The 122,665-nt window shown below is 43.8% G+C and overlaps 6 protein-coding genes and 1 pseudogene across 15 annotated transcripts in view; 4 read left to right on the top strand and 3 right to left on the bottom strand.

Moving 5' to 3' along the window:
* The first annotated feature begins 10,195 nt into the window (after nucleotides 1-10,195).
* Nucleotides 10,196-23,177, top strand: LOC135510498 (B-cell receptor CD22-like). 2 transcript variants are annotated; one of them, XM_064931487.1, is made up of 18 exons: nucleotides 10,196-10,299; nucleotides 10,436-10,480; nucleotides 13,294-13,554; nucleotides 13,730-13,987; nucleotides 14,080-14,352; nucleotides 14,550-14,819; nucleotides 14,909-15,229; nucleotides 15,324-15,602; nucleotides 15,768-16,013; nucleotides 16,214-16,330; nucleotides 16,450-16,474; nucleotides 16,552-16,649; nucleotides 16,800-16,850; nucleotides 18,227-18,298; nucleotides 18,384-18,446; nucleotides 18,576-18,642; nucleotides 18,742-18,804; nucleotides 20,897-23,177. In XM_064931487.1, exons 1-17 carry the CDS (start codon nucleotides 10,269-10,271, stop codon nucleotides 18,758-18,760), a joined length of 2,496 nt encoding a protein of 831 aa, XP_064787559.1. In that variant the 5' UTR covers nucleotides 10,196-10,268; the 3' UTR covers nucleotides 18,761-18,804; nucleotides 20,897-23,177. The 2 variants fall into 2 exon arrangements, with proteins under 2 accessions (XP_064787559.1, XP_064787558.1); XM_064931486.1 differs by having other exon boundaries at nucleotides 18,573-18,642.
* A 5,555-nt stretch (nucleotides 23,178-28,732) lies between these two features.
* LOC135510496 (SLAM family member 8-like) lies at nucleotides 28,733-51,087 on the top strand. Of its 5 annotated transcripts, XM_064931485.1 has the most exons (7): nucleotides 28,753-28,918; nucleotides 43,113-43,406; nucleotides 43,575-43,844; nucleotides 47,625-47,714; nucleotides 47,955-48,013; nucleotides 48,186-48,230; nucleotides 48,387-51,087. In XM_064931485.1, the coding sequence occupies exons 1-7, from the start codon at nucleotides 28,852-28,854 to the stop codon at nucleotides 48,426-48,428; spliced, it is 867 nt and encodes a 288-aa protein (XP_064787557.1). In that variant the 5' UTR covers nucleotides 28,753-28,851; the 3' UTR covers nucleotides 48,429-51,087. The 5 variants fall into 5 exon arrangements, with proteins under 5 accessions (XP_064787556.1, XP_064787553.1, XP_064787555.1 ...); XM_064931484.1 differs by lacking the exon at nucleotides 43,113-43,406 and having other exon boundaries at nucleotides 28,733-28,918; XM_064931481.1 differs by lacking the exon at nucleotides 48,387-51,087 and having other exon boundaries at nucleotides 28,737-28,918; nucleotides 47,950-48,013; nucleotides 48,186-48,204.
* A 5,688-nt stretch (nucleotides 51,088-56,775) lies between these two features.
* Nucleotides 56,776-65,052, bottom strand: lrp10 (low density lipoprotein receptor-related protein 10). Of its 2 annotated transcripts, none has more exons than XM_064931479.1 (10): nucleotides 64,982-65,052; nucleotides 64,064-64,252; nucleotides 63,847-63,879; nucleotides 63,080-63,224; nucleotides 62,520-62,710; nucleotides 61,640-62,286; nucleotides 60,965-61,404; nucleotides 60,430-60,624; nucleotides 60,111-60,240; nucleotides 56,776-58,940 (listed from the first exon to the last, which is right to left on the bottom strand). In XM_064931479.1, the coding sequence occupies exons 2-10, from the start codon at nucleotides 64,110-64,112 to the stop codon at nucleotides 58,311-58,313; spliced, it is 2,460 nt and encodes an 819-aa protein (XP_064787551.1). In that variant the 5' UTR covers nucleotides 64,113-64,252; nucleotides 64,982-65,052; the 3' UTR covers nucleotides 56,776-58,310. The 2 variants fall into 2 exon arrangements, with proteins under 2 accessions (XP_064787551.1, XP_064787552.1); XM_064931480.1 differs by lacking the exon at nucleotides 64,982-65,052 and adding an exon at nucleotides 64,710-64,953.
* Nucleotides 65,053-67,822: 2,770 nt separating this feature from the next.
* On the top strand, nucleotides 67,823-89,297 carry LOC135510494 (matrix metalloproteinase-14-like; annotated as a pseudogene).
* Nucleotides 89,298-95,511: 6,214 nt separating this feature from the next.
* On the bottom strand, nucleotides 95,512-108,157 carry mrpl52 (mitochondrial ribosomal protein L52). Of its 3 annotated transcripts, none has more exons than XM_064931476.1 (5): nucleotides 108,094-108,157; nucleotides 106,928-106,997; nucleotides 106,723-106,802; nucleotides 95,972-96,036; nucleotides 95,512-95,814 (listed from the first exon to the last, which is right to left on the bottom strand). In XM_064931476.1, exons 1-5 carry the CDS (start codon nucleotides 108,116-108,118, stop codon nucleotides 95,668-95,670), a joined length of 387 nt encoding a protein of 128 aa, XP_064787548.1. In that variant the 5' UTR covers nucleotides 108,119-108,157; the 3' UTR covers nucleotides 95,512-95,667. The 3 variants fall into 3 exon arrangements, with proteins under 3 accessions (XP_064787548.1, XP_064787547.1, XP_064787550.1); XM_064931475.1 differs by lacking the exon at nucleotides 108,094-108,157 and adding an exon at nucleotides 107,235-107,337; XM_064931478.1 differs by lacking the exon at nucleotides 108,094-108,157 and adding an exon at nucleotides 107,235-107,336 and having other exon boundaries at nucleotides 106,735-106,802.
* A 568-nt stretch (nucleotides 108,158-108,725) lies between these two features.
* On the top strand, nucleotides 108,726-119,954 carry LOC135510488 (LIM domain-containing protein ajuba-like). 2 transcript variants are annotated; one of them, XM_064931466.1, is made up of 8 exons: nucleotides 108,726-111,476; nucleotides 116,275-116,376; nucleotides 116,490-116,557; nucleotides 117,004-117,066; nucleotides 117,214-117,344; nucleotides 118,369-118,420; nucleotides 118,560-118,628; nucleotides 118,943-119,954. In XM_064931466.1, exons 1-8 carry the CDS (start codon nucleotides 109,946-109,948, stop codon nucleotides 119,072-119,074), a joined length of 2,148 nt encoding a protein of 715 aa, XP_064787538.1. In that variant the 5' UTR covers nucleotides 108,726-109,945; the 3' UTR covers nucleotides 119,075-119,954. The 2 variants fall into 2 exon arrangements, with proteins under 2 accessions (XP_064787538.1, XP_064787537.1); XM_064931465.1 differs by having other exon boundaries at nucleotides 117,211-117,344.
* Nucleotides 119,955-120,143: 189 nt separating this feature from the next.
* The window catches only part of acin1b (apoptotic chromatin condensation inducer 1b), a 32,968-nt gene continuing 30,446 nt past the window's right edge, over nucleotides 120,144-122,665 (bottom strand). The window contains 4 exon segments of the mRNA XM_064931461.1: nucleotides 120,144-121,528; nucleotides 121,617-121,705; nucleotides 121,906-122,266; nucleotides 122,650-122,665. The exon segment at nucleotides 122,650-122,665 is cut by the window's right edge and continues 92 nt beyond it. Of these exon segments, the coding sequence (XP_064787533.1) occupies nucleotides 121,202-121,528; nucleotides 121,617-121,705; nucleotides 121,906-122,266; nucleotides 122,650-122,665 (793 nt within the window). The 3' untranslated portion in view covers nucleotides 120,144-121,201.

Genomic DNA, 122,665 nt, shown 5'->3' with positions numbered 1-122,665 from the left:
AGTTTAAGAGTTGTCTTTAAAAGACCGATATGTCTTTTAAATGTCACCTGATTTGAGTTTTGGCCTTTTCCAATAGAACAAGAAAGAGTTCCTGTCAAGACTTCCGCCAAAGTTGTTACCCAGAAATGAGTTGATATTGAGATGAAAACGGCTGCAATGGATCTTTAAATTACTGACGTTTTTCTTTGAAGCTTGAACATGAAAGTAACACAACATAGGCTGAACAACAGAGGATGTAGTAAAACATGTTTCTAATGCATGGTTTATCAGGGTACTGATGCTCATATATCCTAGTAATACTGTGAATACTGTAATGACCTTCTTGATCCAAATCAGTCAGGTTTCAAGACTAGTCATTCAACTGAGACTGCTCTTCTCTGTATCACGGAGGCGCTCCGCACTGCTAAAGCTAACTCTCTCTCCTCTGCTCTCATCCTTCTAGACCTATCGGCTGCCTTCGACACTGTGAACCATCAGATCCTCCTCTCCACCCTCTCCGAGTTGGGCATCTCCGGCGCGGCCCACGCTTGGATTGCGTCCTACCTGACAGGTCGCTCCTACCAGGTGGCGTGGCGAGAATCTGTCTCCTCGCCACGCGCTCTCACCACTGGTGTCCCCCAGGGCTCTGTTCTAGGCCCTCTCCTATTCTCGCTATACACCAAGTCACTTGGCTCTGTCATAACCTCACATGGTCTCTCCTATCATTGCTATGCAGACGACACACAATTAATCTTCTCCTTTCCCCCTTCTGATGACCAGGTGGCGAATCGCATCTCTGCATGTCTGGCAGACATATCAGTGTGGATGACGGATCACCACCTCAAGCTGAACCTCGGCAAGACGGAGCTGCTCTTCCTCCCGGGGAAGGACTGCCCGTTCCATGATCTCGCCATCACGGTTGACAACTCCATTGTTTCCTCCTCCCAGAGCGCTAAGAACCTTGGCGTGATCCTGGACAACACCCTGTCGTTCTCAACTAACATCAAGGCGGTGGCCCGTTCCTGTAGGTTCATGCTCTACAACATCCGCAGAGTACGCCCCTGCCTCACACATGAAGCGGCGCAGGTCCTAATCCAGGCACTTGTCATCTCCCGTCTGGATTACTGCAACTCGCTGTTGGCTGGGCTCCCTGCCTGTGCCATCAAACCCCTACAACTCATCCAGAACGCCGCAGCCCGTCTGGTGTTCAACCTTCCCAAGTTCTCTCACGTCACCCCGCTCCTCCGCTCTCTCCACTGGCTTCCAGTTGAAGCTCGCATCCGCTACAAGACCATGGTGCTTGCCTACGGAGCTGTGAGGGGAACGGCACCGCAGTACCTCCAGGCTCTGATCAGGCCCTACACCCAAACAAGGGCACTGCGTTCATCCACCTCTGGCCTGCTCGCCTCCCTACCACTGAGGAAGTACAGTTCCCGCTCAGCCCAGTCAAAACTGTTCGCTGCTCTGGCCCCCAATGGTGGAACAAACTCCCTCACGACGCCAGGACAGCGGAGTCAATCACCACCTTCCGGAGACACCTGAAACCCCACCTCTTCAAGGAATACCTAGGATAGGATAAGTAATCCTTCTCACCCCCCCTTAATGATTTAGATGCACTATTGTAAAGTGGCTGTTCCACTGGATGTCAGAAGGTGAATCCACCAATTTGTAAGTCGCTCTGGATAAGAGCGTCTGCTAAATGATTTAAATGTAATGTAAATGTGAGTAGATACAGTAATCTCTGTTTTAGTCTTAGGACTTTGTTTGACTGCATGCACAAAAAAAATGTTGTGTGGTGATATGTTACAGGTCCTTGAGGGAGATGGAGGGATAAATAACTGTGTGGTGATATGTTACAGGTCCTGGAGGGAGATGGAGGGATAAATAACTGTGTGGTGATATGTTACAGGTCCTGGAGGGAGATGGAGGGTTAAATAACTTTGTGTGGTGATGTTACAGGTCCTTGAGGGAGATGGAGGGATAAATAACTTTGTGTGGTGATATGTTACAGGTCCTTGAGGGAGATGGAGGGATAAATAACTGTGTGGTGATATGTTACAGGTCCTGGAGGGAGATGGAGGGTTAAATAACTTTGTGTGGTGATGTTACAGGTCCTTGAGGGAGATGGAGGGATAAATAACTTTGTGTGGTGATATGTTACAGGTCCTTGAGGGAGATGGAGGGATAAATAACTTTGTGTGGTGATATGTTACAGGTCCTGGAGGGAGATGGAGGGATAAATAACTTTGTGTGGTGATGTTACAGGTCCTTGAGGGAGATGGAGGGATAAATAACTTTGTGTGGTGATATGTTACAGGTCCTTGAGGGAGATGGAGGGATAAATAACTTTGTGTGGTGATATGTTACAGGTCCTTGAGGGAGATGGAGGGATAAATAACTTTGTGTGGTGATATGTTACAGGTCCTGGAGGGAGATGGAGGGATAAATAACTTTGTGTGGTGATATGTTACAGGTCCTTGAGGGAGATGGAGGGATAAATAACTTTGTGTGGTGATATGTTACAGGTCCTGGAGGGAGATGGAGGGATAAATAACTTTGTGTGGTGATATGTTACAGGTCCTTGAGGGAGATGGAGGGATAAATAACTTTGTGTGGTGATATGTTACAGGTCCTGGAGGGAGATGGAGGGATAAATAACTTTGTGTGGTGATATGTTACAGGTCCTTGAGGGAGATGGAGGGATAAATAACTTTGTGTGGTGATATGTTACAGGTCCTTGAGGGAGATGGAGGGATAAATAACTTTGTGTGGTGATATGTTACAGGTCCTTGAGGGAGATGGAGGGATAAATAACTTTGTGTGGTGATATGTTACAGGTCCTTGAGGGAGATGGAGGGATAAATAACTTTGTGTGGTGATATGTTACAGGTCCTTGAGGGAGATGGAGGGATAAATAACTTTGTGTGGTGACATGTTACAGGTTCTTGAGGGAGATGGAGGGATAAATAACTTTGTGTGGTGATATGTTACAGGTCCTTGAGGGAGGGATAAATAACTGTGTGGTGATATGTTACAGGTCCTGGAGGGAGATGGAGGGATAAATAACTTTGTGTGGTGATATGTTACAGGTCCTGGAGGGAGATGGAGGGATAAATAACTTTGTGTGGTGATATGTTACAGGTCCTTGAGGGAGATGGAGAAATAAATAACTTTGTGGTGATATGTTACAGGTCCTTGAGGGAGATGGAGGGATAAATAACTGTGTGGTGATATGTTACAGGTTCTTGAGGGAGATGGAGGGACACACCATCAAAGGAGAAGTAGGAGCCATCTGGGAAAATGGGTTATGCATACTGGATGCACACACACATGCAGGCATGCTCACACACACACACACACAAATGCACACACACATGCAGACGAACACGTAAATACAGAAAAAACGCATTCATTTTTACAAGTGAAGTATTCCAAAAACACATGTTTTCATGTGATCATATTTGAAGTTAATGTGACAACATGTGAAGCAACATGTGATGACATGAAACTGAACTGCACATATGAAAACGTGATTTCACGTTACATTTCTCATGTGTTTTTTCTGTGAGGGACACACACAATATCACCTTGTACATGAAGGATTTGTATGTTATTTTAATTTACCAGATAAATACAACAATTTCATTTAACCATGTGTGTATTACTGTAACAGCTTAAATAAATGATATGGCGTAATGATGATACATCTTATAAACAGCTACAGTAATTCTATCTGCTTTGTATTGTGTATTGTTGGGTTGTAAAATCTACATTAAATGTGTTATCATTGATTCATTATTTCTGTCATTCAGATGATAGAATAACATATTTTCTATATGAATGTCACATACATGTTTGCTTCTAATAACCTGTACTTTTACAATATATTTGCATCATGCTTTTTAAATAAACATTACATTTTTTATCCACCAGATGGAATGAATGCTTTGTTACAGTAAACAGATATTGTCCTCATGGTCAACTGTTCCATAAAACCAACCTACTTTGGTCAGCTCTCCTTTCAGCCTAATAGAGTTCTTGGGCTCCTCAACATTACAGGAAAAGTGTTAGGAAACATTTCAGTATTTAAACAACATTGTTGACAGCCTCACTCTATAATGAAATGTTAGGCATTACATTGGATACTGACTTTAATACACAAAGAATACCCCTGGTAATAGAATACAATACAATATAATGCAATACAATAGAATTCTCCAAACTAGTACTTTAGGTTGATCAGTTATAGTTCAGTTGCAACATCAGGAAATACTAACGGAAATACATATGAAGAACTTGAGACACTGACATCCTTTCTCTGATAAAAATATAGTGATGTGCAACATTTTATAACCCCCCTCATCTAAGATAGTAATGACCTCACTATACTTCAACATTAAACTACTGGAGTTCTACAACCAACACACACAAATGCCTTGACTGTTTTTAATAAACTGAAAAATGTAAATGTGCACATTCACACCTATGATTGTAAAGGGGTCTTCCAAGTAAACACAGGTCAGACTCATAAGTCAGAATGTGATATAACATGGTAACAATGTTGAATGTTTCCATACTGTGTTGAATTCCAAGTGCTAACCTACATATGCATGACTAACAGTTCTTGCATATTGCCTCCTCATCATACAGACCAGGTCAAGGTGATTAATGACATTAGTGGTTGTCTGACTCTGATATTTCACCTCATGGTTGGTAAGACCACTGTTCCAGTTAGGGGGGTTATGTGTCTGTGTTTAGACCTATGTGGTCAGACAGACAGACAGACAGACTGACAGCAGAGGTCAAAGTGTCACTGCCATATAATTAGGAATTAGAATACTAGAATGGACATGAACCTTCTTATGATGGGATTAATGGCAGCCATTTTAGTTAGGGAGTTGCTCAATCATGGTTTGCCAGTTCTGTGATAAGATTTTGTATAAAATAATGAATCTGAAGAATTTATCTGCACTGTATGTTTGCTCGCTAGCTAGTCAGACAGTTTCAGAGGAATGATTCCAAACGTTATTTTAATCAACTGCCAATATGTCAACATTCCATGCAAACAATGCAGTCCACAGCCATACTCTGGATGAAATCAGTTGACAATAAGATTTGGAAAAGTTTGAAATGCAACATGTACTGACATTGCATAATAATAACATGACAGCTTTCCAACAATACACAAATGTAGACATGTATAGTCTGTTCACATATACTGAGTATACTAAACATTAAGAACACCTTCCTGATGTTGAGATGCACCCCCCTTTCCCTCAGAACAACCTCAATTAGTTGACTCCAATGCTTCCCACAGTTGTGTCAAGTTGGCTGGATGTCCTTTGGGTGATGGTCCATTCTTGATACACACAGGAACCTGTTGAATGTGAAAAACATAGCAACATTGCCGTTCTTGACACACCTGGCACCTACAGTACTACCATACCCTATTCAAAGGCACTTAAATCTTTTGTCTTGCCTGTTCACATCAATCCATGTTTCAATTGTGTCAAGGCTTAAACATCCTTATTTAACCTGTCTCATACCCTTCATCTTCACTGATTGAAGTGGATTTAACAACTGACTTCAGTGAGGGATCATTGCTTCACCTTTCACCTGGTCAGTCTATGACATGACACCAATAAGGGATCTTTCACCTGGATTCACCTGGTCAGTCTATGTCATGTCATCAATTATGGATCTTTCACCTGGATTCACCTGGTCAGTCTATGACATGTCATCAATAAGGGATCTTTCACCTGGATTCACCTGGTCAGTCTATGTCATGGAAAAAGCAGTCTGTGGGTAATGGGAGCTCGCGCCTCAGTATTCATAGAGATACGTGGCCTGTGCGCCATGTTTGGGAGCCAGTACTGTTAAAAAAAATGTAACCTTTGTTCACTTCATGTACTGTGATGAAATAGTATGATTCATTCTGATTTAGACAAATTTAGGGATATGAAAATTGCCTCACATTTAAAACCAGTTTACTTGCCAGTTGTACTTGCCAATTGGGTATTGGTCGGGTCCTGGGTGGGGCAGGTGCACAATGTACCTGTTTGAGGTCCTGTGAGACAGATTAGATGTGGTTTCTCTCCGTCTTGCCCTCTACCTATAGATAGGACAGGTTACGCCTGATACAGAGGCTAATCCTTTTGGGCTGTGGCCTGTGTATACACTGTATTTAGTAAATCTAGGCTGATATATTGTAGGTCTATTTATATGGTGCTTTCACTGTTGGATCAACAAGAACTGTTAATACATTTACACTTTGAGCACTTCAACCTGCCTTGCTTCCTGCAACATTGTTGCCCTTACAACTGCTACCAGGTCCCCAATTTATATATGTTTGTAACCTTTTCAACCAATCAAAACAAAAGTTGGACCACTTAAGTCAGTTGTTTGTGTGTATGCCTCTCAAGACATAAAAAGTTGTGCACAAAGCCAGAGAAACGTTACACTGGTTTGTTATAGTTGCCACAAACCAACAACCCTCCTCAAACAGAGACGAGTTGAGTGGTTATGGTTTGATCTCTTCCTCTTTTGCAGTGAGGGTTTGTGAAGGAGGGTGGTGTGTGTGAAGCTGTTTTTTTCCACTGTGGTCAGAGAGAGACAAATGGAGAGGGTTGTAGATGTCAAAATGATGAACAGGCCTATACAGGAAAAGGTGTATGGGGCTTTCTGTGTTTAACAGAGAGACAGATGTCAATGTTATTTTAGCATACAGTATACTGTAGTTCACTTTTCATATTCATTTCTCATTTACATTTAATCTATCACTGACAGTGGCGGTCAGTGCCGTTTAAGATGAGGGAGGACAATTTCTTTCCTTATGAGCATGGCCTTATTTCTATTACAGCATATTGGATGACTGTTTTTCAAATTCCATTCACCCAGTTCAATGTAACAACAATAGGTTTACGCTACTACATGATACAAACAGTTTCCCTACACCCATCATGAGGTTACAAGCCTATGACAAAAAATTTTTTGCTTGAATCTAATTGATCTAGGGTGTAATCATTAATCCTACAGTTGCAAACGAGAGTTTCTATTGGATGAATCAGGTATGTTTATTCCCATTTGCTTCCGTTTCAGAAACGTTTTCAACAGAATCGGCGGAATGAACACACCACTGATCACATGTAAACATGGGTCACTTTCATAGCAGCCACGTTGTATTCCTTCTTGCATATATGCTCTCTCCTCCTCTCAACTTTTCTCTTCGCTTGTGGACTTCAATGGACAACATATCAGCTGTATGTGACCAGGCAAAAAAAAACTTTCCAAGCCAAACCATGTCATAACCACTACACACAGCCTACATCATTGTAACCATATTAGCTAAGGTAACGTCATAGTCAACATGGCTAATAGAACTAAAGCATTAGTAAACCTGCTTCAATCTTGCAGTAACGTTACAGTGTACAGTCAGTAAGTAGTTTAGCGATTACACCAGCTGGCCCTGGTGGCAATGAATTAGTAGAACCAAAAGCTTATCTTGACTTGGAAGAGGTCCAGTCATAGCCAGCTAGCTAACATAGCATCCCCCTGTTTGAGCAGGGTGTTTCAGTAGGCTAAACTACCTAGCTGCATTTGCTAGTTAAGTAAGTAAAACTGAACATAATTTTTTTACATTTCTGCAGTGCTAGCTAGCTGTAGCTTACACTTTCAGTACTAGATTAATTCTCTGATCCTTTGATTGGGTAGACAACATGTCAGTTCATGTTGCAAGGACTCTGATAGGTTCAAGAATGTCCTCCAGAAGTTGTCATAATTATTTTGTAAGTCTATGGAATGGGGTGAGAACCGTGAGCCTCCTAGGTTTTGTATTTAAGTCGATGTACCCAGAAGACGACGGAAACTAGCTGTCCAACAGAGTGCTGTTGAGGCTACTGTAGACCTTCATAGCAAAACAGTGTGTTTTAAACAATTATTTGGTGACATGAATATATTTAATATAGTTTGATCTAAAACGGATCATTTTTTAAATGTTTTAAAATATGTATTTTTAGGAAATTCACTGAGGAGGATTGTCCTCCCCATCCTCCTCTAAGGAGCCTCTACTGCAGTCTGATAACTCATTTCCTGTGTTTTTCCTCTGAACAGTTGACAGACCTGCCTTGTTACCAAGAATCTTCACACACAGCTAACTTCTAAATAGCTCCTAAACCATGAAGTCAACCCTTTGACACCTCTCCACCTATCCTAGTGACTTTAAAGATTCTACTGAAAATGTAAACGTGACCTGGTATGGTCAATGCAATGTTGACTTTTGCACAAATATAATTTTATCATCAATGCTCCTTCCTCAGATCATTTCTTTAGTTGTGTTAGTTCTCTCTTCCATCAACAATAAGAACACAGTGTTGCTGTGTCTGCTCCTTTTACAGAAAGAGGAATTTGAGTCAAGATGAACATGACGTCAGATGCACATTTTTTCTGTTTCTCCTTAAGGATCTGTAGCTTTCTAATTCTGACAAAGACCCATTTGTGTCACAGTTACAGGAACTGTAGGGGCCTGGTCCAGAGGAAACGCTGGTGTCTTCAGTCACCAGCGGCTCAGAATGGAACACACTTCCTTTAATGGACGAGAAATTGTTTCGTTTATAGAATATGAAGTATGTCAACCATACACAATACATATGGCATCAGATGATGACTTTGTTTGGTTACACTGTGTTTACAGAGGAACGGAGTTGTTGGTCGCTGCAGCTTCTAATTCAGTTGTTGCATGAGCCTGAGAAACATTAGAAATCTATAGACATTGTGTAGTTTTTTACCAAATATATTTTAGACTCAATAAAATTGTATAGTTTTGGTCTTCTAGCTCTATTCCTGTTCTCAGTCTGTCAATGTAATTTAGTAAGTTCTCTCTCTATTTATCTTTGTCTTGCTCTGTCTGTTTCTCCTTTTCTCTCTCATTCTCCCTCTCTGTCTCTGTCTAAGTGCTTTGTGCATTTTTCATCTGTGGAACACTCAACGTGAGTAAATAATCAGAACAAATTTTTCTGCATTTCATCACTCTAACCCGATACAACCACACAAATGGTTCACTAACTGAACATGACTAATTCCCGTTAAAACTTTACGTTAAACAGTCATTTGAAAGAGCTACTTGTATCCACCTTAAGAAATGTATAGCATGCGTCTAATCTGCAAATCTATGTTTCAGCCCTGCCCCGCTACACTGACAGTAAATATCAACTTATTTTAGAAGAAATAAGGAATTATTTAAGAGAAGTGCAAGGGTGCCAATATATTTGGCTGCAACTGTTGTACACCTAAAATGTACTTTTATCAAAACTCTACAACAGCTAAACTGTTGGAAATGAATCAACATGATGTGGATCAAATAATGTTCAAATCGTCTGATTAAGTTGCTTCTCCTCTCTCACAGCTCTTTCCAAAGCTACAGTGAGTGACATACAAGGAGGAGGAGACTCTGACTGAAACTACAGATGGTATAAGAATAGTCAGTTATTCAGCCCCTTTAACACAAAGACTAGTACTGACTCAGTCCTGTCTACATGTCTAACAGTGGTTCATATACCTGTGAGGGTGTAAATGGAAACAAGTTATCCAAGACCAGTGAAGCTGTACAACTGCCTGTGTCTGTTAAGTCTATCTAATCATGCAAACAACTCCATGGGCAACTAGAATAATTTCTTAGATTGAAAGTTTTTAACCAGTCCTCTGTCTAATCACAAATCAACCACAACCTGTCCTGAGTATCTCTCCTCAGTGGCTGAACCCTGGAGACTCAGTGTCTCTGAGCTGTGAGGTTGACAAGATGTCAACAGGCTGGAGGTTCTCCTGGTACAGGACTGTTCCCTACAGAGCTGGGTCACCCTCCCTATCAGACAAGTCTTGCTCTCCATGTATTTATGGAGGGGATAGCTGAATCTGAGGCTAGCTGGGATACCAGTAGTCACCATAGCTTAGGTTCAGGGGAGGCATCTATCTGTGCATGGTGGTTGTAAAAATGAACTAACATCTGCACATTCTGATACCAAACTGATCTAATCTCAGACCTCTATTCTCATTCCATCCTCCTTTCCTTCAATAAAGAGGAAGGAACCAGTGTGAGGTCATGTAGCAAACTATAAAATTAACACGCCATCAACCACTACTCTTTTTTCTTACAGCCTTTGTACATTTCTCAATAATTTTCTATTTTTCTGTGTGACGGTGAAGAGGTGTGATCTAAACAGTCTGTCATATAGGAAGTAGAGGGGTTTGTCAGAAGAACTGTAGTTGTAGAGAAGGTCACTTGTCAGTGGGACAGAATGGAGAACACATTGCTCTGTGGGCTGCTCTGTAAGTAAGAACGTATTAGTGTTTGTGTGTTTGTCTATGAGCACAATGCACTAATGTTAATATTACTATTCTATTACTATAGCGGTATACACTACTGTATTACTACTGTATTGTAATGATTTTGTCTTTGTTGAAGTGCTGAGTATCCTCATCTACTGTGGACACTGTGATGAAGATGATGGTAGATATTCATTTATTTGATCAAACCTCCATCTCTTTATGTTTCATCATCTTTGTCTCTGCTTTTCCTTCCTCACGTCCATTAATGTTATGAGAAAAGGGGATTCAGTTGTGTATGTATGATCTGTAAAGAGGTAGGAAACATAGTTTATGTACATGTTTTATTTGACTGATAAGTAATTGTGTTATATTTCCATATTTCTGCCTGCTTGAACTCCAACAACTCAGATACACATGAAAACATGAAATGACTCAGGGAATCGATAGAACATCATTTAGAAATGCACAAAAACAATTTAACATTCAAAATGAGTGAACCTTTCCTTTAAGTTTAAAACATTTGGCAATTTTGTCATGTGAAAATGAATTTAAAAAGTTATGTAATCACATGTGAAAGTCCACATGTGAAACTTAATGTGAAATATCATCACATGTGAAGTGTTCCATAACCACATCTGAAATCATGTGGTTTTTCCATAAGGGCAGTCTAACAGCATCTAACCAGTCTAACAGCATCTAACCAGTCTGACAGCATCTAACCAGTCTGACAGCATCTCAACATTCTGAAAAGCATCTGGCCATTCTGACAGCACCTCACCATTCTGAAAAGCATCTGGCCATTCTGACAGCATCTCACCATTCTGAAAAGCATCTGGTCATTCTGACAGCATCTCACCATTCTGAAAACCATCTCACCATAATCTCATAGAGCATGAATGTACTGATAGGAATGAGAGCTCTCATGATCTGACTTTGCTGTCATAATGACATGAATGAACGAGCTAATCAGAGCTAATCTTCCACACAGGAAGTTGCAGACACGTGTAGAATCTGTGCCAAGGGTCATTGAAGCTGTTCTGATGGCTTGTGATGCCCCAACACCCTATTAAGACACTTTATGTTGGTGTTTCCTTTATTTTGGCAGTTACCTGTAGCAGCAAGCTACATGGAGAATGGAAGAGTTTGATAAGGAAAACGTCTCGAATCGCGCAAAACGGAATATAATATTGCGGATAAAGTTCAGAACGACACAATTTCATGCATACAACATTAAATACCTGCATCATTAAACTGAGAGCTTTACCGTTTCTAAAATTATGTGTTAGGGTGATTTTAGAGACTGTTCATGTTTTTTGGGGGTTCCCCATAAGGAGGATGAGGAAGTGATTTGCTGTTTAGGATAAGTTTTAAATCACAAAAAGGTGTCTGAACTGTTCTATAACATGGTATTTACATTTAAAAATTGACATTTTGTTGTAAAAATGCAAACTTCTCCTTTAATATCAGTGAATAACTCTGCACATGAGTTGATAGTGAGATGCTATTCAGTCATTTCAACCATTTATTGTAACACTAGCATACTTATTACTTTGTGGACTGGAGCCCCACTTAAAATGTTGGCCTTCCCTATTTCAATATTTAAGTAGTGGATGTATTGTTATACTGAAGCTCTTGATTTACATTTTTATCCATGGATGTTTGTGTCTGAGAGAGAATGTAAAGAATGTGGTAAGAGCTGGAAGTATTTAGTTGCACAATATACACTGAGTGAACAAAACATTAAGAACACCTTCCTTGCAACTGTTAATTCAGTTAGTTGTCTGTGTTCTGTCTGTGCAGAGAGACATGTAGCTGTTCTGACCCTCCAACCCAACTGGACCCACATATTCAGAGGAGATACTATCACTATGAGATGTGACATACATGGGGGAGGAGACTCTGACTGGCAGTATGAGTGGCATAACAACAGGAAGTTAGTCTACTCTAATAAAAAGTCAGAGTACAGAATCAGTCCTGGTTATACATTTGAATTTAGAAGTTTACATACACTTAGGTTGGAGTCATTAAAACTTGTTTTTCAACCACTCCACAAATGTCTTGTTAACTATCTATGGCTTTGGGCAGTCGGTTAGGACATCTACTTTGTGAATGACACAAGTCATTTTTCCAACAATTGTTAAAAGACAGATTATTTCACTTATAATTCACTGTATCACAATTCCAGTGGTTTCAGAAGTTTACATACACTAAGTTGACTGTGCCTTTAATTAAACAGCTTGGAAAATTCCAGAAAATGATGCCATGGCTTTGGAAGCTTCTGATTGGCTAATTGACATCATTTGATTCGATTGGGGCTGTACCTGTGAATATATTTCAAGGCCTACCTTCAAACTCATTGCCTCTTTGCTTAACATCCTTGGAAAATCAAAAGAAATCAGCAAATACCATCGACATGGGTATTTAGAATAATTTACACTAAGCGTACAAAACTTTAAGAACACCTTACCAATATTGAGTTGCAACCGTCCACTTTTTGCCCTCGAAAGAGTCTCAATTCATCGGAGCATGGACTCTACAAGGTGTCAAAAGTGTTCCACAGGGATGCTGTCCCATGTTGATTCCAATGCTTCCCACAGATGTGTCAAGTTAGCTGGATGTCCTTAGGATGGTGGACAATTCTTGATACACAAGTGAATCTGTTGAGCGTGAAAAACCCAGGAGCGTTTAAGTTCTTGACGCAAACTGGTGCACCTGGCACCTGCTACCATACCCCTCTCAAAGGCACTTCAATCTTTTGTCTTGCCCATTCACCCTCTGAATTGCACACATACACAATCCATGTCTCAATTGTCTGAAGGATTAAGAATCCATCTTTAACTTGTCCTCTCTCCTTCATCTACACTGATTGAAGTGGATTTAACATGTGACATGGAAGGATATACCTGATTTACCTGGTCAGTCTATGTCATGGAAAGTTCTGAATGTTTTGTACACTCAGTGTGTATTGGATATATTTTGTTTGTGTTTCCACAGTTCAGCCCAGAGCCACATTGAGAATCTCTCCTCAGGGTCTCCTCTACTCTGGAGATACTGTCACTCTGCAGTGTGACATACCAGACTACACAGACTGGACATACTACTGGTACATAAACAACCAACCAGGTTCCAGTACACATGGTAAAACCATCACCATCTCTCTCCCCGACCAGGCTGGTCAGTACCAGTGTCTAGGCACAAGGAGAGATCGGCCCCAGAATTCTCAACGCAGCAAAGCCTTCTCTATCCAGCTCACTGGTGAGTTTAAGACTCAGTCATTAACAAAGAGTAAAAAGAGGCTGTATGTACAAACTCCAGATGCATTTATTCACAATGACAACCTTTTAGAATCAATACCACAATAGTAAGATTCCACAATATGTGTTCTCATCTTATGTATGAATCAACAACTGACTTCATTGTCTTTCAACAGCTCTACCCACGGCCTCAGTGAGTATCTCTCCTCAGGGTCTCCTCTACCCTGGAGAGACAGTCAGCATGCAGTGTGACATATCAGACTACACAGACTGGACGTACAGCTGGTATATAGGAAACAACCTCCATTCCGGTACGCCTGGTAAAACCATCACCACTCTGTCTAATCGAGCTGGTCAGTACAGATGTGCTGGGGTAAGGACAGGTCGGCCTCAGTGGTCTCCAGTCAGTGTTTTCCTCCCCATCAGAGTCACTGGTGAGTTCACTAATGATGCCCCATCACTAACTTGTCGTAGTGTGTATCAGGACACTGGATCTTCCCACTCAAACCTATTGACATACCAACAGATTATCAGCCGTCGACAACACTGACTTCAGACAAAGAGAACCTATTCACAGGAGACAGTGTGACACTGAGCTGTACTGTAGAGTCTTCTGGATGGAAGTTTTACTGGTACAGACACAGACCAGACTCTATACCAGTAACCACAACCTCTGGATACTCCTACACACTCAGCGGGGTCAGTGTCTCTGATGGAGGACAGTACTGGTGCAGAGCTGGGAGAGGAGACCCAGTCTACTACACCCTGTACAGTGACCCAGTCCAGATACACGTTACTGGTGAGTCTAAAACAGTTTTATGATAAATAAGAATAATTACATTGATATACTAGGGTATAATATTTTGTCTGCTGACTATATCCCAACAACTGTAGGTAACTTGAAGCTATATTCATGAGTAGTCCTATTGATAAATGCACACATTTAAAATTGAGCAATTGCTTATTCAGTTAGTTGTCTGTCTTGTGTCTGTGCAGAGAGGCCTGTTGCTGTTCTGACCCTCCAACCCAACTGGACCCAGATATTCAGTGGAGAGACTGTTACTATGAGATGTGACATACAGGGAGGAGGAGACACTGACTGGAACTACAGATATAAGACTAGTCCGTTAGTGATCCTATTTAACACAAAGACTGAGTACAGAATCAGTCCTGTCTACATGTCTAACAGTGGTTCATATACCTGTGAGGGTGTAAAGGGAAACAAGTTCTCCAAGACCAGTGATGATGTACAGCTGAATGTGTCTGGTAAGTCTATTTAAGTTTATACAAGTCATGATGGTTGCTCGAATATGTTTAAGATTAAAAGTTTGAATCCTGCCTTTCCTTCATAACAGGTAAACCCAAGGCTGTCCTGAGTATCTCTCCTCAGTGGCTGAACCCTGGAGACTCAGTGTCTCTGAGTTGTGAAGTTGACAAGACGTCAACAGGCTGGAGGTTCTCCTGGTACAGGACTGTTCCCTACAGAGCTGGGTCACCCTCCCTATCAGACAAGTCTTACTCTCTACAGCCCCTATCTGACAATGTGACTAGTGAAGACTCCTACACTCTGATCCCTGCTGGTCCTACTCCCACAGAAGGATATGTGTGTAGAGCTGGGAGAGGAGACCCAGTCTATTACACACTCTACAGTCAACCTCAGTTTCTCTGGTCAGGAGGTAACTAAACGCATTGAAACATATTTAAGTCTCCAACGTGTGTATGATATATATTATTTAACTAAAGGTTTGACTCTGTCTCTCTTTGTTTCAGATCTGCAGCCTTCAGTGTCTCTCAGAATAAGTCCCAACAGAACTCAACACTTTAGATCAACGTCTCTCTCACTGAGCTGTGAGGAGAAGGGGAACTCTACTGGATGGAGACTGATGAGATACACAGAGAGAGGAGTAGAGTCAGGGTGTGTCTCTAACTGGGGATCAATAACAGGGTCCACATGTACCATCAGGTCCACATACATAGGGGACAGTGGAGTGTACTGGTGTGAGTCTGGATCAGGAGAGTACAGTAATGCTGTCAACATCACAGTGCATGGTACGTCTATTGTACGACATTCACACACAAAAACATTTCATGATAATAGGATGTTCAATTCTGTAACTGAATTGCATCTCTTATAAAATACAAGATCATAATATTTTGAGGCTGATGACTCCAGTATGCAGATTTACAGTATTATTGATATATTATGTTAAACAGCTGGTGATGTGATCCTGGAGAGCCCTGTCCATCCCCTGAATGAAGGAGACTCTGTGACTCTGCGCTGCAAATACAGGACAACCAGCTCAAACATCAAGGCTGATTTCTACAAAGATGGAATACTCATCAAGAATGAGACCTCAGGAGAGATGACCATCCCTGCAGTATCCAAGTCAGATGAAGGATTCTACACATGCAAATACCCTGACAAGGGAGAATCACCAGAGAGCTGGATGACAGTGAGAGGTGAGAACTATTCTGATCACAAGTTACCTTTTCACCATCTGTGTGATAGTGATTTTAGTGTTGAAGTTAAAAATACGTTTGGATTTGCAATCCCATAGAAAATATGACCTCTCAACTAAATTATCAAAATATACAGGCTTGTCTGTACTCCTATATTACCTCTCTCAGAGTCTGATGGTGTTGTGCTGTTCTCTCTCCAGCTGTAGCTCCTGGATCCTCTACACTAGTCCTAGTAGGAGTGGTTGTGGGTCTGGTTGTTGCTGGTGTTCTACTGGTCATTCTCCTCGTCCTGCTGTGGAGTTTTAAAAACGGCAAAGGTAAGATTTGTATTATTCATCATTTAACTCTGTAGTTCATGTTTAGTTAGAAAAATGTGTAATTACAATAGTTCAATACAGATAATACCCGGTATAATAGTTTGCATTTCTCATTACAGGTTCCAGTTTTAACAGAATATTCTTGTGAGTACACCTGTCTCTCAGCTATGATTATTCAGTAACATATCGTCTTAGTTCTTCATGAGTATCTTTCCCACTAGACACCCCCAGCCCCAGTGCACCAACCAGGACCCCCAACAGGACCAAGGATCTACCCAGGGTCAGGCTCCTGATGCTGGGTATACATGTCTGCAGCATGGTCAGTTTCTCAGCCCAGACTATACCACTCTCTGTAACCTCATACACTGACTCATCAACATCCACTTTATAAAACAACATGTTACTGTACTCTCTGCCCCTGAGGGAGAACCAACCAAACTAAATTGTCTCTCTCTTCTTTGACCAACAGGTGGTGTTCACATCTACGATACGATCATTCCCTCGGACAACTATAATAATGGTACTGTAGACTGTGTTATGTTTAGTATGAATACAGTATAGAGTTACTGCTGCTGTTCTTCATGTGTTTAATATGAATACAGTATAGATACTGCTGCTGTTCTTCATGTGTTTAATATGAATACAGTATAGATACTGCTGCTGTTCTTCATGTGTTTAATATGAATACAGTATATTACTGCTGCTGTTCTTCATGTGTTTAATATGAATACAGTATAGATACTGCTGCTGTTCTTCATGTGTTTAATATGAATACAGTTTAGATCCTGCTGCTGTTCTTCATGTGTTTAATATGAATACAGTATAGATACTGCTGCTGTTCTTCATGTGTTTAATATGAATACAGTATAGATACTGCTGCTGTTCTTCATGTGTTTAATATGAATACAGTATAGATACTGCTGCTGTTCTTCATGTGTTTAATATGAATACAGTATAGATACTGCTGCTGTTCTTCATGTGTTTAATATGAATACAGTATATTACTGCTGCTGTTCTTCATGTGTTTAATATGAATACAGTATATTACTGCTGCTGTTCTTCATGTGTTTAATATGAATACAGTATAGATACTGCTGCTGTTCTTCATGTGTTTAATATGAATACAGTATAGATACTGCTGCTGTTCGTCATGTGTTTAATATGAATACAGTATAGATACTGCTGCTGTTCGTCATGTGTTTAATATGAATACAGTATAGATACTGCTGCTGTTCTTCATGTGTTTAATATGAATACAGTATAGATACTGCTGCTGTTCTTCATGTGTTTAATATGAATACAGTATATTACTGCTGCTGTTCTTCATGTGTTTAATATGAATACAGTATAGATACTGCTGCTGTTCTTCATGTGTTTAATATGAATACAGTATATTACTGCTGCTGTTCTTCATGTGTTTAATATGAATACAGTATAGATACTGCTGCTGTTCTTCATGTGTTTAATATGAATACAGTATAGTTACTGCTGCTGTTCTTCATGTGTTTAATATGAATACAGTATAGAGTTACTGCTGCTGTTCTTCATGTGTTTAATATGAATACAGTATAGAGTTACTGCTGCTGTTCGTCATGTATTTAATATGAATACAGTATATAGTTACTGCTGCTGTTCGTCATGTGTTTAAAATGACTAACACACTAAGACTAAGGGCTGTATGCAGTCCGTATCATGGAAGTTCAGAGTTACAGTGTGATTTAAATTTAAAGGCAATGTTCCCCCATTAGTGGAGACTACATTCAAGATAAACACTGTATATTTAGACTCAATCAGAAATGACCTTTACATTTCTGCCTGTCAATCTGTAACCCTTCATCAATACAGACTGAATAGAGTCCTAAGTAGAGATATTAGTGTATCGCCTGTATGTTTCAGATGCTGCTGTTGGACCAAGTCTTGTGACATACGCCCAGATTCAACTCAAAAAGTTGGACAAGAAAAAGAATGGTGACTATCTGTGACATCAATGAATAATGTGCAGTGTGTCAAAGATTAGTTAAAACATTAACAATAAATGTTTTATTTTCCTCAGAAAAGCCAGCTGATCCAAAAGGAAGTCCAGTCTACTCTGAGGTGAAGACAGGGAAAGCCACAAGTAAGACCCATTCTACTAGTTGTCAGTTAGTCAATAAATTCACAATTTGAGAGTTTTGATGAAGAGGCAGAATATTAAATAACATAATTCCTTCACTTGTTGACTGGAAATGTCCATTGTCATCAGCAGCTGGACCTGTTGATGTGACCTATGCTGAGGTTGTCCTCCAAAAGAAGAACAAAGCCAAGAAGAAGAGGTAAGACTGGTCATCCCTCCCTCCATATTCCCCCTATCAGAACCTCACACCTCTGACCACATATTGAATATCTCTGTATTTTGTCCTCACTCCGTACAGAAACAACAACCCCACCTGAGGCAGATTCAGTCTATTCTCAACTGAAGCCAGGCACAACCCCAGGTAAGACTAATATCCATATGCTATTGATACTAATATGATACTTATATGTAACCCTCTCACCACAGACTTGGACAGATCAGCAAGGGAATAATGGTTTAAAGTACATCTCAGTATTTAAATGTTATGATACTGACTCAACCGAAGGGAAAACAAGAGGCTAGGGATATTACTAATAGATAAAAAGGTGTATATTACTGTGAATGACTCAAAGAAAGTACAAAACACATACAGAATGCAATTTTACGTGAATATATTACAAATCAATTACAATATTGGAATAAAAATATAACCCTAGGGTACAGAGAGTGCACTCAAACTGTTCAAGCTTGCAAACTAATGTTGGTGCATTGGAGCTCAATGAATTTCGATAGAAACCAAATGATTCAGCAAATGAATGGGAACCCCCAGTGTTCCTCACGGTACCGTAGCATACCCCCTGAAACGATAAATCCAAGGCCAATGCCTTTCTATAATCCATGGCGGAAAATGCCTTGCATGCAACAGAAGGGATGTCCAGCGTCATTAAAGAAGTCCTCAGGTCTCTCGAAACAAAACAGCTCCCGACCTGACAATCTAAGCTAGCATGGCAAAATTCTCCATATAGCAATAGGCGAATTCGGGCAAATTCGACAGATACTTAACAGGACTATCTGTACACCTGTAACAGGTAAGTAAACTTAAGCAACAGTCTCTTTGCTAAATGGAATCTCTTCAAATGTAAAAGTTTGAAATTCAACAACTATTGACCCCTTCGAGCGCCTCAAACGTCCTCTGCCACAGCAAACCCAGAGTTTACGCGATTGTCCCAAAACTTTAACAAGGCTTCTCATCGGTTAAACCAAATCAGTTTACTTAGTTTACGTGAACATAAAATGTCCAAATAATTGAGTGGACTGTACATCAAAGAATTCAACAAACTGTGACTCTGAGAGGCCCAGTGCAATCAAAAACATGATTTTAATATATATTTCCACACTATGATGTTACAATAATACTGTGAAATTGTTACAATTATAATCATGCCCTTTTAGTTAAGAGCTGTTTTGAAAAGACAGACATTACAGCATGTTTTGGTTGGAAGGAATGTTTGACATGTAGTTTCTTTGATGCTGGCACATGAAAGAAACATAACATAGGCTTAATAGCAGAAGCTGTAGTAAAATGACATGTTTCTAATACATGGTTTATCAGGTTATTACACCTTTATGGAATTAATGCTCATATATCATAGTATACTGTATCTATTGACAGTATATCTCTGTTTTATTCTTAGGACTTTGTTTGCCTGCAGGCACTAAAAATGTTGTGTGGTGATATGTTACAGGTCCTTGAGGGAGATGGAGGGATAAATAACTGTGTGGTGATATGTTACAGGTCCTTGAGGGAGATGGAGGGATAAATAACTTTGTGTGGTGATATGTTACAGGTCCTGGAGGGAGATGGAGGGATAAATAACTGTGTGGTGATATGTTACAGGTCCTTGAGGGAGATGGAGGGATAAATAACTGTGTGGTGATATGTTACAGGTCCTGGAGGGAGATGGAGGGATAAATAACTTTGTGTGGTGATATGTTACAGGTCCTGGAGGGAGATGGAGGGATAAATAACTTTGTGTGGTGATATGTTACAGGTCGTTGAGGGAGATGGAGGGATAAATAACTTTGTGTGGTGATATGTTACAGGTCCTTGAGGGAGATGGAGGGATAAATAACTTTGTGTGGTGATATGTTACAGGTCCTTGAGGGAGATGGAGGGATAAATAACTTTGTGTGGTGATATGTTACAGGTCCTTGAGGGAGATGGAGGGATAAATAACTGTGTGGTGATATGTTACAGGTCCTTGAGGGAGATGGAGGGATAAATAACTGTGTGGTGATATGTTACAGGTCCTTGAGGGAGATGGAGGGATAAATAACTTTGTGTGGTGATATGTTACAGGTCCTTGAGGGAGATGGAGGGATAAATAACTTTGTGTGGTGATATGTTACAGGTCCTGGAGGGAGATGGAGGGATAAATAACTTTGTGTGCTGATATGTTACAGGTCCTGGAGGGAGATGGAGGGATAAATAACTTTGTGGTGATATGTTACAGGTCCTTGAGGGAGATGGAGGGACACACCATCAGAGGAGAAGTAGGAGCCATCTGGGAACATGGGTTATGCATACTGGATGCACACACACATGCAGGCAGGCTCACACACACGCATGCACACGAACACACAAATACAGAAAAAACACATTCACTCTTACAAGTGAACATGTGAAGTATTCCAAAAACACATGTTTTCATGTGATCGCGTGATCTTATTTGAAGTTAATGTGATAACATGTGACAACATATGACATGGAACTGCACATGTGAAAACGTCACATTTCACGTTACATTTCTCATGTGTTTTTCTGTGAGGGACACACACACAATAACACCTTATACATGAAGGATTTGTATGTTATTTTAATTCACCAGATAGATACAACAAATATATTCTATTTAACCATGTGTGTATTACTGTAACAGCTTAAATAAAGGATGTGTTGTAATGATGATAGAATTACTGTAGCTGTTTATAAGATCTATCTGCTTTGTATTGTGTATTGAATTGTTTGGTTGTAAATATACTGAAATGTATTATCATTGATTCATTATTTCTGTCATTCAGATGATAGAATAACATATTTTGTATATGAATGTCAGTCACGTTTGTTGAATGGAGGAGACCAAGGCACAGCGTGATATGAATACATGATTTTAATGAAGACGAAGAGCACTTAACACACTATACAAAAACAACAAACCGAACGTGAAGCTATATAATACTAATGCAACTAGACATAGAAAATAATCCACGAAATACCCAAAGAAGATGGCTGCCTAAATATGGTTCCGGTCTGCGGCCCGTCGTAGGAGGTTCCGGTCTGCGGCCCGTCGTAGGAGGTTCCGGTCTGTAGACTACCGCCGGAAACTCTGGACTGGGTACTGTTGCCGGACGCTCTGGACTGGGTACTGTAGTCGGACGCTCTGGACTGGGTACTGTCGCCGGACGCTCTGGACTGGCGAGGCGCACTGTGGGCCTGGTGCATGGTGCCGGTACTGGTTGTACTGGGCCGAGGACACGCACCTCAGGGCGAGTGCGGGGAGGAGGAACAGGGAGTACAGGGCTGTGGAGGCGTACTGGAGGTCTGGCGTGTAGAGCTGACACAACCCGTCCTGGCTGGATGGTTATACTTGCCCTGCAAATGCAGGGCGCTGGCACAGGACACACAGGGCTGTGCACACTCACAGTACGCAGAGCCGGCACAGGATATCCTGGTCCATGGAGGTATTCTGGAGACCAGGAGCACTGAGCCGGCACCCTCCTTCCTGGCTGGATGCTCATTCTAGCCCAGCCAATGCGAGGAGCTGGAATATAGCGCACCGGGCTAGAAATGCGCACTGGAGACACCGTGCACATCTCTGCATACCACGGTGCCTGACCAGTTACACGCTCCCCACGGTAAGCACGAGGAGGTGGCTCAGGTCTCCTACCTGACTTAGCCTTGTGTGCCCCACCCAAAAATGTATTGGAGCTGCCTCTCGGGCTTCTGTGCTAGCCGTGTACCCATATATCGTTGCCGTTCCTCCTGTGCTCTCTCCACCTGCTTCCATGACAGGGTCTTGTCCCCTGCCATTACCTCCTCCCAGGTCCAGGATGTTTTACCGTCCAGTATTTCGTCCCGAGTCCACAATTCCACAAAGCGCTGTTCCTCCTTATCACGCTGCTTGGTCCTTTTATGGTGGGTAATTCTGTCACGTTCGTTGAATGGAGGAGACTAAGACGCAGCGTGATATGAATACATGATTTTAATGAAATCGAAGAACACTTAACAAACTATACAAAAACAACAAACCGAACGTGACGCTTATATAATACTAGTGCAGGCACCGGCAACTTGACATAGAAAATAACCCACAAAATGCCAAAAAAAAGATGGCTGCCTAAATATGGTTCCCAATCAGTGACAACGATAAACAGCTTGTCAGGATTTGGCCAGGGTTGTTCCGGGTTTTGGTCACTAGATGCCCCCATTGTGCTTTTTGACCTTATGTTTTTTCCCTTGTTCCCCATTATTATTTGCACCTGTGCCTCGTTTCCCCTGATTGTATTTAAACCCTTAGTTTCCCTCAGTTCTGTGCTCTGTGTTTGTATGTTAGCACCCAGCCCTAGTGTTCTGTGTATTCTTGTCGATTCCGGTGGATGCTCTTGTGGAATTCTGTTTTTGTTTTTGAGTATCTCTTGAGGCTTTTTTGTGCTATTCCTACCACCTTTTGGATTTGCCATTTTTGTATTGAAGGACTTCTCCTTTTTACTTTATTAAATACACCGTCTTAAGTACTGCTGTGTCTGCCTCATCTTCTGGGTTCTGCTGACTATTCGTGGCTCAGTTGGTTAAGTGACTGTTTCTCACTCCGGAGACCCAGGTTCGTAACCGGGTCCTGACACAGCTGCCTCTAATTGAGAACCAATCTAGGCAACCATAGACATACATAAACACCTAGATGGTTAACAACCCCATAAACAAACCCTAGACAGTACAAAGACACATACATCACCCATGTCACACCATGACCTAACCAAAATCATGAAGAAAACAAAGAATACTAAGGTCAGGGCGTGACACATATACATGTTTGCTTCTAATAACCTGTACTTTTACAGTATCTTTGCATCATGCTTTTTTAATAAACTTTTTATTTTATCCACCAGATGGAATGAATGCTTTGTTACAGTAAACAGATATTGTCCTCATGGTCAACTGTTCCATACAACCAACCTACTTTGGTCAGCTCTCCTTTCAGCCTAATAGAGTTCTTGGGCTCCTCAACATTACAGGAAAAGTGTTAGGAAGGAAACATTTCAGTGTTTAAACAACGTTGTTGACAGCCTCACTCTATAATGAAATGTTAGGCATTACATTGGATACTGACTTTAATACACAAAGAATACCCCTGGTAATAGAATACAATACAATATAATGCAATACAATAGAATTCTCCAAACTAGTACTTTAGGTTGATCAGTTATAGTTCAGATGCAACATCAGGAAATACTAACGGAAATACATATGAAGAACTTGAGACACTGACATCCTTTCTCTGATAAAAATATAGTGATGTGCAACATTTTATAACCCCCCTCATCTAAGATAGTAATGACCTCACTATACTTCAACATTAAACTACTGTAGTTCTACAACCAACACACACAAATGCCTTGACTGTTTTTAATAAACTGAAAAATGTAAATGTGCACATTCACACCTATGATTGTAAAGGTGTCTTCCAAGTAAACAAAGGTCAGACTCATAAGTCAGAATGTGATATAACATGGTAACAATATTGAATGTTTCCATACTGGGTTGAATTGGTAATCTAAGTACAGTATGCATGACTATGAGTTCTTGCAATTTGCCAGAACAAGGTCAAGGTGATTAATGACATTAGTGGTTGTCTGACTCTGACTGATATTTCACCTCATGGTTGGTAAGACCACTGTTCCAGTTAGGGGGGTTATGTGTCTATGTGTTTAGACCTATGTGGTCAGACAGACAGACAGACAGACAGACAGACAGACAGACATTCTCGGAGGCAGCCCGGAGAAATTTTTTAGGCGGAGCACACGAGGAGATTGCATGAGTCAGGTTGGAGACCTGCGCCAACTCCTCGTGCTTACTGTGGGGAGTGTGTAACTGGTCAGGCGCTGTGTTATGCGGTGGAGCGCACGGTATCTCCAGTGCGCTATTCTAGCCCGGTGCGCTCTATTCCAGCTCCTCGCATTGGCCGGGCTAGAATAGTTATCCTGCCAGGAAGGAAGGTGCCGGCTCAGTGCTCCTGGTCTCCAGTATACCTCCTTGGACCAGGATATCCTGCACCGGCTCTGCGCACTGTGTCTCCGGTGAGTGTGCACAGCCCAGTGCGTCCTGTGCTAGCGACCCTGCATTTGCAGGGCGAAAATAAACATCCAGCCAGGACGGGTTGTGTCAGCTCTACACTCCAGACCTCCAGTGCGCCTCCATAGTCCAGTACGTCCAGTTCCTCCTCCCCGCACTCACCCTGAGGTGCGTGTCACCAGCCCGGTACCACCAGTGCTGGCACCACGCACCAGGCCTACAGTGCGCCTCGGCAGTCCAGAGTGTCCGGGGACAGTACCCAGTCCAGAGCATCCGGCAACAGTACCCGGTCCAGAGCTTCTGGCGAGAGTTCACAGACCGGAACATCCAGCGACGGTCCCCAGTTCGGAGCCTTCAACAACGGGCCACAGTCCGGAACCTCCAATGACGGGCCACAGTCTGGAACCTCCAGCGACGGGCCACAGTCCGGAGCTTCCAGCAACGGGCCACAGTCCCTGAGCCTCCATCGACGGTCCCCAGTCCGGGGCCTCCAGCGACGGTCCCCAGTCCGGAGCCTCCAGCGATGGTCCCCAGTTCGGAGCCTCCAGCGACGGTCCCCTGCCCGGAGCCTACGGTGAGGATCTGCAGTCCAGAGCCTCCGGCGATGATCCACGGGTCAGTGCTACAAGGGCGGAGGGATCAGTGTAAAGAAGGGTGGCGGCGTCTAGAACCAGAACCGCCACCAAAGGTAGATGCCCACCCAGACACTCCATTTAGGTTTAGGTTTGCGGCCGGGAGTCCGCACCTTTGGGGGGGGGGTACTGTCACGCCCTGCGAACTGTGTCTCCGGTGAGTCTGCACAGCCCAGTGCATCCTGTGCCAGGGCAAAAATAAACATCCAGCCAGGACGGGTTGTGTTAGCTCTATACTCCCGACCTCCAGTGCGCCTCCACAGTCCAGTACGTCCTGTGCCTGCTCCCCGCACTCGCACTGAGGTGCGTGTCACCAGCCCAGTACCACCAGTGCCGGCACCACGCACCAGGCCTCCAGTGCGCCTCCAGAGCGCCTCCAGTACGTCCTGTGGCCCGTCGTTGGGCCAAAGTCCGGGGCCTCCAACGACGGGCCACAGTCCAGTGCCTCCATTGACGATCCCCAGTCCGGAGCCTCCAGAGACGGGCCACAGTTCGGAGCCTCCAGCCACGGGCCACAGTTCGGAGCCTCCAACGACGGGCCACAGTCCGGAGCCTACGGCGAGGATCTGCAGTCCAGAGCCTCCGGCGAGGATCCACGGGTCAGTGCTACAAGGGTGGAGGGATCAGTGTAAAGAAGGGTGGCGGCATCCAGAACCAGAGCCGCCACCGAAGTTAGATGCCCACCCAGACCCTCCCATATAGGTTTAGGTTTGCGGCCGGGAGTCTGCACCTTTGGTGGTTGGGGGTACTGTCACGCCCTGACCTTCGTTATCGTTGTTTTCTTTATGATTTCTGTTAGGTCAGGGTGTGACGAGGGTGGTTTGTTTAGTTTTGTATTGTCTAGGGTATTTTGTGGGTTGTTATTCTATGTCTAGTTGCCTGTTCTGCACTAGCCATATTAGCTTCACGGTTCATTTGGTTGTTTATGTTAGTTTTGTTCAGTGTTCATTCTTTATTAAATAACTGTGCACGCTTACCACTCTGCGCCTTGGTCTCCTCATTATAACGACCGTGACAGATATTGTATCATAATAGCATGACAGTTTTCCAATAATACATGAATTGACATTTTTGGTTCACATACACTGAGCATACATTAGGAACACCTTCGTAATATTGAGTAGCACACCCCCTTCCCCCCGTTTTGCCTTCAGAACAGCCTCCATTCGTCTGGGCATATAATCCACAAGGTGTCGAAAGCATTCCTCAGGGATGCTGGCCCATGTTGACTCAAGTTGGCTGGATGTCCTTTGGGTGGTGGAACATTCTTGATACACACGTGAATCTGTTAAGTGTGAAAAACCCAGGAGTGTTGAAGTTCTTGACACACTTGGCATCTACTACCATACCCTATTCAAAGGCACTTCAATATTTTGCGGCCTCCCGGGTGGTGCAGTGGTCTAAGGCACTGCATCACAGTGCTAGTTGTGCCACTAGAGATTCTGGGTTCGAGCCCAAGCTCTATCACAGCCGTCCGCGACCGGGAGGCCCATGGGGCGGCGCACAATTGGTGCAGGGTCATCCAGGTTAGGGAGGGTTTGGCCGGCAGGGATATCCTTGTCTCATTGTGCACTGGCGGGCTAGGCGAAGTGCACGCTGACCAGGTCGCCAGGTGTACTGTGTTTCCTCTGACACATTGGTGTGGTGTATAACCTTCACCTTCATCTACACTGATCGAAGTGACATGATCAAAGTAACAAGTGACATGAGGGATGATAGCTTTCACCTTGATTAACCTGGTCAGTCTATGTCATGGAAAGAGCAGGTGTTCTTAATGTTTTGTATACTCTGTGTATATTTTGGAGGCTACTTATACAGATAATTGGTATATAAAGTATATTTATAATTATTTGACAAATATTTAGGTTGACAATAATTCTATTACACGATTTCTGATATATTACATGCTTTACTCTTATTTTCCTGCATAAGTAAAATCAGGATTCTGCCGATTCTGCAATTCATTCCAATTAGACTGGTTTGGATTTCTCCCTGAATAATATGGCTGACATCTTTACCCCATTTTGGAATTTTAAGTGTCCATGACATAGCCCCTCCAGAAATGTAATAAAATCTCTAAGGTCACTGCTCCTGAGAATCAGAAGCCGGTCGCCATGGAGACAACCAGTCACAGGAAGTTACATCACAACATGTTAATTGAAACGTAGAAGGGGGGCCATTGTAAGTAACCTCTGAACCACTTCCTCCTGAAAACACATGGGCGGGTTTTTCATGCACCATGAGTATGCAGGAATAGCTCATGCAAACCCTTCTGCAGGCATATGAGGCCAATATGAAGAACTGCACACACTGTATTAGCACATCCTCTGTCTCTGTCTCTAAGTCTCTCTCTCTCAATTCAACTCAATTCAAAGTTCTTTATAGGCATGGGAAACATACGTTTACATTGCCAAAGCAAGTGAAATAGATCATAAACAAAAGACTAAAAAACAATTTAGACATTACACACAAAAAGCTCCAAGACAATATACATATTATGACTATATACAGTGTTGTAATGATGTGCAAATAGATAAATATGTGTTTGTGGCAACAAGTCACAAATGTTGCTGCTGTGATGGTACATTGTGGTTTTTCAGCCAATAGATATGGGAGTTTATCAAAATTGGATTTGTTCTTTTGGGGTTTGTGTAATCTGAGGGAAATATCTGTCTCTAATATGGTCTTACATTTGGCAGGAGGATAGGAAGTGCAGCTAGGTGTCCACCTCATTTTGTGGGCAGTGTACACATAGACTATCTTCTCTTGAGAGACACGTCTGCCTATGGCGGCTACTCTCAATAGCAAGGCTATGCTCACTCAATCTCTCTCTCTCTCTCACTCTTTAGCTCTCTCTCTCTCTCTCTCTCTCTCTCTAACTCTCTCACTATATCTCCCTTCTCTTTCTTTCTTTCTCTCTCTCTCTCTCTCTCTCCCTCCCTCATCTCTCTCCTCTCTCTGTCCCTCTCTCTCCTCTCTCTGTCCCTCTCTCTCATCTCTCTCTTCCTTCTCTCTCCCTTCTCTCTCTCTCTCTTCTTTCTCTCTCCCTTCTCTCTCTCCCTCCTCTCACCCTCTCTGTCTCTCTTTCCCTCCGTTCTCTTTCTCTTCTCCGAAGTGGTCTGCTCATAAAGTTCCAAAAATATTGTTACCTGTAAAATAGCATGACCATTAACCACACAACCAGCAACTAGAAAACACTCCAAAAACCACGAGTATCAGACTGATGGACACAGTGACAGACCCAAAACATGCCCACTCCTCATCGTCTATAACTCTGCAGCTGAGTGAAGGTTTTTTTTCAGAGAACGACTATAGAGAGTAACTTCCTTTTCAACTAACATACCGGAAGTCTTTTCTAGAACCGCAGCCCTCATCAAATGATGTCTCTCTCTCTTCTCTGTGTGTTTTGGTGAGTCTAGCTATCTACCAGTCAGAGATAGATGAGGAGGACGTACAGCCAGAGGAAACAGACAAACTCCTAACAGAGATGTCTGGTGGTCCCCTCTCCTGCTTCTCCAAACAGGGAATACTCCTACTCTCTATCCTCCACTATGGTACGTTTTGTATGGATTATCTACTTTCTCCTCCTCATGTTTATTACAGTATGTATAACATGTGTATGATAAAGTTATGAATGCAGTTAGGGAAAGCTAACTTCCTTGTTGGTTTTTGAATAGTGTGTGTTGAATGCGGAAGGCCTTGTCAGTGATTGGTTGTATACCTCAAAACGTTTACTTTATTACTGTGTGATAACACCTCTGCCTATATTCAGATAAACATGTATGGTGTTTTTTAATGAAACACATTCGGTCTGTGCTGGTGTGGTTGGGCCAATAGCTTTTCAAATCAAATCAAATAAAAATGTATTTGTCACACGCGTCGAACACCTTAACGTGAAATGTTTCTTTACAAATGCTTAATCAACAATGCAGAGTTTTAAACAAATAAGTAAGAAAATATTGGCTAAATAAACTAAAGGAAAAATCGTAACAAAATAAAATAACAATAACAAGGCTATATTCAAGGGTACCGAGTCAATGTGCAGGGGAAGTAAGTCAAGGTCATTTAGGTAATATGTACAATTGAAGTTGGAAGTTTACACACACTTATGTTGGAGTCATTAAAACTCGTTTTTCAACGACTCCACAAATTTATTGTTAACAAACTATAGTTTTGGCAAGTCAGTTAGGACATCTACTTTGTGCATGACACAAGTCATTTTTCCAAAAATTGTTTACAGACAGATTCAGTATCACAATTCCAGTGGGTCAGAAGTTTACATACACTAAGTTGACTGTGCCTTTAAACAGCTTGGAAAATTCCAGAAAAGGATGGCATGGCTTTAGAAGCTTCTGATAGGCTGAATGACATCATTTGAGTTAATTGGAGGTGTACCTGTGGATGTATTTCAAGGCCTACCTTCAAACTCAGTGCCTCTTTGGTTGACATCATGGGAAAATCAAAAGAAATCAGCCAAGACCTCAGAAGAAGAATTGTAGACCTCCACAAGTCTGGTTCATCGTTGGGAGCAATTTCCAAACGCCTCAAGGTACCACGTTCATCTGTACAAACAATAGAATGCAAGTATAAACAACATGGGACCACGCAGCCGTCATACCGCTCAGGAAGGAGACGCGTTCTGTCTCCTAGAGATTAACATACTTTGGTGCAAAAAGTCCAAATCAATCCCAGAACAACAGCAAAGGACCTTGTGAAGATGCTGGAGGAAACAGGTACAAAAGTATCTATATCCACAGTAAAACGAGTCCTATATCGACATAACCTGAAAGGCCACTCAGCAAGAAGCCACTGCTCCAAAACTGCCATAAAAAAGACAGACTATGGTTTGCAACTGCACATGGGGACAAAGATCGTACTTTTTGGAGAAATGTCCTCTGTTCTGATGAAACAAAAATATAACTGTTTGGCCATAATGACCATCGTTATGTTTGGAGGAAAAGGTGAGAGGCTTGCAAGCCGAAGAACACCATCCCAACCGTGAAGCACAGGAGTGGCAGCATCATGTTGTGCTTTGCAGGGGGAACTGGTGCACTTCACAAAATAGATGGCATCATGAGGGGGGGAAATTATGTGGATATATTAAAGCAACATCTCAAGACATCAGTCAGGAAGTTAAAGCTTGATCGCAAATGGATATTTCCAAAACACTGCAATACACTTTTGATTACATTTTCCATCAGTACTCATTGGCGATGCATTGAGTTGAACGCTCATTCGGGAATTTCAGGCTGAATATTTTTTTTAAACAGCTGTATTAAATAATTACAAATGAACACCATTTTCTAAGTATAATATATAGCAGAATATCACAAGTCTGGGCGTGAAACAGTGCAAAACAGTGAAATCCAGATATTAAATGCTTTCGGGGAAAAATAGTTTTAAAAACTAGCTATACTGAACCAACATATAAACACAACATGCAATAATTAAAACTATTTTATTGAGTAACAGTTCATTTAAGGTAATCAGTCAATTGAAATACATTTATTAGGCCCTAATCTATGGATTTCACATGGCAACAGATATGCATCTGTTGGTCATAGATCGCTTTTTAAAAAAGTAGGGGCGTCGATCAGGAAACCAGTCAGTATTTGGTGTGACCAACCTTTGCCTCATGCAGCACGACACATCTTCTTCACATAGAGTTAATCAGGCTGTTGATTGTGGCCTGTGGAATGTTGTCCCACTCCTCTTCAATGGCTGTGCAAAGTTACTGGATATTGGAGAGAACTGGAGCCCGCTGTCATACACGTTGATCTGGAGCATCCCAAACATGCTCATTGGGTGACATGTCTGGTGAGTATGCAGGCCATGGAAAAACTGGGACATTTTCAGCTTCCTGACTTGTGTACAGATCCTTGAGACATGGGACCGTTCATTATCATTCTGAAACATGATGTGATGGCGGCAGATAAATGGCATGACAATGGGCCTCAGGATCTCGTCAAGGTATCTCTGTGCTTTTAAATTGCAATCGATAAAATGCAATTTTGGTCATTGTCCGTAGCTTATGCCTGCCTGCCTATACCATAACCATTACCGCCACCATGGAGCACTCTGTTCACAATGTTGATGTCAGCAAACAGCTCGCCCACACCACCACTCGTCTGTGATTTTATTGGCGGTTGGATGAACTGCCAAATTCTTTAAGACGATGTTGGAGGTGGCTTATGGTAGAGAAATGTACATTACTTTCTCTGGCAACAGCTCTGGTGGAGATTCCTGCAGTCAGCATGTCAATTGCACACTCCCTCAAAACATGAGACATCTGTGACATTGTGTGACAAAACGGCACATTTTAGTGTGGCCTTTTATTATCCCCAGTACAAGGTGCACCTGTGTAATGAGCATGCTGTTTAATCAGCTTCTTGATATGCCACACCTGTCAGGTGGATGGATTATCTTGGCTCAGGAGAAATTCTCACTAACAGGGATGTAAACAAATGTGTGCACAATATTTGAGAGAAATAAGCTTTTTGTGCATATGGAAAATGTCTGGGATCTTTTATTTCAACTCATGAAGCATGGGACCAATACTTTACATGTTGCATTTATATTTTTTTCCATTGTAAACATATTTTGAAAACCTGAAACAACTTTCTATTTTCTTGCTCCCTTTCTACAAAACGTACAAATGCGACCGTTTTTACATATGTAGACACTGGTATTGTGCTGGAGATTATGAAAATTAGGATTTAAAAAAGTGGTGGATTTGCCATTTAATATAAAATTTAAAAACGAAATTATACTTTTTTATTTAAAAAATCTACCCCTGAGACACCAAAAAAAAAGCCTTTGGACATGATTCAGTTCCATTTCTATGTTATTATAAATGTGGGCCTGAAGTTGATTCTTTCTTGCCATGGAAATAGTGATTCAGATACAGATCACCTTCACACCTAAAAACTTCGAACACTTGTTCTCAGCACAGAAACTCTGTCAACAGGAAGTGGGTTTCAGTTTCTTGTCACAATCACTCTCACGCACATAGAGATGTATAGAGGACTCATAAGCCAGTTTTAGCATAGGCAGCGCCATTGAGGACTTTTACCATTTTGCAGTAGTCAACTGGATGGGACTTCCTATGGGTTAAGGAAAGATCACATAACTACAACAGATCATCAGGAGGGATCAGCCAATGAATTATACTCAAACCTACCATAACTGCAGGTGGCAGTCAATTTTAAAATGTGTCTTTATACCTGTTCAAACACTCCAGGTGGCACTAAACACGCTTTCAGTTTATTTACCAACTCATAGAAGTAGTAGAAGAAGAAGAAGATTGACGACTTCAAAATTGAGATGGCCTCAATGGCGTTGCCCGTGCACACACAGACGCCATAATGGAACGGATACAACGTTGCGATCTCTATACATCTCTATGCTCACACCTTAAAATGGAGCTACACTCCCTCATCCTAACCATTTCCTGCAAATGTAACGCGTTTTCCAACCGGAAGAAAGCCAGAACTGCTCTGATCAACTTTATCCATTCAAATCTTACCTTTCTATTAGAATTATTTCACAATACTGATGATGGATCAGCTCCTAGACAGATATTACCACCTACAGCAGCTAAAATTGAGGCGGCAAATGTGTATTATAATGCTTACCCAATGAAATTGCACCCCCCCCCCAAAAAAAATAAAAAAATAAATCCTGGGACACATACTCATTGAGAAAAGAAAAAATTACAAGAGGGGAATGCAGCAAAATCTGATGAGTAAAGTATTTTGCAAAACTATTTTGAACTTGCATAAATGCTGCACTTAATAACAATGACTAACACAATTCCAGTCAAAATAGATTGTAAGAAATACGGTAGCCTACCATTATTATTTTGAACCGAACTCCATTTGTTGCCACTATTATGTATCCCAGTGGTTTTTAAACTTTTTTGACCAATGGACCCCAAAAATATGTGGTACAAAACTTGCGACCCTGCGTACGCACGTGTACACACCCGAACATGCGCTCACAGTCGCTGCACAAATAAATGTAGTCTGTCATTACAGCCATAAATGGTGATGCATTTTTTCAAAAGGCAGTAGACTACAGAAATACTTCAGTTTACACCTGCATTTGGAGATGAAAGTCATTCGTGTTAGCAGCCAATATCAACTAGGGATATCGGCTATCATGTCACTTCTCTGGCGTCCAGAGAAAGAAAATCATACGGCCTGTTGCTGAGGTTGCAGGATCGGATGGAAAGCATATTCTGTCTGCACCTCTCCATCCTTTTGGAGGGCAGCCTGCCTGCAGAGTGGTCGTCGCCAGTCGGGTATCCCTGTTCTTCCTCACAAATAACATAATACATTTAACAGAATATGTTTCATCCTCATCCCATAATATTGAAGGCAGTGCGATGTTACAGCTGCCTATCTTTAGACATCTAGCCAGTAGCCAGTCAAATACGCCTATATGAAAAATGAAAATGATCAATCAATTCTGGCACAGATGAGACAGTAGTAGCTTGCTAAACAGTATTTTATACGAATGATAAACGTAGGTCTACTCTGTTTTTAACAGGCAAAACTGGTTTAAATTAAACCATTTTTTTCTGGTCACTAATCTGGATATGCGCGACCGACTTGGCGTGCCAATGCTGATCAGGTGTCATTGGTCAACAATCAAGACCTACAACCTTTTGGCTCTGAAGCATAGATAAGATCTGCGGGCAGTGGGTTCAGAAAAACAACAAATAGGCCGAATGTATACCATTAAAAAAAAAACATTTTCTGGGGAATTAAAAAGCACTTTGGAGACTGGAAGAACAAATGGGGATGTGCTCTGCATGAAATATAGTCAGACATATTATAGACAGTAGACCACAAGTAGCAACATATAACTACGTTGTTTGAACGTGAAATGTAGGTATTTCAATATGATTGAAATAGGCCTGTAGTAACGTTATACATTTTATATTTTAATGCAGTCATCTCGGTTTTCATTTGAAGCATGTTTTTATAGGTCTCTTGGTTGTATCAATTGCAAAGAAATTGGCAACTTTGTATTTGTAGTCAAGTTATTTGCGGTCACAGAGACGGATAAACCACGTGATTCTATGTTTAGCGGAGACCTTCAGTATATAAACTGTTTTTATAGGTCTCTTGGTTGTATCAATTGCAAAGAAATTGGCAACTTTGTATTTGTAGTCAAGTTATTTGCGGTCACAGAGACGGATAAACCACGTGATTCTATGTTTAGCGGAGACCTTCTGTATATAAACTGACACGAGAGGGCAAAACAGCATCTAACAACGCATTTAACTGTTCTACAGGTGGTCTGGGGCAGGCGTTAGTTTATGAGCGTTTTCAAGTGTAACGTTAATAGTGGTGATTTTGGGAAACAGCTCGGAGATTTAACTACGCTCCTACGAAGATTCTAACGATGAACTTAACCTTAAAATGGCTGTCTGGCTGTATGGCGAGCAGAGCTCTATATATAATGATGAGATGTTCATGTTGCTCTAACAATGAGAGTCTTCCCAAAGACCGGAAGGCAGTCGACAAGTTAAAAAAAAACTGTTGCTGAGCTAGTGTATAGCGGGCAGCTAATTCCTCTATGACATGTCTGTAGAATGTTAAGTCTCGTATTGCCTGAGGTTAATGAAGCTACAGTAACAAGGTGATAATGGGGGATAGCGTGGTAGGCAGAGCTTGTCCAATGAATTAATCATAACAATTTAGGGTCAGCTGATTGATAACTGTGAAACAAACATTCTGCATAATATAGAGAATCTTGAGAACTATTTATTGATCAGCGTTTTTATATGCTCGAAAAATTATCAGATACATCAAAGCGAACAAGAGAAGACCTTTCCAAGAGAAGACCTTTCCTCGAGCAATTGTCCAGACAGAGGCTTGAGTTTGCGAATTGACGGTTTATTAAACCAACTTTACACAGGCTACTGTTTGGGCCGTAGCACACGCCAAAAAGATGACAGATAACCCACAAGCCAATCGTGACCTTCTCTTGGGAAGCCCAGACGTAAGAGAGAGAGAACAAAGGCTGAACCTGGTCTTAACTTCCAATGCTCCACCCCCCTGCCCAACCCCTCTCCACGCCACTCCGCCAACCACCAGGATGCCCGGCATCAGAACATTCCAGGCATTCCCGTGATTGGCAGATAGCAGGTTGATTGACATGTCGGACCCCGCGAACACCGAGTAGTGGTCAGTACAACACAACCACCTCCTAGCCTAACACATAACACACAGCTGTCTGTGCGGGTCGCTACACAGCCCCCCCCCCCACCACAAAGTCCCTCGTCCCCGAGGGAACAAACAAAGTCTCTGAAGCAACCCGGAGGTCTCCTTTGCCTGCGTGGCCGTGATGGTCGCAGAGTGCCCCTCTGGGAACCAGGGGATGAAGGCAGGGATATGGGGGACAAGGAAGCGGGAACGGGTAATACAGTCCGTGGCTCTGGGGAACCACGCGGTGACACAGGGGGGGAGACAGGGGGAGTGGGCTGTCTGGAGCCTTGTCTGCGGCACCTGAGGGTGGGTGCCTGGAGAATGTCATTGCCAGAGAGGGGAATTGTGGGGGTTCCTGGGGTTTGGGGAAAAGAGGCCCCTCTGTATGGGTCTAACCTGTCCCGGTGCAGTGCCAACTTTCTCCCCCTGGGAGGAAGCTGCACCCGGTACACAACCTCCCCTACCCTCTCCAGGACACTGCAGGGTCCCACCCAGTGACTGTCCAACTTGGGGCATCTGCCTTTTTTCCTTAGGGGGCTGTAGACCCAGACCAGCTCCCCAGCCACAAAGTGCCTTCCCTGGGTGTGCACGTCATAGTTCCTTTTTGCCTCACACCTGCATTCACCAGCTGCTCTCTGGCGAAGGTGTGGGCTGTCTCCAGGCGGTCCTGGAGTCTCCGAGCATACTCCGGCCCCGGAGGAACATGAGGGCTATCCAGGGGCCGACCAAACGCCATCTCCGCAGGGGTGCGGATCTCTCTCCCCAGCATGAGGAGGGCAGGCGTGCAGGAGGTGGAGTCTTGGACAGCGGAGCGGCATGCCATGAGGACCATAGGCAGGTGCTTGTCCCAGTCACGCTGGTGTTTGGAAGAGACGATGGCCAGCTGCTGTCCAAGCGTTTTGTTGAAGCGCTCCACAAGGCCATCACTTTGAGGATGGAGAGGAGTAGTGCGGGTCTTGTGCATACCCAGCCTCTCACACATGGTGGCGAACACACGGGACTCAAAGTTTCTGCCTTGGTCGCTGTGGATGGACTCTGCAGCTCCAAACCTGCTGAACATCCCCGCTGTCAGGGCGTCGACGATGGTCTCTGCCTCCTGGTCAGGCAGAGCATAGGCCTCGGGCCATTTTGTGAAATAGTCCATGGCCGTGAGCACCCAGTGGTTTCCACTGTCTGTGGTGGGGAACGGCCCAACTACATCCACTCCCACCCTCTCCATGGGAGCCCCCACTGGGAACTGTTGGAGCTGAGCATGAGAGCGGCCTGGGGGGCTCTTTCTCGCTGTGCAGTTGTCACAGCGGCGACAAAAGTCCTCCACATCCCTCTTGTGCTGCCCCCAGTAGAAGCCCTGACGGAGACGGCGCAGTGTTTTTGTGACCCCAAAGTGTCCAGTCCCCACCCCCATGAGTACTCTGGAGCACAGCCTCCCGCAATGCTTTTGGGACCACCACCTGCCACCTCTCCTCTCCCGTAGCTGACTCCTTCCATGCCCGCTGTAGCACGCCATCAGCCAGCCGCAGTCTCTCAAACTTCGACCACAACCCTTTGGTCGCGAGTGAGAGCGCTGTCACCTCTTCCCATGGTGGCCTCACCTGCGCCTCTACCCACTGTAGCACTGGCTGTAGGTCTGTGTCCCGTCCCTGCTGCTGCCGCCATTCAGCCACGTCGACAGTCTGCAGCTCGCAGCAGACAGGCCCGCTCGCCCGACACACTGTGGCACAGACACCCTCCTCTGCCCGCAGCTCTCTCTCCCGTCCCTCTCTCCGTTCACAGTGGCGGCAGCCGTCTGCAGTACAGGGCCGACGGGACATGGCGTCGGCGTTGGAGTGGCGTGCCCCTGCCCTGTGCACCACCGTGAAGTCATACGGCTGAAGCTCCTCCAACCAGCGTGCCACCTGCCCCTCTGGCTCTCTGAAAGACATGAGCCACCGGAGAGCAGAGTGGTCAGTCCTTACAGTAAAGGGCAGACCACCCAGGTAGTACTTGAAGTGTTTGACGGAAGCCACAACAGCCAAGAGCTCCCGCCGGGTGACACAGTAGCGGCGCTCATGTTTGTCAAATGTTTTGCTGAAGTACGCCACCACTCTCTCCCCCTCTGGCCCCACCTGGGCCAGCACCCCACCCATGCCCACATTGCTCGCGTCTGTGTCCAGGATAAAGGGCAAGGTGAGGTCAGGGGGGGCGATGGTGACTTCCGTCCCTCCCTGGAAGCTCAGTGTGCCCCTATTTAGGTCTAACTGGCAGCCTGTGCTCCTAAGAAAGTCCAACCCCAGGATACAAGGGTCCTGCACAGCCGCCACCCACACAGGATGACGCACAGTCCTGCCCCCTACTGTCAGAGTCATTATTCCCTTCCCTTTCATGGGTGCCAGCTCACCTGTGACTGTGCGGAGCTGCACAGTTGTAGGCTCACACTGAGTCCAACCTGGCACAATACCTGGCCTCACCAGGGTTACTGTGGACCCAGTGTCCACCAGGGCGGAGCAGGGCACCCCCTCCACAGTGACAGGGACATGACAAAAGTCCCCAACACAGGTCCGGCCCACCACAACAACAGGCTCCATCCGCTTGCCCTCGTCTGCTTCTGGGGGAAGTGGAGCCTTGCTTCCCCGTCTGTGCCGGTGGGCTCCTCCTGAAGATGATGGTGGTTGGGATAGAAAGCCAGGGGTCCGCACTACCCGGTCTATGCGGACCCCGAGCCGTTTCCCTGAGCTCTGGGGGACATGGGGCAATCTCGGCGCAGATGGCCTGGCTGGCCACAACCCCAGCAGACCCTGGGACCAGGCCTTGTGTTTCGTGCCGCCTGTAGCGACACAGCCCGAATGAGTTTTGTCATTTCGGCCACCCAAGCAGGCTTTTCCGGCTCCGGGCTGCTCTGCCCCCCAGCTCACACAGAGGGTGTGTCTCCCTGCACCCCCACCAAAGCCCCAGCTGAAGCCCCAGCCCACACCAGCTCCCTCTCCAAAGCCATCTCCAAGGCTGTCTGCAATGACTCAGGATGAGCCAGCTGGGTCTGTATGCGCAGCTCCGTAGGAGAGAGCGCCTGTATGAACTGGTCCCGTGCAAGCTCGCTCTGCACGGAGGGGGGCATGTGAGCATATGCCCGCCGAGAGAGGCTCTCAATGTCATTAGCTAGCACCCGTAGAGACTCTCCAGGCTGCCTGCGTCTATTACTCAGTTCGGAGCGCAGTAGCCCGGGCTGTACACGCTGTCCATAGCGCCTCCTCAGTGCTCCCACTAAAGCACCATAATCATGCCTGTCCTCGGGGCTAATCAATATCAAACAGGCCAGAGCTTCATCCGTGAGGCATAAAGCCAACTGCAGTGCCCTTTCTTCATCCGACCACCCCCTAAAATGAGCTAACAGTTCAAACTGAGCATGAAAAGCTTCCCAATCCGCCTTACCGGAATACTTCGGGGTCTTAACAGATACGGACGCAGCCGGGAACTGGGCGCCGCCATGTTTGTTTACATCCTGAGCCCCAGATTCCTCGTCACGCCGTGTCGACGTCGCTACTTCGGTCCGCCCACCAGAATCCGCGCAAAATACAGTCGACGAAGCACTCATGCCCGCTTCAGCCGCCATCGCTCTAACGTCCTCCCTCAAGCGGCCTCTGCGCTCCGACGCCCTGGCGATCTCCTCAGACAGAACCCCCGACGTCCATTCACACGCACCTCCTTGGCCATAATCGTCCCCTACCTCCACCTTCACTTTCGGATTCCCTCGACGCATTTTCAATCCCCGTTCTCACCTACGGTAGCTAGCCACATAAGTCAGCTAGCTAGCTGGCTAACTTGTATCAACGTTTTTACTTCTGACACCAATGTAATGACCTGACTAGATCATAAATGAACAATTGTCCAGACAGAGGCTTGAGTTTGCGAATTGACGGTTTATTAAACCAACTTTACACAGGCTACTGTTTGGGCCGTAGCACACGCCAAAAAGATGACAGATAACCCACAAGCCAATCGTGACCTTCTCTTGGGAAGCCCAGACGTAAGAGAGAGAGAACAAAGGCTGAACCTGGTCTTAACTTCCAATGCTCCACCCCCCTGCCCAACCCCCCTCCACGCCACTCCGCCAACCACCAGGATGCCCGGCATCAGAACATTCCAGGCATTCCCGTGATTGGCAGATAGCAGGTTGATTGACATGTCGGACCCCGCGAACACCGGGTACTGGTCAGTACAACACAACCACCTCCTAGCCTAACACATAACACACAGCTGTCTGTGCGGGTCGCTACAATACTATAAGTTGATTTCAGTATACTGTAAATGAACAGTGTCATTTCAGTTGCATGTACTAGAGCTTAGCCTGTCTACCGGAAGTTGATGCTGTTGCTATACAACCTCTTGCTAGCTTGTAAGCATAATAAATTACCAGCTAAACATTTTACGATTTTCGGGGGGGTTCGTAAATTCAATATGCGGTGCCAGAGTGCGCTCTGGGACATTGTCAGATTGTAAATACAAAGCGGTTCGCTCTCGGAGTGTTCAGAGCGTACACTGGACACTCTAGCCGAGGTGTAGGATGGCAGTCAAGCACCCAAGCTAACTAGCTTATGTTGGCTAGCTACTTCCAGACACAAATGAGAGAACACCTCACTCTGACCATTTTACTCGCCATAGCAGCGCTGGTTAGGCTGTTTTCATGTTATCCAGAGCTTTGGTGACTGTAACTGCTGCTGGAAACAATTTATTATGCTTTTTTTGTCCATGTTTGCTGACAGCGGCCATATTCAACGGTGTAAGAGAGTTCTCTGAAATCGAAGTAGATTAACCAGAATTAACAGTGTCCATTGAACAGCCAGAATTAACAATGTCCATTGAAACGCACAATGATTATACCACTTAGCTAAGAAGGATGTGAATAATCAAGTCAATAAACGTTGGTTAGTTAATTAGATGGCAGATAGTATATACTACCTGGCGAGTTCGATGTATTAGTATCCAACTAACGTTAGGTAACTAGCTAACATACCGGTACATACTGCTGTAATGCTATACGGTTCGCAAGGATAGCGTAGCTAACAAATTGTCAGCCAACATAACGTGTAATGTAACTTGTTTGAAAAGTCATTACTTTATTACATTGCTCAACTAGCCACGCCCATTTTCTGAAGAATTGCATTATGGGCCCTAAAAGTTTGAAAATAGTACAACATCCGGGAACTTTTGGCATATTAACTATATCCATACTATGACCAATAAGCATACTATATACTCAATTCACGTCACAAATAGTACAGTTAGTGCAGTTAGTATGATTATTCAAACACAGCTAAGGTGTTCATGAAACGTTATCTCAAGATGACAGACGAACAGTTAGATACAATTGTTTTTCAAAGGGCTCACCATTTTGGCGACAGAGGGGAGGGAAGTCCCCGTCCTATCATAGCTATGCTAACTCACTACAAAATGAAAATTGCCTTGTTTACAACAGGGTAGGGAACTGAAGAACACCCCGTTATTTATTAATGAACAATTTTCCCATGAAATAGAGGAGAGACAATGTGACCTGTATCCCACTTTCAAAAGGATCCGAGCAGAGAAGCAGAATGTTCGTCTAGTGGTCAATAAATTGTGTCTAAACAACCAAATGGGCTCGAAGATTACAACGTGGCTGTGAGTGATGGCGACCTCCTGCTGAAGTAGTCCCCGATAGACATTTGCACGGCATTACACAGTACAATTATGGATTCGTTTGTTATATACAAAACATTTTTTAGCATGATGGACTCTTTAAAAATATATATGCAAGTATGGAACCGTGGACTATGTGGACTTAAAATAAGGTTGAACTCAGTGGCAATTTTAGCATGTAAATCTTGGTCGGGCAAACACACACAAAAAAAATTGTATGCATTCCAGCAAAGCCACTACACAACACATTAATTGCACTATAAAGTGACAAACGGTGCCCACAAACTGTTAGGGCCTACATTAACCTGTCCCAACTGCAAAACCTTCTTTTCAGCATCATGGTGTCACGTTGTGTGAAAGATCAGGACACAGGCGAAGGGATGCGTAATAGCGTTTTTTATTGACCCAAATTAAAGCGTGTCTTGTAAAGGCACAGGGAGAAAGACCAAACAAACATGTATACAAAACACAGGGTTGAAACCCAAACAAAAGAGCGAGCAGTACCTTGAATTAATAAACTGGGCGAGACCCGTAATACATACATGGGACGAGACCCGAAAACACAAGCGCACAATGATACACCACGGACGAGATCCGTAATCATATATGCACATCCAAACGGCACAAAAGCCAAAACAACACAGCACAGGTACTCACAGGCACAACGGACATTGGAACATTAATCGACAGCCCCAATGGTGAACCAAATGGCACATTTATACAAGTATAAATCAGTGAGTAAAAGGGGACCAGGTGTGCATATTGACACAGTTCAGTTCCTAGAGGCCGGTGACGTAGACCTCCGAACCTGGTGCACGGAAAGAGCAGCAGTACCGGAGGGATCCGTGACAGAATAATCAACCATTAAAGGAGACAGCGGGAATGGCCCTTCTTACGCCGCCACAACTGGTCTGTCCGACGCCGCCTGAACTGGTCCCTCCAACGCCGCCGCAACTTCCACAGCTGCAACAAGTCCTGATCGACCCACACTGGTACGTCGGGGAGGGGGGGTACTGTCACGGATCCCTCCGCTACTGTTGCTTTTTCTATGCACCAGGTTTGGAGGTCTAAGTCACCGGCCTCTAGGAACTGAACTGTGTCAATACGCAAACCTGGCCCCCATTTCATCACTGATTTATTGTTCCAATGTCCGTTGGTCGTGTGAGCACCTGTGCCTTGTTGTTTTGGTTTTCGTGGCGCTTGTATTGTGCAGATGTTTTCGGGTCTCGTCCCACGGGGAGTACATTGAATAACAATGTACTCCTCGCTCTTGTGTTTGGGTCTCAACCCTGTGTTTTATATACGTGTTTGTTTGGTCTTCGTCCCTGTGCCTTTACATGGCACACTGTAATTTGGGTGTATTAAAAAACCCTATTACGCATTACTGAGCCTGTCCCCCGATCCTTTATACCAACGTGACACATGGAGTGAATCCTTACCACTGCTACACCTGGCTATCAATAAAGCCTGATCTGGCAGCAAAACAGTTCATTCTGACTTGCTTAAACAACTCTTGAACTCCTTCAAGACTGTTGGAAAAGCATTCCTCATGAAGCTGGTTGAGAGAATGCCAAGAGTGTGCAAAGCTGTCCTCAAGGCAATGGGTGGCTACTTTGAAGAATCTCAAATATAAAATATTTTTTGATTTGTGTAACACTTTTTTGGTTACTACATGATTCCATATGTAAGATAGTTGAAAAGGTTTCAAGTGGTCATCAATGGACAAATAAATGGTGCACCGAAAGGAAATTCATTATTGAGGACAGAAGAACGGTTAGGAGAAATAATACATTGGAACACAGTTTCATGTCTTAGCCTGGTTTGTTTTTGGTATTTTATCCCTCGCTGAAAGAACAGGTGCAAACTATTCCTCTCTGTTTAGGGATCTGGGCTGAAGTCCCTCCGAATGACCTGTATGGATTGAGGGGGGGTTCGGTGTGCCTGGCTGTAGCAGAACCACCGCAGGAGCTTGGAAGACAAAGTTGGAAGGTCAATAGTACCATAATAGTTTCTGGCAGAAATGTCTCTCCTAAATACCAGGAGAAAGTGGAGTATAATCCACTGAACCACTCTCTGTGCATTAAGAATCTGAATGAAAAAGACAGAGGAACTTACATTGCAACCTATGAGAAGAATTGGGAAGAGTTGACTACTACATACAGACTAACAGTACAGGGTGAGTTTGCTGCACTAAAGTCCACGATAGGCAGTTATCAGCTTTTTCTCACAGTTTGATTTAATTGTCTATGACTGTAGTGTTATTGACAACATTTTACATTTAATCATTTGTTAGACGTTGGAGAATGATTTTACAACTCTCTTTTTCTCTCTCCTGGTTGATCAGAGCCTATATCCAAGGTGGTGATCCAGAAGGAGATCACGCTATTGGCCAACCAGTCCTGTTCAGTGTGGCTGCTGTGCAACGTGTCAGTCGGCTCCAACCTCTCCTACACCTGGGAGAGAGGGAATGAGACGTACAGGGACGACGAGCAGATACACTTCTCTCTGTCACCAGCAGACGGAGACATCAGTGTAACCTGCAACGCCTCCAACACAGTCAGTGAGAAATCTGCCTCGGTAACAGTAAAGTGTAGTAATGACACAACCATCCCAGGTAACTAGATATCATAATAATCCACTCCATACACTTTTCAGTGTGCTGATAAGCTTATCTTATCAAATATAATGTAATATTCTCTTTATTCTTTTAGACATGTTTTAGAGCTTAATATACAGTCACCTCCAAAAGTATTGGCTCCCTTGATAAAGATGATAAATACTGAGCATATAGTGTATGCTCAAAAAAAAACACAAAGGCTCAGAGAAAGAGATTTTGTTTAACAATGAATCATTTATTTTCTCTAAAAGATACTGTAGGTGCCAACATTATTGGCACCACTTTTTTCAATACTCCTGCACCCTCCTTTGCGATGATGTAATGTTGCCTACCCTTACCACCTGGGGTCGGCCTGTCAGGAAGTCCATGATACAGTTGCAGAGGGAGGTTTAAGTTCCAGGGTCAAAAGTTCTGTGATGATCTTGGAGGGGACTATGGTGTGAACAACATTCTCACATAGGTATTTGTTTTATCTACAGTACCAGCCAAAAGTTTGGACACACCTACACATTCAAGGTTTTTTCTTTATTTTTACTATTTTCCTCATTGTAGAATAACAGTGAAGACATCAAAACTATGAAATAACACATATGGAATCATGTAGTAACCAAAAAAGTGTTAAAGAAATCAAAATATATTTTATATTTGAGATTCTTCAAAGCTGCCACCCTTTGCCTGGATGGCAGCTTTGCACAATTTGCATTCTCTCAACCAGCTTCACGAGGAATGTTTTTCAACAGTCTTGAAGGAGTTCCCACATATGCTGAGCACTTGTTGGCTGCTTTTTCTTCACTCTGCGGTCCAACTCATTCCACACCATCTCAATTGGATTGAGGTCAGGTGATTGTGGAGGCCATGTCATCTGATGCAGCACTCCATCACTCTCCTTCTTGGTCAAATAGTCCTTACACAGCCTGGAGGCGTGTTGGGTCAATGTCCTGTTGAAAAAGAAATGATAGTCACACTAAGCGCAAACCAGATCTGATGGCGTATCGCTGCAGAATGCTGTGGTAGCCATGCTGGTTAAGTGTGCCTTGAATTCTAAATAAATCACTGACAGTGTTCACAGCAAAGCACCGCCACACCATCACACCTCCACATCCATGTTTCACAGTGGGAACCACACATGCGGAGATCATCCGTTCACCTACTCTGTGTCTCATGAAGACATGGCGGTTGGAACCAAAAATCTCAAATTTGGACTCATCAGACAAAAGGTCAGATTTCTCATGTTTGTTGGCCCAAGCAAATCAAAGGGCCTCCTGAGTGGCGCAGTGGTCTAAGGCACTGCATCGCAGTGCTAACTGTGCCACTAGAAAACCTGGTTAGAGTCCAGACTCTGTCGCAGCCAGCTGCGACCGGGAGACCCTTGGGACGTCCGGGTTAGTGGAGGGTTTGGCTGGCAGAGATATTACTGTCCCATCGTGCACTAGCGACTCCTGTGGTGGGCTGAGTGCAATCCATGCTGACATGGTCGCCAGGTGTACATAACATTTCCTCCAACACATTGGTGCGGCTGGCTTCCGGGTTAAGGGGACGTTGTGTCAAGAAGCAGTGCGGCTATGCTGAGTTGTGTTTCGGAGGACACATGGCTCTCGACCTTCACCTCTCCTGAGCCCTTACGGGAGTTGTAACGATGGGACAGGACTGTAACTACAAATTGGGGGGGGGGGTAAAAATAACTCTCTTCTTATTGGTGTTGTTTATTAGTTGTTTCTTTGCAACAATTCGACCATGAAGGCCGGATTCACGCAGTCTCCTCTGAACAGTTGATGTTGAGATGTGTCTGAACTCAGTGAAGCATTTATTTGGGCTGCAATCTGAGCTGCAGTTAACTCTAATGAACTTGTCCTCTGCAGCAGAGGTAACGCTGGGTCTTCCTTTCCTGTGGCAGTCCTCATGAGAGCCAGTTCTTATGACTGCACTTGAAGAAACTTTCAAAGTTCTTGACATTTTCCGGATTGACTGATCTTCATGTCTTAAAGTAATGATGGACTGTTGTTTCTCTTTGTTTATTTGAGCTGTTCTTGCCATAATATGGACTTGGTCTTTTACCAAATAGGGCCATCTTTTGTATACCATCCCTACCTTGTCACAACACAACTGATGGGCTCAAACGCATTAAGAATGAAAGAAGTTCCACAAATTAACTTTTAACAAGGCACTCCTGTTAATTGAAATGCATTCCAGGTGACTACCTCATGAAGCTGGTTGAGAGAATGCCAAGAGTGTGCAAAGCTGTCATCAAGGCAAAGGGGGGCTACTTTGAAGAATCTCAAATATAAAATATATTTAGATTTTTTTCAAAACATGTTGGTTACCACATGATTCCATGTGTTATTTCATGGTTTTAATGTCTTCACTATTATTCTACAATGTAGAAAATAGTACAAATAAAGAAAAACCCTTGAATGAGAAGGTGTCCAAACCTTTGACTAGTACTGGTGCACAGAAAGGAAATTAATTATTGAGGACAGAAGAAATAAGTAAAATAACGGTTAGGAGAAATAATACATTGGAACACAGTTTCATGTCTTAGCCTGGTTTGTTTTTGGTGTTTTATCCCTCACTGAAAGAACAGGTGTGAACTTTTTTCTGGTACTTTAGGTGTTATTTTTTATTTTACCTTTATTTAACGAGGCAAATCCGTTAAGAACAAATTCTTATTTACAATGACGGTCTAGGAACAGTGGGTTAACTGCCTTGTTCAGGGGCAAAATTACAGATTTTTACATTTTCAGCTCGGGGATTCGATCTAGCAACCTTTCTGTTACTGGCCCAATGCACTAATCACTAGGTGACCTGCCGTGGGTGAGAGAAGTACGGAGTGCAATTGAGAATGCATCATCTATGGATCTGTTGGGGCGGTATGCAAATTGGAGTGGGTCTAGGGTGTCTGGGATGATGGAGTTGATGTGTACCATAACCAGCCTCTCAAAGTACTTCATGATTACAACCTGGTTGCCTCTGCCAGGACATGTACCACAAAATCAACATTTTGAAATGGCCTTGTCAGTCTCTGAACCCCATTGAAAACCTGTGGTTTGAATTGGAGAGGACGGTCCATAGGCGCAGCAGTCTAAGGCACTGCAGTGCTTGAGTCGTCACTACAGATAGGTCGCAGCCGACCGGGAGGCCCATGAGGCGACGCACAATTGGCCCAGCGTTGTCCGGGTTAGGAGATGTCCTTGTCCCATCGCGCTCTAGCAACTCCTGTGGTGGGCCGGGTGCATAAACGCTGACACGGTCGCCAGTTGTACAGTGTTTCCTCTGACACATTGGTGCGGCTGGCTTCCGGGTTAAGCGGGCAAGTGTGTCAAGAAGCAGTGCGACTTGGCAGGGTTGTCTTTTGGAGGACGCGTGGCTCTCGACCTTCGCTCCTCCCGAGTCCGCACGGGAGTTGCAGTGATGGGACTCGACTGTAACTACCAATTGGATATCATGAAATTGGGGAGAATTTTGTTTTTGTTTTATTAAAACAGGCTCAGTGTCGTTATCTTCGCAAGGGAAGGGTGCTGGAGTATTTTAAACAGGGATGTCGATCATTTTGACACCTATCTTTTTGAGAAGAAAATGTTTACTGAGCAAATGTGTTAGTGTAAAATAATATAATTTCCCACATAGTTTTGATCATACAATATGGCTCAGTATTTGAATGATTCATTTCATAGTCTTTTTTGCTCATCTTTATCAAGAGTTCAAATCATTTTGGTGGTGACTGTAGTTATACTCTATGGTCTAATAGCATAACATTGATATGGGTGTTATTATTGACAGGGCTGGTGTGGTATATCGTCTGCATTGTAGTGGTGTTGACCCTCATTGTAGGGGTGCCAGTGTATTGCTGCAGGGGTCGCTGTAACATGGGTATGTACAGCACAGGGCCCTCAACTTTATGAACTAACATTTCAGATGGCTCTGCAAGTATTCTGAGGATGATTATGATGTTGCATAAAGCATAATTAGAGACTTTTGGTCTTGGAATATTAAGGAAATTGGAAAAAGAGAGAGGAGCCTCATAAGTGTCTCATTTATCCTGTTTATGTTTGTGGATATCCTGTTTAGTATCGATCTGATTGGTTGATATTTTGTCCTTGTCAAGCACAGTATATCAAAATGACAAGACAATATATGCGGATGTTATGGGCAGTACAATAAATAAAGATGTAAGTATGCATTGCCGTTATGTATCTGAATTTGTGTAAGCCCATGTATGTGTAGCCAAATGTAATTTCTGTTGCTGTGTATTTTCTGCACATGTGCAGTATTTTGATGTTTTGTGCAATGTTCATTCATTGTGTTTATGGGTTGAAGTACCTATTTCTGTTTTTATTCCAGACAAGAGGGACAGTGGATGATCTGGCTGAACCAAGACTGAACAAGGTGAGAGCGAGACATGAATGGTCATATCTGACATCGTTGAGCAAAAATCTAACAAAACAGTCTATGAGGGAATGGCAGGCCATGAAGTCTACTTTGGAAATGGTCTACCTTTCATAATGCTGAAACAGTTTCTTCTTGGTTGTCTGTCACATTTAGCCGCAGACTCTGTACGACGAGATCAAAGTTGGACACCCATAAGCGCCCTTTTCTGCCTACCAGGAAGTACTTGTGAGCTGAGCAGGATGTGTTCATAGGATGGGCCTTATATCTCTGCATCATCTGCATCCAAGTCTGTAGATGGATGTTACTGTTAACTTTTATCACGACTTGCACATTTCTGACATTTGCTGCTTATTTTTTTCATGATTGCAATCTTCTCCCTTCATTGTTCCTCATATACAGTGGGGCAAAAAAGTATTTAGTCAGCCACCAATTGTGCAAGTTCTCCCACTTAAAAAGATGAGGCCTGTAATTTTCATCATAGGTACACTTCAACTATGACAGACAAAATGAGAAGAAAAATCCAGAAAATCACATTGTAGGATTTTTTTATGAATTTATTTGCATTAAACAAAACTATAAACACACATACATTACAACAAAAACATTGTACATTAAAAACACAAACGTCTTGACTAACAGCTGGCCTAAAAACAATTACACTCTTCTATGATATATACATCGATCAAGTGGTTAAACTCCACCAACGAAACTAGATCATCACATTTTAAAATGTTCATGACAGAATTCCAGGACCACAGAGCTAAGTAACTAAAACTATTTCTACCGTGTCCTGTTCTAATTTTTGGTACTATTAGAAGCAAATCAGAATCGGACTGTAATTTATATTTATTTACTGACCTGACTAAAAAAAGAACAGAGATAAAATTGAATAATTATAGAGACACATTTTATTCATACTAAATGTATACATAACATTGCATTTCTGATTTACTGAACAATAATTGTTGTCTGAGAAAAATAAATGCTGTTTAAAACTTGAAATAATATCATTTAAAGTACATTTTGTGTCATACTTACTTCTCAGTAGTCACTGGGCCTGTTGTTGAGGAAGCTGGAGAGGGAGGGGTCAGGTTGTTGGTGGACAGGTCAATGTCAGAGTAATGACACAACCTCTTGTGAGGACAGAACACTAAAGCCCTGTATCCTGTCACCTGAATCAATGAATTCATTCATTAATGTCAACAATCACAGTAGGAAGGTCGAATCACTGAGGTTATAGTCACCCAAGCTCATCAAACTCAAAGTTACCTCAATGGTGCCCCCACCCTGGGTCGTCCATCCATTCAGAGGCAGACACCTGTATCCAATACCTGTTTAGCCCAGTACACCTGTTTCCAGAGGCGTAATGCCCATAAGGAGCAGATTTGTCCTGTAAGAAAATGTAATAATAATAATAATAATTCCATGTTTTTGTTGTTTCTCTGTAATACTACTAGCCACCTAGCAATTTTATGAAGTTGACTTCAGCTAGCCCAGGTATGTTTCCAATCTGATAACTAGTTAAGAAGCTAGCTGCTTTTAGCAACGCTAGTAGCCTATTTACACAATAGCATTGCTATTAGCTTGCAAAAAAACAGAATAGTCCGCCGAAAGCCAGAAGTGAAACACAATTACATTTCAACTTTCTATATAGCCATGTTATTAGCTCATACCCCTGCACATCGACTCAGTACTGGTACTTCCTGTATATAGCCATGTTATTACCTCGTACCCCTGCACATAGACTCAGTACTGGTACTCCCTGTATATAGTCATGTTATTACCTCGTACCCCTGCACATCGACTCAGTACTGGTACTCCCTGTATATAGTCATGTTATTACCTCATACCCCTGTTCATCGACTCAGTACTGGTACTCCCTGTATATAGCCATGTTATTACCTCGTACCCCTGCACATAGACTCAGTACTGGTACTCCCTGTATATAGTCATGTTATTACCTCTTACCCCTGCACATCGACTCAGTACTGGTACTCCCTGTATATAGCCATGTTATTACCTCGTACCCCTGCACCGACTCAGTACTGGTACTCCCTGTATATAGCCATGTTATTACCTCGTACCCCTGCACATAGACTCAGTACTGGTACTCCCTGTATATAGTCATGTTATTACCTCGTACCCCTGCACATCGACTCAGTACTGGTACTCCCTGTATATAGTCATGTTATTACCTCGTACCCCTGCACCGACTCAGTACTGGTACTCCCTGTATATAGTCATGTTATTACCTCGTACCCCTGCACATCAACTCAGTACTGGTACTCCCTGTATATAGTCATGTTATTACCTCGTACCCCTGGACATCGACTCAGTACTGGTACTCCCTGTATATAGCCATGTTATTACCTCATACCCCTGTTCATCGACTCAGTACTGGTACTCCCTGTATATAGCCATGTTATTACCTCATACCCCTGCACATAGACTCAGTACGGGTACTTCCTGTATATAGCCATGTTATTACCTCGTACCCCTGCATATAGACTCAGTACTGGTACTTCCTGTATATAGCCATGTTATTACCTCGTACCGATGCACATAGACTCAGTACTGGTACTTCCTATATATAGCCATGTTATTTTTACTTGTTATTGTTATTCATTATGAATTTATTCTTCATGTTACTATTTCTATTTTTCAATTTCTATTTTTTATCTTTAACTCTGCATTGTTGGAAAAGGACCCATAAGTAGGTATTTCACTGTTAGTCTACACCTGTATTTACCAAGCATGTGACAAATAACATTTGATTCTATTTTTTATTTGATTTGTAGACCAACTTCTTCTCCTCTTACCTCATGTTAAAATAAAAGTCCTGCCAATGCGCCATACCTGCAAAAAAAACAAGAGAAACTGTATGGGTCTTCAAAATTCTGTTTAATTATATGTTCCATTAGATGTTTTTTTGTCATAAGTTCCCATAAGGAGCAAGCCTAAAGACAATCAACAGAGTAAATTGAAATGTAATTGTAACTTCTCGCATCCAGGGGAACTATTATGTTTTTTTTGCAATCTAATTCCAAGAAATGCTATATAAATGTGTAATTCCTAGCGTTGCTAAAAGCAGCTACCAACAAGCCATTTCAGCCCATCAATCATATTAGAGGAGCTTGCTTGTCTAATGATCTTATCTGGCATGCTGGCTGCTGTAGACTTCAGAAAAGCAAGCAATAGCTAGATATACTGAAAACTCACATTCCACCAGTCAGGAGGATACAGGCAGCTCAAGAGGTATGCTTAGATATGCAGAATAGACATAATGTATTTTTAAATACAAAATTCTCCAACTTATCCCCCCTCTGGACCACCCCCTACTTTGTGGCCCCCTCAGATTTTTGGGGTGCGTGAAACCCCTGCCTGGGCCTTCAACAAGAACCCACTACAGAGTCACTGACAGAGGGGGAGACATTCTGATAGAGAGAGAGACATTCTGACAGAGAGGATGACATTCTGACAGAGAGGGAGACATTCTGACAGAGAGGATGACATTCTGACAGAGAGGATGACATTCTGACAGAGAGGGAGACATTCTGACAGAGAGGGTGACATTCTGACAGAGAGGATGACATTCTGACAGAGAGGATGACATTCTGACAGAGAGGGAGACATTCTGACAGAGAGGGAGACATTCTGACAGAGAGGATGACATTCTGACAGAGAGGATGACATTCTGACAGAGAGGGAGACATTCTGACAGAGAGGATGACATTCTGACAGAGAGGATGACATTCTGACAGAGAGGGAGACATTCTGACAGAGAGGGTGACATTCTGACAGAGAGGATGACATTCTGACAGAGAGGATGACATTCTGACAGAGAGGGAGACATTCTGACAGAGAGGGAGACATTCTGACAGAGAGGGAGACATTCTGACAGAGAGGATGACATTCTGACAGAGAGGGAGACATTCTGACAGAGAGGGAGACATTCTGACAGAGAGGGAGACATTCTGACAGAGAGGATGACATTCTGACAGAGAGGGAGACATTCTGACAGAGAGGATGACATTCTGACAGAGAGGATGACATTCTGACAGAGAGGGAGACATTCTGACAGAGATGACATTCTGACAGAGAGGATGACATTCTGACAGAGAGGGAGAAATTCTGACAGAGAGGATGACATTCTGACAGAGAGGATGACATTCTGACAGAGAGGATGACATTCTGACAGACAGGGAGACTTTCTGACAGAGAGGGAGACATTCTGACAGAGAGGATGACATTCTGACAGAGAGGATGACATTCTGACAGAGAGGGAGACATTCTGACAGAGAGGATGACATTCTGACAGAGAGGGAGACATTCTGACAGAGAGGATGACATTCTGACAGAGAGGGAGACATTCTGACAGAGAGGATGACATTCTGACAGAGAGGATGACATTCTGACAGAGAGGATGCCATTCTGACAGAGAGGTGGAGAGAAAATAAAATAATGGGTATGTGTCACTTTCAGAAACTTTTTCACAAGAATATGTACTTGCACACAAAAACACACACTGACCTCCCTGCTCAGGTTAGAAAAGAAGCATCATCTGTCTAAACGGTACATCTCTACACTCCAGTCCTCTTTTACAGTCTCTCTCTCATTGTCCTCTTTCCAACACTCAGTCTACAGGAAAACACAGTGAGAAGAGTGGGGGGTGGGAAGAGAAAGAAGAGAGGTGGAGAGGATATGGAGAGACAATGAGAAGGAAAGAGAATATGAAAGATTGTCAGAACAGAAGTGAGGACAGGATAGAGATAAAACAAAGTGAATGAGACCAGAAGACTCACCCTGTTTATCAGAGGTTTATAAATAAGACACTATCCAGAACAGTCTGGCACTCCCCCTTGTGGAGGTGGAGATAATGACACCCTAAACCACAGACAGACAACACAAGTCAGACAGACAACACAAGTCACACAGAGAACACAAGTTAGACAGAGAGTGAGATAGATGAACAGAACACAACCCTTGGGTTGTGCTGTGGCGGAGACCTTTGTGGGCTATACTCGGCCTTGTCTCAGGATGATAAGTTGGTGGTTGAAGATATCCCTCTAGTAGTGTGGGGGCTGTGCTTTGGCAAAGTGGGTGGGGTTATATCCTTCCTGTTTGGCCCTGTCCGGGGGTATCATCGGATGGGGCCACAGTGTCTCCTGACCCCTCCTGTCTCAGCCTCCAGTATTTACGCTGCAGTAGTTTATGTGTTGGGGGGCTAGGGACAGTTTGATATATCTGGAGTACTTCTCCTTTCCTATCCGGTGTCCTGTGTGAATTTAAGTATGCTCTCTCTAATTCTCTCTTTCTCGGAGGACCTGAGCCCTAGGACCATGCCTCAGGACTACCTGGCATGATAAGTCCTTGCTGTCCCCAGTCCATTCAAAAAAAAAAAAAAAAAATATTAAAGCATTAGACCTCTCACTAAAGGCTTAAGTCATACAAAAGTTGTACTTAAATCCGAACTGGTAATAATGACACAAAAAAAGTGACTCTATACTCAGTACTTTGTTGAAGCACCTTTGGCAGCAATTGCAGCCTTGAGTCTAATTGGGTATGACGCTCCAAGCTTGGCACACCTGTATTTGGGGAGTTTCTAGGCTACCTAATGTCGCAACCTGGTCTCAGAGTCATTTGTATTATTCTCTATGTAACTCCGGGACACTCCATTTAGTATGATATGTTACGAATTACAATTCGCATTATATGTTACGAATTTGCTAAACATACAATATGTTATGAATTTGCGAAACATATGATATCTTACAAATTGTGGCTAGGTGGCTAACGTTAGCTAGCTGGCTAACATTATCAAGGGTAGGGGTAAGGGGTTGGGGTTAAGATTAGGAGTTAGGTAAGGGTTAGGTCAGGGTTAGAGGAAAGGTTAGCTAATAGGGTTAAGGATAGGGTATAATAGAATGTGTGTATAGATGGCAGGGTCAGTCCCTACCAGGTTCTCAAGTGGTCCTCTCGGCTCAGGGTCAGTCCATGCAAGGTCCTAAAGTTGTCCTCCCGGCTCAGGGTCAGTCCCTACCAGGTCCTCAAGTGGTCCTCCCGGCTCAGGGTCAGTCCATGCCAGGTCCTAAAGTGGTCCTCCTGGCTCAGGGTCAGTCCCTACCAGGTCCTCAAGTGGTCCTCCCGGCTCAGGGTCAGTCCCTACCAGGTCCTCAAGTGGTCCTCCCGGCTCAGGCTCAGTAGAGACCAGGGCTGCAGTCCAAACACGTTATTTTTACCCCCTCAGCCCTTGCGCTATCCACTTTCCCTCTGGGGTTTCCACGCCGAAATGGAAAGCTTTGATTGGTTGAGATCATTCAGGGGTCAATAGAGCTCCACAGTGGAGGTGTCATAATACCCATAAATCCTACCAGTCAAACCATCAATCAAATGTATTTACAAATGTATTTAAATGTAAATACAAATGTATTTATGAAGCCCTTTTTACATCAGCAGATGTCACAAAGTGCTATTCAGAAAAACAGGGAAATGGTTCCAATCGTTTTTCCACCATTTCTTTTTCCCATGGGGAATTTTAGAAACACTTGAAACGAAGGCTTACCCTGGCGTGACGTTTTGATAACCATGTAAATCTCTCTCGGACAAGGTGACTTTTTTCAATATATTTACTGTCAGATTCAAAAGTGCTAATTAGCATCAAAGTAGACATCATGCAAGACTACAAATCCCTGCAAGCTCCTGCACATCATCTTTAGCTGACACCTTTGCTAAACAGGTATTGTGTCAATTGTCAATTTACAGAAATGTAGCCAACGTATTCATTACTAAATTTAGCTAACATTAGATAGTTCATCAAGAGATTCTTACTTCTGCCTCGATTCAGCAGTCTCGTCCAGATCATCATGGCCCTGGAGTGATGTGAATCTTGAGACGGGCATTGTAGTTCTGTATGATAGCCACATTAGCAGCTAATTCACATTTAATTTGGGGGGGGGGGGGGGGTTTAAAAGTCACCTTGTCCTAAAGAGATTTACAGTTATCGAAACGTCACACCAGGGTAAGCCTACACTCAACACAGCCCTTATTTTAAGTGTTTCAAAAATGTATGGTGGAAAAACTATTGGAACCATTTCCTTGTTTGACCGCTAGGATTTATAGGCATTATGACTCATACTGTGGTACACTATAGTAGTAGATAAGCAGATATACAGTACAGAATTCTTAAACAAGACTTATATATGTCAATCAACAGTAACTAAACAACAACAAAAACACACAGCTAACAAAGACACTCGTGTCTTGTTAACCTGACAGTAAGCTGGACGCAATGCCAACAGCCTCCCTGACTGCTAGCTCCAGTCTCTCTCTCTCTCCACGTGAGACAGGGCAGGGCTCTCCCGCTGAACCCAGGTGTGGATCCTGATTGGCTGTGCAGGGTGTGTGGGTGGAGCCAGCTCTCTGAGCTTTCTGTTGTGTCTCTGGGGTGGAGGTTGTTGAGGTGAAGGTGTGTCTAGATTCATCTGTATCCTCTGAACTTGTGAGTTTGTGGCCCAGTGATTTTAGGGTGAGGTCCATGTTGATCAGTGGGTGTGGTGACCACTATGACTGACTGCTGAACCTCATCAAAGATACATTTCTCTAGAGCACCAGGGAGCCATATGCCCACCACCACCACCATCATCCACACCCATGGCCTGCTGAGGGAGAGGGTTGAAGCCATAATCATAGCCCCTCCACAGGAGTCACATCTGGAGGAGAGATGAAAGAGATGGGATCTATAGGAGTGACGTCAGTATGACATCAGCCACGGGACATTGGTGGCACCTTAATTGGGGAGGCGGGCTTGTGGTAATGGTTGGAGTGGAATAGGTGGCATGGTATCAAATACATCAACCACATGGTTTCCCTGTGTTTGATGCCATTCCATTTGCTCCGTTCTGGCCATTATTGTGAGCCGTCCTCCCCTCTGCAGCCTCCCTTGACATCATCTGTAGATATATGACAGGCTCCAAGAGAATCCTAAATTAATTGGGGGGAAAGATAAGGAGCATTGATAGGGTCTATGAGTGGTTCTCTCCTCTCCCATTAAGAGTTGCCTGATGATAATGGAGTCATTCAGTGATTTTGGAGAGAAATCCATATCTCTGGCCAACTACTGCATTTTCACAGTCCACTTGGTCACTAATGCACATAGTTGCCTCAAACTCGCGCCGATGCCGTCAAAAACCGAGAGCTGAATGTTCTACATTTCATCTCTATCAGCAAATTGCGAGACCCCCCCCCCCCCCCGACTTCTTCTACTTCTTCAAAGGTCACAACCATTCCTTTGCACTGGTCTGTCCCTCTTCCTTTGACACTCAGGTATTTAATCCACTTGAATTGTCATGGCACCCCAGGGGCCTTCTGGAGAAATGGATGTCACATGTCTTTGATACATTCCCAGGAGACAGAGAACAATGGCGCTGACAACCTCCTCATCGAAAAATGCCACCTCTTCTCTGCTTTTCCTAAGATTGGCTTTTTATTTCTTTCACACATCTCTCTCGCTCTCTTTCTTAAACACAATAAAAGATAGTCCAAGTAAAAGTGCAAATTGTTTAATCTCTGTGGATTTGTCCACATCTTTGCTATGTACAGTGAAATAGACCCTAGTAAAATCTCTCTCCAACATTGCAAGTTTTAAACATATCATCATTCTCCAACCACTATGTTTAATTGAATACATTCAGTACAACCCAGGCAAACAGAACAATTTAAGATTTGTTTTAAAGTACATTTCTGGAGGATAAAAGCGGAAAAACTAATAACAGATACGATGTAAAAATGGCAGACTAAAAAAGTCTCTTAATTTGCTATATGTTCACTGCGTGAAAGCGTGGTAGAGTGGATTCCATTCACAAAGGGCTGAGAATTTAAGTCGGGGTTGTTGTGACCGTGGACCCTGGGGGCCTCATCTTTCTGTGTGAGGTTGTGCACTTCACAGGTCTAACCCAACCTCAGGCACCAAGAGAGATTGTCTTGTGAGCCGAGACACATTTTGTCTACTAGAGAACTACATTATAAAACATTCATACATCACACTTGCAAGTGCATACGAAACTATACACGTCAGTTATGCCATACGTACACTAACCAGGAGGGTCCCCAAAAATTATTGCCGGCTTGCAGAATTGACATGCAATTTATCCATTAAGAAAGCAATATGAAACACAGTCTGTGCGTGAGAAGGTGGGTGTTCCTTTTTGTCCACATATTTGGGACCGTGTGTACAGTATGTGTGTCATCATTCAAATTCATCAACTGTAGCAAGCTTCTGAAAAGGCACTTAGATGGGAGATGAGAACTATACATGGGATGGTGTCTACACAGGACATCTACATATCCTTACACTGGCCCCCATATGCTCACCCTTACATGACGCATTCACACATATGCTGTCACACAAAGACATTAACTCTTTCACGTGCTAAAACAAATCATTCACTTGACAGTAAATTATATATTATAAACCGGGTGGTTTTGAGCCCTGATTGCTGATTGGCTGAAAGCCATGGTATATCAGACTGTATACCACGTGTATGACAAAACATTTATTTCTACTGCTGTAATTACATTGGTAACCAGTTTATAATAGCAATAATGAACCTCTGGGGTTTGTGGTATATGGCCAATATACCTCGGCTAAGGGCTGGATCCAGGCACTTCGTGTTGCGTCCTGCAGAAGAACAGCCCTTTGCCGTGGTATATTATCCATATACCACAAACTCCAGAGGTGCCTCATTGATTAAATTAGATCATGAGGGGGAGATTTTCTGTGCAAATTTCATCTCTTTCAGACTCTATCTGGATAAGTGCACATCCAACACACCAATACACTACACACACACAAAAATACATACACTTTCTCTAGGAGTTTCCACACTCAATAACATAAAAGCATTGAATATTAGATTCCTTTAGTTAGTTCAAATGCAATTCCAAGGCACCAGACCAACACAGAGAGAGAGAGAAAGAGAGAGAGAGAGAGAGAAAGAGAGAGAGAGAGAGAGAGAGAGAGGGAGCCTTGCAGTGCTCCTGTGCTTGAGTCATCATTTAGGGAAGGGGTGTTGGATCAAGTCAGGTGTCGAGTGTAAGCAGGGGCACGTCGTCCTCTGGGGTTGTGTCCTCGGAGAGGGGGATAAGTAGCACCTCGTCCTCCAAAGAGGAGGAAGAGAAAGAGGGGGATGTGGAGAGGGGCAGTGAGTTGGTGGGGGAGGAGGAAGGGGAGGAGCGGAAGCGAGAGATAGTGCGCCCCAAAGAGTGGAAGAGAGAGGCTAGGGAGGGGCTGCTGGGGGTGGGGGGGACAGCCACCGGAGGGCTCTGGGGGGTAGCTGGAGTAGAGACAATGGGTGGAGGGAGTAGAGTGGGTGGAGGAAGGAAGTGGGGGGGTGGTGGTGGCTGGTACTGCACTGTCTGTGGGAGCAAGCCGAGTTTCTGTGGCAATGGCAGATTGACGGCTTCCACAGCCAATGAGGTGGTGGCGGGAGTTGATTGACTGGGATCCACACCAGTGGAGGGGGCCTCTGTCAGCTGGGGGGCTGAGCTGGATGGCTGGGAGGGCCTGGAGGCGGATCTGGGGATTAGGCCCCATCTCCGCATGCGACGGACAGCCCGGCGGATGAATCGGGGACGGCGTCGGCGTCGTGGAGAGTTAGAAGTATCCTGTCTGAGAAGCTGGAGAAAACCTCTCAGAGAAAGAGAGGAAGACTGATAGAGCGAGAGAGGAGAGAGAGAGAGAAAAGGATAAGTAGAGAAGAAAGAGCACAAGAAAAAAAGATAACCACCTTGAGATTTCAGTTGTATTTAAAGAGTGCTATACTAATAAAATGACTTACATCATGAAATGATAATGACTTTATTATTTGAATTAGATCACTCTTTGAGGGGACCATTAAACAAAGCTACAACACTGAACACAGAGAGTATATTGTTTTAGCTATCCCTCTTTCCCTCCTTCAGCTGTCTGCAGCAGTTAATCAGACTATGGTGTAGTGAGGGGCTCCATTGTGTAGTCTGGTGTAACTCAATCTATCAGATCACGCTCCTGCTATTGCTGTCACACAGCTCTAGGATCAGGTCCCCCCTGGACGTATAATACTATTAATTTTGATCTAGAAGGCTAGACTGATCCTAGATCAGTACTCCTACAGGCCCCAGTGTAACTCAAATCTATGAGATTACACCCTCCTGCTGCTGCCATACTACAGCCTGATTCAGCCTGAGTATAATGGAGTCATTCAGGAGGGTCTGACTGAACTTTCTGAGTGCTTCTGGTAAGTAGGAGATACAAGGCTAGTCTATTGAAGAGCCAGATGAGTTCCAATCTACTGTAGGTTAACGGGATGCACTAGTATAGTAAAACAACCAATGGAGTGAAGTAATTTCATTTCTAAATCCAATACAAATCCAATTTGAATAGGCTATTCATATTATGAAGGAGCATTGATAGGATCTGAGTGGGTCTCTCCTCTCCCGTTAAGAGTAGGATGAGGTTGCCCCTGATCTAAGAACAGTATTTATGTAGTAGTGCATGCTGCCGCCATACTACAGCCTGATAATAATGGAGTGATTCAGTGAAGCTGGTAGGTAGTAGGATAAACAAGGCTAGTGGTGAACAGTCAGAGGACATAGGGATGTACTGAGGACCTTTCAAATCGACTGTAAGTTAATGGAGGATTCCCTTGTAAAGGAAGGACACCCAAGAATGGAAATATCTCAAGTTGTCAGTTGTTTGAGGACTTCCATTCATTGTGCTCTAATCACAGAGGGACACAGTTGCCTTTAGTTTCTGATCCAATGTCAGTTTAGCATTTTCCCCATTAATGGTTAGGATGAGGATTGGGAGAGGGTCAGCTGATTCTAGACCTGTGCGCTCACCTCATTGGGGTTCTCCGTGGGGAAGTCCTCCACTGGAGGGATGATGCCCTGGGCGATCAATTGACCATATGAGGGAGGGGCCTGCTGCTGGATTAGCTCCGCCTCCTGGCGGCTGATTGGCGCAAACATACTGCAGGAGAGAAACAAGGTAAAAACATCTCAACACATACATGGGGGTCAGGTCAAACACAATAAACGTTGGTTTGGACAGAGATATTTCCTTGTATTCTGGACACAGATCAAGATCATTTGTGGTGATGTTTTTGTGTATTTTGGTGAAGCATCAACAGGTGTAAAGTGTGAGGTGAATAAGGGGAACCTGTATTCTCGGGTCCGCAGTGAGTAGAGCTTGCAGGTGCAGCCCATAGCGATGACCAGCAGCAGCCCACAAACCAGGCTGCCCACGGTTGCCGCGGTGATGACCTTTCGAGGCAGGGTCATGGTGCAGTTCATCTCGTCTGTCCCGTCCTTACAGTCCACCTGGCCGTCACAACTCCAGCTCTCAAACACACACCTGGGGAAGAGACACACACAGTCAGGGTGGTGATTTCTCACAAACACCCAAAAACACACATCAAACAAAATATCATACAGTAATGGGTGCACACACACACATATCAAACTAAATATCATACAGTAATGGGTGCACACACACATATCAAACTAAATATCATACAGTAATGGGTGCACACACACATATCAAACTAAATATCATACAGTAATGCGTGCACACACACACATCAAACTAAATATCATACAGTAGTGGGTGCACACACACACATCAAACTAAATATCATACAGTAGTGGGTGCACACACACACACGTCAAAGCACACACACCCCCCTATTCCCTACCTGTTGCTGTCGCAGTGGAAGGTCCCAGGTTGACATATGGTACAGTCTTTTTCGTCGCTCCCGTCAGCACAGTACAGCTGGTAGTTACACCTCTCCTTGGCAGGGAAGCACACCGGACGCCCGATGAAGTTATGACCCGCCAGCACCGCCCGCTGCCCCACCCCTCCGCAAGCAAACTGGTCCCTGGGACACCCCCTGCATCCCGCCTCATCGTGCCCAGTCTCAGGACAGTCCCAGCGCCCGTCACACTTCTGTTCCTGGGTGTAGCAGCCCCCCGCAGCACCCCCACATTTACCCTCCCAGGGGGGGCAGTAGCCCCCGACACGGTAGGTGGCGTTGAAGCCCAGCCCCTCCGAGCCGGGAAGCGTGTGATAGGTCAGGGAGAGAAGGCCGGTCCGGGACTCAACCTGGATGGCCTTGTAGCTGGACTCGCTGGTGATCTGTCAGAGAGGAAAAGGGACAGGGTGATTAGATTGACTAAATTAACTTGGGTAACAGAACTGGACAGTATAGTGACAGATGACAAATTCGGGAGGTAGAAGTTGGTTTTAACCACAGATCTAGGATCAGACAACCCTACTCCCAATCCTAGGGGAATACAAAAAGATATGACCCTGTATCAGTCTGTTAGGGGAAACTTCTATTAAACACATACCCAGATCCACTAACACTTACAGTTTTGATGAGTTCCCCGGTGCCCTGCTGTCGGTTGGTGATAGTGACCGTGTCTCCAGGCCCCAGTTCCAGCAGCTGCAGGTCCAGCTTCAGAGGCCTGGAGTCCTGGGGGTCCAGGGTCCACACACAGAACAGAGGGGGGCCCTTGATGGAAGGAGGGGCGAACGTCCCATAGAAGGTTTGGAGGAGGCCGCCACACGGCCACTCGATGGGGGCCTGGGTCACACCGGGACTGGGGTGGGCTCTGTGAGCCTGGGGGCTGGGGAGTTGACGAGGCAGGAACTCCCAGTAGTCCTCCATAGGATTATCTGGCTCCTTTACCTTGGTGTAGTCCCCATCCTCCTCTACTTCCTTCTCCTCTTTCTCCACCTCAACCGGTGCCGTTTCCCAATCCCTCCCCCCACTCTTCTCTCTTCCTGTCTCCCCTTCCCTCTCTCTCTCTATGTAGGACTCTGGTGTGGTGGTGGTCACCAATACTTTGTCGTGCTCAGGATCCAGGATCTCGATCTCTCCGTCACAGTCCTGCTCGTCTGTTCCCAGCCCCATCCCTTCACCCAGACACTCTGTCCGGCCGTTACAGCGCCAGGACAGGGGCAGGCAGCGCCCGCCCAAACACTCAAAGTCCACCACCGGACATTCACCAGAGTCTAGAGAGAGAGAGAGAGAGAGAGAGAGAGAGAGAGAGAGAGAGAGTGAAAGAGCGGAGTGGGAGAGAGACCAAGAGGGCAAGAGAGATGAGCAGGGGGAAATGGTGGGAGAGGGAGGAGAGTTTATATTCCTTTTAGCTATATTGTAATTCCTGGTCCTCAAATATGGTTAAAACGAGTTTACTATGTCCTTCCTCATGATTAACATGTGGCATAAAATCCTGCCACCATACCTCTGGCGTAGCCCAGGCAGAACGCAGAGACGGGGAATAAGTGTGGCAGGAAGTGGTGCGTCAGTGTAATGTTCCCCCCCATCAACTCCATGGGCTTTGGCAGGTCGGAACCACAAAAGGTAATGGGCTTGCCAGTTGATGATGTCACCGAGACCCATTCCTTCTTACAGCGTGTAGAAAACTGGGAGAAACTAAAAGAACGGCAGGTGAAAAGAGATACAAACAAGCAGTGAGCAAACGATCAAAAACCAAATGACTTGGCTATGAAGCCATGTTCTTCTCATGATGTGACCTTTCTGAGGTCCAGTCACAACCTCTACTCCCTGCCCCCGAGGAACTGTCAATCTGAAAGCATTGGATAAGTATCATTAAACAACATATTAGTAGTGTCATCTTGTCCACTGAGAGTCTTGATGGAATTTCCATCCTATTTCTAACACTTACCCAATCCCTTCAGATCTACCCAGTTAAAGACTGGAGGTAGTTTAGGGACAAACGCTGCACCCTTCCCCACCGAATAAGCCCCTTGGGGGATAAGACAGTGAGTGGGCAGACATTACCTGAGGATAACGGGCTCTCCTACATGTGCCTTGATAATCCAACTACAGTTGAACGGCCGTGGGCGGTAGGACCAGCTGTGGTGGACGGAGCTTCTGATCTCTCCCCTCGGGGCTTCCAGGACTTGGGGAGATTGTCCACAATGAGCTGGAAGAGAGAAGGACGGTGCAATACTTTAGACTCCTGGGTTGTGTTCATTAGGGAAAAAACAGGAGTGAAATAGGCAGGTGCTACCTAAACTTGTCCAATAAAAATTCAGATTTTAGCTTTCTGTTTCAAAACGTCTTGTGTGGTGTGCCCTACTAAATATAACCCTGATAAATGCAATGGCTTGGTGCTGAAACTGTTGAGACACCATGCACTATACCACAACATGCACACCAAAACAAAACCACATCAGGCACAGCTAAAAAATAATGGACCTGTAGTGCACTTCCAACAGAGTTTGCACTTATTCAAAGGGAATATTAGCAGGACCTTCTCTTCATAACCTTGAGTTAGCCAACTCATAATATTGGTATATGCCCTGTCTAGAGGAATCCCAGTAGTATCAACAAGACAAAAAGCATTGCAATATTTGAGCGTCACAAAAATGTGACAGAACGGGTGGTGCCACAACTGATTCTTACAATTACTGTTTAGACTGCCACACCTGCTTTGTTGATCAGACATACCTGTGAAGTAGTATGAGACGGGTGAGAGACAGACAGGTCCCTTTGATAAAATGAACAGAGGCATTTGTAAGAGTTGGGGGGGGTAGTTATCTTACCAGTACTGGAGGCCAGCTCCAGGCTGCTGTAAGCTGTGAATCAACAGGAAAAACTGAGTTATGCAGGTCTGAACAGGGCCTTTACTTAAGATCTGACTGGTATTTCTATGTGGAGCAGTTCAGTTGAAACTAGCTACACACTGCAATAGTTGTATGCCCTAAAGTACCATGGTGTCTTGACATCTTCCGACACACACACATTCATAATAAAACTCACCAGTTACAAACAAAACGTTGAGGACACAAAGGTTGAAAGAGGCAGTCATGCTGATGATAGTGCTCCTCTGAAATACAGGTGCTCATGAAAGAGAAAGACAAGTAGGATAGAAAAACATCTAGGTCAGATCCCTCAGTCCTCCTTGCAGAATGACCCCATCGTCGATGACTTGTCTTTCAGGAAGACAATCTAAGAAAATAAAAAGATAAAACCTATTCAACATAAACGGTTATTTTAACTAGCCTAGTCCCAGATCTGTTTGTGATGTCAACTCCTATGGCCAATGTCACCCCCTCACACAAAAAAAGACCATAAGAGTGATCTGGGACAAGGCTACATTGTTACAGGAGCTGGAGGGAATTACTTTCAAACAACATACAGAATGTCCTCGCCTTAGCCTTTAGATATGACAGCAAGGCATTTAAGGTAGTTCGGTTAAGCTAGCTAAGCACTGTTGAGGTTATGCCGATCTATTTGTTTCGAGAACACATACACAGCAATTTCTTGCCTCGCTAGCTAATGACGTTGTTGTAGCGATGACTTACCAGCAAGCCAATCCTTATCCTAACTACAACAATCATTATCCTAACCACAAAAATGCTTTTCTATGCCATTTTAACTCCAGGTGAGCTGAAATAATTCACACCAGATTTATCTAGGCCTCCTGGATCTTCCCCCCGCAAACTTCCTTGAAGAGGGAGGGTAAAGCAGCGGCTGCTTCGCTCTCGTCCTGTCTGTGTTATGCGGCTAGCATGCTAATGCTAACTTAACTAACTTCTTCCTTGTAACGTTTCCTGAACGTGCGACGCGATAAAAAGCATTCAAATATACATACAAACAACCTGGTGAACATATACATTACAAACAGCGATACATGATGTATATAAATGCCTGTAACAACTAAATTAGCAACCTTACCCTTTCTGTCGTCTTTCTTGTTGACAGGCAGAGTTCTGTGCAACTTCCGTATTGTTTTAGTTGAGTGACATGAGAGGATGTAGCGCTACTGCCAGCAGATGGCGCTATTATTTCTTACGGCGTTTATCACTAGCGGCTGTCCAGGCGAGAGCGGAGGCGGTGCGAGGGGCTTGGGCTGTCACCGCAGCGCCTCAAACTCCAAACAAACAAATCATTGTCACGGGTATTTTTCTCTGATTTATATTTAACCATCATTGTTTGTTACTTGGTCCCTCTATTCACAATGTCTTTGCTATGGAGTTAATGGTGTGAATTAATGTGATCATGTTTCACCACCAGGTGTCAGAATAGAGTAGGCTAATGATATGATCCCTCAAATTTTGGGGGTCTTTTATTATAGCTGTCTGCCTTGCATCTGATACAATGTAACATTCTTTGCATTATCATTAGTGGTTGTATAATCAGAAAGGTAACATGCTGCATTCATTGTTGATGCATTTTGGCAAGGGGCTGAGACAACGGGGATGGAAATGAAATGAATAGTGAATTGTCTGCCTAACTTCATGTCGTTCTTTTTGACAGTTTACATTATCCTGGGCTATTGTTTTCATTTATTATGATTAATGAATGTTCATATTTATACAGCCGCAGAGTCTACAGCTGTTTCTTTACCTCACTGAAATAGGCATCACATCTGGAAGAGGGAGGAACTTCCTCTCTCTCTCTTTATCTCAATTCTCTCTCTCAATATTTTTATTTTTATGATGTTGAACTTTTTAACATCAACCGCAGCTCTGGCATCTTCCCCAATATTTGGAACTAAGGACTGATCACCCCAATCCACACAAGTGGAGACAAATTTGACCCCAATAACTACCGTGGGATATGCGTCAACAGCAACCTTGTGAAAATCCTCTGCATTATCATTAACAGCAGACTCGAACATTCCTCAGTGAAAACAATGTACTGAGCAAATGTCAAATTGGCTTTTTACCAAATTACCGTACAACAAACCATGTATTCACCCTGCACACCCTAATTGACAAACAAACAAACCAAATCAAAGGCAAAGTCCTTGTTGATTTCAAAAAAGCTTTTGACTCAATTTGGCATGAGGGCCTGCTATACAAATTGATGGAAAGTGGTGTTGGGGGATATACATATGACATCATAAAATCCACGTACACAAACAAGTGTGTGGTTAAAATTGTAAAAAAAAACACATTTCTTTCCACAGACCGTGGAGTGAGACAAGGATGCAGCTTAAGCCCCACCCTCTTCAACATATACATCAACGAATTGGTGAGGGCACTAGAACAGTCTGCAGCACCCGGCCTCACCCTACTAGAATCTGAAGTCAAATGTCTACAGTTTGCTGATGATCTGGTTCTTCTGTCCCCAACCAATGAGGGCCAACAGCAGCAGCTAGATCTTTTGCACAGATTCTTTCAGACCTGGGCCCTGATGGTAAATCTCAGTAAGACAAAAATAACGGTGTTCCAAAAAAGGTCCAGTTGCCTGGACCACAAATACAAATTCTATCTAGACACTGTTGCCCTAGAGCACACAAGAAATGATACATACCTCGGCCTAAACATCAGCGCCACATGTAACTTCCACAAAGCTGTGAATGATCTGAGAGAGAAGGGCCTTCTATGCCATCAAAGGGAACATAAAATTTGACATAACAATTAGGATCTGGTAAAAAATACTTGAATCAGTTATTTAAGGAACTCATTGCCCTTTATGGTTGTGAGGTCTGGGGTCCGCTCACCAACCAAGAATTCACAAAATGGGACAAACACCAAATTGAGATTTTGCAAAAACATCCTCCGTGTACAACGTAAAACAGCAAATAATGCATGGAGAGCAGAATTAGGCTGAAACCTGCTAATTATTATTAAATTCTTCAACCACCTAAAAGGAAGCAATTCCCAAACCTTCCATAACAAAGCCACCTCCTACAGAGAAATAAACCAGGAGAAGAGCCCCCTAAGAAAGCTGGTCATGGGGCACTATTCATAAACACAAACAGACCCCACAGAGCCCCAGGACAGCAACACAATTAGACCCAACCAAATCATGACAAAACAAAAAGATAATTACACATTGGAAAGAACTTACCAAAAAAACAGAACAAACTGGAATGCTATTTAGCCCTAAATAGAGAGTACACAGTGGCAGAATACCTGACCATTTTGACTGACCCAAAATTAAGCAAATCTTTGACTATGTACAGACTCAGTGAGCATAGCCTTGCTATTGAGAAAGGCTGCCGAAGGCAGACCTGGCTCTCAAGAGAAGACAGGCTATGTGCACACTGACCACAAAATGAGGTGAAAACTGAGCTGCACTTCCTGACCTCCTGCCAAATGACCATATCAGAGACAGATTTCCACAGACCCACAAGTCCAATTTTGATTAACTCCCATATCTATTGGGTGAAATACCACAGTGTGCAATCACATCAGCAAGATGTGTGACCTGTTTCAACAAGAAAAGGGCAACCAGTGAATAACAAACACCACTGTAAATACAACCTATATTTATGTTTATTTATTTTCCATGTTATACTTTAACTATCATTATAACACTGTATTTAGACATAATATGACATTTGAAAGTCTTTATTATTTTGGAACTTTTGCAAGGGTGATGTTTACTGTTAATTTTGCATTGTTTATTTAACTTTGGTTTATTATCTATTTCACTTGCTTTGGCAATGTAAACATATGTTTCCCATGCCAATAAAGCCCTTATTAAATTGAATTGAAATTGAATTGAGAGAGGAAGTTCCTCCTTCTTCCAGATGTGACGCCTACATCAATGAGGTAAAGACACTGCTGTCGACGCTGCTGTTGTTCTTCTCTCCCTCTCTCTTTCTCTCTCTCCCTCTCTCTCGCTCTCCCTCTCTCTATATCTCTCGCGCGCTCTCTCTCTATCTCTCTCTCGCTCTCTCTCGCGCTCTCTCTCCCTCTCTATATCTCTCTCTCTCTCCCCGCGCGTTGACCAACCTCGTCCACGCGTCAGAGAGCGATGTCTTAATAGTCACACAGCGAGAAAGAAAGTAACTTGTGGAGACAAAGGAGAGAGGAACGATGAAGCACTGAGATCGCAACGATTTCCCCCCACCCAACATCTGGATTTGAGTTTTTGGATAGACTTGTAGGATGCTTTTGTTTTTTTACATTTAGTTATGATTGTTGGTACCACAAAATATTTGTTGTGCAGAACTTGAAGTGTGGCAAGAAAGTATCCATGAGAACAGATTAGAGTACAATATTGTTTTAAAGGTAATCGCTAGGGATTATAATTGATATTGATAAAAACGTGGAAAGCCAATAGAAGCTGTCCGGTTGTGAAGCTCTTTATCGAGTATTTTTGGGGTAACTCGCACATATAGAGGAATGTTGCCCCGGCTCGAAAATGTGATCCAGATCCTGACGCTGGCGTGCGGACTGTTCTTTGGAGTTGTTTCAACGGAAAACGAAGTAAAAGCAGAGGTAAGTAATTTTAGCGATATGCAGACACTTAGAAACACAATTAAAACAAACTATTTAACTAGTATAATAAGATACTTATAAAGATACTTTAGTTAAGGTTTATGGGAGAAGGGGTGGGAGTATATCAACTACAGTGTGTGTTATAGGCTTAGTGTCGTCTCTTGTTTCTGTACTAGTCCGTATAATTGACTCTATGTTCTTCTTTGTTTTTCATGATGGTTGACCTCTTCTCAATTGAGTATAGTAAGAAAAGAAAAAATGAAAAGGTGGCAGCGGTAGCCTCGGGGTTAGAGAAGCCGGCCAGCATCCAGAGGGTTGTTTGAATTCCAGTGCTGAAGGGGGGATGTAGCGCGGATTGAGCTGGTAACCAGGGGGTTGTTTGAATCCCAGTGCTGAAGGGGGAATGTAGCGCGGATTGAGCTGGTAACCAGGGGGTTGCTGGCATCAATATTAGGTGGCACCAACGCTGATGTTCCCTTGAGCAATGAAATTAACCCCCTGTGTGTGTGTGTCGGGAGACAAATTTCGAATCTCACGTGGAATAATAAAGTATATTTTAGCAGTAGCATCAAAGGGTGAGAGGCCATGTGTCCAGTTCAGTAGAAAAAGAGATGGAAATGCCATGACACATTTTGTGGTTTAAAAGAGGAGGGTTGAGGAGGGTTGGGGGAGTAGGAGTTGTGGAAACTCAAGTCAACTGCTTTATACTAAGGAACTGGGGCTTGTGTGTGTGTGTGTGTGTGTGTGTGTGCGTGTGTGCGCGTGTGTGTGTGTGTGCGCGTGTGTGTGTGTGTTAGGGTAATGGATTTCATCTGTACTGAGTGGTGGTAGAGACAGGAGACTGGAGAGGAAGCTGTTCTCTATTTTTGCAGGTACTGTCTGGAGCAACAGGCTCCATACCCTTTGTAACTGATGTGACACTACTAACATAAACACTACATTTTGTCCCTCTATATTGTGGCATAGTGTACCTTCAAATGATTAGGTCCCTGTCATGACGTCTCTAGCCTGGGGTGATTCTAGATCTGTCCTCCTCGGGCATTCCAGAACTCTCTATCCATCCCATTGTACTTTAGCATATAACCCAACCCATCAAGAATAACCATTGTTAGCCATGACTGCAATAGCCAATGTCCAAGTCAACGGTGTCCAATGGTGCTCATGCATTGCTCCAGTCCTTCTCAATGCAGGCCTGGTCTACATATAGAGCTCGTTCTTATTAAAATAGACAGGATGCTTGGAAGAACTCAGGTTCTGACTCAGTAACCACAAACAGCTGCAGTCTTAGTCAGCCAGACATGATGGATGTCCAAAATGGCACCCTATTCTAAAGTGCACTACTTTTAGGGAATCAGGTACCACTGAGTCAGCCAGACACGGTCAATCATTGTCAGAAATGCCTGAGAGACAATGTACCACATCAATGATCTATAGCATTGTAATAATAGTGTAACAACTGCACACACAGCACTGAGACAGTAATAAAACGTACACAGTGTTACAATAAGACTGCAAATGTTGTCCATGACAGATCTAGGATCAGTTAACCCATCCAAATCCTACCCATAATGTCTCCTGAAGGCCCATCAAATTTGCCCATGCTTCTATGGGAGTAGGCAGAAGATGCCCCTTACCACAGGATCAGATTCCCCAAATCCCAAAGAATGCCATAAGGAATATATTGAAAGATCTGAACCTGGAACAGCAGTTAGGGGATACTTCTACCTCCTCCGCTCATATGCTCCCATAGCAGGCATGATGAAAGATGGGATTATCACTAATTACCAGTTTCACTATTCCATCACCTGTATGGAACGGTAACCTATGATTAACTCAATGATGTCTGTTGTGTGGGAGAGATGAAGAACGGGAAATTAATGGATGACTTTCATAAAACTACAGACAGTGATGAATAGGAATAGGTAATAGATCAAGTTGAAAGCACAGGCGGGATGTGAATGTTCTGCAGAGTGCGACGTATACTGTGACATTCTGGGGGGTCTCCATTTTTTTTCACGGGACTTCATGTGTTTTAATAATAGTGAAAACATGCCATTTAACGGTACAAATATGTGTTACCTTTTCGTTTAGCATGAACCCAACCAGTCATCTTATTTAGCCAATCAAATCACTTCAAAAAGTAGGACGACCTGCTCAGGTTCGTGCTCTGTGCGCTCGCGTCGTTTGACGAATAAAACACCAGAAAGTGTAATGCCATTCAGTGATTGCCATTGGGTCTGCACTCTTGCAGCCTAAATGAATTGATGTGTCCTGTTGACAAAATGATCATTATGTAGAGAGAAACGTTTGTACTGTCCCAGGATGACAAGTGCAGACACACAGAGAATTTTCTTTTAATGACACAGAGGTGGAAGTGTTCGTTTAATTTGGAATAACTGGAGCAGTACAAATTGCATATTAAACAAATAGAAGAAAGGTTCAATTAGTTTGTCTTTGTTGCATTTAGTGGGACTCATGTCTCATTCAGGGGTCTGAGACCCCCCTGGGCCCCCTGTAATTTCCACTCTGATTTCATGCCTACAAGATAACGATTAACGGTATAACAACAAAGACAACTCAGTAGGAGTGACATTTTCAGACATTCCTTTCATGGAGTTTTTTGTCTGGATTCACTGCCGCCTGATCCAACTTGATAGGCCATGGAGGCTAAGCCTACAATTTAACTTGAAGCTGTGATGAGTGAGGAGACTGGATGCGCAAATATTCACAGTCATAGCGGAACAAAATATAGGCCCAATGGAACAAAATATAGGCCCAATGGAACAAAATATAGGCCCAATGGAACAAAATATAGGCCCAACTTCACTTTGTGAATCATTTTGTCTTTATGCACATACTATAAACCCAATAGAGGTTTCCTTTATTTAGTTATATTTGTGTTTATTCACAAAAAAACATCCTGTCTCACTTTTATTAAATTGCTGGTTGGACTTTATTTTAGCCAAAGGAAGTGAAAAGGAATGCAAACGAGATTCACAACATATCTTTCTGAATCTGAAAGTCCTTGAAGTTCTCTTCAAACACGATAACAGCAGACATCTGGAGGCAAGGTGACTAGCGTGTCTTAGGATCACAGGGAGGGAGGAGGTCATGAGGGGACAAATCCCATATGGGTTGGGCCCATGGAAATATAAATACTAGAACGGAAATATATTCTCAGAGCTCAGAAATTAGACAGTGTGTGTACATTCAATATGTCTATCGCTAGTTCACCCATCACAGAACATTGACGTGAATGGGAATGTCTGTTCTAGTCATTCTATTTCTTTGGTTGGGCTTGGGCTCTCCCGCTGGGTCCTGACGAATCTTTGTTGTTTTTGTACGTTTGCATCACGCTGTTGGACACCTTTGGTGAAGTGCTGGTGCATGCTGCTCATACACGTGCTCGCTGTCACTTAAAAATGTTCAGGGAGGACAATATTCAGTTCATCTGATCTGCCACATGGGAAACAAACCAACCCGATAAATTTCTATGGAGAGATGGTGTGTTTGTCCTTTCCACTCAAGTACTATCGCTGCAGTTTCCATCCTAGAACCCAGAGCCAGATTAATGCAGGGGCTTAGCGGGGCTGAAGCCCCTGGGGCCATGAGGAACCAAACAAACAAAAATCTATAATAATCCTATTTTTAAAATGTTTATAATAATAAAGGAAATATATGTAGTATATATATATTGTTTTTTTTCTGTGACCGCCAACCACAGGAGGACTCAGGAGCCCGCTCTCAATGAGTGTAGACAGGCTGCTGCTACCTGCTGCCGCTCTGCTAATTGTCAGATGGGGGAGGAAAGCACTTCGTGACATCTGCATATGTAAAAAAGGGCTTTATAAATACATTGGATTTGATTTAAGGGGCCTGGGTAAATGGTTAAATAGGAGGGCCTGCTTTGATTGGGTAACAGTGTAATGGTTTTCTTCTGGGGAAAGAGAGGCGGACCAAAATGCAGCGTGGTTACTGGTAAACATCTTTAATAAAGATGAACATTCTACAAAACACGAAATGTGGAAAAAACCGAAACAGCCCTATCTGGTGCAACAAACACAGCGACAGGAACAATCACCCACAAAACCCAACACAAAACAGGCTACCTAAATATGGTTCCCAATCAGAGACAATGACTAACACCTGCTTCTGATTGAGAACCATATCAGGCCAAACATAGAAATAGACAAACCAGACACACAACATAGAATGCCCACCCAGCTCACGTCCTGACCAACACTAAAACAAGGAAAACACACACGAACGATGGTCAGAACGTGACAAACAGATTAATAAAAAATAAACTGCATAATAAATAAATGTGGCTGGTCAATTGAGTCCGGGGCTGGGCCCCAGCCCATAGGGGGCCCAAGAGGCCAAATAAAATAGATAAATATATTCCGTCGTTTTTTTCTTATTATATTTTTTTATCCAAACACAGGAGCCCCCTCTCAGTGTTCAAAATACAACTGAGAACATAATATAGCCACAGAGGGTGAATAGTTTAAAAAATAACTGTGGATTAAGTTTTTATCACAAGCACATACAGGTATCTGACAAAATAAAGGACACACTAACATAAAGCATCTTAAAAGGGTGTTGGTGGGCCACCACAAGCTGCCAGAACAGCTTCAATGCACCTTGGCATAGATTCTACAAGTGAACCTAAACCATGCCAGGTAAATGTAAATTTGCGATTTGCAAATAAATAAATTAAAAATCCTACAATGTGATTTTCTGGATTTTTTTCCTCATTTTGTCTGTCATAGTTGAAGTGTACCTATGATGAAAATTACAGGCCTCTCTCATCTTTTTAAGTGGGAGAACTTGCACAATGGGTGGCTGACTAAATACTTTTTGCCCCACTGTATACTGTATCCCCCTCTACTCAACTGTTTCCTTTATTTTGGCAATTACCGGTTTGCCTACAGTTGGGAAGGCAGCAGTTTGGGCAGCAGGCACACCAAATATACAGCTTGTTGCATTGTGGCCATAGAAATATAATCCATAGAAGGGTTTTGTAACCTCTTACCCTGGTAATTTTACTGTTAAACTCATGGGTACACTAGCAACGGATGCCAGTCCTGACTTTAATGGGAACTACCATCTATGGATTATATTTCTGTGGTTGGTTGTGGCTGTTGGTTTGCCTTTTGCAGATTTCAAAATATATGTGCGGGAAAAAATAATACTAATCTATCTGTAGAAACAATAGAAGAAGAAAATGTCTCAACAACTCACAAATTGTAGCTAACAGCAGCACTGTTTTTCAAAGTATCTCTATCATGAGATAGGCTATTGCCAAGACGAGCGCATTGGCCATCACCGTGAGTAGCCTATAGCCTCATCTTCATCATTAGGTGAGTCAGTGTGCCACTGAAAATTCTATTTAGTAGCCTACTGTAGCCTATGATATATATACTGTATATATATTTCCTCCTAATATTGTACAATATGTGAGTCGATTCATTGGCCTGGGCTACTGTTTGTTTGAATTCAAGACCAGATTGACCTCAGTTTGTCAGTCAGACTACCCACTCATTTCGGTCATTTGTGTGGTATTAAAAAATATTAAGCTAATGTCTTCTTCTCATCTAAATGATGTCAAACAGCATGAAATACGTTTTTAAAAGGCAGATTTTTTTTCTGACCCTTCTAAAAAAAATGTCCCCATGTGTGGAAATCCTAAAAACACCTCTGCTCTAGAACTGCTCATTATCTGTATAACAGTAGACTTATTAGGATTTAGCCATCGTGGCCCAGTTGATTAATTACATGTATGAACCCAAGTTAGGACATTTGAGGCTCACAAATTGAACTCATGATATGTTCAATAATAGGTATAGAACATCTTTGTTGGGTTTGGTGTGATTGTGCAGACTGGAGCACGCTAGTACCCAGTGTTGGCTGTGCTTGCTCAGCATGCTTGAAGGTGTTAAGAGTAGCCAAATGTATTATCAGGTCCTTTAACATAGCATGCAGGCATTCTGCATTGTGCTAAGCCTATATACACAGCAGCAGTACTTTAGTTAGCGTTAGCATGTATCGCCTGTGTCGGTGTAAGTGGATGAGAGATGTGGGACACCACGCTAGGAGGTCAGGCAGTCTAATCTGTGTCTCAGACTCCAAACTCGCTTATGACCAAACTCTGGTCTCTGTTTTTTTTCTTTCTTCCGTTGGCATCGTCCGAGGGGGAACAACTGACTCAGTCTCTACTCTGTCTCCCTCAATTTTAGATTCAGCTTTAATGCTTCTGTCCCCTGTCCGTGTCTTTTCTCCCCTCTCCTTTGTCATTCCATACGTCAATCCCTTTCAACATTTCCTTGGACAATTCTACCTTTCCTTTTTAGTCACTCTTCCACTCTCAGCCTGAGGGATTAAAAACGAGGGACAGGAAAACTATACCACTACTTTGTCAGCCTGAGGAAAACCAGATCCACTATAGAAGACGTGTGGACTGAGAGGGCTGAAGACTGCTTCTGTTTTAGCAGATTGCTTGAAACCCAAATATCTGCACTATATCCAATACCTTCACACTTGGCAGAGTTGCTAGATGTATTGTGGTAGAGGTTGGTATGGAGCTTAAATAAACAAATGAATACAGGGGTTTTCAAACTGGGATACTGCAGGGGGTCCAGGATCATTTTTTTATGTGAGAAATATGTATTTTGATGAAAATCGCTGGCTACAACAGAATACTGTTGTGGATACAATGTTTATGTCTCTGTGTCCTGGCACACCCTGACCTTAGAGACCCTTATTTATTCTCTATGTTTGGTTAGGTCAGGGTGTGACTTGGGTGGGAAAACCTATGCTTTCTATTTCTTTGTTGTTTTGCCGTGTGTGTGTGTGTGTGTGTGGTTCCCAATCAGAGGCAGCTGTCTATCGTTGTCTCTGATTGGGGATCATATATAAGTTGTCATTTTCCATTTGGGTTTTGTGGGGTGTCGTTTTCTGTTTAGGTTGTTTCCCTGACAGAACTGTGCATTTTTGTTTTCTCCGTTTGTCATTTTGTTTGAGTGTTTTTTTTTGTGAACATTAAATATGAACCATTTCCACGCTGCTCTTTGGTCTCATTCCGACGACGATCGTTACATGTCCAGTATGAAGGAAGTTAGAGGTAGTATCATGAGCCAATGCTAACTACCTCACTCGTCTAGAAGAACAGTTATAACGCTGCCTGTTCCTGTTCATCCAACTCTGGGGAAGTCGATAAATGGCTAAATTGACAAAATCTCAAACTATCCCTTTAATATAGAGGAAATTACAGTCATTGGAGCTAATTACAGTTTTTTTTCTGGATAGAAATTCTTAGGCGGGCCATCTGGTAATGTTTGGGATGGAAAAACAGTTTCGGTGTACATTTAAAATGACCAAATCCAGATAGGAAGCTTGCAGAATCGATATTGAACTATATACATTTCTAAATAACAAGTATTCTCCCAGTCATTCAGGCCAGATGCCCATTGATTTAGTTATAATGTTTGAGCAGAGGAACACAGCATTAACCATGGCAAAATGCATGGAATTGCAGGGAATTGGCTTTAAATCTGCAAAATATTCTCTCGGCTCGATTGAAAAATGTGTAAAATTGCGGAAAATTAGCTTTACAACAGCAAAATGTTTTCTCCGCCACCAAGATACAATACCTTTACCTTTCTATCTTATAGGCTATACTTATATATATTACAGTTGATACTAATATATGTAGTTTATCCTCTTCCAAAGAACTGGGGAGATGAAAAAATGACTTTTACTTGCCATCATCATTCACCTGATGATAAGACAAGATATTTGTTTTTTTGCAAACATTTGATGGGGGTCTCTGGGGCGCCAGTTTGCCTGAGAGGAGATCCCAGGGCAAGAAAAGTTTGAGAACCTCTGCATTAGTACACAACTAAGTGAATACCATGCATGTTTATAAACCCAACTGTGTGTAAACCCGACTGAATCATCTCTCCTTCAACACAAACTTTCAATTGAATATGTTGTTGCAGTCACAGCATTATCGATCTGTTATTATTTCTATGACAATTATCAAACAGTGATGCCTAGGTACTAGTATGTTATCTGGCCACTTTATCCTCAGGGTGTCTTAGCAGTCTCATGACTGTCTGACCAATAGTTGCACCCGATCTCACCGTCATTTCATGCGATGTTATAGGACATTATGAATCATTATCTGCTGTTCCTGGAACTTCCTGCTGGTTTAAGTTCATGGCCGGCTTTGTTACTAATATTGGACCAAGTCTATCTGCCATGTGCCTTCGGAAAGTATTCAGAACCCTTCACGTTTTCCACATTTTGTTGCGTTACAGCTCAGGTGCATCCTGTTTCCATTGATCATCCTTGAGATGTTTCTACAACTTGATTGGAGTCCACCTGTTGTAAATTCAATTGATTGGACATGATTTGGAAAGGCACACACCTGTCTATATAAAGTCCCAGAGTTGACAGTGCATGTCAGAGAAAAAACCAAGCCATGAGGTTGAAGGAATTGTCCGTAGACCTCCGAGACAGGATTGTGTTGAGGCACAGATCTGGGGAAGGTTACCAAACAAATGTGGCATTATTGAAGGTCCCCAAGAACACAGTGGCCTCCATCATTTTTAAATGGAAGAAGTTTTGAACCTCCAAGACTCTTTCTAGATCTGGCTGCCCGGCCAAACTGAGCAGTCAGGGGAGAAGGGCCTTGGTCAGGGAGGTGACTAAGAACCCGATGGTCACTCTGACAGAGCTCTAGAGTTCCTCTGTGGAGATGGTAGAACCCTCCAGATGGACAACCATCTCTGCAGCACTCCACCAATCAAGCCTTATGTTATAGTGGCCAGACGGAAGACACTCCTCAGTTAAAAGCACATCTGGTGAAACGTCTGATGAAACCAAGATTGAACTCTTTGGCCTGAATGCCAAGTGTCACGTCTGGAGGAAACCTGGCAACATCCCTATGGTGAAGAATGGTGGTGGCAGCATCATGCTGTGGGGATGTTTTTCAGTGGCAGGGACTGGGAGACGGGAAAGATGTAAATACAGGTGCGCCAAGCTTGTAGCGTCACACCCAAAAAGACTCAAGGCTGCGAACGTAAAAGTGCTTCAACAAAGTACTGAGTAAAAGGTCTGAATACTTATGTAAATGTCATATGTCTGTTTTTTATTTGATTATACATTTGCAAAAATGTATAAAAACCTGCTTTTGCTTTGTCGTTATGGGGTATTGTGTGTAGACTGATGAGGGAAGAAAACGAGTTAATAAATTTTAGAATAAGGCTGTAACATAACAAAATGTGGGAAGAGTCAAGGGGTGTGAATACTTTTCAAATGCACTTTATGTCATCATTCTACTCCTGGTTCTATTTATCTGATATACACACGTCACACAGCCTGTCTCTGTTGAAATGCATTTCCTTAGAATACATTCATCACTGCAAAAATGCCTAACTTATATGGGCTTGCGTCTGTTTACAAAAAACGCATCCACATGGACCCGAGACTATGACCACACACACATGGGTTTGTATTTACCCCCAAGGCCAACAATAAGCGACGTTGAATTCCTAATAAATAGGTCCGTTGACTGTGAGCGCTTGCTGGGAGTTCCACAGAAGAGGTGCGTGGGGGGAGAGAGAGAAAGGGAGTGAGAGAGATATAGACTGAGAGAGAGGGAGAGAAGGAGAGAGAGAGTAGTCTTCTCAGTGTGGGGGAAACTTTTCATCCTGATGGAGCTGAGTGTGTTTTCACAGAGCCAGACGCGTCACCACAGTGGAGCCACAGCACACACTAGGAGCAGTCAGATAGAGACAAGGAGTGAGAGATGGAGAGAGAGAGAGGGAGAGAGTGCAAAGAGGGGGGAGGAGTTTGTGGGAGAGGGCGGAAAGAGAAATACAGACGTGGAGAGAGGTTGGGGTTTGGGTGGTGAAGAAATGTGAGGCAGGTTAAGAAAGATGGAGGAAAACCAGAAGGGTTATGATACTGTGCGTACACACCATATCACAAATTGCTGAAAGAAGGGGCAGGCATTGACATGATTAGAGTGGGAGAGTTTCCCTTACTGTGTAGCCCACAACTGAACCTGGTTCTTTGTCTCTCTGTCTGCCTTCTGCTGTGGTTGTGTGTGCTCATATCTCTGGCCAGGTACAAGCCAGACGTTTCCTCGCTGTTTCTCACTTACACTCCTCTCTTTTACTCCCTCATTTCAATTGCTATTGATATTAAAAAAGACCTCTCCACTAAAACGACATGAGATAGAGACATTGACAAAAAGAGGAAGAATGACTATATTCACCAAACTAACTATAAAATGACGTAGACAGTCAGGGTTGGGGGTTTTCTGGATTGACAGAAGAATTCTCTGTAATTGCACCGATTGAATGTGTGGTAAAGATTGTGACACTCACTGGCTGACTGTCTGTGCAGCATACACACACACACACACGTACACACACAGACACGCACACACACACAGACACACACACACAGACACGCACACACACACAGACACGAACACACAGACACGCACACACACAGACACACACAGACACGCATACACATACACACGGACACACACAGACACGCACACACAGACACACACACACACAGACACGCACACACGCATACACATACACACGGACACACACAGACACGCACACACAGACACACACACACAGACACGCACACACACAGACACACACACACAGACACGCACACACACACAGACAGACACGCACACACAGACACACACACACAGACACACACACACACAGAAACGCACACACACACACACACACACAGACACGCACACACACGGACACGGACACAAACACACAGACACGCATACACATACACACGGACACACACAGACACGCACACACAGACACACACACACAGACACGCACACACACAGACACGCATACACATACACACGGACACACACAGACACACACACACAGACACGCACACACACAGACACACACAGACACACACAGACACGCACACACACACCACAGGAGGTTGGTGGCACCATAATTGGGGAGGACGTGCTTGTGGTAATGGTTGGAGCGGAATCGGTGGAATGGTATCAAATACATCAAACACATGGTTTCCACATGGTTTCCATCTGGTTTCCACATGGTTTCCACATGGTTTCCACCTGGTTTCCACATGGTTTCCACCTGGTTTCCATATGGTTTCCACCTTTTTCCATATGGTTTCCTCATGGTTTCCACATGGTTTCCACCTGGTTTCCACCTGGTTTCCTCGTGGTTTCCACATGGTTTCCACATGATTTCCTCATGGTTTCCATATGGTTTCCACCTGGTTTCCACATGGTTTCCTCATGGTTTCCACATGGTTTCCACCTGGTTTCCACATGGTTTCCTTGTGGTTTCCACATGGTTTCCACATGATTTCCTCATGGTTTCCACATGGTTTCCACCTGGTTTCCACATGGTTTCCTCATGGTTTCCACATGGTTTCCACCTGGTTTCCACATCGTTTCCTCGTGGTTTCCACATGGTTTCCACATGATTTCCTCATGGTTTCCACATGGTTTCCACCTGGTTTCCACATGATTTCCTCGTGGTTTCCACCTGGTTTCCACCTGGATTCCACATGATTTCCTCGTGGTTTCCACATGGTTTCCACATGATTTCCTCATGGTTTCCATTTGATTTCCTCATGGTTTCCACATGATTTCCTCATGGTTTCCATTTGATTTCCTCATGGTTTCCACCTGGTTTCCACATGATTTCCTCATGGTTTCCATTTGATTTCCTCATGGTTTCCACATGATTTCCTCATGGTTTCCATTTGATTTCCTCATGGTTTCCACCTGGTTTCCACATGATTTCCTCATGGTTTCCATTTGATTTCCTCATGGTTTCCACATGATTTCCTCATGGTTTCCACATGGTTTCCACATGGTTTCCACATGATTTCCTCATGGTTTCCATATGGTTTCCACCTGGTTTCCACATGGTTTCCTCGTGGTTTCCACATGGTTTCCACATGGTTTCCTCGTGGTTTCCACCTGGTTTCCACCTGGTTTCCACATGGTTTCCTCATGGTTTCCACATGGTTTCCACATGGTTTCCACATGGTTTCCTCATAGTTTCCACATGGTTTCCACCTGGTTTCCACATGGTTTCCTCGTGGTTTCCACATGGTTTCCACCTGGTTTCCACCTGGTTTCCACATGATTTCCTTATGATTTCCACCTGGTTTCCACATGATTTCCTCATGGTTTCCACATGGTTTCCACCTGGTTTCCACATGGTTTCCACATGGTTTCCACCTGGTTTCCACATGGTTTCCACATGGTTTCCACTTGGTTTCCACATGATTTCCTCATGGTTTCCACATGGTTTCCACATGGTTTCCACCTGGTTTCCACATGGTTTCCACATGGTTTCCTCATGGTTTCCACATGGTTTCCACCTGGTTTCCTCGTGGTTTCCACATGGTTTCCACATGGTTTCCTCGTGGTTTCCACCTGGTTTCCACATGGTTTCCTCATGGTTTCCACTTGGTTTCCTTGTGGTTTCCACATGGTTTCCACATGGTTTCCTCATGGTTTCCACATGGTTTCCACCTGGTTTCCACATGGTTTCCTCGTGGTTTCCACATGGTTTCCACCTGGTTTCCACATGGTTTCCACATGGTTTCCACCTGGTTTCCACATGGTTTCCTCATGGTTTCCACCTGGTTTCCACATGATTTCCTCATGGTTTCCACATGATTTCCTCATGGTTTCCACATGGTTTCCACATGGTTTCCACCTGGTTTCCACATGATTTCCTCATGGTTTCCACCTGGTTTCCACATGATTTCCTCATGGTTTCCACCTGGTTTCCACATGATTTCCTCATGGTTTCCACATAATTTCCTCATGGTTTCCACATGGTTTCCACATGGTTTCCACCTGGTTTCCTCATGGTTTCCACATGATTTCCTCATGGTTTCCACATGGTTTCCACATGGTTTCCACCTGGTTTCCACATGTTTTCCACCTGGTTTCCACATGGTTTCCACATGATTTCCTCATGGTTTCCACGTGTTTGATGCCATTCCATTTGCTCCGTTCCAGACATTCTTTTTGAGCCATCTTCCCCTTAACAGTCTCCTGTACTCATATTGTCTCTCACCCCACCCACTTGCCTCGTATTTACTCATCTCGTCTCTGATCCACCCACCCACACACACATCCTTGTCTTTGTTTTATAACATCACATAGGACTCATCTCCATCAGGTTTATGTTTGAGGATCAGTCTCTCACTCTGTCTCCTCTCTCTCTTTTCTCTCTCTCTCTCTCTCTCTCTCTCTCTCTCTCTCTCTCTCTCTCAGTCTCCTCTCTCTCAATTCCATTCAATTTAGTGCTTTGTTGTCATGGGAAACAAATGTTAACATTGCCAAAGCAATTGAAATATAATACATCTCTCTCTTTCTCTCTCACTCTTGCTCTCTGTCTCTCTCCTCTCTCTCTGTTGCCCCTCTCTCTCTCTCTGTCTTTCTCTCCTCTCTGTCTCCCCTCTCTCTCTCTGTCTCCTCTCTCTCTCCTCTCTGTCTCCTCTTTCTCTCATAGAGAGACTGTTGCACTGAGCACTGATCAATGGCTAAAGATCATATCCTAGCTGTTTTGGTTGGAGAACTAGGAACAGAAACTTGAGCAGCTCTGCATAACCACTCTTGTGTTTGAGAGTGAGACAGAGGTGACACTTTAGAACTTACAAATTATTCCGGTGAAATGTTTCTGAAACACCATAGTCTGTTTTTCATTCTGGTTAAATATGATCTCACCTGGTGAAAGGCAGTTCTCCTACCACTCAGATGAAGCATATATATTATTTCTCAGATGCTACTCCTTTCTTCCTCTGCATGCCGGGTCTGGCAGTGAACCCCCCAGGTTCTGACTGAGAGGATTGAAGAAGTTCTAGTCATCCCACGTCTGAAATGACATCCCTGTTTATTATGGTTCTCCTGTGTTTTATTTGGCTCTATTCTCCTCTCATCTCTCCTTACATCCCCACAAAAAAGTCTCAGTTCCCTTTCATTCTGCCCAGCATATCAAGCAGGGTAGACTGTGAGGATGGGATTGTTTTTATGGTATAAATAGAATATTAGTAACTCTTGCAAAAAGAAGGCAGGCAGGCAGGCAGGCAGGCAGGCAGGCAGGCTGGCTGGCTGGCTGGCTGGCTGGTGTGTGTGTGTGTGTGTGTGTGTGTGTGTGTGTGTGTGTGTGTGTGTGTGTGTGTGTGTGTGTGTGTGTGTGTGTGTTCAGTCTGACCAGTCTCTTTCTGTTTGCTGTTGTAAGGAAGGCAGTGTGTGTTCCTGGTCAGCTTGGCATTGCTTTATGCAAACACTGGATACTGAGCTCCCAACCACCCACACACATACGTATACAGTCTTTCTCTCCCTCTCTCTTTCCCTGTCAATCTCTCTGGCACACACACACACATTCAGACTAGCACTGTGAGTAGGCCAACAGGCACACCCACACACACACATTTCGGCACACAATAATCCAAACATAGACATCTTTACAACAACATCCTGCCTCGTTCAGTATGACTGTATGGCTAATCATTGACTATCACCATGAATGGGTTGGTTTCTGTGTTGTTTCTGGCTGATGGATGTGGTGGGAAACTTCACAGAGAGGAGAGGGCGAGGGAGAGGGCGAGAGAGGGAGAGTATGTGTGTGTGTGCTTAGGCAATACTGTCAAAGACATGCCATGTAACCACATACGAGTGTCGTTTTCAATCTTTGTCTGCAAATACATTGTGTCTAACCCTCCTTGTGCCCCTCTCTCTACCCCCCAGGTGTGGCTGCAGCAGTATGGCTACCTGCCCCCAGGTGATGTCCGAGCCCAGGCTATCCGTTCTCCCAAGTCCATCACCACAGCCATCACAGCCATGCAGAGGTTCTACGGCCTCGCCGTCACCGGCTCCATCGACATCAACACCCTACAGTGAGTAGCAATGACACTAAATGGAGGGCTAAGCAGAGCAATGACTCCTGCTGACCTGAGATACATAACCACTGTGTGAATTGCACTGCTAATACAATTGCATTTTTTTATATTTTTGTAAACCTTTATTCAAGTCAGTTAAGAACAAATTCTTATTTACGATGACGGCCTCCCCGGGCAAACCTGGACGACGTGGGCCGACTGTGTGCCGCCCTATGGGAGCAACCTCACTCATAAAGCCCCATAGCATTTTATGTTTTTAGGGCACAAAAGAATCAAAGAGTCTCAGGACAACTCAGAAATGAAATAGTTCATGGCACAGTGAGTGTGATTGACAGGTGTGTCTTGCTGTTGCCAGAGCGATGAAGCGGCCGCGTTGTGGCGTCCCGGACAAGTTTGGCTCTGAGCTGAAGAGCAACCTGAGGAGGAAGAGATACGCCGTACAGGGGCTGAAGTGGGACAAACAAGAGGTCACATTCAGGTGAGACTACAACACTGCTTTAGTACGACAACACAAAGTCCCAGATCTGTATGTGCGCGGGCCTCCTCCATTGTGCAAGCCAAACATTTGGCACATTTGGCACGACAATGACAGGGATTTGGCACGACAATGACAGGGATTTGGCACGACAATGACATGGATTTGGCACGACAATGACAGGTAGTTGGCACGACAATGACAGGTAGTTGGCACGACAATGACATGGATTTGGCACGACAATGACAGGTAGTTGGAAGGATGGCACAAACAGACTGGCACTTAGGCAACGGTTGTAATGTCTGTGTAAGTCTTGTGAAAATGTTTGTTTAATATGAATCAGACTAGATGTAAATGAACCAGGATCTGATTCTAAAGGAATACTGATTCAAATCAAAACAGATTCATATTGAGTATCAAGGAAGAATTGCAAAAAAGTTCCACAAAAGAATGCAGAGGAAGAGCCAGTACATCTCTTTTATCTTTAAAATGTACTAACATCTGCTATTTCCTCCCGGTCGCTCTCCTAGCATACAGAACTACACCCCTAAGATTGGGGAGTACGCTACATACGAGGCCATCCGCCGGGCGTTTAAGGTGTGGGAGGCCGCCATCCCGCTCCGCTTCCGAGAGATCCCTTACAGCCACATCCGGGACAAGGTCGACAAGTACGCTGACATCATGCTCTCCTTCTCCGAGGGTTTCCACGGCGACAGCACGCCGTTCGACGGCGAGGGCGGCTTCCTGGCTCACGCGTACTTCCCCGGGAACGGGATAGGGGGCGACACGCACTTCGACAACGCCGAACCCTGGACGACCGGCTACGTCGACCAAGGAGGTAAGAGACAGAGGAATGGAGGAGGGGGGAAGAAGGAAGGGAGATGGCCGGAAAGAGGCTTTTCACTGGGTTGCTGCACTTTGTTAGGTGAACGTGCTACTTTTAGTTTCTATTCAAACAGTCTCTTCCCATCTGCTCGTTCCTCCTCTCTCAATTCAAGGGGCTTTATTGGCATGGGAAACTTATGTTGTGAAATAGATAATAAACAAAAGTGAAACAAACAGTAAAGAAATAACAAAAATGAACAGTAAACATTACACACAAAAGTTCCAAAAGAATTAAGACATTTAAATTGTCATATTATGTCTATATAATGTGTTATAATGATGTGCAAATAGTTAAAGTACAGAAGGGAAAATAAATCAACATAAATATGGGTTGTATTTACAATGGTGTTTGTTCTTCACTGGTTGCCCTTTTTTTGTGGCAACAGATCACAAACATTGCTGCTGTGATGTCACACTGGTATTTCACCCAGTAGATATGAGAGTTTATCAAAAGTGAATTTGTTTTCGAATTCTTTGTGGGCCTGTGTAATCTGAGGGAAATATGTGTGTCTCTCAAATTCTAATAGCTTTATTGGCGTGACAAACGTTGTCTAAATATTGCCAAAGCATCGATGTTACAACTTTATTGAGTTAAATACATAATAGTAATAATAAAAGTATTTTTCCCTCTCTCTCTCTGTCCCTCAATCTCCAGGTAATGATGTGTTCCTGGTTGCGGTCCATGAGTTGGGTCACGCCCTGGGTCTAGAACACTCCAACGACCCCTCTGCCATCATGGCTCCATTCTACCAGTGGATGGACACAGAGAACTTCCAGCTGCCTGATGACGATCGCCATGGCATCCAGGCAATCTATGGTGAACACCCAGTTCCGTTGGAATGCTGTAGCTATGTTCCTGGATTGTTCTAACAATGTTCCTGAATTGTTACGGCAACATTCAACACAAACTGTCTCTTCTTTGTAATGGTTCAGGAATGCTAGAAAGGTCTAATCTCGTTCAACATTACACGGCATGAAGGACGTTTCAAATCACATTCGGTTCAGAAAGCATTCTGTTCACTTTGGGAATTCACTCAGTCCCCTCAATTCTACCTCTGCTTATAGGCGTTCCTTATGTTGTCCTGACTGTGTTCCACCACAGGGTCGTCCGGAGCGCCACCCCCTCCCCCCGCCCCACCAGACCCTCCAAGCCAGACCAGCCTGGACTCGGACCAGACGTCTGCGAGGGACACTTCGACTCCATCGCCATCCTCAGGGGGGAGATGTTTGTCTTTAAGGTACGTCTTAAATACAGTGGCAAACTTCGACATGAGGATACACACGGACATGAATACAATAAACCACAGGACACAGAAACACACAACGATACACATTGCATTGATGTTGACATAAATAGACTTAGTTACACACAGTGAGGACTGAATGACACAAAATGACCAGAACCTAGGTGTGTATATGTACTATACAACACAAACAGGATCAGTGGTTGTGGTGTGTGTGTACAGCTATAAAGTGTGCTAACGCTGTGTCTCTGTCTCTCTGGCGCAGGATAAATGGCTGTGGCGTGTGCGGAACAACAAGGTTCTCCAGGGTTACCCCATGCCCATCGGTCACTTCTGGAAGGGACTGCCACCAAACATCAACGCCGCCTACGAGAGGAACGATGGCAAATTTGTGTTCTTCAAGGGTAGGTCTAGTTTTTAATTATCTAAGAGGACTTTTCATTAATAACAGTTCTGTCTAGTAGTTATTCATTGTTGTTGTGTTTACAGTATGTAGATGACTTCAGATGTATGTAGTCATGTTTTTTATTCCCACCCTCTAGGTGACAAGTACTGGGTGTTCACAGAGTCCAGTATGGAGCAGGGTTACCCTAAGACTCTGAAGGAGCTGGGCACAGGGCTGCCCAAAGACAAGCTGGACGCTGCCCTCTTCTACACCCCCACCGGACAGACATACTACTTCAGAGGAACCAAGTGAGTCTGTCTTTATGTCTGTCTGTCGGTCTGTCTGTCGGTGGGTGAGTCTGTCTTTATGTCTGTCTGTCGGTCTGTCTGTCGGTGGGTGAGTCTGTCTTTATGTCTGTCGGTCGGTCTGTCTGTTGGTGGCTGAGTGTCTTTATGTCTGTCTGTCGGTGGGTGAGTCTGTTTAGTCTGTCTGTTCGTGGGTGAGTGTCTTTATGTCTGTCTGTCGGTGGGTGAGTCTGTCTTTATGTCTGTCTGTTGGTGGGTGAGTCTGTCTTTATGTCTGTCTGTCAGTGGGTGAATCTGTCTTTATGTCTGTCTGTCGGTGGGTGAGTCTGTCTTTATATCTGTCTGTCGGTGGGTGAGTCTGTCTGTCGGTCTGTCTGTCGGTGGGTGAATCTGTCTTTATGCCTGTCTTTATGTCTGTCTCTTGATTTGTCTCTCTCCCTCTCTTTCTTCATCCACTATTCTCCACTCTCTTACATCTATCTACCCATACCTATCCTCTCTCTTTCCCTCATTCTTTCTCCCTTCCCTCTCCATTACTGACTTCCCCTCTCTCTCTGTCTGTCAGGTATTACCGTTTCAATGAGCAGTCCCAGACTGTGGACAGAGACTACCCCAAACCCATCAACACATGGCAGGGTGTCCCCGACAACATCAAGGCTGCCATCATGAGCGAAGAAGGATGTAAGTGTGTGTGCGGGACAGAGAGTTGCATGCCTGCATGTTTGAACGCTATCTTGTGTCAGTGTCAAATAGCATTTCTATGAACGAGTGACCACATTAGCATAACACCTCAACATATATATAATATAGTAGAATATCTGAAGCTCGTAGTAAAGTCCGTGTTTGTATGAACTTCCTTTTCCCCCAGCCTACACCTACTTCTATAAAGCCAACAAGTACTGGAAGTTCAACAACCAACACATGAGGGTGGAGTCGGGCTACCCCAAGTCGGTGCTCAGCGAATGGATGGGCTGTGCAGGGGAGGAGCCTAAGAAGCGGGACGGCAAGGAGGAAGTCATCATCATCGAGGTGGAGGAGGGAGAAGGCGGGGCCACGGCTGCGGCTGTGGTGATCCCCCTCCTCCTATTGGTCTGCGTGGTCCTCACTCTGGGAGCCCTGCTGTTCTTCAGGAAGTATGGGACGCCACGACGTCTCCTCTACTGCCAGAGATCTCTACTGACTAAGGTTTAGAGATGCACTGAATGAACCAATGACGCAGAGGGACCGAGAGAGATAAAGTGTCTGAAAGAATTTAAAGATTGAAAGAAAGAGGGGAGAGGGGAGGGACAGGGTGAGGAAACAGATGAGGAAAGGGGGGTGAAAGGAGTTGGATTGTGTGGTAAGCGAGAAGAGGTAATGTCATGAGGGGTTGGTTGGTTGGACGTTGGGGTGTGGTCCATTGGTTGGGTTGTATATACCACAGACAGAGGATGAGAGAGAGAGAGAATCTGAATTAGGAAAGATGTGTATTTGTATGTTACCTATTTACATGTACAGCTCTGCGGGTTTGAGATCTGGACCAGGCCCCAACACACAAAGAGATGATGATGATTGTGACCAACATCCTGTGTAGTTGACACCCCATCTGCAAGACATCTACTATCATGCCCCTCCCTCCATTCTATCCTCCTCTCCTAAATCCTCCCTCCCATCTGCTTGACGACTCCAGCTGAACCGCTGTCTGAATTAAATGTTTCACCCTGCAGTATATAATATACTTTCTTGTTTCATTTTTGATTTCGCTCTCAAATCAGGCATGATCACAAACAATCATCTCTCTCCTCCTTGTTTCCCCCCTGTGCTCCAGCTACAGTGGCACATAGCCACCACAGGAGATTGTTGGCACCTTAATTGGGGAGGACGGGCTTGTGGTAATGGCTGGAGCGGAATAGGCGGAATGGTATCAAGCACATGGTTTATATGCGCATGATGCCATTCCATTCGCTCCGCCCTCAGTACAGAGCCTGGTCTCAGTAGGCAGTCAAAGTTGGATGGAATTAAAGTAGACATTTTTACTCAATAAAGCCAGTTTCAATGTTACTACAAAGAAAAGCGTTGTGGTTCGATCACATAGTACCCTCTCCAAATGCTGATGTCTTATCGTGGTCTTTTTTGTTTTGGTACCATCATTGTAAGAAATGTTGTTATTATTATGACTATAGTTATTATTATTGTTGTTCTCCGGGCGTAGTCCTTTGGTAAATTGTGTTTGTTGTTTTTATACATTGTCATTTTGAGTCCTGCTGGACAGAGGCTATAACGTGACAAGGGTTGAATCTAAATGGATCCCATTTTTCCATTGAAGTGGTGGACTTGGACAGTACAGAGGGGGTATTTTAAGATTTTGGAAAATGTTTCCTTTTTTTCGAAACACTTATTTTCCCATTGATTGGTTGGCATATAAAGACAATCAAACAAAACTATTTATAAGTCATTCTGATGGTGCTTCATGTTTTTTTTTGTATTACACAAATCAAATAACAATAACAACAATGATAATGGTAATGATATTTATAATGATAATGATATCAATAAAAAAAGGGAATACATTTTGTTTTGGCCAATTTTTCAACTTTTTGTATTTCATGCGTTAAGTTGAAATAAAAAATATTTTCTAAAACGTGATTTTCTCCTGGCCCAACACACTCACTCACTCACTCACTCGGTGGAAGAGAATGGCCTTCAGACTGTTGTCTCATACACAAATAACAGCCTGGCCTCAACACTATAGGGGCTGGATTAAGTCCGTATGGTGAAATTATCGCGGAAGATACACATTAAAATGTAGATCATTTCCCGATTGAGCAGACAGACATACGCTGCATTTACCGTGAATGCAGTCTCCGCGACCGAGGGAACATTGCCTTTAATTGTCAATCACGCTACGGATTGAATAGAGCCCTAGGAATGCTTAGCGAGCTCAGAATGAAGAGCTGGTTCTGTGATGTTCCATCTTGTTGTTAACAAGCTATTGTTTACAGCTTACCAGGGGGCATGGATAAAGAAGAGAGGAGAGGAGAACCTAGTTGAACCTGGGAGGGTGTTTTGGACATGGCTGGAGTCATGAGACCCGGGAATGGAGAAGTGGAAAAAGTGATGGAATGATCACGTTTTTCTTAGTGCAGTGTTCCAACTGAGTTCTATTAACCACATCTGGAATTCTTAAAACATCTGAGCCTCCAGCCCCAACCCAGCGGGAGGGACGAAGGGAGAGTATACGTTCATTTAAGAGTGAGGTGTCCAGTAAAGCTGAAATGATACGAAACATTTTCTAAAACTTATACTAAGAAACAGCCTAAATTTGTTACCACCCTCCCCCTCTCCCTTCCACTCTCTCACAACCCTCTCCCTCCCTCTCTCACTCCTAGCATTTCCTCCTCCGCTCCCCCTCTCTCTCTCAGCCATATTTCCTCACCCGCTGCAAAGTAGTTATTTTGATGAGGTCTCTAACAGAAACCACTCTTTCTCCTCCTCCACCACCCCTCACCAAGTATCTCTGCTCTGTTCTCTCCTCTCTTCCCATTCCCCCATCCCCTTTCTCTATTTCTCCTCTCCTCTCTCCTTTCTCCACATCCTTTAACTGTTTATGTGCCCTCTTGCAGGAGATTCTTCAGAATCTAGCTCTGTTTGGATTGGAATCCATTCAACAGACATTTCTGATCTCTCTAACTTTACAAAATGTAATAATTTTCGCTCCATTAAACACTTGTTCATAACTTTCTCAAGCTTCACTCTAGTGGCTCTTTCTAATGTGGATCTTCTTTCAGACTTTCCATTCCCTCGCTCTCCCTCGTCCCACATCTGTTCCTCTCTTCTCCCCTCTCCATGTCACCTGTTATTTCCATCTCATACTGTAACTCATTTCTCCCACTAGGCAGTATTACAAACATTTATCTTCTCAAAATGATGTCCATTCCGACACTCCATCTGTATCTATTAGTATCTATCCTGCTTCCTAGTCATTTTATCCCTACCTATATCTACATATTTACTTCAATTACATCATACCCCTGCACATCGACTCAGCTATATACACACGGGGTACCAGTACTGAGTCAATGATAACTTAGCTATATACACAGTGTACCAGTACTGAGTCAACGATAACTTAGCTATATACACAGTGTACCAGTACTGAGTCAATGATAACTTAGCTACATACACAGTGTACCAGTACTGAGTCAACGATAACTTAGCTACATACACAGTGTACCAGTACTGAGTCAACAATAACTTAGCTATATACACAGTGTACCAGTACTGAGTCAACAATAACTTAGCTACATACACAGTGTACCAGTACTGAGTCAACAATAACTTAGCTACATACACAGTGTACCAGTACTGAGTCAACAATAACTTAGCTATATACACAGTGTACCAGTACTGAGTCAACGATAACTTAGCTACATACACAGTGTACCAGTACTGAGTCAACGATAACTTAGCTACATACACAGTGTACCAGTACTGAGTCAACGATAACTTAGCTACATACACAGTGTACCAGTACTGAGTCAACAATAACTTAGCTACATACACAGTGTACCAGTACTGAGTCAACAATAACTTAGCTACATACACAGTGTACCAGTACAGAGTCAACGATAACTTAGCTATATACACAGTGTACCAGTACTGAGTCAACAATAACTTAGCTATATACACAGTGTACCAGTACTGAGTCAACGATAACTTAGCTATATACACAGTGTACCAGTACTGAGTCAACGATAACTTAGCTATATACACAGTGTACCAGTACAGAGTCAACGATAACTTAGCTATATACACAGTGTACCAGTACTGAGTCAACAATAACTTAGCTATATACACAGTGTACCAGTACTGAGTCAACGATAACTTAGCTATATACACAGTGTACCAGTACTGAGTCAACGATAACTTAGCTATATACACAGTGTACCAGTACTGAGTCAACAATAACTTAGCTATATACACAGTGTACCAGTACTGAGTCAACGATAACTTAGCTATATACACAGTGTACCAGTACTGAGTCAACGATAACTTAGCTATATACACAGTGTACCAGTACTGAGTCAACGATAACTTAGCTATATACACAGTGTACCAGTACTGAGTCAACGATAACTTAGCTATATACACAGTGTACCAGTACCGAGTCAATGATAACTTGACTCGGTACTGAATAATAAGCTATATACAAGGGGTACCAGTACTAAGTTATCATTGACTAAGTACTGGTACCCCGTGTATATAGCTTAGTTATCGCTACGCATTGTGTTATTATTTCTCTATTACAACAACAAAAATCTCTCTGCATTGTTGGGAAGGGCCCATAAGTAAGCATTTCACTGTTCGTCTACACCTGCTGTTCACCAAGCATGTAAAACACAGTTTGTGATTTGATTTAACATTCACAAAAGGATGGCTGGGATGAACGGATAAGAGAAGAGGGAGAATGTATGGTAAACATATGACAAAGGGCTCAGAGAGGAGGAATGTTTAGTGGCGGGAGAGCATCTCACACACGCTCATATAGATTTGTGCTCCGGAGAAATAGAGCAGGCAGCGATGTTAGTCAGTCTAGATGGGCGCCCCGCCCCAACAACATTCAGACCTCAGCCTCAGCACTCCTAACCCAGCCAGGAAGTGGGCTGGCCAGCTGCTTGCAATTCAACCTTTGGGTAACCTACATTGAGGCACACTCTAAAGTATCTCTCTCACACACATACAAGTACGGACTAACACACATGAACACGCATACACACACACACACGCCCATAGACACAGCCATAGAAGTTTGTATGGCAGAAAGGGGGAGAAGAACATTCCTTTGCAGTCTGAGTGTCTGTTTATTCCATCTGGAAAAACAAGAAGTGGAAAACCACAACCTCTCCAGTATATCGAGCACAGCACTATCAACAGGACAGTTGGCCGACAAGTACAACAGCGAGAGACTGAGATTTCATGTAACTCAACATAACACAGAGGTTACACACTTGTCAGGAGGTGACACCCTCACCAGGACTTGCTGAATCAGGCCCTCCACAAACCACAACCCACCTCTCAATCTGCTCCCTCACCCAGTCATATCTGTCAGGAAACCTCTCTGCTTCGTCTCAAGCCTGTGGGCATAGGGCCGCAGTAACTTTTTAGCTGAATCTAAAACACTACCCCACCACATCAGGGGGATGAGAACTCTTGACCCTCTTCTCCTCCTTGCTCGTCTTTTCCTTCATCCATTCTTTCCTCTCTACCACCGTGTGCTGCTGTTCACTACAGCAGACTGACCTCACCCCACCTCCTCTCCCCCCTCAGTGACTTCTGCACAATAAGCAACATCTGGTTCTCATTTCCCAAACAACACGAGGATGGGAGGAGAGAGGTATGAGTGGAGAGGAGGGGAAGTTGGAGAACAGGGGTGAAGAGAAATACAGTAAGAAGTAGAAGTGAGAATAGAGGAATAAAGAGGAAAAGAGTTGTACTTTTTCCTCTCCAGAAGACACGTCCTGGCTGTTTCACACACACCTCTGGGTTCTTCCAAAGGACATGTTAAGTTGGATTAAATGTGTAGTAGAACAATGTGAATACGGGTGTGAAGTTCATGCCAAGCCATTGTTCCAATGCTTTACAAATCTCACTTGGGAGGGAGCGAAATAAGTGAGAGAATCAGTCAGACACTTTGTATTCGGCAACAAAATACACTTGAGTGTACCAAACATTAAGAACACCTGCTCTTTCCATAACAGACTGACCAGGTGAATCCAGGTGAAAGTTATGATCCCTTATTGATGTCCCTTGTTAAATCCACTTCAATCATTGTAGATGTAAGGGAGGTGACAGGTTAAAGAAGGATTTTTAAGCCTTGAGACAATTGAGACATGGATTGTGTATGTGTGTTGTTCAGAGAGTGAATGGGCAAGACAAAATATTTAAGTGCCTTTGAACAGGGTATGGTAGTAGGTGCCAGGCGCACCGGTTTGTGTCAAGAACTGCAACGCTGCTGGGTTTTTCACGCTCAACAGTTTTGAGACGAATTGAGGCTGTTCTGATGGCAAAAAGGGGACGTGCAACTCAATATTAGGAAGGTGTTCCTCATGTCTGGTATACTCTGTGTACATGGTTCTAACACATTACAGAACATGTCCTCGGTTGTTAATGCTCATTGTTCATCCCAGAGAATTTAGAATCGTTCTATTCCAATTCTATTGTTCACCCATTGACACCACAAACAGTTAACACAAAAAAACAATAAAAATCTGCAACTTAGTGGCTAGCACGCCTTAATTACAGTGGTGCTCTGCTGAGATTGGCAAGAAGACCTGGGAGAGGGAGAGAACGAGAGAGAAAGAGAGAGGGAAGGCAAGAGGGAGAGCGAGAAAAAGATAGATGAGGGAGAGATAAAGAGAGATGAAAGGGAGGGAGATGGAGAGAAAAAGAGAGAGGGAGAGAAATAGGGAGGGGGAGGAGAGGTAGAAAGGTTGTGTGAGAGAGCGAGAGAGAGACTGGGAGCTTAAGTGCCTTACCTCACTTTGTAAACACAGACTGTTGGTTAGTCAAAGTCACTCTAAATTACAGCTGACGCTACATATACAAAGTAAGCTCAAGGTTAATGAGGGCAGTCTACGGTACCCCTTTAGTACTCAAAATGATCATAAGCTTGTGACAGAAAGAGCAAGAAAAAAATGTGAAATGTGAACTGGACCTCCTATCACTTAGCTTAGCCTAGCTTCTAGTCTTATTGTATAAGAGCAGCATTGGTGGGACGTGAACTGGGAAACTGTGTTACAGTGTGGCACACACACAGCAGAGGTTTAACACCGGGAGATGCCGGTGGGATCACCTCAGAGATGGTTCAACTGCCATGTCTTTAGGAACAGCCTCTTAATCATCTTACCAGACAGCAGCGTGGCACGCACACACACACACACTGTCTCATAACACACTTTCCCTGTGTCTAAAGTGTGTCACCTACAGTAGGCTACACAGGAATGCACACATTGATTGCGGCCTTACACTGCACTTCATTAGGAGACTGATTCACACCCACAATGGAACTTTTTATAACACCGCCGAGTGGCAAGAGGGCAGTCTGAAGGCAGGCTACCCGAAGTAATACCACATTCATATTTTAACATTAGTTTCTATCACTTTAACCCTAAAACAGTGTATCAACATTAGCTTCTAGCACATTAACTCTAAAACGTTGTGTCTCGTTAAACGGAGCAGCCGCTCATAGCTTAGGCCTACATGTGATGTGAAGATACAAAAACACACAAAAACACAGCTGCACAACGTCACGTTTCTGTCTGACAACCCTTCCTCTTTTCACCAGGCCCCACAGCACTCCCTCTAGACCAGTGGTTCCCAACCCTTTAGTTACTGTACCACCAACTGAATTTTACTCTACCTGGAGTACCCCAGAAGTACCCCCTCGTGCATTTTACCAGTAGGACTATGGCCTCATGAGTCTTCTCAAGAACCCCCTTGTGGATAGGCCAAGTACCCCCAGGAGTCCTAGTACCCCTGGTTGGGAACCAATGCTCTAGACTAGAGACTGGAGACTGCTGGAGACAAAATGGCGGCGAAGCACTGCTATTGACCTAAACTGGTAAAATGCTGCATTCTAGTGGGGAAAGAAGGACATTGAGTAATATATTTATTTCCCTACTCTAACTATTGTTAATAACTAAGCCACAGTAATAAGGGAAAGGGCATGTTCCTAATATATTTTCATACAGAAGTTCAAGAACAAGTAAGACAGTAGATTAACAGTAGGCAGTGGATTTACATTCAAGTTTAATTTCAGAAAACATTGAAAAGGGCTAAATAAGTCCAAACATAAATGGAAAGACAATGCCATACACCAACTGCGCAAATCTCCTCCATTTTGTCAATAACTCAAGTGGGCTAGAACAGAAAATGTGAGGATTACTTATTTTTCTTCAATAAAAGGTTTCCTTTGGGTTTAAGCAGAAGAGATTTATTGCGTTCCAGCATTCTTTTGGCTTCTTCCCGTTTCTCCCTCCACACCTCCATCCCCTTATCCACCTCCGAGCTGAGATTCACTACACGTCTCTGGAGGAGACCGAGAAAGAGATGAGAAAAGAGGAAGAGGAAGTGAAAAGGAGAAGAAATATAAAGGAGGTGGAAAAGGACATCATATGTGAACTGTATTGAAATTAAATATTCAACTTTATGGAGGTAATATAGAAGGTAAACATAAGATACTGACTGCTAACGTCTCTCTCTCCTGCCTTCTCCTCAGCTGTCCTTTTAGGGGGGGTGCAGGCCGGCCATCTGTGTGTAAAACACAAATACAAACAATCATAAGATGTAGGCCTAAATCATATTCCCAACCAACCACACACACAAAATCAGCTCCATTGAACAGCCATACATTAGGATCCTGACACATTAACCCTTGTGTTGTCTTAAGGGTCAAAAATGACCCACCACTATGTTGAACAGCAGAGAAAACCCCCTAAATGATCTCGTTGCTGAAGCCATGAGTGCACGTTTCAGTGGCCAAAAGGTCATAGATCTGATTTTTCAGTTGTCCAAGGAGGAACAAGAGCACAATGATTTAGAAGAGGAATCTGAAGAAGATGGGGAAGAATTACAACCCAGAGCACAATGCATCATCTTCAGATGAAGAAATTCCCCCAAGCTGAAAGAGAGACATTTTTGTCAAAGAACAGCAAAATAACATGGTCCTTGCCACCATATGACAGCCAGGGCAGTATGGCAGCACAAAATGTCTTAAGGACGACCCCAGGGCCCACAAGACATGCAGTTGCACAGGACATCACCTCAACATTGTACATGTTCATCACACCAGCCATCGAAAAAAAATCATCCTGGAGATGACACATTTGGAGGTGTCATGACATTGGCCTGGGGGTAGGTTTATGACAGTCCTAAATACCTCTTCCCCCCTTTTTCCTCTCTCTACCCTACTGATGTGAAATTTGAAAACCCATTGGTTAACATAGGGATTCTGGGAACATCAGAAGGTGGGGAAATGAACTATATTCTGGTAATCCGACCAATGGAACATATGCGGTGGTACTTAATGAATATGATGTCAGTTTGTGTGTCATCTGGGACATTCTCATCAATGATAGGATGACAAACTCTACAGTGGAAAGTCTACACATCAGAGTTATCAGATTCACATGGAATTGTTGTTCAATTGAAATGTTTGAATATAAAATTATTGAAGAGATGAAATGTAATTTTAGCTTACAAATGAGAGATTTGGGTTTTCATAAGGTTAGGGCTCTGCTCAATCAGTGGCCCGCCCCTTTGAAGAGACATGGGTTATAAAACTTTTCTGACACACCCTTCTCTCTCCACTATATAAAGCCTTGACGAAAATGTAACCTCCTGTTCCGAGGAAGTGAGGACGACGGTCCGATGTCAGAATGGTTCAGATAATAACTACAGAACGAAGCCAACATCAGCGTGAGCTTTGGTTGCAAATGGTATGAACTTTGAACTCTTATTCACTACAGCAGTGATACCTCCTAGCCGTTGAGTTAGCAACAGCAGCTACAAACGAGGGTTAGGAAGGAACAGACAGAGTATCCCGTCTATCACACAACAACGTTACTACAACGTATTCAATTGACCACCAGAGACATTCTTCAAAAGGACAAAGGACTCGGTTTGGCAACACGGCCTTCCAACTACCGAAGCGCAGCTCAGAGTAAATATTTATTACATTTTCCTTTTCCAAATGGGCGGTAATTTAGAATGCATAAAATACTGTATTTACGATAGCACAGCTTCTTCCTTTGGTCCTCAGTCTTCCTGCTCTTTCACTCAAACCCAGCTCATTCCTTTTATCTTTATTTAACCAGGCAAGTCAGTTAAGAACAAATTCTTATTTACAGTGACGGCCTAGGAACAGTGGGTTAACTGCCTGTTCAGGGGCAGAACGACAGATTTGTACCTTGTCAGCTCAGGGGTTTGAACTTGCAACCTTCCGGTTACTAGTCCATCGCTCTAACCACTAGGCTACCCTGCCGCCCCTTTATGACAATTTGTAAACAAGGTATGATTAATTCTGTGTATATGTCATTCTTGGGATTAATTAGGTATTTAGTAAATACATAATGAAACCCAATTTTGTATTGCTGATTCAACTTGTTAGCCAGGGTTCGTGAAGTTAACCAAGAATTTACAAACATTCAGATGAGACTGAATAAAGGTGACGATTAATATTGACTTATATTGATGTAAAATATTACTAGGTCTTTAAGAGTTTATTCGGAAGATAACAGCTCTATAAATATTTGTGGTGCCCCGACTCTAGTTAATTACATGTACATGATTAGCTAAATCGGGTAATATTAATTACGGAGAAATTATTTTATAGAATAGTATGTCATATCACTTAATCCGGCATAGCCAAAGACAGGACAGAGGGTTTCTGTAAATATGGAGACAACCGGAAAAGGATGGATGAGATTGACCTGCGTGCCTACATAGGGCTGATAATCTTAGCGGGTGCTAACATGTCCTGAGGCGAGGCTACATGTAGTTTCTGGGATGCAGAGTGTGGAATAGCGATTTTCCGTGCCACGCTGCCACAAAGTCTTTCACACTTTCTCAAGAATGCTACGATTTAATAACCGTGAGTCAAGACCTGCAAGACGTGTGAGAGACAAACTGGCGACCATAAGAGAGGTTTGGGAGAAGTGGGTGGGGCATCTGCCATACCTCTACAACTCTGGGCCTGAAGTAACAGAGATTGAGCAACTGGTTCCATTCAGAAGTACATTTTTGTTTTAATATCTGTAATGTAAGTGATTTCCATTTTAATTGTATTATGTATTGCTGTAATATCATTGATTTATGTGATTGTTTTCTGTGATACTGATAGTAATCTCTTTTGTCAAAAGGTCACGGTCCTTTCTGGCAGTATATGCCCAGCAAGCCAGCAAAGTATGGCATCAAGATATAGTTGGCCTGTGACGCATAGAAGATGCAACTCTACACAGGGAAACCGACCAGTGGAGGCCCGGGGAACAACCAGGGGATACGGGTTGTGCTTGATGTGACAGATGGGCTGAGGGGGCACAATGTCACGTGTGACAATTTATTCACCTCTTATGAACTCAGCCAGCAGCTCCTGAAGAGGAAGATCATCATGGTTAACACAGTTAGAATGAACAAGCCTGACCCCCCCCCTGCATTCCTCACAACAAGGGGGAAGAGAGGCATTCTCATAAAAGTTTGTCTTCACCCCCACCACCACTCTAGTTTCTTACCTCCCAAAGAGGAGCAAGAATGTGGTCCTCCTGAGCACACAGATCGTTGTTCGTGAGGACAGGAAGAGCCATCATCCTGGACTACAACCACAATAAAGGAGGCTTGGACAACCTGGACAAGGTGATTGGAACTTACAGCTGCAGGAGGATGACTGCCCGCTGACCCCTGGTCATCTTCCATAACATAAGTCATGAGTCCTCATACAATGCCTTCGTAATATGGAACAATATCAACCCTACTTGGATGCCTAATAAGTGGAAGAAGAGGGTGTGTGCCTGGAGCAGCTGGGAAAGGCACTTGTAACCCCACACATTCAAGGAAGGGAGCGCCTCCCCCGCACAGCAGCGCTTGTGAAAGTTGTTCAGGGGGCTGAATTTTGTCCAGATCCACCTGTGGCTGCAGCTGGCAAGAGGAGGAGATGCCAATTCTGCTCCCAAAGAAGGACTGTAAATCAAATACTATCTGCTGTACATGTGAGAAATACATCTGCAAAGTCCATGCACACATACATGTGCTAATTAAAGTTGATTGATTTACGTTCACATTTTTGGTTTTGTATTGGTCATCTTATTTTATTGTTTATACACCTTGTGGGTGGGGGTAATGTTTTTTTTTTTTTAAATGGGAGAAGACTAGTATTTTGAAGTTGAATTCCTCATTGTACAGTATACAATGGGGCAAAAAAGTATTTAGTCAGCCACCAATTGTGCAAGTTCTCCCACTTAAAAAGATGAGAGTCCTGTCATTTTCATCATAGGTACACTTCAACTATGACCGACAGAATGAGAAATTTTTTTTTCCAGAAAATCACATTGTATGATTAAGGAATTTATTTGCAAATCATGGTGGAAAATAAGTATTTGGTCACCTACAAACAAGCAAGGTTTCTTGCTCTCACAGACCTGTAACTTCTTCTTTAAGAGGCTTTTCTGTCCTCCACTCGTTACTTGTATTAATGGCACATGTTTGAACTTGTTATCAGTATAAAAGACACCTGTCCACAACCTCAAACAGTCACACTTCAAACTCCACTATGGCCAAGACCAAAGAGCTGTCAAAGGACACCAGAAACAAAATTGTAGACCTGCACCAGGCTGGGAAGACTGAATCTGCAATAGGTAAGCAGCTTGGTTTGAAGAAATCAACTGTGGGAGCAATTATTAGGGAATGGAAGACATACAAGACCACTGATAATCTCCCTCGATCTGGGGCTCCATGCAAGATCTCCCCCCGTGGGGTCAAAATGATCACAAGGACGGTGAGCAAAAATCCCAGAACCACACGGGGGGACCTAGTGAATGACCTGCAGAGAGCTGGGACAAAAGTAACAAAGCCTACCATCAGTAACACACTACGCCACCAGGGACTCAAATCCTGCAGTGCCAGATGTGTTCCCCTGCTTAAGCCAGTACATGTCCCGTCTGAAGTTTGCTAGAGAGCATTTGGATGATCCAGAAGAAGATTGGGAGAATGTCATATGGTCAGAAGAAACCAAAATATAACTTTTTGGTAAAAACTCAACTCGTCGTGAGTTGCATCCAAAGAACACCATACCTACTGTGAAGCATGGGAGTGGAAACATCATGCTTTGGGGCTGTTTCTCTACAAAGGGACCAGGACGAAAGGATCCGTGTAAAGGAAAAAATGGGGCCATGTATCGTGAGATTTTGAGTGAAAACCTCCTTCCATCAGCAAGGGCATTGAAGATGAAACGTGGCTGAGTCTTTCAGCATGACAATGATCCCAAACACACCGGCTGGGCAACGAAGGAGTGGCTTCGTAAGAAGCATTTCAAAGTCCTGGAGTGGCCTGGCCAGTCTCCGGATCTCAACCCCATAGAAAATCTTTGGAGGGACTTGAAAGTCCGTGTTGCCCAGCAACAGCCCCAAAACATCACTGCTCTAGAGGAGATCTGCATGGAGGGATGGGCCAAAATACCAGCAATAGTGTGAAAACCTTGAAGACTTACAGAAAACATTTGACCTCTGTCATTGCCAACAAAGAGTATATAACAAAGTATTGAGATTAACTTTTGTTATTGACCAAATACTTATTTTCCACCATAATTTGCAAATAAATTCATTAAAAATCCTACAATGTGATTTTCTGGATTTTTTTCTCTCTCATTTTGTCTGTCATAGTTGAAGTGTACCTATGATGAAAATTACAGGCCTCATCTTTTTAAGTGGGAAAACTTGCACAATTGGTGGCTGACTAAATATTTTTTTGCCCCACTGTATGTTGCCAAAAAAGTTCAAGTTCAAATGCAATTAAAACTACTTTCTGCACATTGACTAGTTTCTTAGGCTATACAAGTGCCATCTCTTGCGAAAAAAAGTAATGTGTACACTTATGCAGTACCTTTAGCAATAATAATCCTCTACTTTAGTAAAGGAAACAATTATGAAAGGTGCGTTGTAATAAAAACAAGTGGGGTCCACTGATCTAAAATGCGGGTCATTTTGTACCCTTAGGACAAGGGGAGTATACAGAATGTTAAGACTACACAAGAGGCTGTTTTCACACTTGGTCCCTTTCAGCCAATTCTGGGGAACTTAGTGTGCTTCGTTAATATTTTTTGTGCAGTGTGAACACTCCAAAGAAACTCGGACCCCTCAGAAGAGCCCCCGAAGTAAGACGATCTTGAGAGGTGGTCTGAATTTGGTTCGCTTGAATTCCGCGGTCCGGTTCCCATTTTTAGGGCAATGTAAACACAAAGCTTCCAAAATTCGCTTGTCATTATTCCCACACTACACTACTGCAACACCGTTTGCCCTGCAATAAACTCAAATGTGCCACAAAAAGGAGGAAGATTATGATGTGTAGGTTCGTGGAAAAAAAGTGCAGTTTTGGGATATTGATTAACAATTGTCAAGGATGCATAGAAATTCCAAATATCTGTAGAGTTTTTAGTTCAGATTATTTGTTTGCAAAATGTGACTATAGGCTAAGAGAGCTTCATAAACTGTTTATTGATTGTGGGGTTTGAATAGTGAGAGAAGACAACATAATGGTGAAAATCACAACATAAGGTACAAAATCAGCTCTTAAAGGGGCAGTAACCTACATTGAGAGTACAATTTTCAATTAAAGCATTATTTAATCTGCAGTTATTATTCTGCTATTTATTCTGTTACATAATATTAACTTGTAAATATTATTGGTAACATCTTTTAACTAAATGCAATCTATTGGCTTCCAAAATGTAACCTCGGCCATCAGAGCCATGGTCTGTTCACCCCGCTACCATCTAGGAGGAGAGGTCAGTACAGGTGCATCAAAGCTGGGTCCGAGAGACTGAAAAACAGCTTTCATCTCAAGGCCATCAGACTGTTAAACAGTTCCCACTAGCCTTAGTTACTGTTCAAGCCATACTCTACCCTGCAACTTAGAGATTGCCACCCTATGTACAGAGTCATCGACGAACACTGGTCACTTTAATAATGTTTACATACTGATTTACACACTTTAGATGTATATACAGTTTCATTTTTAACTAGGTAAGTCAATTAAGAAACGTGTGAGACAAAAACACAGACAGACACTGGCAACAGCACAAATACAACAGCAAACAGTGCAGGTGTGTGAAGTAAAACATGTTTCCTCACAGAAGGCAACGCAATCTAGTGACATGGGGTGACAACCAGAAACAGCTACATGTCTCAACAACCTGTTCATCTATTTGCCCTTTGACCTCCTCCAGGGACACCAGGTCCTGGGGTTTTAGGTTGGCTGGGAGGGAATTTCACAACCAGGGAGCTGAGTACTGAAATTACCCTTTTCCATGCTCTGTAAACATTTTTGGGACTGTTAGCATAAAATAAGATCTGAGCTTGTATGCGTTTTAATTTCGAGCTAGAAGAGAGGTTAGATGAAAACAGCGGTGTTTGAGCCTGTTGCTCGTGATGTTCTCCCAACAGCACTGGAGTTAGACATCGCCGATTGGTGACAAAATCAAGGGCTGCATGACACACAATCAAGAGCCTTCAGTGTAGAGCTTGAGGCTTGCACACAAACAGTATATCCAGAGTCCAACACAGAGAGAAAAGCACAACAAATCAACTATTTTCTGGTGGCAAAACAAGCTTTGTGCCGGTAATAAAACCTAATATGCAGCTTGAGTTTCCTGACAAGGTTCTCTACATGGCTGGTGAAGCTCAACTTCTCATTCACCCAAACATTTGTATGTTTTGACTTGCTCTATAAAATGTCATCGCACGGTAGTAATTACATGGTTTTCAGAGTGTTTAGTATTGGAATTCAGAACAAGCTTCAAAACATCCAGATTCTGTTGAATGATGTTGAAAATATGTTTGAGCTTTTTCCAAAAGCCAAACTGCTGCCACTTGAATAGAGAACTAAATCATCCGCATCAAAATGTCCATCAGCTGTCTCAATAAGTCTTCCAATGTTGGTGTACCACAAGGACCAATTGAAGGTCCCCTGTGGTTTATTATCGAGATCAGGGGTAGGCAACCCTGTTCCTGGATTGCCGCAGATATTGCAGGATTTTGTCTCAACTAGGCACCACTACTGAGCTATTTAAGTACATTGATCAGCTCAGTGATAGCCTCAATTCAACACACCTGGTTTTCCAGGTTGGTCAAATCAAAAACATGAAGTGGCTGCAGAACTCCAGGACCAGGGTTGCCTACCCCTTGATCTAGATAATAATCCACAGGGGAGCTAAAGTTGATCCTTGAGGCACACCTGAGAGCAGCTCTACGACGTAGGACCATCTGCCTTAACACACTGGGTTCTATTTGACAGAGCATGACCAGTAGTCCCAACACACTTCAATCTCTGCACCAAGACAGTATGATGATCCAGCGTGAAATGCCTTTGACAAGTCTGAATACATATACACAATGCCGCTTCCTATCCAGGGCACAGTGAACATCATTCAATGTTGCTGTGACAGTGCTGTGGCTTGACCTGAAAGCAGATTTCATACCACTCTAAATATTGTTAAGCTTAAGACTTAAGCTTCTTACTGACTAGGCACTCCAATACCTTTGTCAGAATAGACAAGTTAGCTATGAGCCTATAGTTATTCAGTAGAGGGGGATCACCTCCTTTCGAAAGAGGTAGGCCGAATGCTGATTTCCACAACCTGGGACTTTCATTACATTCTAGGGTGATATTAAAGATGCATGTTAAATTTAAAGGGAGAGCAATGATGTCTGCATCTAATTGCAGTAGGTGAGGGTCTAGATCATCCAAGGGAACTCTTTCTTTTTCATCATCAATTGCCTTCGGGGAACTACGCAACTCAGACAGAGAAGGGCGAGAAGGAGAACTCGGGAGGGTCAGGTCATTTCACATGGGGTAACCCTATCAAATAATCCACCTGCATCAAGACATATTTTATTAAAAGAGTTCAGAATAGAGGTTCTCTCATTAGGGAGCTGTGCATTTTTTGGGGCACACTAAACCTTCACTACTTCACTACGATTATTCAGATTACCAGCAGTAGTATATAACCACTGCTGTACACACCTTTTCTATTCATATACTGTCTTTAAACACCATTATATGTTTGGATACATAAGTATACAGTACCAGTCAAAAGTTTGGACAAACCTACTCATTCCAGGTTCTCTTTATTTTGACTATTTTCTACATCGTAGAATAGTGAAGACATCAAAACTATGAAATAACACATGTGGAATCATGTGGTAACCCAAAAAGTGTTAAACAAATATATCTAAAAATATTTAAATGAGATTCTTCAAAGTAGCCACCCTTTGCCTTGATGACATCTTTGTGCAGTCTTGGCATTCTCTCAACCAGCTTCATGAGGTAGTCACCTGGAATGCATGTCAATTAACAGGTGTGCCTTGTTCAAATTTAATTTGTGGAATTTCTTTCCTTAATGCATTTGAGCCCATTAGTTGTGTTGTGACATGGTAGGGTTGGTATTCAGAAGATGCCCTATTTGGTAAAAGACCAAGTCCATATTATGTCAGGAAGAGCTCATATAAGCAAAGAGAAATGACAGTCTATCATTACTTTAAGACATGAAGGTCAGTCAATCCGGAACATTTCAAGAACTTTGAAAGTTTCTTCAAGTGCAGTCACAAAAACCATCAAGCTCTATGATGAAACTGGCTTTCATGAGGACCGTCACAGGAAAGGAAGACCCAGAGTTACCTCTGCTGCAGAGGATAAGTTCATTAGAGTTACCAGCCTCAGAAACTGATCTGACATTGCCCGTTCTGATATTATGTGTGTTTTATTGCTAGGTGTTACTGCATTGTTGAAGCTAGAAACCAAAACATTTCGCCGCACCTGCGATAACATCTGCAAATCTGTGTACGTGACCAATAGTTTCATTTTAGTAATTTAGCAGACAACCACCCCCCCCCAAACAAAGTTTCAAATGTTCTTGTTCGCATACACCTATTTAGCAGATGTTATTACAGGTGTAGTGAAATGCTTGTGTTCCTAGCTTCAACAGTGAAGTAATATCTCACACAACAAAACACACATTATATTAGGATGAGCAACGAAGGAGTCCGGAGTGTGTGAGATACATACCCAAAAGTATGTACACTGGCTTGTCGAACATCTCATTCCAAAATTATGGGCATTAATTTGGAGTTGGTCCCCCCTTTGCTGCTATAACAGCTAACACACTTCTGGGAAAGCTTTCCACTAGATGTTGAAACATTGCAATGGGGCCTTGCTTCCATTCAGTCACAAGAGCATTAGTGAGGTCGGGCACTGATGTTGGACGATCAGGCCTGACTTGCAATCAGCGTTCCAATTCATCCCAGAGGTGTTCAATGGGGTTGCGGTCAGGGCTCTGTGCAGGCCAGTCACATTCTTCCACACTAATCTTGACAAACCATTTCTGCATGGACCTCACTTTGTGCAAGGGGTCATTGTCATGCTGAAACAGGAAGGGACATCCCCCAAACTGTTGCCACAAAGGTGAAAGCACACAATCGCCTAGAAAGTCATTGTTTGCTGTACCATTCAGATTTCCCCTCACTGGAACTAAGGGGCCTAGTCCGAATCATGAAAAACAGCACCAGACCATTGTTCCTCCTCCACCAAACATTAGTTGCCACAGTGGTAGAGTTTTCCTGGCATCTGCCAAACCCAGATTCGCCCGCCAGATGGTGAAGCAGACCTTTTCATCACACTGTTTGTGTGGGTGGACCATTTCAGATTGTCAGGGATGTGTATGTCGAGGAACTTGAAGCTTTTCACCTTCTCCACTCCGGCCTTGTTAATGTGGATGCAGGCGTGCGCTCTCTGCTGTCTCCAGAGCGATGGGGGGTGTGCTCTCTGCTGTCTCCAGAGCGATGGGGGGGAGGGCCCTCTCTGCTGTCTCCAGAGCAACTTAAAGGAGCATTTGACTTGCAAGTATCTAGCTGTCCGATAACACGTTCTGCTGAGAATGGCTTGTCCTTAACTTTGTAATAACCCAGAGTGCATTGAGTGAATGTTGCAAAAATATTGTGGTTCCTTCCTAAACATAGCAACTTGAATGCAAAGAGGGCTAGGACCACAAAGTGAGTGAAGTGAACTGCCAAAATAGTTGAGTCCTCATTCAAAAGGCAAGGGCAGTGTGAATACAAAAGATAAGTTATTGTTGTTGTTTTTTTTCCTTTCTAGGAGTTCACTTTAAAGAGGAATGAGAACAGTTATTTTAAATAGGAAAATATGTGAAAACAACCTAAAAATGCATGCTCCTACATGTGAACTTGCCTGCAAAGGACCAGTCAGGGAGATCTGTCATGGGGCCATACTCTGTTCCACTGCGGGCCAGACCATTTCTATGGACAAACCCATGTGAAATTGTAAAGAACAAAGCATATCAAAACAGAGCTGTAATAGCTACAATTGTGTGTGTGTCTCATTTTGTTCTGACAGTTGTTTGTCTGTGTCGTTTATAACTTACTCGGTCCTCCACTTGATTCCAGCCGGTGCCCCACACGTCGTAGTAAAACAACGACTGGAATGCCTCAAAGCTGAAAACAGAACATCAGGAATTCAGTTCATTTAGGCTCTCTAGTTTTTTTTTGCTTGCTAACGTTAGCTCGTTGCCTAGACATTTGATCAAACCTAGCGTAACTATCGATCTGTCTAGCTCAATATAAAAAAAAACAGATTGTCAACTGGGAGCCGACTGATATTCACATTTACAGCAGAAAATTACCATTAGATCTTATGAAAATTATAAGTAATTGACTTGTAAATAACCTCACCTGTACAGCACAATGTCCTTAAGGGCGCCGCCATTTTGGATTTTTATTTAAGAACTATTTATACCACTAGATGGTGGTCAAGATACGCCAAATGGGTTGTGGAGTTGAAACCAAGTAGCAACAGGCAGCAACGTGTGATGTTGCAATTGTGTTATATTGTAACACTGTTAATTAATCACGTTATGTTACAGTAGCCAATGATGAGCTGGACTTCAGGTTATAATGATGATACATTTACAAAATACAATTTAGCCAGATAAGGGTTTGAAGTATGAATTGGTTGTGGTGTAGTCTTATTTTATCATCCTAAAATTACACACTTTCTTAAGATGTTACTATCCCACCCAAAAAGTAGTTAATGGTATGTAGTACACTTGAATTATTTTTAAAGTATTAATTGCACACACAAACACCATTTGAGTTTGTCATCATATAACGTTTTGTCCCCCAAAGTTGATAAGCCATGATTTTGAACCATCTTCTCCCATGCTCCAGCTGCTCTTTCTATACTGAGTAAGCCATGAAGTATTTTTCTGTTCAACTTTACAGACAAGTCCTCACTCGCCTTCAGTGAATGCTCCAGTCAACTCAAGGGAGCATAGCGGGGAGGGGAGAGGCAGCCAGGCACACACCGACGGTCGCGCGTTTCATTTTAGGCTACCGTTAAGGGCAAAGAAAGACTAGGGAGCGAGCAGGGGGGCTTCGGGGTAGGCAAAATGAGCCTACCCGAAGTACAAAAAAATGGCTTCATAAATATTTGATTCATGTTAGGGTTAACGTCACCAAAACGAAACAGAGTGCATTGAAGCGTATGGCTGTAGCAAGCAAAAAGGCACTGAAATAGTAGCGAGATATTTACTTTGTATCGTCCTTGGAGAACACATACACTCCGGAAAAATCTCAGAACCGTGTCACTAGAGAATGTTCTTCCACACATTCCACAGACTGGGAGCATAATAAAGTAGTCCCCTAAATAGGTCTACTGCCATTTGAACCATGTTATTCTAGGCACGTAGGCCTACCAAAACCATATTTCAACTGTGTCAGGAATTGGAAACAAGCAACGGACCCTTTGATATAGCTTTCTGCCTTAGGGCACAACATATAGGTGTGCTGTTGATAAGGCTTGGGGCAATTAACATACCTGAGACTGGGAGGTATTTAAGAGAGGTCATAATTGTGTAATAAATCAGTACCCACCCATGTGAAAAATGTGAGAACACAATGATGTACGTCCTACGTAAAGATTGCACTTGAGTATAAAATATATGCTCTTTATCCACAATCCAACATGTATTCATATTTTATAAGCACCTAATTGAATAAAAAGTATACCCTCTAATTCGTTTTACAGATCATAATTAAGAAAAATACAGTTTATGTATTTTGGTGTCTCCCCAAACGAGTGGACTGCGTATGAATTACGAGATGTGGTGGGATGTTATCCATCCGCGATTGCTGTCAGAAAGGTGTTCCGGCGTTAAGGAAAAGCGACGAGCCAGTGGCTGATAAAGGAACGAGAGGGGGAGGTAAGGCATTTTGGGGAAGAAAGAAACCAAGTTGGTGGAGCTATGTGATACATTCACGGAGTGGATTAATTGTAGACTTTTTTTTCTCCTGTGAACATGGTTTGGCAATGGTCAGTAGAGTTAATGGCACCATGCGTCCCGTTCTCAAATGTGTTCGCTGAATTTTTGGAGTAAAATTATTTAAAAACGGGAATGATAGCATAACGCATTCTCGAAACATCGAATGGTTTATGTTTTCTTTCAGTCCGCTTTTTGATCATCTGTTTTTTAATATTTTCTTCTCCCTTTTCAATATCGTTTTCATGTCATAAAAAAAAGTGAATATAAAAGTTTAGACAAGCAACATTTACTACAAAAACGGACTTATTTTCCTCCTTCCACTGGACCCCACGAGCGCGACGAGTTATTTTTCAAAAAAGCTTTTGCTCTGGAACATCCTGAAGAAAGGATAACTTCACACACTGGACTATATTTGCCTTTAAAAAACATTGTAACCGGGAATATATCTCACAAACAAGAGTAGAAAAGTTATACTGGTGCCAGCTGCGTGCGAAACAGCACATTGCAGAAACGCAACTCGTCTTTACGTGACCGCTAGGCAACAAGACTAGCCTAATGTAAAGGACCATTCGTTCACACTAATGCAGGTGTGGAGCCACCTAGAATCATACGAGACCAACAACTTCAACTTATTGAACCTATCCTAATTAGCCCTATTTCTTTGTTTTTATTTCCAACATTAGAAGTATTCCACTTCTAACTCGATGGATTCACATGCGTTACCATCTACCTGTCTGCCTGTAGTCTCCACAGCCAAGACAAGATGACTGTGAACACCGTTGTTCAAACATGATTACGTCGTCATGTGATCCTCCCAAAATGTCTTAATCGTCTTATTTAACGTCTGTTTTTATTTATTGTCTGTGTACATATAGCCTATATGTCTGTCTGTTGGTTGTTCTCATTTGGGGCTTATTTGTTGGTTTTTGCATATATATTGCAGGGTCTCTGTCATTCAACTACTGTAGTTCAACTGTACTGTAGACATACTTGAGACTTAATTTGTTTCCAACTCACACGCTGTATTTATTGAGTACGTTAACTTATACCATAGTGGTTCATTAACAGCATTTCTTTTTACTTGATTATTCAGAGTTTTAGACAACCAGGTTAGACATTACGATGGACCGACTTGGAACTAAGTTATTGGAGAAGTTGAAACTGACTGACTCAGGAAGTGTGAAATTTGCCAGTTCTAAAAAGAAAAATGAGTTGGTCAACAACAGCAACAGCAATGGGAACAACAGTAGTGGACTATCACCAAGCCTGAACACTGCCACTTCCTCACCTTCAAGACCTGGTCAGTTCTCTCTCACCTCTCCAACTTCAACAGAGGCCTGTGGGCTGGCTAGTAGCGGGAAGGGATTGGGAGAAAGAGTCTCTACCCAGCACCTCTCAACCTCCATCATCCCCCAACCTACTGACTGCGAACATCAACCCTACTCCCCCTCGACTCTCGCCCCCCTACGGCGCCGGTCGACCCAGCAGCGTGCCTCCTGCTACCTGGGGGAGGGCGTTGACATCCAGATGAGGCGTGAGTCAGGCCTAGGGGACTGTGATCCAGCTGGGTCCAAGGCCTCTCTGAACCAGCGCCGCTACTCTCTGGAGCTCCAGCAGCTGGTCCGACGCCAGCAGCTCCTCTCCCAGCCTCCTCTGTCCCACTCCTCTGGCCCCCCTCCGGCGTACCCCGTCCCCTCCTCGGGTTATGGCTCTGCTCCACGCAGTGGGGCCATGGCTGAGCCACACTACCTTCCCGAGCCTGAGCGTCACAAACGCCTCTCCCTGCAGGAGGCGATGTTCTACAAGAGGCTGAGCACGGGAGGGGAACTCTGGGAGAGCACCAGACCGGCCTCGCTCTCTCACTCCCCACACCGGCCCTCTGAGATGGGTGGAGGAGGAGGGTTCTTCTTCCCCCCAGGCCCGGCACTGAGCCCCTGCTCCTCCTTCAGCCTCCAGGAGTCGGTGCTGGTCAGTCCCAGGTCCAGCTTTGCCTCCAGTACAGCCAGTGGTGGAGGGGGAGGGAGCCCTATGGGCAGCCGCTGTAGCAGCAACCGCACCAGTGGAATCAGCCTGGGCTATGACACGCGCTACTCAGCCTCCTCCACCATGGCACAGCAGCTGCAGTTCTCCCTGCACACAGGGGGCTCCACCAGCGGACAGGGATACACAGTCTCAAGCAGGGCCGGGACGCCCTCTGGGGCTGGAGGCTGGCAGGACTACCTGGACGGGGTCTTCTCACCTGGAGGAGCAGGGGTTCAGGATGGCCGGCACTCCTACCCACCTGCGTTGGGGAGCCCGGCGGCTGCCTGTTACCGGGCTGGGCCCGAGTGGTGGGATGAGAAGGGAGCAGGGGCAGCCCGAGGAGAGGAGACTGGCATGGGTGCTGCTGGGGAGCGGACGCGCTACTCGGATCTCCCGGGTACTCACTACCAAGAGGAGCTGACACGTCTGTTGCTAAGAGATGCAGCGCTGGAGGGTGAGGAGCTACACATGGGTGGGCTGATGCTCAAAGAACAGGTCAATCCTCCAATCAATGCCCTCGCCAAGCTGGCAACACTCATCAATACGGCTACGACTTCCAGACCAATTAAAGCCCAGGAGGAGCTGGGAACAGGGAGGGAGCCGTCGTCCGAGAATCGCCAGGAGTTCTTTGGTGAGATCATCAAACCTCTTCATCGCTGTCATCTTTATCACTTTGTTTTGTTATTGTCGCGTGCATGTCTTTTTACATTTTTTATGAAAGGATTAGATGGGTGAATAGATGGATAGTCAGATTTTGATAGATGAAAGAGAGAAAATTGGATGATCGTGTCTCGAGACCTGCATGAACTTGTAGGGCGGCCTAGCTATCACACAAGCAAAGGGAAAGAGAAACGTTTGGCCCTTAGGGAGCTAGCTAAGTCAGAGGCCTATCCAGACAAGTAGAGCTGCTAGGCTGGGCACATCAGACAGAAAGGAGAAGAGAGATGCAGAGAAAAACAATTGAGGAGGAATTATCATAGCTGACATGCATTTATACACGCACCAAAGAGTCTCTGTGCAACAAAGTCACTCAGCCACAACTTAGAGCACTGAATCACATTCTCCAAGAGACTCTTTTGGTGTAGAACAGTTTTAGGCTGGGTTAAGCACAGACCAAGACGTTGCACATAGAGGGCTGATGAAAGGTAGCTATGCATACACTGAACTGCAAACCTTAGCTCAGCTGTAGTTCAGACACAAATGACATGTTAGTGATGAACACAGCACTGACCATTAGTATGAGTCATAGAGAAGATTACAGCTTTGGACCAGCACTGTGTGTATATGTCTTGCGTATGTGTGTAGTGTGGCAGGATGTGTGTGTGTATTGTGTGGCAGGGTGTTTGTGTGTTCGGAGTGACTCCAGGCCATAATAATATAGTGGGTGTGTGCAGGGCCGGACTACCCCATTTGAGGCACCTATTTCCAGGGCCCCCCAAAATATAATTATTACAGCTTATAGTTTCTTAAAAAAATATAACTTCATGCAGTTCAACATATTTTATAATGAGGCGCAGAGAAAATTAGCAGTTTTATAATGCTATTCTACACATTTAGTGATGAGGCTGAGAGAAAAATCAGTTTTAAAGCAAATTTCATGCAATTATACACATTTCGTCGTAGCATATGAACACGTCATAAGCAATCTGTTTTTTTGTGGGGGGGTTGGGGGGCCCAAGGGCATGTGTAAGCCGGCCCTGGGTGTGTCTGTAGGGCGTGAGTCATGCGTGTGCTGGTTTGTGTTACCCTGCCTTGGCGTGTGCAGGGGCGGTGTGCTGCAGCCTGTTTTTCTTCTGCCCAGGTATGTGAGCCCTCGGGGGATGGGAACTGTGTCAACTCGGCTAGGCTCAGAGCTGTTAACACTACTGAGGCTCTTTACAGGAGCTCAGACAGAGGCTGTGAAAATACTGTGTTTTTAGTAGGACCAGGAGTTGCCTAATAAGTCAGACTAGCTAGGTTTCCGTTCAGTTGCCGACAGATTTAATGTGAATATTCTAAAATCTGCATGAAAACAATGTGCACATTTTCCCACCAGATGTTTCCATCAAATTGACTTGTTGCGGATAATTGAGTCTGATATGACGTAGTGCACATAAAAATAACTTTTGCAGTTAAATTCCCATGTACCCAAGAAAACTAGTTAAATGGGTTTCCATTGCATTTTCAACTCCACTGATGGTTTTGTCACCATAAAATGTGTTAATGTGTTATGCGCATGTGATCTAGCCAACAGCTGGCAGATGCAGTGAGGCTAGGCTACCTACATGATGAGATTATTATGATCAAAAACTAGCTGATTGTTATCAGTCAAACGGCAGTATCGCTCATCATGGAACCAGAATCGTTCTTTTATTTAACTAGGAACCAGAATGAGAGACCCTCCATATTTATTGGAAGGGAGGATCAAGTTCGTCACCTTGTACTTTCACCACCCTGTGAAGTTCAACTTATTTCATCTGTAGTCTAATAAACTTGTTCCCCGAGTCGTAGTGGGAGGACCACACAACATGTCACCGCGTGACTCCCAAGTTTACTTTGATATGACGGTTATTATATCAATATTTGCCCATAAAGGTGTTTCCACCGCCATTCATTGTACAGACACAAAAAGATCCAACCTTGTCTAGTGTATTTTGTTTGGTCAATCTTTGCTGTTTCCATCACACCTGTCGTTACATTTTTTATCAGACGTACTGGACTCGCATAGAAAGGTTGGATAGAAAGCTGGTTAGTGATCAATTTCTTGGATACAGTCTGAAACGAAGCACTGCAACAACTTGGAATGTTGGAATAAAATACCATTTGAACTTACTCTACCAGTTGTCAGTGCAGTTGGTCCTTCAGTGGGACAAAATAACCACAGGAAAGTATAATATACCTGACTTTTTAGAGTTCCTGTACTGCCATTGAAATTGAATTTACCTGGCACATGTGCAAAACCATGTAAACACCTGCAGGACTGTGGTTAATGTGTATGCATCACGTGCATGTACGTCTTATCCATGTAAATGCCACACATGGAGACCTGTGTTTTGAAGTCTGTTTAATACTACTTTCCTGTGGATATTTTGCCTCAAATTTCGACACACTGAAGGACCAACTCCATGGACAATCGGCAGAGAAGTTCAAGTATATACTGAAACAAAAGTACACAGCTCAAAAAAATAAAGGGAACACTAAAATAACACATTCTAGATCTGAATGAATTAAATGTTCTTATTAAATACTTTTTTGTTTACATAGTTGAATGTGCTGACAACAAAATCACACAAAAATTATCAATGGATATCAAATTTATCAACCCATGGAGGTCTGGATTTGGAGTCACACTCAAAATTAAAGTGGAAAACTACACTACAGGCTGATCCAACTTTGATGTAATGTCCTTAAAACAAGTCTAAATTAGGCTCAGTAGTGTGTGTGGCCTCCACGTGCCTGTATGACCTCCCTCCAACGCCTGGGCATGCTCCTGATGAGGTGGCGGATGGTCTCCTGAGGGATCTCCTCCCAGACCTGGACTAAAGCATCCACCAACTCCTGGACAGGTCTGTGGTGCAACGTGGCGTTGGTGGATGGAGCGAGACATGATGTCCCAGATGTGCTCCATTGGATTCAGGTCTGGGGAACGGGCGGGCCAGTCCATAGCATCAATGCCTTACTCTTCCAGGAACGGCTGACACACTCCAGCCACATGAGGTCTAGTATTGTCTTGCATTAGGAGGAACCCAGGACCAACCGCACCAGCATATGGTCTCACAAGGGGTCTGAGGATCTCATCTCGGTACCTAATGGCAGTCAGGCTATTAAACGTCCTGCACGGTGTTGGGCTGTAAGCTAAACCCCCACCTGTGGACGTCGGGCCCTCATACCACCCTCATGGAGTCTGTTTCTGACCGTTTGAGCAGACACATGCACATTTGTGGCCTGCTGGAGGTCATTTCGCAGGGCTCTGGTAGTGCTCCTCCTGATCCTCCTTGCACAAAGGCGGAGGTAGCGGTCCTGCTGCTGGGTTGTTGCCCTCCTACAGCCTCCTCCACGTCTCCTGATGTACTGGCCTGTCTCCTGGTAGCGCCTCCATGCGCTAGACACTACGCTGACAGACACAGCAAACCTTCTTGCCACAGCTCGCATTGATGTGCCATCCTGGATGAGCAGCACTACCTGAGCCACTTGTGTGGGTTGTAGACTCCGTCTCATGCTACCGCTAGAGTGAAAGCACCGCCAGCATTCAAAAGTGACCAAAACATCAGCCAGGAAGCATAGGAACTGAGAAGTGGTCTGTGGTTATCACCTGCAAAACCACTCTTTTATTGGGGGTGTCTTGATAATTGCCTAAAATTTCCACCTGTTGTCTATTCCATTTGCACAACAGCATGTGAAATTTATTGTCAATCAGTGTTGCTTCCTAAATGGACAGTTGGATTTCACAGAAGTGTGATTGACTTGGAGTTACATTGTGTTGTTTAAGTGTTCCCTTTATTTTTTTGAGCAGTGTATAAAGCAACATGTAAAGTTTTGGTTTCATGAGCTGAAATAAAAGATCACAGACATTTTCTATATGCACAAAAAGCTTATTTCTCTAAAATGTTGTGCACACCTTTTGTTTTCATTCCTGTTAGTGAGCATTTCTCCTTTTCCAAGATAATTGATACACCTAACGGGTGTGGAATATCAAGAAGCTGATTAAACAGCACGATCATTACACAGGTGCATCTTGTGCTGAGGACAATGAAAGGCCACTCTACAATGTGCAGTCTTTTCACACAATGCCACAGATGGCTCAAGTCTTGAGGGAGCTTGCAATTGGCATGCTGACTGCAGGAATGTCCACCGGAGCTATTTTCAGATGATTGAATGTTCATTTCTCTGCCATAAGCCGCAACGTTGTTTTAGATAATTTGGCAGTACGTCCAACTGACCTCACAACCACAGACCATATGTAACCACACCAGCCCAGGACCTCCGCATCTGGCATCTTCGCCTGTGAGATCGTCTGAGACCAGCCACCCGGGCAGCTAATTAAACTGGGTTTGCACAATCAACTCTATGCAAAGGAAATGGTTCCCGAGTGCATGAGGAAAATGGTGGTCACACCAGATACTGACTGGTTTTCTGATCCATTCGTAGTCCTGGGCCTGTATTCACAAATCATCTCGGAGTAGGAGTGCTGATCTAGGATCAGGTTCCCTCTGTCCATGTAATCTTATTCATTATGATCTAAAAGGCCTAATGATATGTTCTAAGTAGTTAGGTTTGTCAAATGTACCTGACTAGGAAAATGTACCAGGCATTTTTTGTTGTTGACTTTGGCTTGTGCTGTTTGACTCGGCAGACCAAGACATGTTCTTGATGAAGTGACCTCACCCGGAAAGAATCTGGGCTCATGTCTTGTTGAGTAATGGTTGTTGATTGTGTTGATTGTGTTGCAGGTACATGTGTGAAGTGTAGGAAAGGTGTGTATGGCTCGGATAATGCTTGCCAGGCTCTGGACAGCCTCTATCACACACGCTGCTTCACCTGTGTGTCCTGTGGTGAGTTGAACACACACACACTGCGTCAATACACTATATGCAGTTCATAGTCAGGAAAACAGCTCTATCAACTTAGCGTGACTGTCCTGGGATTGTCTGTCCATCTGTCCCAGGTCGCACCCTGAGAAACAAGGACTTCTACAACGTCAATGGCTCTGTGTACTGTAAAGAGGATTACATGGTAAGAGGTCGAGGTCTTTATCTCACTCAGTGGCATTCTTTGTGTCTTTTTAAATATAACCTTTAACTAGGCAAGTCAGTTGAGAACAAACTCTTATTTACAGTGACGGCCTACCAAAAGGCAAAAGGCCTCCTGCGGGGACGGGGGCTGGGATTAAAAATATAGGACAAAACACACATCACAACAAAATACACAACACTACATAAAGAGAGAATTCCCAGACATCAGTGCCTTACATTTTTAATCAATTCCTTACTGGAGTTTTACATATTGCTCTTCAGGGTTGGGGTCAATTAAGGAAGTACACTGACATTCCAATTCTCTTCAATGCTTTTCGATTAGGAGCATGTGGAATTGGAATTTGGTTTACTTTCTGAATTGACCCCAACCCTGGTGCTTTCTATGGTATGATGTAAAACCATGTTCTCTCTTCTCTCCATACTCAGTTCTCAGGCTTCCAGGCTGCAGCAGAGAAATGCAGTGTGTGTGGCCACCTTATCCTGGAACAGGTGTGTGTGTGTGTTTAAATGGTTTTGGGGGGTCCTTGTATGTCCAATGTTTCATTTGTGAATCTAAATGTGTGTGCGTTAAATTGAATTTATGTTAATGTCAAGGGACCTTCCCTTATCTACCGTGTGGTCCTGTTTGTCCAGCAGATCCTCCAGGCGATGGGGAACTCCTACCACCCTGGCTGTTTCCGCTGTGTGGTGTGTTCCAAAGCCCTGGACGGAGTCTCCTTCACTGTCGACCACCTCAGCAACATCTACTGTGTTTCCGACTATAATAGGTGAGACGGGGTGTCCAGTAGGTCAGACTGGGGCTTTGATATACTACAGACGGGGTGTCCAGTAGGCCAGACTGAGGCTTTGATATACTACAGACGGGGTGTCCAGTAGGCCAGACTGAGGCTTTGATATACTACAGACGGGGTGTCCAGTAGGCCAGACTGAGGCTTTGATATACTACAGACGGGGTGTCCAGTAGGCCAGACTGGGGCTTTTATATACTACAGACGGGGTGTCCAGTAGGCCAGACTGGGGCTTTTATATACTACAGACGGGGTGTCCAGTAGGCCAGACTGGGGCTTTTATATACTACAGACGGGGTGTCCAGTAGGCCAGACTGAGGCTTTTATATACTACAGACGGGGTGTCCAGTAGGCCAGACTGAGGCTTTTATATACTACAGACGGGGTGTCCAGTAGGCCAGACTGGGGCTTTTATATACTACAGACGGGGTGTCCAGTAGGCCAGACTGGGGCTTTTATATACTACAGACGGGGTGTCCAGTAGGCCAGACTGGGGCTTTTATATACTACAGACGGGGTGTCCAGTAGGCCAGACTGAGGCTTTTATATACTACAGACGGGGTGTCCGGTAGGCCAGACTGAGGCTTTGATATACTACAGACGGGGTGTCCAGTAGGCCAGACTGAGGCTTTTATATACTACAGACGGGGTGTCCGGTAGGCCAGACTGAGGCTTTGATATACTACAGATGGGGTGTCCAGTAGGCCAGACTGAGGCTTTGATATACTACAGACGGGGTGTCCGGTAGGTCAGACTGAGGCTTTTATATACCACAGACGGGGTGTCCAGTAGGCCAGACTGAGGCTTTTATATACTACAGACGGGGTGTCCGGTAGGCCAGACTGAGGCTTTGATATACTACAGAGTAGACTGTAATTAATTGTCAAGCTATTTAGGGTCAGAGGATACAATTCAGTTGACCAGTTTGTACATTACTAGGGCACTACATTACTAGGGCTATATGTAGTTATATTCTCATATTGGAACTCTTGTTGTCTTGTAGAACGTTCGCTCCTAAATGTGCAGCCTGTTTACAACCCATCTTACCTGCTGAGGTGAGTCTCATTGTGTTTCCTTTGCTCTGTGTGTGTTAACCTATATCGAGACATAACTCAATGCCGCTCTGACCAACTTCATACCGCTACGTGATTGTAATGCACTGACTAATCTCACTGCTGCTGTTTTGGGTTACAGGACAGCGAGGAGATACTCAGGGTGGTGTCTATGAACAAAGATTATCACTTTGAGTGCTACCACTGTGAGGTTAGGATGGCCTTCATCTAATAATAGTAGCTAACAACTATGTAATGTGTTCGGTCTGTACCCGGGTTCTTAAATCAGGCTGAGCAGGCATTTGTTCCGACCCAGCACTAACACACATGGTTCAACCACAGTAATCAAGGGGCATCATTGGATGAATCAGGTGTGTTAGTACTGGGCGGGAACAAAACCCTGCAAGTCGCCAGGACCATAAATGAAGAAGTGACTCACTGCTTGTACTGTATTTATTTTAATAAGCATTAAACCTCAACTCAAATCAGATTTAATGTTCTCTCTGTGTCCGTTTGATTCCTCAGGATTGTGGGAAGCAGCTCTCAGATCAGCCGGGTTCCCAGTGCTTCCCTCTGGACTCTCATCTCCTCTGTCACTCATGTCACATGATGCAGGTGTGCACCTCGCATAACATTCCCCCTCACAGCACAAACTGAGGAAGAAACTATGCAGCAAACATTTATACCCTTTCAACATTCCTTCTTTCCGCCACCCTTTCTCACTCCTGCACACCCAGATCATATGGGTTGCTGTTTACTTTTAAAATTCTACTCAGACCAGCTCTCACACAAAAATGCTGGTAAAGGCTTTCAACACAGAACAGGTGAATTTACTGTATGGTCCAGAGTTTGAACACCTGTCTGTGACCTGGGCCAAGTTCATTAGGGCACACTGTATCAGAACGTTTTGCAACAGAAAATGAAAGCCAACATTTTATTGGACAAGTACAGATAGTACCTCCTGGAGCATGTCCATTTAGTGGCTACTGAACAGCACCCAGGTGCGACAGAAGTCCTGCTGTTCTACGATCACTGTACCGTAACATTCTCATAGGGAGAATATAGCCTGTTCCCAGATCAGTTTGTGCTTTCTTGCCAACACCTATGGTCATTGGCAAGCCATTATTTGACAGATCTGGAGCCAGGCTAGGAATACAAAACTACTGCTTTCTTATTATTCCCTGACCATGTCGACTGTTTGCTTATAGACCAGAGGTATTCAACTCTCACCCTACGAGGTCTGGACCCTGCTGGTTTTCTGTTCTACCTGATAATTAATTGCACCCACCTGGTGTCCCAGGTCTAAATCAGTTCCTGATTAGAGGGGAACAATGAAAACACACAGTGACACTGGCTTCAAGGCCATAGAAGGGATTTATCAATCTGCTTAACCCGTTTTTGTATTTATCTATCACTAGCAAACAATTTGCACTTAAAATTGGACATGTTTACCTTAAGAGATTTAAGTGTTTCTTGTAAAAGTAAAACAAAAACATTCCTGTATCTGTTGTAATTAATAAACATTTTCCTTTTTGTGTGTTTGACTAAGTGGTCTTTTCTATTGCAGTTACAATTTGTCCAGGTGGCACTCAAACGTAGTATTCAGGATAGCATGCTTACACGTATACTACACAGGGAAAATACATGAGCTAATCTGACAAATAATCCATGGTTGACTCAACAGTACTGCCTGACAAAGACCATGTGATAAAGAATGGACTAACACTTAACTTTGCATATATTTTAATTTGTACATTCAGCACTTACAGGAGACAAACAAAAGTTTCAAACTAAAATCATGAAATTAATATTAAAACGGTAGATAATTCAGTTTCACTCTCATCCAATGACGAATGACTGGAGAAAGAAATGGGACAGTTATAAATGTCATTCCAGTGCCACACAGATTCTCTCAGTGCTTTTGGTTCCCCTCCCCACCCAAACCACCCATGACAGTATGCATGCCAAGTGTGCGTCTATGAAATCAGTCCCCCACCCCACACAAATGTCCCTACCCATCTGACAAGGCAAAAGGACAGTTTCGTAGTGTGATTTCAGTGTAATGACATCACCGGCTGTAACCTTATTGTGTGGAGAGGGATACTAGAACACCCATCCAAGGCTGAGATGAACAAGATTCATCATAAAACATCAAAGGAGAAAATATAACCTTCACACGACCCTACAAAGGGCCTTGGTACGGGTAGTAGAAAAAAATGACTTCAGAGGATTTTGGAATAGTAAAATTGTTTGTAGGCTGGTCTGCTATTTTTAAATGGATTATTACTTCGTTCCAAGCCTCAAGAGTGCCGCGCACATAAGCTAGAGGGAGCCAAACCTCCACCCTTTGTTTCCATCTCTGGTTAAAATGTAGGACTATTTACAGAGCTCAGCATAGGCCTCTCAAAGACCCACATACACCCAATACGTGGGCAGACAGACGACGGAGGAAGAGAGAATGTCTGAAATGGCACCATATCCATTCCCTACATAGGACAATACTGTCAACGAGGGCCTGCATACAGGAGACAGGGTACCATTTAGGAGGCAGCCATTTTCACTTCACTAACAATCAACATGTGACCAGGTAGTTTATACGTGTAAATGTGAGGAGGGCTTTTCTAAACTGGAGTCTCCCTGGCCTAAAGGACAGTTGACTAGTAAGGAGAAACAGACTATTACCATGGAGATAATGGAAGTGTTTTAAGGTGAAAGGAGGGGGACATGATTGCATCCTTCATTTCCCCCGTCCCTGCCTCCGTCTCTCCGTCACTGTGACCCTGCTCAGCGGCGTCTGTCTCGGAGGTTGCTACGGCTACGGGAGTGTCGGAACCCCGACAAGGGTTTAACATCGGGACCTTTGGGTTTGAAACCACCAATGTCCTTCCTCTTGTCCCCGTCCCTCCCTCGCTCCCCCTCTCTGTCCCTGTCTCCCTCAGATCCCCGGACACTCCCACCTCCAGTGCTGACCGCAGCGCCTCCCTCCTCTCTACTTTTCATTCTCTCCTTCTTCTCCTCCTCTCGCTTCTTGTCCTCCTCCTCCTGCTGTTCTTTCCGCCTCCTCTCTCGTTCTTTCTGTCGCTCTTCCCGTTCCTTCCCCCTCTGGTTTGCCTGGAGATACCAACAAAGGTAATTAATGACAACACACACACACACCTATTAAGTTGTTGCATTATGACTGAGTGTGTGTGTCTCAAACCTGTTCCTCAGTGAGGGGAAGCCAGTATATACAGGGAGCTGCTTTGGTCTTATTGAAGAGGTCGTCTAGTAGTTTGACAGGAGGTTCATCTGTTGGAACAGCTCAAAATGGAGGACGGGGGAAGAGAGTGAGCGCCTGAGCATCATAACTATAGGCTACGAACACAGCTAGGACATTATGAGGTGTTCACTAGCATGATGTAGTAAAAATACAGACTTTCAAATGTCTGTTTTAATGTGCTATCAGACAGCAGGAGCTCCTGCAAGGCATAAAACTCCTCTTCTCTCACCCTTTTTGTCGGTCTTCTTCTCCTTTCCTTCCCTCTCCTTTCGCCTCCTCTCTCTATCCAGGGAGCGAGATCTCCTCCCCCTCTCCCTCTCCTCTCCTGGTTTGCCTCCGAAGTCTCGCACCTTGTCCCGGTCCCACTCCCGTTCCGCCCTGGTCCTCTCCCGGCGTTCCATCTCCCTCTCTCTCTCCGCCCACTGGTCCCGCACCCCTCCAACAGCCCCGCGGTCCGCGCGCCCGTCCCGTTCAGGCATCAGAGGGGGCAGCCCCCCCGGTCGGACTTTGGGACCTCCAGGACCCACGGCAGGCTGGGGCCGGTGCTCCTCTCTGGGGTCCACGGTCAGCAGACCTCTGTGGAAGTCCAGCTAGAGAAGGGAGAGAACCAGGGGTAGAAAGGATGAATTAGAGGAAAATAGGGGGGGGGGGGGGGGGAGGTTCATTTCTACATGGGCAGCAGTGTTGCATCACTTAACACTTTCTTGGATGGATAAGAGGGGAAGGGTTTGGTTGAATGTGTGTTAAAATATATGATTTACTGTCTTTATACAGGTGATCTACACACCATAAACAGAGGTATTCATTCTGTTGGGCTATATTCCTTTAGTCCTAAGTGAAGCGCCAGCCATGTCTTGCCCAAGCTACTTTATAATGATCCCCATCAGTTCATCAGGTCTCTTCCTGGGATCCTAGTGTTTACTAGTACTATCCGGTTGTTCCCTGATGGTGCGAGAAGGTAGAGTAGAATTACCTCGTTCTGCTCACAG

Source organism: Oncorhynchus masou, chromosome 23 (assembly GCF_036934945.1).
Source record: "Oncorhynchus masou masou isolate Uvic2021 chromosome 23, UVic_Omas_1.1, whole genome shotgun sequence".
NCBI classification, from domain to species: Eukaryota; Metazoa; Chordata; class Actinopteri; order Salmoniformes; family Salmonidae; genus Oncorhynchus; species Oncorhynchus masou.
The sequence above is the reverse complement of the archived record's forward strand: the minus strand, read 5'-3'. Positions and strand labels throughout refer to the sequence as shown.

Excerpts from the sequence above, each read along its gene's own strand:
- LOC135510498 (XM_064931486.1), top strand. The coding sequence starts at position 10,269 with ATGGAGAACACATTGCTCTGTGGGCTGCTCT. Across the intron at positions 15,230-15,323 it reads TCAGTTTCTCTGGTCAGGAG|ATCTGCAGCCTTCAGTGTCT; the intron begins GTAACTAAACGC and ends TCTTTGTTTCAG. Across the intron at positions 16,851-18,226 it reads CTCGGACAACTATAATAATG|ATGCTGCTGTTGGACCAAGT; the intron begins GTACTGTAGACT and ends TGTATGTTTCAG.
- LOC135510496 (XM_064931485.1), top strand. The coding sequence starts at position 28,852 with ATGTCTGGTGGTCCCCTCTCCTGCTTCTCCAAACAGGGAATACTCCTA. Across the intron at positions 28,919-43,112 it reads ACTCTCTATCCTCCACTATG|GGATCTGGGCTGAAGTCCCT; the intron begins GTACGTTTTGTA and ends CTCTCTGTTTAG. Across the intron at positions 43,845-47,624 it reads TAATGACACAACCATCCCAG|GGCTGGTGTGGTATATCGTC; the intron begins GTAACTAGATAT and ends TATTATTGACAG.
- lrp10 (XM_064931479.1), bottom strand. The coding sequence starts at position 64,112 with ATGACTGCCTCTTTCAACCTTTGTGTCCTCAACGTTTTGTTTGTAACT. Across the intron at positions 62,287-62,519 it reads CTGCCTGGGCTACGCCAGAG|ACTCTGGTGAATGTCCGGTG; the intron begins GTATGGTGGCAG and ends CTCTCTCTCTAG. Across the intron at positions 60,241-60,429 it reads CTGCGGACCCGAGAATACAG|TATGTTTGCGCCAATCAGCC; the intron begins GTTCCCCTTATT and ends TCTCTCCTGCAG.
- mrpl52 (XM_064931475.1), bottom strand. The coding sequence starts at position 107,268 with ATGGCGGCGCCCTTAAGGACATTGTGCTGTACAG. Across the intron at positions 106,803-106,927 it reads GGAATCAAGTGGAGGACCGA|AAATGGTCTGGCCCGCAGTG; the intron begins GTAAGTTATAAA and ends GTTTGTCCATAG. Across the intron at positions 95,815-95,971 it reads AGGAGAGAGAGACGTTAGCA|AGACGTGTAGTGAATCTCAG; the intron begins GTCAGTATCTTA and ends GGTCTCCTCCAG.
- LOC135510488 (XM_064931465.1), top strand. The coding sequence starts at position 109,946 with ATGGACCGACTTGGAACTAAGTTATTGGAGAAGTTGAAACTGACTGAC. Across the intron at positions 116,377-116,489 it reads CTTCACCTGTGTGTCCTGTG|GTCGCACCCTGAGAAACAAG; the intron begins GTGAGTTGAACA and ends CATCTGTCCCAG. Across the intron at positions 118,629-118,942 it reads TTGAGTGCTACCACTGTGAG|GATTGTGGGAAGCAGCTCTC; the intron begins GTTAGGATGGCC and ends TTGATTCCTCAG.